General features: G+C 35.7%; 1 protein-coding gene and 1 pseudogene across 1 annotated transcript; both read left to right on the top strand.

The window, feature by feature from the left end:
• Positions 1–60,245: 60,245 nt before the first annotated feature.
• LOC101696691 (eukaryotic translation initiation factor 2 subunit 2 pseudogene) lies at positions 60,246–61,345 on the top strand (annotated as a pseudogene).
• Positions 61,346–79,738: 18,393 nt separating this feature from the next.
• On the top strand, positions 79,739–125,306 carry Trpa1 (transient receptor potential cation channel subfamily A member 1). The gene is made up of 27 exons (XM_004842180.3): positions 79,739–80,023; positions 85,580–85,739; positions 88,216–88,391; positions 91,569–91,676; positions 93,480–93,588; positions 93,769–93,914; positions 94,624–94,760; positions 97,045–97,093; positions 98,789–98,888; positions 99,524–99,624; positions 100,569–100,738; positions 100,821–100,985; positions 102,045–102,159; positions 103,012–103,178; positions 104,653–104,746; positions 108,197–108,256; positions 108,772–108,870; positions 110,206–110,276; positions 110,846–111,008; positions 111,777–111,866; positions 113,306–113,475; positions 115,551–115,680; positions 116,086–116,268; positions 118,279–118,347; positions 121,901–122,011; positions 123,716–123,813; positions 124,434–125,306. The coding sequence occupies exons 1-27, from the start codon at positions 79,913–79,915 to the stop codon at positions 124,642–124,644; spliced, it is 3,363 nt and encodes a 1,120-aa protein (XP_004842237.2). The 5' UTR covers positions 79,739–79,912; the 3' UTR covers positions 124,645–125,306.
• Positions 125,307–144,179: the final 18,873 nt, after the last annotated feature.

Here is a 144,179-nt window from a genome sequence, read left to right as displayed (position 1 = left end):
TATGGTCTGATAATGTATAGGGGATAACTTTAGTTCTTTTACATTTACTTAGACATGTCCTATAAGCTAGCATGTGATCTATTTTGGAGAATGAACCTTGTGCAGCCACAAAGAATGTGTATTCTGATTTTGTGGGATGGAACACTCTGTAAACATCTATTAAGTCCATTTGTTCAATAGCTCAGTTAAGTTCTAGAATTTCATTATTAATTTTTTTCTAGATGATCTGTCTATTTGTGATAGAGGGGTGTTGAGTTCCCCCACGACATTTGTATTAGTGCTTATTTTGGTTTTCATTTCCATTAATATTTGTTTTGTATATTTGGCTGCATTCATATTTGGTGGATGTATATTTGGGGTTGTCATGTCTTCCTCTTGAATTGTTCCCTTCACAAGGATGTAGTGACCATCTTTGTCTCTCTTAATTAGTTTTGGTTTGAAATCTACTTTGTCTGCAAATAAGATTGCTACCCCAGCTTTTTTGGGGGGTTCCTGTCATGTGGAGAACTGTTTTCCATCCTTTTACTTTCAGTCTATCAATTTCCTTTTGAATTAGGTGTGTTTCTTGTATACAGCATATTGCTGGATTTTGCTTGTTAATCCATTCTGTCAGTCTATTTCTTTTGATTGGTGAATTGAGGCCATTAACATTGATAGTTATAATTGAGGGATATTGACTCATCCTTGTCATGATATTTTACTGTTGTTGGCTCTTTTATTTCTTATTTTCCCCACTTTCCTTTCAGTGTCTTACCTTGCATGGTGGTTTCCCTCTGTTGGGCCTCATGGAGTTGTGACCTTCATTGTCTTTTTCTAGGATATTGTTTAGAATTGTTTGGAGTGCTGATTTAGTGTTCATGAAATTTCTCAGGTGTTCTTTTTTGTGAAAGAATCTAATTTCCCCATTGATTTTGAAAGATAATTTTGTAGGATACATGAGTCTAGGTTGGAAATTCTTTTCTTTTAGGGCTTGAAATACTTCACTGCTGGCTCTCCTTGATTTGAGGGTTTGTGCTGAGAAATCTGCTGTGATTCTGATGGGCTTTCCTTTGTAGGTGATTTGTTTCTTTTCTCTAACTGCCTGTAGAATTTTGTTCTTCTGTTGGTTTTCTGGGATCTTGACTATTATATGTCTAGGTGTAGATTTCTTTTGGTCATGGCTAGTTGGAGTTCTATATGACTCACTTATCTGTATGTCCAATTCTCTACCTCTGTCAGAAATTTTCTACTATTTCTTCTGTGAACAGTTTTTTTATGTCAATTATACTTTCTCCTGTTTTTTGGTGGACTCCTATCAGTCTTATGTTATTCTTCTTTGCATCATCTAGCAGCTGTTGGATTGATTTCTCATGGTCCCTTATTATCTTTAAGAAATCTCTGTTTTCATGGTCCTTAACCATAATCCTGTCTTCTATATCTGATATTCTGTCTTCAGATTCTCTTAGTCTGCTCTGCATGCTTTCAATGGAGTTTTTAATCTCCTGAATATCCATTTTAATCTTTTTCATAGATTCCATTTCTTTCTAATGTTGGGTGGTCATGTTTTCCATTTCTTTCTTATTCTGGGCATTCATGGTTTCCAGCATGTTTCTGATCTCATCTATTTTCTTATCTTTTTCTGTTCTAGAGCCTCTAATCATGTCTTTCATTCTGCTCACCATCTCTGTATTTATCTGGGAGATTATTTCTGCTTTGAATTTTTCTAGAGTCTCATTCATCTGTTTTGTTACTTCCTGTGCTATCAGTTCAGGGTGTCCAGGTGGTTCATTATTAGACTTTGCCACTTCATTTCCCCAAGAATTTGCCTTTTGTGGCATGGAACCCAGCATTTGTGCCTTGCTTAAATGTCTTCTCATTCTTGTTTTTGGTACAGTCCTTGTTTTAATTCCTGGGTTGATATTTCACAATTGCTTAATGTAGGTATCTTTGTTGCTTGTGATAAAACCCTTGTGGAATGATTGCTTTTCAGAGGTGTTTTCCAGATATAGTTTGTGTTTAGGTTTTGAGACTCTAATGATTCTGAGGCTATTTTATTTTCATTATACCAGGAAGGAAAACTGATTAGATCAATCACAACATGTTAGCCCAAATGATACAATCAGCAATACCATAACATCAAGTGCAGCTTAAAAAATGACAATTTGTGGTAGTTATTAATCTATCACATTTAACTGTGTGAATTAAATCAAAACCGAGGACCAACCCAACATATTTTTATAGTGAATAAACTCTTCAATATAGCAACTTTACCCTTTGGGATGGGGAGTTAGAAGGAGTTGAGGAGGGAGGGACAGGTAGAAAGATGAGGAAAGAATAGCAGTGAGCCCAGAAGACACAGGAAGATCACACAAACTCTAAGAAATTGTTAATGGCAAGAGGAAAAGGCAGAATGAAAGAGCAAAGATGTGAACAGAACCACCTAACAGCATAAGGGAGGCTATATACTTTATTTACTTTATTTAAAACTAATGATAATCAAGAGAAGGAAAAAGATAAGAAAAGAAAAATAAAGGAGAAATCCAAATTCAGTCCAGAAAGGAACAAATAAGGAGATGAAAAGCAATGTGGGACAGTGAGAGAATGAGAGAGAGAGAGAGAGAGAGAGAGAGAGAGAGAGAGAGAGAGAGAGAGAGAGAGAGAGAGAGAGAGAGAGGAGATAAAAGAAAGAAAAGTAAAACTTCAAAAAGAGTAGAAAAAAGTAAAAATTAAGAATTAAAAATAAGAGAAAAAAAATTTTTTTCTTTTCTGCAAATAGCAAAAAATAAAAGTGATGTGCCTCCTCCAGGGTATGTCTCTGCTGTCACAGTAGGCAACGTAGGCAGCCATGTGGATATACAAGACAATGATTCTCAGCAAGCCATTTGCAGACCTGTGAGATTCAGGCAGATTTCTGGCTGATAGTCCCAAGTGAACTCCCTGTCCTCCTGCAGGGTTGAACTCTGAAAAGTTCGACTGCAGGTTCCAGTTGCCCTTCCCCTGAAGATTATGCAGGTTTTAATGGGAGGTGATGATCCCAGGTGATGATCCCTCCATCTTACCAAGTATGGTCATCTGGTGTTCCTTTATTGTAGAGATTCTCTTTACTTTTCTGCTGAGCTTCAGTTTTCATGGAGGAGCCTGAGAGGCCCTCTATCTGTTACTAGCTTCTGCTCTATCTTGTGGCACTTAGGACAAGGGCCTTTATAATCCCCTATGCCTCTGTAGTGTGGAACCAGGTAGCAGAAGAGCCAGCAGGCCAGAGGCGGGGGTTGGGAGTGGGACTGGGCCTTGCAGGCACCCGTGTGGCTAAGCGGAACACAGGACAGGACAGGGGCTCCAAGCTGTGTCTGGAATCTCTCCATGGTGTGGGCAGAGCCCAGAACAGAGCCGGTGGCTTCATGCTGCTTGGCTCCCCCACTTGTGCTGGTTAGTCATGCCAAGCAGACTGCAGGATGGGGCAGGGGCTCCAAGCCACACCTGGGACCTCACCATGGCTTGGGCAGAGCCTGGAACAGAGGAGGTTATTTTTTTATATATGGATGCCAGGTGTTCTAGTGCCATTTGCTGAAAACACTATCTTTTCCTCTGCTTTTCAATTGAGTTTATATTCTATAAAATGTTAATGTTAAACAATCTTTCAAAACTCAGTGGACCATATATGTGTGGTTCTATTTCTAGATTCTCTGTTTTATTCCAATGATCTATATGCCTCTCCTTATATCAAAACTGCCTTGATTAATGTAGCTTTAGAGGAAGTCTTAAAATTGGGTACTAAATGTCTTCCAACACTTTTTTTCTCTCTCTTTTTCCTTTTACTTTTCTAGGTCCTTTGTACTCCTAATAACTTTTAAATTTCAATATCCAGTTCTTCATTTATAGCAAGTATACATAGACCTGAATTTTTATACATACCTTGTGTTTTCTAATCCTGCTAAATTCAAATACAAATTCTAGGGGCTCCTAGAGATTTCTTAGTATTTTCTCCATAGATGATCATTTCATCTACATATAAAGATTTTACTTCTACCTTGCCAGTCCTATCCTAATTGTGTCATTTTATTGCCAGACTATTTTGGTTTGGGCCTATGTTTGAAAGTTTAATGGACAGATGAAGAGAAGGCATATCTGCCCTTCTTCCTCACCTTAGGGAGAAAGCATTTTATGTTCTCTATTCATATAAGGCATTTTTGCTGGAAATATGGAGTACATGTCTTTGATCTGTTGAGAAAGTTCTGTTCTACTTCTTGTCTCCTTATAGCTTTTACCATGAACAGCTGTAGAATTTAGTCCAATATTTTTTCTACAATTACTGACAGGGTCATATGATTTTTTCCTTTCCTCTGTTAAAATGATGACTTTTGGGGGTGGATCTTCCAAAGCTGAACCAACACTGCCATCCCTATAATAAAACCACTTTCTACATACTGCTAGATCTGACTTCTAATAGTTTGTTTTGTTAAACAAATTTCTATCTATGTTCATACTTTTTCCTTCTATTATATTTATCCATTTTTAGGATGAGCACAATGTTGATTTCTTAAAATGAGGGGAGAAGTGTTCCTTCTTTTTTCTGCTTTAAATGTTTGATATAATATATCAGGTAAAATGTATATTAGCCTGTTGTTGTCATATAGGTAGGTTTTCAAGCTAGGAATATACTTTCTTTAATAGGTGCTATTCAAATTTCATATTTCCTCCAGAGTTAGTTTCATTAATTTGTCTTCCAAGGTACTTCTTAGAAGTTGTCAAATATTTTTCAAATGTGACTTTTGTAATATACTTTCTATATCCTTTTAAATTCTGTAAAATCTGTGGTAATGTCTCCTAGATCTTGATATTGTATTTTTTAAAATGTATAAAAAATTAGTATTAAAATATTATATAAATTTTTCTTTTCTTGAAAAACAGTAAAAAAAATAAAAAGTAGCCACAAGAAGATGATAAATAGCCAGTACAGCACAAGGAAAGGTGTACAACCCTAGAATCAGAAAAATACTAATCAGTACAATAACAAGATTGAATTATACACTCATTAGGGAGGTGAAGTTACAAGTTCTAAAAGAACAAATTTCAGCTTAGGTGTGAACCAGTTAGAACTTTCTAATACTGTTAATGTGAATGTAAAATGATAAAACAATTTTGGAAAACAATATAGAAATTTCTTGTATTACTGTTAAGAACCAACAGTTCTGTTCTTAAGATTTTACTTGGGAGGAATGAAAACATGTTCACAATAGATTTGTACATATACGCTTACTATCTCTTACCTGAAATTCTTGGGACCAGAGTGCTTCAGATTTTCATTTGAAATCCACTTGATCTGCAAAGAGGATAGCTACGCCTCCTTTTTTTGGGGGGGGGGGGTTCTGTCACATGGAGTATTGTTTTCCACCCTTTAACTTTCAGACTATGAGTTTCTTTTTGAATTAAATGTGTTTTGTGTGTGCAGTATAGTGTTGGATCTTGCTTCTTGACCCACTCTGCCAGTCTTTTTCTTTTGATCGGGGAGTTGAGAACATTAACACTGATGGTTATAACTAATACATATTGATTTATCATTGTCATGACTTTTTCTGTTTGTTGGATTCTCCCCATTTGGTTTGAATTTCTTGTTGCACCCAATGGATTCATTCTTCTGGGCTTCCTGAGGTTGTGATCCTCCTTGTCTTTTCCTAGGATATTGTCTAAAACTTTTTGGAGTGCTGGCTTGGTGTTCATGAAGTTCCTGAGGTGCTCTTTATCATGAAAGTATCTTATTTCTCCATCAAGTTTGAAAGATAATTTTGCAGGGTACATCAATCTGGGTTGGAGGCTATTTTCCTTTAGAGCTTGGAATACATCACTCCAAGCTCTTCTTTCCTTTAGGGTTTGCATGGAGAAGTCTGCTGTGATTCTGAGGAGCTTTCCTTTGTATGTGATTTGTTTCTTTTCTCTAACTGCTTGTAGAATTTTGTTCTTCTGCTGTGTTTCTGAAATCTTAACTATTGTTTGCCTATGTGTAGATTTTTTTTGATCACTGTTACTTGGAGTCCTATATGTCTCACTTATCTGTATGTCAAGTTCTTCTCTCCTGCTTGGGAAGTTTTCTGCCATCACTTCTGTGAACAGTTTTTTTTATGTCATCTGCACTCTCTCCTGTTTCTTCATTGACACCAATCAGTCTTATGTTATTCTTCTTTGCATCATCTAGCAGCTGCTAGATTGATTTCTCATGGTCCCTTACAATTTTAAAGCAATTTTTCTTTTCCTCATAATTAATTGCAATCTTATCTTTTATATCTAAAATTCTGTCCTCACATTGGTTCATTCTGCTGCATAAATTTTCAATGGAGTTTTTAATCTCCTGGAAATCTGTTTGCATCTGTTTTATGGATCTCATTTGTTTCCTATGTTGGGATTCCATCATGTTTCTCAGCTCCTCTATTTTTTTAAATCTGTGTCCTCTCTAGATTTATTAATCATGACTTGCACTATGGGCACAATCTCTTTGTTATCTGAGAAATTATTTCTGATTTCATTTTTTCCACATCCTCTTTAGTTGTCAGTTCAGGGAGTCCAGATGATTGAATATTTCCATCTCATTTCCCTTTTGGGTTGTTTTAGGTGATCTGGATATCTGCTTTTGATACTTGTTTACATGTCTTCTCATTTGAAGGGGTGTGTGTGTGTGTGTGTGTGTGTGTGTGTGTGTGTGTTTGTGTGCTGCTGGCGCCCACTTGGCTCACCTCCTCTTTGCTGGTGGGGAGTGGTATGGCAACCCAGAAGCCTCCACTTGTGCACTGGGAGCAGCTCATCTCCTCTGTGCTCTTGGGGTGGTATGGCAGCCCAGAAGTCTCCTCTAGGAGCAGCTTACCTCCTCTGTGCTCATGGGGTCTGATCACATCTTTTTGAAAAACACATGGGAAATAACCTCCAGATGTGATATATTGAAAAGAATAGGGCTGGGGATTTAGCCCAGTGCTGCTGTGCCACCTGGCTGCAAGCACAGGTTCCTGAGTTTGATCCAATTTGAAGAGCTTTCAGTCCATTATTGGCTGGCTGCAAGGCAGGGAGGCTTGGCTCAGGGGCATCACAGAGCAGGCAGGAGATAGCAGCAGACAAGCAGCAGCAGCAGGCATGATACTCTTGGCTGCTTTTAGCCTCATCTACAGTTATCACTATAGATGTAAATCACTGTTTTCAAGAGAAAAGAGCAGAGCCAACATAATATTTTCCTCCTTTATGTTGAAGGTGTCAGGTATTTTGTCCCAATGATAAGAAAGTGACTAAGACAATGATTTTTTTTTTTTTTTTGAACCGGGGATCAAACTCAGGTCCTTGCACTTGCACAGCAGGCAGTGAATCCCCAGCCTAAGACAATGATTTAAAAATTTTAAAGCATAACTAGAAAGAAAGCATCTGAAAAATTGGGGCAAAGGAAAGCATGGCTGCTGAAAATATTATCATTAAAAAGAAGCCAAGTACATTGTATAGGGACAAGAAGACACATGCCTTAAGGATATCTCAGAAATCAGGAAGGCCTCAACCATCTCAGGGTCAGAGGTGGAAAACTATAAATCTTTAATTTGAGAAGACAGTCCCTAGTTTGCCTGCTCATTCAGAGCTACTTAGCAAAGTATATCTCCCAATTCAGTGACCCAGGCAGTCAGAGGCCACTGCAGCAATGTTTTCAAGGGGGCCCACCTACTGCTCAAGCTGATAACAGACCTTGTCATCATTCACATAGTGCTGTGTGTTCAGGTATGCAGAATGTAAGAATGATTGGCTTACAGAGGCTTCCAACCAGATTTCAGAGGGAGGTGTTTGTAGAAAGAAACAAATGTATGACAAGGTCACCGTCCCTGCCAGGAACCCATGAAAAAGCAGTGGATTAAACTGTGAGAGTGAAGCTGAAGGTGCAATGGCCCACAAAGTTAGAGATACTAGGAGTTTAGGAAAATATGCTGAAGAAAGCTGTAGACAGTGAGCAGAACCACCCCAAGAAAGAGAGGCCACATGGGTTGCAACAAACAAGGTCACAAGGATGGAACTGCACATGTTCTTTTGAGCACACATCTTAGCACAAGTTGGCCCAGGTGCTGGACATGTAGCTACTGAATTTGATGTTTCCTCTGCTGGGTTTTGATCTTGCTTTGGTCCTATTTCTGTCAATTCCCTTATTCTTCCCTTTTGGAATGGCAATGTTTACCCTGTGTCATTGTATGTTGAAAATTTTTAACTTTTTTTTTTTTTTTTTACAGGAGCTCACAGATAAGAGTTTTCCTTGAGTCTCAAAGACAATTTTAACTTGGACTTTTCAGCAATGCTGGCATTAAGACTGTGGTGACTCTTAGAGATTGACTAGATGCATTTTGCATAATGAGATGGACATGATCCTTTGGGGGGAAAGAAATAGAGTTTTATGGGCTAGATCTAAAATTTCCCCTAAAAATCTCACATTTGGGAGTGGAACATTGTTGAAAGAGGTGGATCATGGGGTGATGATTTGGGAAGTTGTATTTTTGTTCCTATTTACTCCTTTTGCTTTCTGTTTCCTGACCACTATTTGGTAAACAGCTTTATTCTCTATTCTGCCATGCTGTTCCTGCCTTGGAACTATCTGAACATGGACTGAATCCACTAAAGTGACTCCACTAAATCTGTGAGGCCAAATAAAACTTTTCTCCTTTAAGTTATGGGTGTTGCATATTTTGTACCAAAGATAGGACATCACTAAGGCACACTTATTAGCTATATTGGTCATCTTTCCTGCTGGTGAGAGAAAATACCTGACACCCACAACTTACAGGAGAGGTTTATTTGGTGCATGGTTTTAGAGAATTCAATCCATGGTCATCATGGCAGAAGAGTGTGACAGAGCAAAACTGTTTAGTTTATGACAGTTCAGAAGCAGAGCAGGGGAACAGTACCAAAGAGAAAGGCAGTAGGTATAGCTAGACTCCACTCCACAGTAAGTCCATAACTTACCTATACACTCACAGAGATATGCTTTACTAATTTTTTAGGCAGCTCCAAGCCAATCAAATTGGCAATTAAGCTTAACCATCATAGTTATATTGTAATAATATTGTAATTATCTCTGTATCTGTGGTACAGTTATCTGCTTCTCTGTTTTTCCTTCCTGACTGGAAACTCTGTTAGAGTAAAGAATTGAATTTGGAGTTTAATGGTACATTGGGAACCAGAAATAATTACAACAATATTATAGTTAAGCAATCTTTCCATGTTATCAAATTTCTTTAAATATTTCTTACCTATTTAAGTGTAGGGATTTATACTTATTTCAAAACAGTGATTGTATTAAAAACTTATGTAATCAATTAATCTAGGGGTTGATTATTTAGAAAAAGAGTATGATTGTTTTGGGAAGAAGATGAATATGAACACTGGAATATCTAACCAAAAGCAAAAAGGAAGGAAATCAAAGAAAACAAATACTCAAAGCTAGTTCTATTGTGAACTGTCATTCTCAATTTGGAAGTCACAATAAAGTATTTTCTGAAAAGCTATCAATATGATATGAAGTATATGATATGAATGAATGAATAACCAAGTGTCAAATTTAAACACATCAGATATTCCTCATGAAACACTTTGGCTTTTTATAAGCAAATTACTTAAATATTTCAGAGAAAATGCTACATTGAGCTGAGAGCAGCTTAATCTGTAGGAGAGACCCAGGCACATGTAAGTGCAGTTCCCTAAATTTACTGATAGGATCAGAAGTTTATTTTCTGATGAAGTAAACAAGGTACAGATCCTGATACTAGAGAAAAGGTATAAAATCCTACTTTATGGACTGACAGTATAGTAACTTCTACCAAATATAATATTTTCAGTAATTTCTTAGAGGGATTTCACAGAGCTCTCATCCTAAGAGTAGAGAGTTCCACAGACCAAATCATCATTGATCATTAAATTATTGCAGGTTTTAAGGATTAGTTAAGGATTTTAACACATATGATAAAAAGAAAACAAATGGATGAAAAGACAATGCCTTAAGCAAGAAGGAAGCTGATTTGTGTCATGCAAAGGACACTCAGAGGTTTTTAGTCCAGACTGGTTTTGCTTCTATATAATTATCCAAGGTCAGGCTGTTCTTTGGTCTGCCCACCATGTTGCAATAAATATGGGTATGTGAATTAGTATAGCATACTATCTTTAATGCATGAAGCATTATAGTATGATGTCTTTAATCCTTTCAGTAATATATACCAAGTGGTGGCTTAGCTGGAACAAAGTGTATTTCTATTTTTAATTTTTGACAAATCTCTGTACTGATTTTTATAGTGGCTGTGCTAATTTTCCCCCACATCTTTACCAGCGTTCATTGTGGGTTTTTAAAAAAAATTCTTGATAATAGTCATTTTGATGGGTGTGAGGATGGAATCTCAATACACTTTTGATTTTCATTTTCCTAGTGATTAAAGATGTTAAATATTTTTTTCATATACTTATTGACTATTTGTACTTTTTCTTTTGGGAAATGTTTTTTCAATTTATTTGCCCCTTTATTGACTATGTTATTTGCTTTTGGAAATTTTTGATTCTTTGTACATTCTAGGTATTAATCCTCTATCAGAAGAGTAGCTAGCAAAGACTTTCATTCATTAGGTTGTCTATATACTTTATTGTTTCCTTTGCTATTCAGAAGCTTTTTAGTTTCCATTTGTTGTGGCTTGATGATATTTTCTGTGCTTAGGGATTTTATTCAGGAAGTCTTTATGATTTCAAGTATTTCCCTTGTGTCTTCTTTCTAGCAGTTTCTAAGATTCTGGTCTTATACCTAGGTGTCTGAATAGCTTTAATTAGATTTTAGTACATGGTGAGATAGATAAGGATCTAGTTTAAGTCCTCTGTATTTGGATATCCAGTTTTCCCAGATCCATTTGTTAAAGAGGCTTAAATTTTCTCAAGGATATGTTTCTGGCCCCTTTGTCAAAAATCAGATGGCCAAAAAAAAAAAATAATCAGATGGCTATAGGGGCATGGGTTTATTTCTCTGTCTTTTGTTTCACTATATTAATCTACATATTTGTTTTTGTGCCCAAACTGTGTTGTTTTTGTTATAACTTTGTGGTATAATTTGAAATCAGGTATTGTGATATCTCCAGCATTGTTGTTTATGTTCAGGACTACTTTGGTTATTCTTGGTCTTTCGTGTTTCCATATGAGTGTTAGGACTGTTTTTCTAGGTCTGCGAAGAATGCTATTGGTATTTTGATGGAGACTGCATTAAATGGTTAGATCACTTTTAGTAATGTGCTACTTTATCAATATTAGTTCTGGCAATCCATGAATAAGCAAGGTCTATTTTTTAAATATCTTCCTTGATGTCTTCAATGTTCTATAATTTTGTTTATGGAGGTCATTCACTTCCTTAGATTGATCTATAGGTTTTTTTAAAAAACTTATTTGTTTATTGAAGCTGTAATGAATGGATTTTCCTGATTTCTTTGTTGGTGGGTTCATTATTGGTGAATAGGAAAGCTATTGATTTTGTGTAGATTTTATATTCTTCCTCTTTGGGGAATTTGAGCATATTATTTTTTGCTTAAAAATTCCATGATTTTAAGTAATTTTGGGGAATTCATTCTTTGGACAATATCTAAGAAGAATGTATCAGCATTTCTACATTCAGAAGAGCACATGTTTGCTTTAAACAAAACAGATGTAGCACTGTATGCAACATGGACTTGGTTAATCCTATTTGTAACTATTTATTAAGCAAGAGATAACATTTGTTGACATCTGGAGCAAAAAAGAATTTTTTTCTTGCAAATAGTAACATAATTGAAATTTTGGATCCTCAAAGAAAAATTTTTTAAAGGATTTCATGAGCATAAAGGTGAAGAAATGTAATTATCCAGTAGTTCCATTGATTAAAAAAAAAACAAACCCTAACATTCTTGCTCATACATGAAGAAATAGTTGAATTTTTTTTAAAAAAAACATTTACTGAGAAAGAACAAGTAGGTTTTTTTTCAATAAAAGTAAATACTGAAAATCTTGGAATAAAGTTGATGAAACGTTGAATTGTGAAACAGCACTGTTTTGCATTGAATTGCATAATAGTTCATGCCATGAGCTCTTTCTTAGATGGGTAGGTATGTGTAACCAAAAGAGTATTATAGTATCGTTCACAGAAAATAGAACTAAAAATACTGGATCGAACTTCATGAAAGATTTTGCAGGTCAACACTAGTTGAATACTCCATTTTAATATGATTTAGCCAAATAGTTCTTCCTACATGTGATTATCAAGTACCAGTTCCACCTGAATATGGTTCAAGGATACTGAGGATGCAGAACTATCATTAGTAAAATCATATTCTTAGGAATGCACTGTCAGAAGTGTTAGGCTGGGGCCCTGCTGAAGAGGAACATTGACCACAGGGAAACTTCAAAGAAACCGAGGTCACACAGGGGAATAGAGAAGTAAAGAAGATGATAAGGTCATGAATATCCAAAGTAGCTTTAGGCACTGTCTGATTTGCATCTAGTTGCACAAAAATTAGCTGTGCTTCTCTGCTAGATATGTTGAGGAAAGGACAAAAGGATAATATTAGCTCTGCTATGTTTGGGAAATAACACATTTGAATCCTCTACTGAGAATGTAGAACAAAACCCAAAGATTATTTATTGAGATTAGTGCTTCCCTAGCATACCCTATTTCTTTTTCTAACATTTTCTCTAGCAATTGCTAACATGCATTTCTATGCTCTCATTCTTCCTTACCCACTCCCAAGAACCTTTTCCCATTATGTAATTTTACTTGACTCCAGGCACCCTGAAGATTCTTCTCATTTTGATTTCTCTTTAGTCTCATGGGTACAAGCACTTCTTTTAGGATTAATTTTACCCATGTATGACTTCATTTAATATCCTATAAGCATTCTATTAAGATCTTTAATGTCTATTCCTTGGTAAATGCTCTTGTGGAGTACAATAAGTGCTCTGAAAGTGAAGACTAAATGTTCTTAAGACAGCTTTATATAGAAAACTAGGTTCAGAGAAAAAGAGATTATGTGGTAGTACACTTTTTATTATTAATTAGTGGAACAATGGCTCACCTATCAAAGACTCAGGCATTTGGAACCTCAAATTTCTGGGTGTATAATTACTAGACAAAAAAGAAGCTGAGAAAAAGTACTGAGAAACCATGAGGTTCCCAAGTACTAGTGCTTATACATTTTTAACATATAGTACTTAATCTGAATTGAATTCTGCTTACTTTACAGAAAAATCTAACAAATCTGAGTGTCTGCTTTCCAAAGGATTTTGGAAGGAGCAAGAGGCTCAATATAGTGCAATCAAAACATGAGGGTGAGCAAGGGCACATTCAAAGACCCAACATCTAAACAAAGAAGCCAAAAAAATCAGAATCAGATATGAGAATTTAAAAGAACAACCTGGGGTGATTTTGTGTAGGAATAAAGATTTTAAAATTGAATCTTGGATGACTACAATAAAATTTAGAAAAGAAAATTGTTCTTGTGATTTGCAATAGGAGTTTAAGGTAAGTGGAAAAACATGGAATTTACCCAGAAAAAAATCATATCAAAAGCTTGATTACTTAGTTAAATTTTAATACTAAAAGTAATAATGGTCAGCCACCCAGAAGTCCATCTCTCTAGATTGACATAAACCCCAAGGATTTTAGATAACTGAAATTCTACTGTTTAATTATTAACTTACTGTGAGCTTAATAAATGATATTGATTATTAGCTAGATGACTTGTGAAATTAAAGTTTTGCATTATACATAGCTGCTCTAAATTCTTAAGGAAGGACATATAAGAAATTTCATTTTTAATTGAGATAGGGTCATAGATTACATAGATAAAATAAATCATGGTGACATGCTTTAACCTAAATATATTTTTTTAAAAATTTCTTTCTACTTTTATGCTTAATGATAGGGTGGAAAATATGATATTTCTAAGGGTGTGTAAAAAATTAGTTTTGAATGATGAAATTAAAGGGTTTGATCAGTTTGACGATTTTACTGAACACCATTCATGTAGACCACATGGTTGGGATGTGAATTTTGTTATGTGATGTAACCAGCAGCCACAGGCCATTGATCACATATAGGATGCTAATCAGATGTTTCCAGGCAATATGGGCATCTTTCAGCTCAATCTGGCAGTTACTCTCCTTGACACAGCGACCACGCCTTACAACATGAGGGCAAAAGTGCAGAGACAGACACTGAACAGAGCTCTAACATGGCAATCACCCAGAGAAGCCATTCCCAGCTAACATGTGGTGGTGGTGGTGGTGGACACCTGGATATCATGACTGTGAGGCAACCTGTTTTACATAGAACTGGTGAAGACTGCTCCGAAGAGTTGTCTTTGCTTGGCCTAAGAATTACAAGTGGCGAAAAGTCTCTGTCAAATTGGCAACAATCCTAGGGCACTGCTATACAAGGCATGAATAGTACAAAACAAAGAAGAAGGATTATGTCTTATGGGTGGCATGGAGAAGATGAAAACATCAGAATGTGGCCTTATTTGGAAATAGGGTCATTGTAGGCATAATGAGTTAAGAGGAGGTCTTACTGGAGTAGGCTAGACCCCTTGTCTAATATTTCTGGTGTCCTCTTAAGAGGGGAACATTGAGCCTAGAAGCATGCACACAGGAAGAGGAAGGCAGACATCAAGGTGATGCTTCTACAAACCAAGGACCTACAGAGATTGCCAGGAAACCACCAAAATGTAGGACAGAGGCTCGAGATAGATTCTCTTTCACAGCCTTTGGTAGGAACCAATACCTCAAGCTTGGACTTATCCTCCAGAACTGTGAGATAGTAAGTTTCTATTGTTTAAACCACTCACTTAGTAATACTTTGTTATATGGCTGTTCTAGCAAATTGACATATAGTATTTGAGATCTTTAGGAATAATTAAAAACTAGCCTCTAGAATACCACTATATAGCATTTGTAAGTACTGAATATAAAAAATGATTGGAGAGATGAATAGAAAGAAAAAGAAGTAGGCAGAAATTTTTAAATTAAGTCTAATTGCTTCATTTCAGCACACATCTGTCTGAGTATTCTCCCTCCATAATTAAGTTAACTACATGGAAAACTGTTCATCAGTCTCATTCGACCTAGTGTGGTCAATCATTCCCTGCTTCTTCTTGCTGTTGCCATAGTGCATTCTAAGCTAAGCATTACCATAGATATTTGCATTCAAGATTCTATTGATCAGGTGTCAGACCAATTAATTGGTACCTTTTATGGTGCAGTACTTTGGTCACACTATTGTTGTAGGTGCCACCACTCAGCTCCAGGAAATTAAACAACTATCTCTTGAGCAACTACTATGTACAGGGTTCAGTGTGAGGCACTTGGAGATATCCATTAATTATTAACTACTTAGATTGATACATATGTCATGTTTACAGCTTTTTATAACTAATACCTTGGACAGAAAGAAGACCATGGATTGTAAGATCAAATCACAGTATTTCCTTTGAATTTATGACAAGTTTTATGTCTCCAAGATCTGGCAAGGCCTATCCATAGCACTTTCTTCCTTCTTGTGAGAGTGTTCTTTGGCTAAGGATCCCTATTTCACAGACATTTGCAATAGTGAAGCTCTGTCACTAGAAACATAATGGTCAATAAAATCAAAATTATCTATTAGTACTTGATTATAATAAATCAAGTACTTACTTATATCTCTTCCATTTGTGAAGTGTGGTTTTCTCATAATCTCTAAAAATGTATAGCATTTATCTCCTTCACAAATGAGAATACCTATTGATCAATTTAGGAATAACTTTATTTTGAGTTAGTCAATGATTTTTCCCACTTATTTGATGCATCTGCTTTTTTCTTTCTGGAAGATGTTTTATGAAACACTTTGAATTCCATATCTGCTTTCCTGGGTTTGAGAGGTCCACTGGCAATGAAAGCTTCCCACATGTGGCACTTTGACTTTCCTGGACAAAGAGACCTCATTTATCTGTTCCAGGATGGCCCTCTGAAGACTCTGGCTTTTTAAACAGCATCATTTAACTACAATTAGAAGTGGTTTCCTGGCTTATATGGCAACAACATGACTTTAGGAAGTAATGTGCAGTATTGATAGGATGGAAGGAGCTGCCAAATAGCAATCATCGAGTCAGAGAGCAGTTGTAATTAAGATTCTGATGGGAAAAAAGCTTATTAAATCTGAGCCCTTTCCTTAGAATCCAGTGCTTTTCTAAATGGATTATAATGGAATGCTTTCAAATTAATGGGAACCCCTCAAATTGGATATATTTGCAATTAGTTTTATATAAACTCTGAAAACACATCCTCTGGTACCTGTAAGTTACAATTCTACAGTTCTTCATAAGGATAAACCTCATTTATTATGTATTTACTGGACTTATTTCAGGTGGACACAGAGTAGCCTGTATGATCATAGTAACTATTTTGGACTTAGTAAAATGTAGAGAAACATTTGGAGACATTTTAAGCCATGAAAATGAATGAATTTGGCTTGGAATATAAAAAATAAAATTAAAAAATTCACACCAACCCACCTTCTACCCAAGAAAAGCATATTTTCTCTTCTTTAAAAAAGCTTATCTTGCATTTACTGATTCTAATCTACAATGTCCATACCCATTCCCACAACCATTATTGCTCATTTAATATAGATACAAGATCCAATGTCCATTGGACTGGAATATCTTACTCAGAAGAGGATCTGGACAAATCAAAGATATATGGCCATTGATAAGTGTTGGGAATTGCTGTGGCTCAAATGTTTCCCCCGAATTTCACATGTTGGAAATTTAATCCCCAATACAACAGATTGAGAAGCAGAACCTTGAAGGGGTGATTAGGTGATTTAATGCCATTATCACAGGAGTTAGTTATTGGGTTAGTTATTGAGGGAATGAGTTTCTGATGAATGGATTAAGTTCAGTGATCTTTCCTCTCTCCTGGATTGATATTATTTCCCTCTGACACAGCAATATACAGTAAAAAAGCCCTCATCAGATATAGGCCGTTTGACCTTAGATTTCTTAAAAGTTGTGCTGGAGATCAAATCTGGGGCCTTGTATATGACAGGCAAGCCTTTTACCACTGAACTACAACCCAAGCCTGGACTTCTTAGTATGCAGAATCTACATGAAATAAATAGCTGCTCTTTACAACTTAACTGTCTCAGATATTATATAAGAGAAGCACAAAACTAAGAAGCCAAAGGGGAACAGTAAAGATTGTAATGAATTGAATATTCTCTATAGTTATCTCTTATACCAAGGGCTTGTTATCATGCAAAAATGCTGGACTAGATTTTAATTTAAAACTTGTATAAACACTTTGCAGGTTAAAAAAAAAGCTTCATGGCTGTGAGTTTTGATTTATATCCTCTAATTAAGGTCTGACACTTATACTATATGGAAACATTATTTTTTGCACTCAAGGAGGTTATAATCATCAAGTATGACTATAGAAGTTAACAGGATTCTACAAAAACATAGATAAAAGAATTCTTATACTGAACCAGAGCCTGAGCAGGGTAATGGGGGGAGGTGACTGTTATAAAAGAATGCTTCTGTGGAATAATCAACCTTATCTTTGATGATGATTGGAGTGGCCATACTTGGAAGGGAAAAATAGATACTCTAGGTGGAGCACAGAACAGAAGCTAAGGCATGCAAATATAGAACCAAGAGTGTCCGACCTGGGATTGAGATTCTCTGTTCCTGGATTCTAGCCCAAGTGGTGAGAAATGGAAGCAGTGGCCAAACAGAAGCCAGATCAGGAAGGACACTGGCATGTCCAATGTATTTGAAAATTTGAGAATGAGTTGAATTTGAGCTGAGTGGAAAGATTTAAAAGGTTGTCATTCTTAGTTATCTATATTTTATTCCAGATCAAAATAATGATTTTCTAGTTCAGGAATTTGATGAGCTAGCAAGTTGTTTGGAATATGTATTTTCTAAAAATACATGTGAAGCTAAACTATTATCACAGCTATAGGGTACTATATCTTTTTTTAAAGTTGTCACTGAAATATAGTGAACATATAGTAAACCAAACTTAACTGAAATTATAAACCTTACATTTTATTCATTTTTTTTTGTAGGTGAACACTGGTAAACTGTCACCTCAATCAAGATAATAAACATATAATTCCAGGAAAGAATCTTCACTACCTCTGAAGTCTCTCTATTTTCTCACTGTTCAAATCCTGTTCCTAAGCAATTATTGATATGATTTCTGTTACTATAGACAGTTTTACATTTTATAAAATTGTATGTGATGCATCATACAGTATGTATCCTTCATCATCTGTCTTCTCTCACCATGTATAATGGTTTTGAAATTATCTGTTTTGTGAAAGTATATGAGTGTTCCAATTCCTTCACATCATGATCCATATTTGGTAAAATCTGTTTTTGAAAATTATACTCATTTTAATGGATGTAGTAATGTACCTTTGTGGATTTATTTGCATTTCACTAGTGACTACTGATGTTGATCAGCTTTTCCTACACTTACTTGACAGTTGTATACTTTCTTTGGTCAAGTGTTTGTTCAGAATCATTTATCATTTTTAAATTGAATTGTTTGTCTTCATGTTGTGCTATAAGGTTTGTAGGTTCAATTTACAGCTCTTCTGACAGAAATATATTTCATGAATACTTCCTCCAAGTTTGTGGTTTGTCTTTTCATTTTTATAGCAGTATTTTTTGTTTTTTGGAAGAGCAAAATTCATCAAACTTTAGGTCACTCAGATTTTTCTTCTGTTTTAATCTAAAAGTTATGTTGTTTTAGTTATTACATTAGTTAATTATAATTCTATGATTTAGGGGTTGGGGATTTAGCTCAGTGGTTTTGCTGCCTGCTGCGCAAGTGCAAGGACCTGAGTTCGATCCCTGGTACCAAAAAAAAAAAAAAAAAAAAAAGAATTCAATCATTTACCTTGAACTAACTTTTGTTTATGGTTGAGATTCATGGGTAAGTTTTTTGTTTTATTTTGCTTTTGTATACAGGTATCCAATTGTTCGAACAACATTTGTTGGGAAAATTATTTTTTCCCAACTGAATTGCCTTGGCACTTATGTCAAAAATCAATTGATTATGGAAAAAGCTAATGTGAAATAGCTATTCTTTTCCAGTGACTTAATTATCTATATTATACCAAAATTACACTGATACGAAGTCATGACATCAGGAAATATAATTCCTCCAGGTTTGTTCTTTTTGTTCTCAGAACTGTTTCAGCCATCCAAGGCCCTTTGTATTTTATGTAAAATTTAGAAAAAGCCTGTCAATTCTTATGAAATAAAAACTGCCAGGCAAAGTTAGAAAATGATAAACATAGCTAACCTCGCTCTGCCCACTTCCTTGCACTTCTAGTCTGCCACCACTGGACAAGGTAAAGTCTAAGGGACACCTTAGATTGGGTACGGAACAAAAAGAATAGACAGGGATGCTTTCTTTTCCTTCTTTTTTTTCTTTTCAAAATGGGAAAAACTGTCATAGTTAGACATCTGCAGCAAAGCAGGTTGGAGCCTTGGCAGGCCTTCTTCCCTGACTGTTTGACACTCCAAAGAGAGTGTCACCTAGTCTTTTCTTCATGCAAACCTGCTAGTCTTTTCTACATGCAAACCTGGCCTGAGTGCACCCCCACTAGAGATAGTTAACATTACCCTTAACAGTTTGTCCCTTTAGAGGAAATAATTATATAATGGCTATCAAACAACTCTGGTTATCAAACCAACCAAAAGAAGCCAGTGTAGCTGGGTATTCCAGTCAGATAGTCAGTCTAAGACCCATCTGAAAATGGTCTTTGCTTTCACAGATGTAGAAGATTTTTATTCCTTTTGATTATTACAAGAGATCTCTGTTAATTGATCTACAAAGTTCTGACTAGTCTTTTTTATAATTATAAAGCTAATGAGTATAAAAGTTATTATAATTCAACTTGGCCAAATACATCTGAGTGCACTCTGACTTATAAACAAGTTGTCTTATGTGTCTGTCTGTTCAATTTGTTACATGCACACCTGTTATGCTTGAGCTTCTTTCTTTCAGTATTTTGGATTTTTTAAGATGTTTGCCTGTAACTCAAGTTGGCTTAGAGATAAATACAATTAAAGACATGCTTTCCCCAGGCTGCCAGACTATCCAAATAATGTCAACTGGTTTTACAAATACAGTACATATTGTTGTCTATATATAATATTGGCAATCTTTCATTGGTCAAAAATAATGTGTTAATTGTTATGATCTGGCTCTCATAGGTTGTCTCAAAATTTGTTAAGATAATTAAATAGATTTAGGCTTAGGAAAACTACTGGACAGGACTCCCCCTTGGTAAATAAAGGAGCAGCTGCCTAGAAAAATTTATTACAGCCTTTGTTCACAAAGGGGACCTCAATAATTTCCATAGCCTTGTGGGAAATGCATTGCTAAACATATTATTGTGATATGTATACATTGGTCATGGTCTAAGTTTTCTGTGGAAAAACATGGTTTTATTTAAAATGCTCTTGGTACAAAACAAAATTAAAGGACAAAGGGTTTCATGTAACTGAAACTTATTGTTATTTCATGGTATATATATTCACACCTTCCAGGTGTACAAGTCTCCTAGGATGTTGTTTATGGTAATGATAGTATTTGACTCAGGTATCTGCCTTTCTCTTGCACTCCAGCTACTTGTGATAAGAGGTACATGTCAAGCCAGCAAGAGAAAACCAGTCAAATAATAGTTTTCTTAAAAATCTCATGTGATGTATGTTATATGTGTCACCACATTTAGGGATGCTCAGTCGCCAAACAGTTGAAACAATGTCACACACTAAAATTAGAGGCTAAACATTATGAACTGTTAAGGTACATTTATAGGCCAATATGTATATTCTCTTTAGATGGCATCCTACTAAAGGATAACAAATAAGAATTTTCTTTATGTCATTTAATGTCTTGTGATCAGATGGAGGTGTTTGACTGAAAGACTGTTTGTACTAAGATGGACATGCAAAAGTTACAAAGAAAATGTCATCATGATTGTCATGCTAAAATACTATGTGTAGCTCTTGATCTTAAGTTTCTCTATAATATATATCTTTTTGTCTGTTAACATTCTTCAGGAACTCAACTACTAAAACAACCAAGGTTGGTAAGAAATAACAGCCCTCTAACTGTGCTTTATACTTCAAAAGTCCTTGATGTCTTAACTATTATAATAGTTAAGGTCACTGCTCCTACTGAAATACTTATGCCACTGATCTTCTCTTCTGGGTATTCAACAACTAAAGTCTGGAGACCAAAACTAGAAAGCTAACTGGACTATGAAGGCAGCCAACATTTTGGCCCTGGCCCCTCAAGGTCAACAACAATCCAGGACACAAATGAACTTTTCCTATAGTATCCTACATCTTTGTTAAGTCACTCAACCTCCTGAGCAGGGAAATTGCTGGGCACCAGAGGACAAACGTACCATGAGCCAAAGGAGGGTCACAAAGAGGGAAAAATCTCCCACACTTTCACTGAAAGCAACATGGTTAAGCAAAGCCATGACCCATCCTGATGGCTGTCACTGACAGAGGAGCTGAGAGGCTCTATGCATGGTTCCAAAGTAATGCCTGAGGAGACTTAACTGACCTTGATAGATAGCAAGAGGTTCATACTGATTGACACAGGTGTCACTTTAACTTGGTCTTAAACACCCAGAAGAAAAGAATAACCAAAAGAGGTATAAAATAATGCCAGAGTAATAAAGCTAGATATAAAAAGGGGCTGCAGTCACTGACCCCTTCTGGCAGTTTCTAGCTACACCAGTAGCTGACCACAGTTATGGATCATTAGGAAAAAACATAAAATCTGTAAGAGCTCAGCCGAGTATTAAATTTCTTAAGGGAGATTTGTTCTTTAAATTGTCTCTTATCTTCTTACAGCTAAAACTAGAAAGATTTATGACAAAGTATCAGACTTATACATAACTTTTATCAGTGAAAGAATCTAAGAGCCACCAGGTTACAATCACTATTTCAATTTCTAAGTGTGACTTTCTCCCCAACCTGCCCTTCCATTCTAGTGTGCTCATGCTTAGATTATATATGCTCTTATTTCTTAAAAGTTTTGTTTATTCTTGCCTAGAGGCTGCCAAACTCCAAGCAGTCATACAAATGGAACCAATGACAAATGTGCTAGACTTCTTTTACTGGGATCCATAAGATTGACATTGTAAACAGCTTATAACTGCTAAACTATACAATGCAACTTCTCTGTTGGATTCTGAAGTCCTCTGGACCTTCTCCTTATCCTCTTTGTAGCAGGCTATTACTAGTTCCTCCCAGTGGAGACCCTTGTTGGCTATATTCATAGCAATCCTGCTGACCTTATAATTTGGCCCATGTATTAACTGTTTCTTTGACTTTGTCTCCTCCAGACTCAAAGCTATATGGCTACCAAGATGACAATGCCTGGCACCTATCAAGGGCCTTAAGATAGGCTCTATAGAGTAACTCTTAACTGCTGATCACAACTATGACTCTCTTCAGCTGGAAGCAGCCAGAACTGTCTTCACCCTTTGCCTCCTCACAGCAGTTAGGGGTAGTTCTTCAGAGGGGGGAATGTTGCAGATAAGTAAGTTAATTAGATATCTTGTATGTAGTTAGATAGGGCCAGCCCTCCAAGAGCCAACACAGCAAGGAACCATTATAGACAACAATTGAGGCACATTCACTGGTTAGCATTATAAAAAGAAGAGGTACTACTTCCCCTGGGGCTAGATAGCAGTGATTCTAAATGCAATATTCCTTGTGACTTGTTTTCCCATATGATCCCCATTTAATCAATATTACCCAGGTGACTCTACTTGTAATCTTATTGGTTGGTCATGGTTTTGTCCCAGCTCATGCCCACCTTGTAAATTTCCTTTGGGTCTTATAATTTTGTCCCACTTTGTACCCACCTCACCACATAGCTTTGCTGTATAAAACATCTTTGAAAAGTGGGGTGAGTGGGCAACCCACTTTATGGTCCCCCTTCTGTCTCTCTTAGGCAGAAGCTTTCTTTCTCCCAATAAATTTTTCCTACTCTTAAAAAAAAAGAAATAAAAACTGCTGGAATTTTAATTAAGGTTGCTGAAATTTAAATGTTACTTTGAGGATTACAGACATCTTAACAATAATAAGTCTTCAAATTCATAAACATGGTATATATCTTCATTATTTAGTCTTTAATTCTCTCAGAAATGCATTGTTGGTTTCAATGTACAGATCTTACACTTCTTTGGTCACTTATCCCTAATATTTATTTTTTAGTTATTGTAATAGCATAGTTGTTTTTAGAAGCAAAATTTTATTGGAACACAATTGTGCCCATTTATTTATATATTGTCTCTGGGTACTTTTGTGCAACAATGCTAGGGTTAAGTATTGGTCACAGAGATTTTATGTCCTGTAAAACCTAAAATACTTATTAGCCAATCATGTGCAGAAAACTTCAAAAGAATATTGTTTTGTAATTTTCTTCTTAGTCCTGTGGGGTTCCTTCTAGGATCAGTTTTGTTACATTTGAATAACTTTAGTGTTTTCTGTACATTCTATAAAAATGAAATCTCTTGTTTATTTTTTCCAAAATATATTTATTCTCTATTTTCAAAGGATATTTAACTCCTTGTAAAAGTATAGGTTGATGGTTACTTTTTTAAGCACTCTGTTCTGAACAACCTGGCCCCAGTGTATGAGAACCAGCCTTAAGGTGCCATGACACCACAGAAAAGAGATGGACAGATTCAAGATTGCAGAGAGTACAATTTGTTGGGGACTTAATGACAGCGTGGCTCTGTACCCTTGAAATCTGGGTCAGAAAGAAGCGTGTATGTATAAATGAGGGCAAAAGTAACTTTTTTTCAACTTTGAAGGTACCTGATTTATTATGTTAATATCACTTGAACACATTCTGGGCCCGAGGTCTAGTTGTAAAGCTGCATATACTACTTTAAAAGATTTGTCTATTTTTAGTATGCTGGGAAACTACACACAAAGCCACCTAGGGTTATTCCAAGGAAGTAGAGGTACCTATGAGTTAAGATGGCTGCAGTCATGGCAAGCTGAATCCACACACACTCCAAAGAAGTTTATCTATATCTCCTGCCTTTATTTTTTCCTATTGAGAATTCAGAGTAGTTCTCACAGAAGTTCATCTGAACACAACTTGTTCTTTTTTGCGTGTAACTATTTTTAAGTTTCTCTTTTCATATTTTGTTTTCATAATTGTTCACAAACTATTGCCTAGGTGTAGTTTTATTTGAAGCTATCATGTTTAAGGTTCATAGAGTTTCATGCATAAATATTGAATGTTTATCATTGCTTTCAGAAAGTTAATGACAATTATTTTTCCAGATAATTCAATGTTCCCATTCTCTTCTTCATGTTTGGAACTTGTTACATGTATACCAGGCTATTTGAAATTTTTCATAAAAAATTCCAATGATCTCTTCAGCTTTTTAAAAACATTTCTTTTATTGTTATACTTTCCTTTGGGTAATTTCTATTGACTTATCAGAGATCATTAAGCTGTGTCTAATTTGGTATGTAGTCTAGTAAAAGAATACTTTGTTTCAGATGCTCAGATTTTTAATTCTAGAATTTCTATTTGGATACAGTTTAGAGTTCCTATTTCTCTTAAATAGTTCCCTATTTCTTTCTCTCTAAAAACTCTAAGGCATCAATAATGTTGATTTTAAAGTCTTTATCTGCTAATTGAAACATTGGACTCAATCTGCATGTTTGCAATTAAAAATTAATATAATTCATATAACAAAAATCATCCTTTAAAAGGTAATAATTTAATATTTATGTTATACTCACAAAGTTGTGCAACAATCATTACCATCTAACTGTAGTACATTTTATAACTCCTCCAAAAGTTGTGCCATTATCTACACTACACAAAAAGTAGAAACCATTAATCAATGTATAAATAAAATGTGCATTTTTGTAAAAGAATATCATAGGGTCATAAAAGGAAATTAAGTACTGATACATACTATAATAAGGATAGACACTGAAAACATTATACTAGTTCAAGGAAGTCAAATATAAAAAGCAACACAGTATATCATTTCATTTTTGTGAAATTTCCAGAATATACAAACCTATAGAGACTAAAAGTACTTTTGTTGTAGTCTGTTTTTATGATTTTTGACCTTTTAATCATGAGCTACATATCCCTAATTTTTTGCATGTTTCAGAATTTTATTATATGTCAGATATTGATTAAAAGAGTAGAGATTAAAGTAAATTCTAACTACTCTCAAAAATGTTTTCCTCTTTTGTCTGCCAGACAGGTAAAATTAGGAGCACTATTTTTCAACCAAATGAGGAACTGAGCTGAGTTCAGGTTGGATTGCAGCTTTAGTTCATTTCATTTTACTTCTGAGTCAGATACTTTGAAGGTGGTTTTATGCTTCTTCCTTAGCAGGTCTTTATAAACATCAGAGAAAAGGGAGGTCTCTTTCTGCTTTCTGGGCCAGCTCCAGCGTCCAGGAAACAACTGGACCACTCTGCAGGAAAATATACAGACAGAGAATTATTAGATGAAGAGTCAACTTTGAGTCTGAGCTCCCTCCATTCTCAAATCTACCATCTAATCCCTACATGACCACTGCAAGTTTAGCTTATTTCTCCTGTCCTTTCTAGATTCCTATCTGGAAAAGTCTTCTCCTTTGTTTACCCTTCCCTCCAGACTTGGTAATTTCCTTCAATGATGGAAGTAGTTACAAGTCTGTGCTCACCTAGGAATGGGCCTCCATGTTCTGGGATTTAGTTCACTCCATCTTCCGTATGTCTGAAACTTAAACAGCTCAACAACAGATCTTTTAAGAATTTCTCTAATATTTTTCTCATTGTTATCATGAGTGCAATTATCTTTTTTGAATTTCTGCATCTTAACTGAAAGTGCAACTTAGGAGTTAAGAATATTAGAATCATGCTAATAAATGTGAACACAAAATATTCTGAATATAAATTTTCAAGACTGTTTTACCTAAGACTTAGTAGTCTGGCATTCTCCAACCCCAGGTGTTATGGCTTATACCTAGATGTCCCCTGAAAGGCTCATGTGCTCACAGGTGGGGGGCTTTGGGGAAGTGACTATATAATGGGTGTGATCCTGGATTCATCCACTGATTGGTATAGCACGGTTCTGGGTATGGATGATGGACTTACTGTATAGGGAAGACCCACCTGGGTGTGGGTGGCACCAACCAATAGGCTTGTAACCAGGATGGAATAAAAAAGGAAAGCATAAGGAAGGCTGCTGCTTCCTGCCTGCCATGCCATGAACTTTTTCTCCTCTGACGTGCCTCTTTGCCATACTGCCCTGCTGTGCAGCCAGCCAACTATAGACTGAAACCTCTACAACTGTGAGCTAAAATAAACCTTCCCTACTTTAACTTGTGAGTGTCAAGTCTTTGTCCCAGCAATGAAAAATTAACTAAGACACCAGATAATAAATGAATTATTGACCTTGACACTGTTGTTTGTTATATTGTTCTATAAAATGAGAATTAATTTTATATATTTTTACTTTGGCACACCTAAGAAATCAGAGTTTGAATTCAACACCTTAATACTGTCATTATTCTGATAATTCAGATGAAGTTAAAAAAAATAAAGATAGCTAAATTTAAAAAGAAGCAAACACAAGAGAGGCAAACACAAGAGAGAAGGAGAAATGAAGAAAAATATTAATCAAAGCACAAAATACTTTTAATTTCATCTTCTTGTAGGACCAAAAGCCTCAATTTAACTGATATTTTAAGTTCTTCTTGAAACAGTACAAATTGCCAAAAGAAATTATTTTATGAGAATTTGGTAGAAATTGTAAAATAAAATATGACCAATTTCCTGTGAAAATATCAAGTAGATACTCACTGTTGCAATTAATGGATGGCTAGATGTTCCTGTTTTCCCATTTATCAGATATATTTTCAGAGAAAGAAATAGATCCCAGCAAAATAACAACATCTAAAGTTACACAAGGAATGTGCTTCTAATGGGCATTCTGATTATGGTAGACTAGAGGCAAGAAGCCTTCTCAGGTTGCTCCACATCCAGGTCATAAGGTACGCAGCTGCATGATGAGATAGCAGTAACAAAGGAAATCACTGAGGTACAACTTGAGCAAGCCAGTGACCAGGTGAAGCCCAGAAATATTGGTGTTTAGAGTAAGAAGTGAAATAACAGAAGTAGAGTGCACTGGTCCTGAATATGTGGGGGGACAGTTTAAGAATACAGACTCTTCTGTGGGAGAAATGTGCAGTCTGAGGAGAAGTAACCTGAGTTTTGGGAAGTTACTGATTGTGAGTGAAGAAATTCCCAGCACTTCCCAGCGAATCAGACAGTGCCAAATGGGGAGCCATTTTAAGATGTATCCTGTCCAGCTTAATTGCATGGGACAGCAGAAGCCCCCTCACTTTTTGTATCTTCAGGATTTAACATTCATTTACTTGTTTCCAGTGACATGGAAAGTGTCCACCCTGAGAATAAGTTTGGGCACAGCAAAATGGTGACTATGGTACAGATCAGCCAAGCACTCAGAGCAGTGGAAAGAGAGCCAGCTGCTGGGCAGCAGAGAGTGACTTTAGCCAGGTAGAGGGGAGTGTCAGCTTCTGGGTAGCAGGGAGCACATTCTATTGGGTGGAGCACCACAGTTTCCAGAGAGGGAGGCTAACACAGCCTGCACATTAAAAAATAAAAACAAAAAACCCTGTAGTTTAACTTGTGACATGAAAAAAGACCAGCCATGTTCAAATTTTCCATGAGTGTGGGGGTGTTGAGATGGGCAGCATTTCAGTTGAGGCTGGTGGAAAGCTTGGTTTCCACAACCTCCCTCCTCACCACAGACCCTGTGTGTCTGGTTGCCTTTGTCTCAGTCACAGTCAGTCAGAGTATGCGTTGCTATTTGTTGCTCAGAAACTTGACAACCATACTTCCAAATGCATGGAGGAGGAATCTCTAGAATTGAGACCAGTCCACAGGCTAGGCAAGTGACAGATGTGGCAGGTAGCTTCAACTGCTGTTGCATCCCCATCCTTAGGTGCAAAAACCAAAACAAGCAAACACATGAGGTAATGAGTATTAATCTAACTCCATCACAGACTTTAACATTTGCAGGTGGAAAAGGAAGGGTAGATAGAACTCAGACCTTAACCTGTTTGTCCTAAGTGGGTCAAGACTGAGAAGGAACACTCTGCACTTTGGATTAGAAAAGTTTCTCACAATTCAACTAACGCTGAGCAGATTCTATTATTGTGGGGGTGTCCTCATTTTAAGTATCTCTGCAAGGAGAAATCTTGTTCTTATTTTTTATTAGTTTTTTCTTTCAATTCTGTTGTGGTTCTATTTTTTTTTCTGTTTTTGCTTATTAATGTTTTTCATGTGGTCATCTAATTTAACTTATTTTTGTTAATTCTTTCATTAGATTTTTCCTGTATCTCTTCTCTTCCTTTCAATTTATATTCCTTTCCCTTTTCTTTTTTTATTTCTCTTCTCATACCTTCTTCTACCTCTTTCCCCTCCCTTCTTCTTTTTCTATATATTTAAGTACAATCTGATTATCACTAATGCCTAATATTTTGGCCTATATTGTTATAACTCTTATTTTCCTTAGTGAAATTGTAGAGATCTCTTTAAAGAAGGTTTTATTATATGTCGATATATGATTGGCTTTTGGTGGTCGATGTTATCGATATTCTCTCCTCTCAATGTAGTGCTGTGTAGCCAATATTACTGAAGGTTATTCTATCATCTCAGAGTGGTTCTGTGATTGAGCCTGGTCTTTGATATTTGGAATCTTGCCAACTTTGGACTCTCTCTGCTAGGGCAACCAGTTCCTGGAGATTGTAAACACTTAATCCTTGCAGTGTGCCTTTCAGATGAAAACCAACCAATCCAGAGCAAACATACACCACCCCCTTCTTTGTTGGCCTCTCACACTCAGGTCCAAATATTTCCCTGTCATAATTATCATGGACCCAGATATGTGACAATTCGGGTCAGTCCCTACAACTCAACGCTCACTAAAATTATTCCTCTAGCCAATTCTAAGCCTGTTTACCATGCCTCACTCATTCCTTTTCATTGAAACCATGATAGAAGCTCTTGTCCATATGGCCTTCTCCCTCTGCCTCCCAGCTGAGTCTAGTCTTCCTTGTGCAGCCCTACCTGGCTCAGATTCTCTTAAGGTGTGAGATTATAATCTATGACTTATATTCTTAGGTGTTTGAATTTCCCCGAAAATTTCAGTTGGCTCTGTGGTATTACCATTGTTATACAGAGTTTATTATATCCATGTTTACTACCTCTTGTCTCCTTATAAATGAATTTTTTTTCTGAGGAGACACAGAGACTTTAGAAATCAAATGGGTGATAAGCATGATATTGTTCCAGAAACTGGTAGAAATATTTGTTTATCAAAATGGAAAGTAAGAATCACTTTACTGTAACAGGGCTATCATTTTGGCAGGGATGAGCAGTTCTGCAAATGTTATTTTTATCAGAGGAACATATGTACATGTTTTAGAGAACCAAATAGTTTTACATGACTTAAAATTCTGATACACCACTACCATTTTCTATGTCATGTAGGCAAAGCCCTTCAATTTTAATCTATTTTGCTACTTACCCCCAAATTTCAAAAGAACATGGATTTTTATTGTGTACTTCTTGATTTTTTTGTTTTAACCCTACTTTGACTGCTGAAAATGGAAGATGAACCATAAACAACGTGTTTTTCATCTTCCGCCTGCCGTAAGAAAATACAAACGTCCTAAAACTTTAGTTTATGATACTCCTATATTGGTATGACTACATAAAAGCTTCTGGAAGTTGAACTTTTTAATGTGTATTGATTACATTCATTTTCTATATGTGCTTTTAAAATTTTTGCTAGAATTAACAATTGTTTCTTTTTTATCAAATATTCTATATGCTTACTAATTATTTAATATCTTGAGAGCCTGCTTTTACCCCTGCTCGATTACACTTATTTTCTTTTTCTTAGAATCATATCATAATATCACTCACCACAAAACCTTAGACCTGAAAATATTTGTCCCAGAATCAGTTTTCAGGGAATTCAATCTAAAACACGTGTCACTTTATATCTTACCTATAGAGAATCATTCTGGCTGTCAGAGCTGTGGGATTCCAAGAAGAAGGAAGCTGAGCTCTCAGAGTCAAATACACAAATATTTAATCAAATACTTCTTTTAATTTTACTTGGTTTTCCTCCTGCCTGATCCATGGATCCACATCTGTCTGTATTATTCTCTCCAGAGAATAAACCTGCCACATTTAAGAATGTGGTGTATGAATAATTACTTGGTGGTATAGAATGAGTATGTGTGGCACATTTGGAGAGCAGGTTTCTTCTTCATACAGACTTTTAACAAATCCTTTTTATATACAATCTTCAGCCCATATTTTAAAATATTTTGTGGTGCCATCTGACAAAACACAGCACAAACATATTTAGCTGGAAAATTTTGTGAAGTAAGTTTGTACAATATTGTGATTTGTTTCACTAATTTCCTAAAATTACACAGGCTCATGGGATTGAGCAGTTTTCTAGAAGTTGAGTCATCATTTGTGTATATTTCTTATTGTTAATGGTTGAATGATGTCTCCTCCAAAATTCATATGTTGAAGTCATAATTGTCAGTCCCTCAGAATGGGACCTAACTTAGAATACTTGAAGATCTAGCAATGCGTTGAGAACATATTAAAGAAGAGTAGATTCCTAATCCAATGACTGGTGTGCTTAGGGGATAAGAAGACATCCCATTTGACCCAAGTATTTTCATTCTATGTATCTTCTCAAAGACTTAAAGACATCATATTACAATAAGGCATACATACCCATTATAATCACAATTTGTAATAGCTAAATCTTGGAAGCAGCCTGTAGGTCAATCAACAAATGAATGAATTTTAAAAATATGGTATTTAGGAGCTGGCCCTAGTGCCGAGTAGGTGAGCCTTCTGGGCTACCATACCACTGCCACCAGTGCCAAGGAACAGAGCCACCTCGAAAGCAGAGGTGAGCCACTTGGGCACCAGGAGCACATCCCCCCAAAATGAAATGAGAAGACATGTAAACAGGTCTCAAAACCAGACTTCCAGATCACCTAAAGCAATCGCAAAGGAAAACAAGATGGAATAATCCGATATTCAACCACCAGACTCCATGAACTGGCAACAAAAGAGGATCAGGAAAAAAATGAAATCAGAAATAATTTCTCAGATAACAGCAGAGATTGTGCCCATAGTGAAAGACATGATTAATAAATCCAGAGAGGACATAGATAAAAAAATAGAGGAGCTGAGGAACATGATGGAATCCCAACATAGGAAACAAATAAAATCCATAAAACAGATGCAAACAGACTTCCAGGAGATTAAAAACTCCATTGAAAGTTTACACAGCAGAATGAGCCAATGTGAGGACAAAATTTAAGATATAGAAGATAAGATTGCAATTAATGACCAGGAAAAGAAAAATTTCTTTACAATAATAAGGGACCATGAGAAATCAATTCAGCAGATGCTAGATGATGCAAAGAATAACATAAGACTGACCAGAGTCAGTGAAGAAACATGAAAGAGTGCAGATGACAAAAAAAACTGTTCCCAGAAGTGATGGCAGAAAACTTACCAAGCCGGGGAAAAGAACTTGATACACAGATAAGTGAGGCATATAGGAGTCCAAGTAGCAGTGATCAAAAAAAATCTACACATAGGCATATAATAGTTAAGATTCCAGAAACCCAATAGAAGAACAAATTTCTACAAACAGAGAAAACAAGCAAATTACATATAAAAGAAAGCCCTTCAGAATCACATCAGACTTCTCAATGCAAATCCTCAAGGCAAGAAGACCTTGAACTGACCTATTTCAAGCCCTATGGGAAAACAACCTCCAACCAAGATTGATGTACCCTGCAAAACTATCTTTCAAAATTGATGGTGAAATAAGATACTTTCATGAAAAAGAGCACCTTAGGAACTTCATGAATACCAAATCAGCACTCCAAAGAATTTTAGACAATATCCTAGGAAAAGACAATGAGAATCACAACCCCAGGAAACCCAGCAGAATGAATCCATTGGGCACAACAAGAAATTAAACACAAAGGGGGAGAATTCAATGAAAAGAAAAAGTCATGACAAGGATAAGTCAATATGTATCAGTTATAACCATCAATTAATGGTCTCAATTATATATAACATAATGGTCTCAATTCACCAGTCAAAAGAAATAGACTTGCAGAATAGGTCAAGAAGCAAGATCCAACACTATGCTGCATAGAAGAAACATTCTTAATTCAAAAAGAAATTCATAGACTGAATGTGAAAGGGTGGAAAATTATTCCATGCAACAGGAATCTGAAAAAAAAGCAGGAGTAGCTATCCCCTTTGCAGATTAAGTGGATTTCAAACCAACACTGATTGAGACAAAGAAGGACACTACATCCTTGCAAAGGGAACAGTGCAAGAGGAAGAGATGACAATCATTAATATATATGCACCAAACACTAGTGTGCCCAACTATATGAAATGAATACTAATGTACGTGAAACATCAAAAAAGCACTAATACAATAGTAATGGGGAACACCAATACCACACTATCACAAATAGATAGATGAACTAGACAAAAAACAAGCAACAAAATACTAGAACTCAATCAAACTCTTGAACAAATGAACTTAACAAATGTTTACAGAGTGTTCCACCCCACAAAATCAGAATACACATTCTTTTCAGATGCACATGGGTTGTTCTCCAAAATAGACAACATACTCATTCATAAAACATATTTAAGGAAGTGCAAAGGAATTGAAGTTATCCCCTGTATATTATCAGACCATAGTGCGATGAAATTGGAGATCCATAGCAAAAGAAACTGCAAGAATTCATAAACACATGGAAATTGAACAAAACACTTCTGAATAACCAGTGGGTCACAGAGGAAATTAAAGAAGAAATCAGACAGTTCCTACAATTAAATGACAATGACAATACAAAATATCAGAATCAATGGGATACAATGAAAGCAGTCTTACGAGGGAAATTCATAGGGGTGAATACTCATATTAGGAAAAGAGAGTACGTTCAATTGAACAACCTGATACTGAACCTCAAGCTTCTAGAAAAAGAAGAGCAGGACAAAGCCAAAGCTGATACAAGGGAGGAAATTATAAAATCAGAGCAGAAATCAATGCAATGGAGATGAAAAGAATGATATAAAGCATCAGTGAAGCCAAGAATTGGTTCTTTGAAGGAATAAACAAAATTGACAAACTCTTAGCCAACCTTATCAGAAAAAGGAAGGAAAAAGACCAAATCCATGGAATTAGGAATGAAAAGGATGAAATTGCAATGGACCCAGCAGAAATCCAGAGGATCATCAATACATATTTCAAGAACCTATGCCAATAAGCTACAAAACACATAAGAAATGGACATGTACATATACATGAATTACCAAAGTTGAACAAAGAAGACCTAAATATTCTAAACAACCCAATATCAAACAAGGAAATCAAAAACATAATTAAAAACTTACCAACTAAGAAAAGTCTGGGTCCTGATGGCTTCACTGCTGAATTCTACAAGACATTTAGAGAGGAACTACTGGCCCTACTCTTTAAACTCTTTAATGATATTGAAATGGAAGAAATACTCCTGAATTCATTCTGGAAGCAAGGATCACCTTGATCCTCAAAGCAGAGAAAGACCCAACAGAAAATGAGAACTATACCCCAATATTATGAATGGACACAGATGCAAAAATCCTTAATAAGATACTGGCAAATAGAATGTAGAAGATTATCAAGAAGGTCATATACCCTGACCAAGTGGGATTCATCCCAGGGATGCAGGGATGGTTCAACATATGCAAATCAATAAAGGTAATACACTACATTAATAAAGCCAAGGACAAAAACCATATGATCACGTCCACAGATGCAGAAAAAGCATTAGACAAAATCCAACATGCATTTATGATAAAACCCTACAAATATTGGAATAGATGGTCTCTACCTCAATCTGATAAAAGCCATCTATGAAAAACCAACAGTCAATATCATACTAAATGATCAAAAACTGAAATCCTTCACACTGAAAGCAGGAACAAGACAAGGACTCCAACTATCACCACCCCAGTTCAATATAGTCTTGGAAACATTAACTACGGCAATTAGACAAGAGAAAGAAATCAAAGGAATAAAGGTAGGAAATGAAGAAGTCCAATTGTCATTATTTGCAGATTACATGATACTCTATATAGAAGACACCAAGAACTCCACCAAAAGTCTTCTAGACTTAATAACCAAATTTAGTAGAGTAGCTGGATACAAGGTCAACACACAAAAATCAATAGCTTTCCTCTACATGAACAGACTCACTGAGAGAGAAATAGGGCAAACAATTCCTTTCACAATAGCATCCAAAAAACTGAAATGCCTAGGAATCAACCTAACAAAAGAAATCAAAGACCTCTTCTCTGAAAACTATAGCACTCTGAAGAGAGAGATTGAAGATGATGTCAGAAAATGGAAAGCCATCCCTTGTTCCTGTGCCAGAAGAATACACAAAGTAAAAATGGGCATACTTCCAAAACTGCTATATAGATTCAATGCAATCCCAATTGAAATCTCAGCAGCATACTTCATGGACCTTGAGAAAAAATCCAAAAATTCATTTGAAACAAGAAGAGACCTATAATAGCAAAAGTAATTTTAGGCAACAGAGACATGTCAGGGCGTATCACAACCTTAAAATTGAAACTATACTGCAAAGCTACTTTGATAACAATAGCATGGTACTAGCAGAGAAACAGACCTGAGGACCAGTGGAACTGATTAGAAGATGCAGAAACAACTCCAGACACACTCAGCCACTTCACCTTTGACAAAGGAGATGAACATCCTCACTGGAAGAAAGATAGCCTCTTTAGTAAATGGTGGTGGAAAAATTGGGTTTCAACTTGTGAAAGATTGAAACTAGACCTGTATCTCTCACCATGCATTAAACTAAAATCAAAGTGGATTAAAGATCTAAATATTAAAACACAAACACTGAAACAGCTGGAACAGAGATTAGGTAGAACTCTTGAAGACATTAGTGTAGGAAAAGATTTTATGAACAAAACCTCAGTTGCCCATGAACTAGCACAATCAAAAAGTGGGATGTCTTCTTATTAAAAAGCTTTTGAGGCTGGTTACCTTAGCTCAGTGTTTCTGCCACCTGCCTCACAAGAACAAGGCCCTGAGTTTGATCCCTGGTACCAAAACAAAAAGCTTTTGCACAGCAAGAGAAACAACCAACAGTGTGAAGAGACAACACACAATTTGGGAAAAAATTTTCACCTGCTGTTCCTCAGACAAAGGACTACTATCTAGAGTATATAAAGAGCTTAAAAAAAAAAATCAGACCTCTCAAATTTAAAGACCCAATCCAAGAATGGGCATCTGAAATGCACAGACATTTCTCAGACAAAGAAGTAGAATAGCAAATAAAGATATGAAAAAAAGTTCAACATCACTGGTCATTTGAGAGATAAAAATGAAAACAATGCTGAGATTCCACCTCACCCCAGAAAGAATGGCTGCTATCATGAAGTCAACCAATAACAAATACTTCCAAGGCTGTTGGGAAAGAAAAAATACTGCTGGTGGGAGTTTTGAGTGGTGGAACCACTATGGAAATCAGCATGGAGATACCTCAAAGAACTACGATAGGAAGTCCCATTTGACCCAGGTATTCCCTTGCTGGATATCTTCCCCAAAGAATTAAAAGAATCATACCACAGTGATATATGTGCACTCATGTTAATAGAAGCACAGTTATAATAGCTAAAACTTGGAAGTATCCCAATAGCCCATCAACTGGAGACTGGATAAAGAAAACGTGGTTTTTTAAATAAAATGGATTACTACTCAGCCATTCAAAATGAGAAATTAGAGACATTTATAGCTAAATGGATGCACATTGAGGCAATAATCTTAAGTGAAATAAATAGGACATAGGTGTAAATATCAAATAGTTTCTCTAGTGTGAGAAACTGAAAGTGTAAATAAGGATTAAAAGGTATAATAGATAATGTGAAATAGGAAGAAAAGGTGCAAAGGGGAAGGGGAAGTGGGAGGGGTAGGGGAAAGGAAAGAATGGAATGGAATTAATATGAGAAAATGAAAAAATGGAAACAAAACCTTTGTAAATAGGGAGGGATGGAGGGGTTGAAGGGAGGGCAGGGGAATGGGGAAAATACAAGATCCAAGAAAGATTTATGCAAGGCACAAATTTCCAATGATAAATGTCATTATATTGTATACCTAAAATGTACCAATAAAACTAATTTTAAAAAAGTAAAATAAAAAGCAAACAGCTAGTGGAAGCAACCAGCCAGCAGTAGGTGAGGACCTCAGCCGGCCACATGGAGCCCAGAACTATACTGCCCAGCCCCCAGCCACCAGCTTAGCCATGCCAAAGCCCCCTGCCCCAGCCTCCTGGCTGTGGCACTCCCTGGTTCCACACTACAGAGGGACAGAGGGTCATAAAGGCCATTATCCTGAGCTCCAGAAGACAAACCAGAAGTGAATAACAGAAAGAGGGCCACTCTCGGCTCCTTGATGAAAACTGAACCCCACTGGAAAAGTGAAGAGAATCTCTGTAATAAAGGCACACCAGACCATCATACTTGGTAAGTTGGAGAGATCATCACCTCCCATTGGAACCTGGACTATCTTCAGGGGAAGGGCAGCTGGAACCTGCAGTAGAACCTTGAGAGTTCAACCCTACAGGAGGACAGGGAGCTCAACTTGGGACTTGAAGCCAGAAATCTGCCTGAATCTCATGGGTCTGCTACTGGCTTTCTGAGGCTCATTGACTTATATCTGCACACTGCTGCCCACATTGTCTATTGTGACAGCAGAGACATACCCTGAAGGGGGCCATTCATTTTTATTTTTCATTTGTTATTTTCAAAATTATGTTTTTTCTCTTATTTTTATTTTTTAATTTTTATTTTTCTACTCTTTTCAGTTTTTCATTTTTCTCTTTTCTCTTTTATTTCTCTTTTGTTCTCTCTCGCGCGCTCTCTCTCTCTCACTCGCTCTCTTGCTTTCCCACATTGTTCTGCATCTGCGTTATTGTTCTGTTCTCATCTTTGTTCTTTCATTCTGTCTTTTCCCCTTCTCTTCAACAGTTTCTTAGAGTTTTCCTGATGATCCTGTGTCCTCTGGCCTCGCTGCTAACCTTTCCCTATCCTTCTACCTATCTATACCTCCCATCCCCAACATCTTCTAACTCCCCATCCAGAAGGGTAAAGTTGCTATATTGAAAAGTTTATTCACTATAAACATATGTTGGGTTGGTACTTGATTTTGATGTAATTCATACAGTTAACAGTGATAGGTTAATAACTATCACAAATTATCATTTTCTAAGCTGTGCTTGATGCTATGGTCTTGCTAATTGTAACACTTGGGCTAAGGTGTTGTGATTGATCTAATCAGTTGTCCTTCCTGGTATAATGAAAATGAGACAGCCTCAGAGTCATTAGAGACTCAAAACCTAAAGACCAGCTATATCTGGAAGATACCTCTGAGAAGCAATCATTCTGTAAGGGTTCTAAATACAAGCAACAAGGATACTTACAATGAGCAATATAAAAATATCAACCCAGGAATTAAACCAAGGACAGTACCAAAAACAAAAATGAGAAGACATTTAAGCAAGGCACAAACTCAGACTTACACCCCACCAAAAGCAAATTCTGGGAGAAACAACATGGAAAAGTCTGATAATCAAACACCTGGACACCCTGAACTGATAGCCAGGAAGTAACAAAACAGATGAATGAGGCCCTAGAAAAATTAAAAACAGAAATAATTTCCCAGATAACTACAGAGATGGTGAGCAGAGTAAATGACATGATTAGAGGCTCTAGAACAGAAACAAATTAAAAAAAAAAAATAGATGACCTCAGAACCATGCTGGAAGCCATGAATGCCCAGCATAAGAAAGAAATGGAAACCATGATCACCCAACATAAGAAAGGAATGGGATCCACGAAACAGATTAAAACAGATATTCAGGAGATTAAAAACTCCACTGAAAGTATTCACAGCAGAATAAGGGAACGTAAAGATAGAATATCAGATATAGAAGACGAGATTGTGGTTAGTGACCATGAAAACAGAGATTTCTTAAAAATAGTAAAGGACCATGAGAAATCAATCCAGCAGCTGCTAGATGATGCAAAGAGGAATAACATAAGACTGATAGGGGGCCACAAAAAAGCTGCAGAAAGTACAATTGACATAAAAAAATCTATTCACAGAAGTAATAATAGAAAATTTCCCAAACAGAGGTAGAGAATTGGACATACAGAGAAGTGAGGCATATAGAACTTCAACTAGCCATGATCAAAAAAATCTAAACTTAGACATATAATGGTCAAGATCCCAGATACCCAACAGAAGAACAAACTCCTACAAGAAGTTAGAGAAAAGAAACAAATCACCTACAAAGGAAAGCCCATCAGAATCACAGCAGACTTCTCATTGCAAACCCTCAAGTCAAGGTGAGCCTGGAGTGAAGTATTTCAAGCCCTAAAAGAAATAACTTCCAACCTAGACTATTATATCCTGCAAAATTATCTTTCAAAATCAATGGGAAAATTAGAAACTTCCATGACAAAGAACACCTGAAAAATTCCATGAACACCAAACCAGCACTCCAAACAATTCTAAACAATATCCTGGAAAAAGACAATGAAGGTCACAACTCCAGGAGGGCCAACAGAGTGAACCCACGGGCAAGGCAAGAAACTAAAGGGAAATGGGGAAAAATAAAAAATAAAAGAGCCGACAACAGTAGAACATCATGACAAAGATGAGTCAATATCTATCAATTATAATCATAAATGTTAATGGTCTCAATTCACCAATTAAATGAAATAGACTGCCAGAATGGATTATGAAGGAAAATCCAACAATATGCTATATACAAGAAACACAAGTGACTCTAAAAAAATTCGTAGACAGAAAGTAAAAGGATGGAAAACAGTTCTTCATGTGACAAGAACATGGACAAAAGCAGGGGTAGAAATCATATTTGCAGACAAATTAGATTTCAAACCAAAACTAATTAAGATAGGCAAAGATGGTCACTACATCCTTGTGAAGGGAACAATCCAAGAGGAAGAGATGACAATCATAAATATTTATGCACCAAACACTAATGCCCCCAATGATACAACAAATATTAATGGATCTGAAAAACTAAATAAGCACCAATACAATTGTAGTGGGGGACCTCAATACCCTACTATAAACAGATGGATCATTTATACAAACAATCAACAACAAAATTCTAGAACTGAATCAAGCTATTGAACAAATGGATTTAATAGATGTTTACAGCATGTTCCACCCCACAAAAATCAGAATATACACCCTTATGAACCACCAATGGGTCACAGAGGAAATTGAGCAAGAAATCAGACAGTTTCTACAAATAAATGATGTCAGTAGAACATACAGGAATCTATGGGACACAGTGAAAGTAGTTCTACCAGCGAAATTCATAGCAGTGAATGCCCATATTAGGGAAACAGAGAGAACTAAAATAAACAACCTAATGCAGAACTTCAAGGTCCTAGAAAAAGAAGAGCAAAACAAACCCAAAGCTCTTACAAGAGAGGAAATTATAAAGATCAGAGCAGAAATTAATGCACTGGAGACTAAGAGAATGATACAAAAAAATCAATCAAAGAGTTGGTTTTTTGAAAGTATAAATAAAATCAATAAACCTTTAGCCACTTTATCAGAAAAAGGAAAGGCTCAAATCCAAGCAATTAAAAATGAAAAATATGAAGTCACAATAGATCCAGCAGAAATCCAGAGTATCATTAATACCTACTTCAAGAAAATGTACTCTAATAAAATGGAAAACACAGAAGAAATGGACAGATTCCTAGATAAATATGAATTACCAAAGTTAAATGAAGAAGATATACAAATTCTAAACACCTCAATTACAATGAGTGAAATTGAAAATGTAATAAAAAATTTACCAACAAAGAGCCCAGGTCCTGATGGTTTCACTGCTGAATTCTACAAGACATTTAAAGAAGAACTATCACCATTACTCTTTAAACTCCTCAAGGAAATTAAAAGGGAAGCAATACCTTAAAATTCATTCCTGGAGGGAAGTGTTACTTTGATCCCCAAACCAGGGAAAGACCCAACCCAAAAAGAGAACTATAGGCCAATCTCCCTACTGAACATAGATGCAAAATCTTCAATAAGATACTGGCAAACAGAATACAGAGGGTCATCAAGAAGATCATACACCCTGACCAAGTTGGATTTATCCCAGAGATGAAAGGATGGTTCAACATACATAAATCAATAGATGTAATACACTATATTATCAGAATCAAGGAGAAAAAGCATATGATCATCTCAATAAATGCAGAGAAAGCATTCGACAAAATCCAACACCCATTCATGATAAAAACCCTATAGAAAATTGGAATAGAAAGTCTTTACCTCAACCTGATTAAGGCTATCTATGAAAAAACAACAGCCAACATCATACTAAATGGTCAAAAACTGAAAACTTTCATACTAAAATCAGGAACAAGACAAGGATGACCACTATCACCACTCCTGTTCAATATAGTTCTGGAAACATTAGCCACAGCAATTAGAAAAAAGAAAGAAAGAAAGATAAAGAAATAATGATAGAAAAGAGAAAGGAATAAAGATAGGAAAGGAATAAGTTAAACTGTCATTATTTGCCGATGATGTGATACTTTACATAGAAGACCCAAAAACCTTGGCCAGAAACTTCTAGACTTAATTGACAGATTCAGCAGAGTATCTAGATACAGGGTCAACATTCAAAAGGCAACAGCCTTCTTGTACACAAATAACAGAGTCACTGATAGAGAAATTAGGGAAACAATACCTTTTATAATAACATCCAAAAAAATGAAATATCTAGGAATCAATCTAACAAAGGAATCAAAAGACCTCTACATTGAAAACTACAGCACTCTGAAAGAAGAGATCAAAGAGGATATAAGAAAATGGAAAGACATCTATAGTTCTTGGGTAGGAAGAACCAATATAGTGAAAATGGCTATACTTCCAAAACTGCTATATAGATTTAATGCAATACTGACTGAAATTCCAACCATATATTTCACAGAACTAGAGAAAACAATCCAAAAATTCATTTGGAACCAGGAGAGACCTGGAATAGCAAAAGCAATTCTAGGCAAGCGAGACATGTCAGGGGATATAATAATCCCCAACTTGAAACTATACTGCAAAGCCACTGTGATAAAAACAGCACCATACTGGCAAAGAAACAGACCTGAGGATCAGTGGAATAGATTAGAAGATGCAGAAACAACTCCAGATATACTCAGCCACCTCATTTTGTTTGTTTGTTTGTTTGTTATTTTGGTACCGGGGATCAAACTCAGGACCTTGTGCTTGAGAGGCAGGCACTAGAATGACTGAACTAAATCTCCGGCCCCCCAGCCACCTTATCTTTGACAGAGCCAACCACTCTCACTGGAAAAAATATAGTGTATTTAATAAATGGTGTTGGAAAAACTGGAATTCAACCTGCCAAAGATTAAAACTAGACCCATATCTATCACCGTGCATTAAACTAAGATCAAAGTGGATTAAAGATCTAAATATTAAGGCAGAAACACTAAACTTTCTGGAAGATAAGTTAGGTAAAACTCTCAAAGACATTGTCATAGGAAATGACTTTATGAAGAAATGCTCAGCAGCATGGGAACAAGCACAAAGAACCAACTGGGATTTCATCTTATTAAAAAGCTTCTGTACAGCAGGAGAAACCACGAACAGAGCTAAGAGACAACCTACAATGTGGAAAAAGTTTTTAGCACCTGTACCTCAGACAATGGACTGCTATCCAGAATTTATAAAGAACTTAAAAAAGTCAGACCCCCCCAAATTTAAAGACTCAATTCAAAAATGGGCATCTGAAATGAACAGACATTTCTCAGACAAAGAAGTAAAAGCAGCAAATAAAAATATGAAAAAATGTTCAACATCACTGGTCATTTGAGAGACGCAGCTGAAAACAACACTGAGATTCCACCTCACTCAAGAAAGAATGATTGCTATCAAGAAATCAATAACAAATGCTAGTGGGGTTCTAGGGAGAAAGAAACCCCTCTCCATTGTTGGTGGGGGTGCACACTGGTGCAACCATTGCGGAAATCAGTATGGAGATACCTCAAAGAACTAGGAAAAAAGGTCCCATTTGACCCAGCTATTTCCCTGCTGGGTATCTTCCCCCCAAAATTAAAAGAATCATGCCACAGCGATATATGTGCATCCATGTTTATAGTGGCACAGTTTGTAATAGCTAAAGTTTGGAAGCAGCCCAAGTGCCCATCACATGGAAACTGGATAAAGAAGATTTGGGTTTTTTTTTTTATAAAATGGAGTACTACTCAGCCATAAAGAACAACAAACTAGAGACATTTATACTTAAATGGATGCATATTGAGGCCATACTCTTAAGTGAAATAAATAGGACACACATGTGGAAAAACCAAATAGTTTCTCTGGTGTGAGAAACTGAAAGTGTAAATAAGGATTAAAATGATTAAAACAAATAATAATTGATAATTTGAAGTAAGAAGAAAATGTCCAAAGGGTAGAGGAAGTGGGAGGGCAAGGCAAAAGGAAAGAAGGGAAAGGAAAAATTATAATAAAAGAAAAAAACAGAAACAAAGTCTTTGTAAATAGGAAAGGGTGGAGGGGGTGAAGGGAGCACAGGGAATGGGTTAAAAATAAGAACCAAGATACATCATGTACAGGTACAAGTACCCAATGATAAATGTAAACACATTGTATACCTAAAATGTACCAATAAAAGAATTTTAGCAAAAAAAAATTTAGTTTGAGTATAAATCAAATATTTTAACCTAAAAATATGTGATATTTCTACACAATGGGGAGCTACTCTGCTATAAAGGATAAACTTGAGCTATTTTTAGGAAAATAGATCCATTTTAAGACCATAATATTAAGTAAAATAAATCAGACACACAAGCATAAATATCACTTGGTTTCTTTTGTATGAGAAACTCAAAGTATAAATAAATCAAAGAGCAAAATAAAAGATCAATAATAGAAAGTAGAGAGACAGATCTTTTGCAAATGGGAAGAAGATAGAGAGACGAAGGGAGGGAAACAGGAAGGGAGGGGAGTGGGATATAAAAAGAATTAAGATGTGTTATGTATGTGTACCAGCTCCCTACAATGAATATAATCATTATGCACTGCAAGCATGAACTCATAAAAATAAAAATAAAGTGGTCACATATTCAAGTGGTTGCTACATGAAGATGAAATGAAGACTGGGAACGTCAATGATTCCAGCAAGCAATTAGAAACCCTCAGAAGGAACCGAAATTAATAACAATTTGATAGTGTTCTTCTAGGCTCCAGAATTGTGAGCAATAGGTTTTTATTTTTAAATTCATTCAGTGTATAATACTTGTTTATAATAATCCTATCAAATTGATATATTTATCTACTAGAGAACTTTAAAAGCAAATCCCATGCTTCAGCCAAGGGAGTATTAATAGTTCCCAGAGGTCTCAAAGAGTGCTGACAATTGAGATAAATTACCTATTCATAGAGTCTCCCTGGGCCCTTCTGAGAAGAAATACCAAGTTATCTCGTTCACTTCCGAATATGTGTTAAAATATATCTATTTTTATATGTATATATATAATTAGCATTTTAGAAGGATATTTTAAAAACCAACAAAAATTGTATTTTCATGTCTGAGATTTTCTTAACACAAGTATCCACTCTTTTCAAAAAGTTTGATAAAATATACATAACATAAATTTACCACTGTAACTATTTTTAACTGTACAGTTAAGCATTAAGCACATTCACATTATTCTGCTACCATCTTCATTATCTTGAAAAAGTAAACCTTTAGTTTAATGGGTAATAAAAGAACAATTCCCTTACCTCAGCCACTGAAAATCACTCTTCTACTTTCTATCTCTGTGAATTTGGCCACAGTGAGTACTTTGTACCAATGAAATTGAGCAGGTTTATCTTTTTGTATTTGGATTACTTCACTTAGCATAGTGTGCTCAAGGTTCATCCATGTTGGAGCATGCATCTGAATGTTCTTGCTTTTTAAGGCTGAAAAACATTCCATTGTATGTATCTACCACATTTGCTCATTCATTTATTCATTGATGAAAACTTGGGATTCTTCTGAAAGCTTTTGAAAAATGCTACTACAAACATGAGTGTAAAATATAATTCTTATAAATTAATGTTGCCTTTGCTCTTTTCCTCAAAGGTTTCAAGTTTTCTTCCTATTATTTTTCCTGTTGCTGAATTTTTCTTTTTTCTCCCTTTTTGGCTTCTAGTTTCTCCATATTCCTTTGCTGCTCTCATAGACTCAAGAAGGAAAAAATGTCTATGAAGATTCAGTGGTCAGCAGGATTTAGCTAAGCCTCAAAGGAATTCATGCTCAGAGTTAACTAGGGTTTGGAAGATTAATAGATATGGTGCATGAGATAAATTAATATGAATTCGGCTATTTTTATGGATGCTACAGTTTTACATGACCTATTCTAGAATCTTAACCATAATGGGTTAAATTTTCTGAAGAAATGGATTGAATAAGGTTTTTAAAAGTAATCTGTATTAATTTATACATTAGGGATGTTACTTAAATGTAGTCTAGAAATTATGGATGCTCGTGGCAAACAATTTTTTTTAGAAATAATTTTAAATTCTATTGTAACAAAATAATATGGGCAAAAAGTTGACTACTGCTTATAGTATTCAAGGCCAGAAATATTTTTTAAAAGTTTTTTGAAGTAGTGCCATGCTTTGCAGTTGAGGCTGGCCTTGAACTCACAAGGTACCCCGGGCTGGCCTCAAACTCAGGGCCATCTTACTGCCTCAGCATCTGTAGTGCTGGCATTACAGGCATGCAACACTACACCATAAATATTTTTAAGCTATCCATAAATATTTTTAAGCAACTACAATATTTCAGACAATATAATAAGAGCAGTTACCTATTAATACATGATTTAAGTATTCTAACCTTTACATAGAGAAATTATGAGGTGAACCTGGTCATCTCAATTCTCCTTATGGGGATATCTAGTCATAAGGACATTGCATCTTACCAGATGGCTTATATGAAAATCAAAAGAACCTAACTGGTCTGCATAAGAATCAAAGTTATATGTAAGGTTTTCAAGCCAAATACACACAGAAAGCTGCTAAACTTCTAGAGAACAGAAAGCAGAAGTCTCAGCATTATGAGATGGAGAAAGAGTCCCTTAATTAAATTTTGTATTTTAACCTTTGGCTCCATGGAACCAATATCCAAATAATATGTCCTTCAAAATATAACCAGAATTAATAATATTCTTAAACTCTATGTTCTAAAAAAAATAGTTTTACCTGTTGTAAAAAAGCCTTTTTATTCTCTAAGTTTTCTAATATAATTTTATATAACTGAATGTCTAGATGAAATGTCTTCTACATTTCGATAGAAATTGAATCTGATAAAAGCTTTAACAGATTTCTGTAAAGAGTTGGACCTGAGATCAAGTGGATTTACAGGAGAATTTTCTAATGGGCTTAATTTCAGGAACTCAGTTTACAGCAGATTCCCTTATTACTAGTGCCACTCCCAGAAGAAAACAGTGTAAATATGATCTGAATCCCAGGAAGAAGAAACTGCTCTTGGAATGCTAATGGATTTTAAAAGCCTCATCACAGTCATCTAATGAGAACTTTATGGGCAACATTAAGCATCAGAAAGATGAGATGTGTTGAGAGCATAGTTATATTATTATCAAACTTCTCGTGGTGAATTGAGGTTTCTTGTTCAGGAAATTAAGTACTGAGGAAAATCTCAATCCTATTGAGTACTAATAATATGAAAATCTTGGGTGGGGGGGTTGAAAGAGAGGCCAACAGCAGTAATCGGGCTTATCTGAAAGACCAGCGAACTAGAAAATGTTTGCCCTAAAGAGTTCAACACCAATTACAAAGGAAGGGAAGAGACTTTTCTAGCTGAGATGAGGCTGAGAAAAGGATGGGATCTCAAAAGTTACTGAAATGACACCAACTAAGGGCTGTAATTGTGACTCGGTGAGCTGCTGTTGATACGTATCATCCTTTGAGGCCAATCGGGTCTTCCAGGACACCGGAAGAAAAAGTCACTTCTTTATATGTTCAGTTAAAATCCTAATGCTTTGAAAATAAGAATTTTTACATTGACCAAACACTCCTATTAATTCTTTTAGTGAAGTAAGGTGAGGACATTCCTTATCCAGATGAATGACAATGATTTGAGTAGTTTGAACAAGCCAGAGAAATAAAGAATCTCTGGATGGAATGGACCATATGTGCAGAACTCTCTCTCTCTCCCTCTCTCTCTCTCCCCCTCTCTTTTCTCTCTCTCTCTCTCTCTCCCCCTCTCTCCCTCCCTCCCTCCCTCTCTCTCTCTCTCTCTCTCTCTCTCTCTCTCTCTCTCTCTCTCTCTCTCTCTCTCTCTGTGTGTGTTTTACTCACCCAAAGAGATATTCTCATTATGATTCATGATTCCCCGGGTGGCTTCTAGACTAGCTCCCCCAAATTCACAGTTCCTCCTTAGAACCACTAGCTCCAGAACACCAAATCCTTTTTACTGTTTCCCCAAATCCTAATTGAGATAGTTTAATTTGTTTTGTTTTACAACGAATAATACTTAAAACAGGATGAAAAGATGATTTAAGAATGTATATCTGCACATGAGACATTTCTGCACAAATCCAAAGCATAGGCTCACCACTTGGATTGTTGACTCCCTGACTATTGTCTCATTATGCATCATTATTTTACCAATTAATGAAATTTTGTATGTATTTCCACCTTATCATTTCCTAGAGAAAATGTCACCTACCCACCCCCACATCATTTGCAACTTAAAAACAACAAAACAAAGAATTAAAATTGTTTTCTCCCTCAGTTTCCTTGCATTCATTCCAGATTCCAAATAGTTTCCAGCTGCAAGAGATCAAAGTTGACATCTCAGAGTCCTCGAAAATAACCCAGATCATAATCATCTCAGCATGTATACTGAGAGCTCTCTCCCCAGATAATAGTGTTTTCAAAATATATTCATTGAAAATTTATAATTCTTTTTAATATATGTATTTTTAAATTTTAAATTGACATAGTAATTGTAAGTAGTTTATAGGGTACAGTGTGGCATGTCAATGTAAATAATATGTAATGAGCAGGTTAGGGTAATTGGCATATCTGTCATCTCACACTTACTTGATTTATTCATATTGGGAACATTCAAAATCCTATTTATTAGCTATTTTGAAATATTCAATTAATTGCTGTAATCCATAGTTAACTTACCATACTACAGAACATTAGAGTTTATTCCTTCTAACTAATTGCACTGCTGTACCCATTAACCACCCCCTCTTTATATCTCCTACCCTCATACATTTCCCAGGCTCTGTTAACCACTATTCTATTCTCAACTTATTTGAGGTCAGCTTCTTCAGTTTCCACAAGTAAGTGAAACTATTTATCTTTTTATGTACTATTTATCTTTTTTGCCTGATTTATTTCACTTAAATTAATGTCGTCCATGTTGCTTCAAATAGAAAAGAATTTTATTCTTTTTATGGATGACTATTAATCCATTTTGTACATATACTATACTTTATTTATTCATCCATTAGGTTGATTCTGTATCTTGGTTATTGTGGACAATGCTGGAGTAAAGATATGAGTGCAGACTTCTCTTTGAAGTACTGACTTCAATACCTTGGAGATATTAATTCCTTGGACAATTCATATTGCAGCTCTATTTCTAGGTTTTGTGGAACCACTACACTGTTTTTCATAATGGCTATGCTCATTTGCATTTCCACCAGCAGTGTATGAAATTTCTCCTTTCTTTGCATCTTTTTTTTTTTTTTTTTGGTCTATTTGGTAGTAGTCAAACAGGTTGACTGATGTCTCATTGTGGTTTTGATTTGCATTTTCCTGGTGATCCATGATGTGTACATTGTTCTCTGTATGGTAAGTTTCATTTTAGAAATCATTGAGTTCCTTGGTTAAACTTACTCTAGGCACTTTATTTTTGGTAGCTATTCTGTTCATGTGCTGTACTGTAGTGTTTATAGGATTGTATAGCATCACTAGGATTAATCTCACGAGTGTGTGTGTGTGTGTGTGTGTGTGTGTGTGTGTGTGCTGTTGGATTCTATCTGGCAGTATTCTTTTTCAGAATTTTTGTGTCTAAGTTTATCATGGGTGTTGGACTCTGGTTTTCATTGTCATTGTGTCCTGTTTTGCTTTTTTATGAGAGTAATACTGACCTCATAGAATGGCTTTGGAAGAATTACCTCCTGTTTAACAATTTGAGAAGAGTGGGAATTAGCTCTTTAGAAGAAGAAAATTCAGCAATGAAGCCATTTGATCCTGGGCTTCCCTTTGTTGAGAGAGCTTATTATTGATTCAATTTCATTGCTTGTTATTGGTCTATTCCATTTATCCATCTTTGTGTTTCAATTTTGGTAGGTTATATGTGTCCAGAAATTTGTCTTTTATTCTAAGATTTCCAGTTGTTGGCATACGGTTGTTTATAATAGTTCCTAATAATCTTTTGTATCTCTGTGGTATCAATTGTAATGTCTCCTTTTGCATCTCTGATCTTATTCAAATCTACTTTTTTTTGGTTATTCTGTATAAAAGTTTCTCAAGGTTATTTGTCTTTTCAAAACCACAGCTCTTTATTTCATTCTTCTTTATGTTTAAGTGTATACTTTGTTTATTTTAGTTCTGATCTTTGTTATCTTTCCTTACAATGATTTTGGGGTTTCTTGTTTTTCTTGAGCTGCATCATTGGGTTTTTATTTGAAAACGTTTCTACTTTTTTTTCTTGTAGTGCTAGGGGTAGAATCCAGGGCCTCATGCATGGTAGGAAAGCATTCTTCCACTGAGTTTCATCCCCAGACCCCAACTATTTTATATAGTAGGCATTTATTGGTATAAATGTTCTTCTTACTACTGTTTTGCTGTACCTATAGGTATTGGTGTTATGTTTCAATTTTCATTTATTTCAGTAAATTATAAAGTAAATTGACAAATTTCAAATGATTCTTCTGCTCCTCCTTTCTTTTTTAAATAATACGGTAATTATGGCATAGACTGTCTTAATTTAATACCAATGTATACCCAGCATCTAGCAAAAAGCTTAGCACAGAATTGGCCCAAATGATGTTGGTTAAATAAATGAATAATAATAATGATGTATTATTTACAACAATAGTATGTTTCATTTTTAATTAAAAGTTTCGTGTTTTCAGTAGTCTTAGAATAAAAGATATGAAAATGAAACACCTTACCTCATACAAACATTTGAATCAGTGACCTACAAAGTGAAGTTAAGATCTGTTCTTTTTTTTGAGACAGAGTCTGGCCACATAGTTCACCTGGCCTTAAACTGACTGTGTAGCCTGTGCTGAGATTACAGCTCTGTTCTAGTTTTTCATGATGTAAAAATCATTGAGATAACTAACAGCACTCAGATAAATATAAGAAAACTGAAGTTTGCTTTAATAAATGCTTAGACTGGGATTGAAAGGGGAACTAGTCTCCTGAGAGAAGATTCTCCAGCAATCTTTTGGGCTACCCAGCTGGTTCTCATACTGTGTCTTGCTTGTCTTTTCACATGAGCTCCACGCGCAAACTTTCTAGTGCTGACCACCATCCAATTTGCTCTGTATTACTTTTTTCCACCTCAATTTTTTTTTTTTGTACCAGGGATTGAACTCGGGTCCTTGTGCTTGCGGGGCAGGTGTTGGAACCACTGAGCTAAATCCCTGGCCCTCCACTTCAATTTTTGTTTGAATTTTTATTTGAAAGCTAACTGGTACTAAACACAGCATCAAAAATTAAGACCTTACAGGAGCCATTGCTTTTCCTAGTTTCTGCTATTTTATCTTTGATTTTAATGGCATGGCAGTGCAAAGTCCATTCCCTTACCACTAATTTGGCCTCTCTGAATTTTACCTAAATGTTTTGGCTTCTGCATCCACTGCTTAGTATCTCATACTCTTAATACGTCTTTGCATTCACATTTCTGTAATAAGTACTATGTATAAGTGTCATAGTCATTTTTCCCCTTTCAGCATATGATTTCATTGCTTCTTGAATTCTTTTCTGTAGCTCAATATTCTGTAATTACCAAAGGCACATAAAGGGCAAATCTTGGTTGTGTGGAAAGTGCCCAACAGTAACAAACATCCTGATATAGATGCTGGGGAGAATCATGCTTATTATTCATTTATTTTTATTTATTTTTTTCATTAAGCTTATTACTACATTTTAGGTATACAATACAGTTACATTCATCATTGGGATCTTGTACCTTTACATGGTGCATCTTGGTTCTTATTTTTTCCCCATTCCCCTGCCCTCTCTTCACCCCCTCCACCCTTCCCTATTTACAAAGACTTTGTTTCCATTTTTTCCTTTTCTCATGTTTTTTGCTTTTCCCTTCTTTCCTTTCTCCTACCCCTCCCACTTCCCCTACTGCTTTAGACCTTTTCTTCCTATTACACAATGTCAATTATACATTTTTAAATTACAATATTAAGATTTAGAGGACATTACCTCATCACTTTGTAGTCTTCACTGTCGTTTTACAGAGAAGCAATTGTAAAATGTTTGTAATACCTCTTTTTTTTCCTTAAATTCTTTTACTGGTACATTTTAGGTATATGATACTTTTACATTTATCATTGGGTGCTTGTCCCTATATATGATGTATACCTTGGTTCTTATTTTTTCCCCATTCTCTGTGCTCCCTTCACCTTCTCCACACTTCCCTATTTACAAAGACTTTATTTCCATTTTTTCCATTTCTTATAATTTTTCCTTTCCCTTCTTTCCTTTCCCCATTCCCTCCCACTTCCCCTACCCCTTTGGACATTTTCTTCCTATTTCAAATTATCAATTATTTATTTTAATCATTTTAACCCTTATTTACACTTTCAGTTTCTCACACTAGAGAAACTATTCGGTATTTCCACATGTGTGTCCTATTTATTTCACTTAGGAGTATGGCCTCAATATGCATCCATTTAGATATAAATGCCTCTGGTTTGTCATTCTTTAAGGCTGAGTAGTACTCCATTTTATATTTTAAAAAACCCCACATCTTTATCCAGTTTCCAGGTGATGGGCACTTGGGCTGTTTCCAAGCTTTAGCTATTACAAACTGTGCTGCTATAAACATGGATGCAGGTATATCACTGTGGTCTGATTCTCTTAATTCATTTGGGAAGATACCCAGCAGGGGAATAGCTGGGTCAAATGGGACCTTTAGTCCTAGTTCTTTGAGGTATCTCCATACTGATTTCCACAGTGGTTTCCCCAGGCTGCACCCCCACCAAAAACGGAGAGGGGTTTCTTTCTCCCCACAACCCGGCCAACATTTGTTGTTGGTTGATTTCTTGATAGCAGCCATTCTTTCTGGGTTGATGTTGAATCTCAGTGTTGTTTTCATCTGCATCTCTCGAATGACCAGTGATGTTGAACATTTTTTTCATATGTATATTTTCTGCTGTTACTTCTTTGTCTGAGAAATGTCTATTTCAGATGCCCATTTTTGAATTGGGTCTTTAAATGTGGGAGGTCTGACTTTTTTCAATTCTTCATATATTCTAGATAGTAGTCCATGGTCTGAGGTACAGAAGCTAAAAGTTTTTTTCCCACATTGTAGGTTGTCTCTTAGCTCTGTTAGTGGTTCCTCTCGCAGTGCAGAAGCTTTTTAATAAGATGAAATCCCAGTTGTTGATTCTTTGTGCTACAGAGGATTTGTTCATAAAGTCTTTTCCTATGCCAATGTCTTCTAGAGTTCTACTTAAGTTATCTTGAGCAAGCTTAGGGTTTCTGTTTTAATATTTAGATCTTTAATCCACTTCGATTTTAGATTAGTGCATCATGAAAGACAGGGGTCTAGTTTTAATCTTTGGCAGGTTGAAATCCAGTTTTTCTAACACCACTTATTAAAGAGACTATCTTTCCTTCAGTGAGGGCGGTTGGCTCCTTTGTCAAAGACGAGGTAGCTGAGTATGTCTGGAGTTGTTTCTTCATCTTGTAATCTATTCCACTGATCCTTAGGTCTGTTTCTTTGCCAGTACCATGCTGTTTTTATTACAGTGGCTTTGCAGTATAGTTTCAAGGTGGGGATTGTGATACTCCCTGACATTTCTCTGTTGCCTAGAATTGCTTTTGCTACTCTAGGTCTCTTCTGGTTCCAAATGAATTTTGGGGATTGTTTTCTCTAGTTCTGTGAAATTTGCTATTGGGATTTCAATCAGGATTGCAGTGAATCTGTATAGTTTTGGAAGTATGGTCATTTTCACCATATTTCTTCTTCCTACCCAGGAACAAGGTATATCTTTCCATTTCCTTATATCCTGTTTAATCTCTGTTAGAGTGCTGTAGTTTTCAATGTAGAGGTCTTTTGCTTCCTTGGTTAAATTGATTCCTAGATATTTCATTTTTTTTGGGTGCTATTATAAAGGGAATTGTTTCCTTAATTTCTCTCTCAGTGAGTCTGTTATTTGTGTACAAGAAGGCTATTGTTTTTTGAGTGTCTAACTTGTATCCAGCTACTCTACTGAGTCTATCAATTATGTCTAGGAGTCTTTTGGTGGAGCTTTTTGGGTCTCTGTGTAGAGTATCATATCATCAGCAAATAATGACAGTTTAACTTCTTCCTTTCCTATCTTTATTCCTTTTATTTCTTTCTCTCATCTAATTGGTGTGGCTAATGTTTCCAGAACTGTATTGAATAGGAGTGGTGATAGTAGACATCATTGTCTTATTCCTGATTTTAGTGTGAAGGTTTTCTGTTTTTGACCATTTAGTATAATATTGGTTGTTGGTTTTTCATAGATAGCCTTTATCACATTGACATAAAGAGCATCTGTTCCAATTTTCTGTAGGGTTTACTTTTATGATGAATGTGTGTTGAATTTTGATGAATGCTTTTTCTACATCTGTTGAGATGATCATATAGTTTTTGTCCTTGGCTCTGTTAATACAGTGTATTACATTTATCGATTTGCATATGTTGAACCATCCTTGCATCTCTGGGATAAATCTGACTTGATCAGGGAGTATGATCTTCTTGATGACCCTCTGTATTCTGTTTGCTATTATTTTATTGAGGATTTTTGCATCTTTGTTCATTAGGGAGACTGACCTGTAGTTCTCTTTTTTAGTTGGGTCTTTCTCTGCTTTTGGAATCAAAGTAACACTTGCTTCCAGGAAGGAATTTGGAAGTATTGCTTCCCTTTCAATTTCATTGAAGAGTTTAAAGACTAGTGGCAATAGTTTTTCTCTGAATGTCTTGTAGAATTCAGCAGTGAAGCCATCAGGACCTAGGCTTTTCTTTGTTGGTAAATTTTTAATTAGGTTTTCAATTTCACTGATAATAATTGGGGTGTTTAGAATTTTTATATCTTCTTTGTTCAACTTTGATAATTCATATATATCTAGGAATCTCTCCATTCCCTCCATATTTTCTATTTTATTAGAGTACAGGTTTTCAAAGTAGGTATTGATGATCCTCTGGATTTCTGCTGGATCTGTTGTGACTTCACCTTTTTCATTCCTAATTGCATGGATTTGGGCCTTTTCTTTCCTTTTTTGTAAAAGGCTGGCTAATGGTTTATCAATTTTATTTATTCTTTTGAAAAACCTACTCTGATTCATTGATTTTTTTGTATCATTCTCTTAGTCTCCATTGCATTGATTTCTGCTCTGATCTTTATAATTTCCTCCCTTGTATGAGCTTTCTGTTTGTCTTGCTCTTCTTTTTCTAGGAGCTTAAGGTTCAGCATTAGGTTGTTTATTTGATCTCGCTCTGTTTTCCTAGTATGGGCATTCACTGCTATGAATTTCTCTCATAGAACTGCTTTCATTGTGTCCCATAGATTCCTGTATATTGTGTTTGCATTATCATGTAATTGTAGAAACTCTCTATTTTCTCCTTTAATTTCCTCTGTGACTCATTGGTTGTTTAGGAGAGTGTTATTCAGTTTCCATGTGTTTGTGATGTTCTTGCAGTTTCTTATGCTATTGATCTCTAATTTTATTGCACTATGGTCTGATAATATACACAGGATAACTTTGATTCCTTTGCATTTACTTAAACATATTCTATGAGATAGCATGTGGTCTCTTTTGGAGAATGACCCATGTGCAGCCAAAAGAATGTATATTCTGATATTGTAGGGTGGAACACTCTGTAGATGTCTATTAAGTCCATTTGTTCAAGAGTTTGGCTCAGTTCTAATGTTTTCTTGTTGATTTTTTGTCTAGATGATCTGTTTATTTGTGACAGTGGAGTATTGAGGTCCCTCACTACAATGGTATTAGTGCTTATTTGGTTTTTCATGTCCCTTAATATTTGTTTTGTATATTTGGGGCCATTAATATTTGGTAGATATATATTTATGATTGACGTCTTACCTCTTGGATTGTTCCCTTTACAAGGATGTAGCAACCTTCATTGTCTCTCTTAATTCATTTTGGTTTGAAATCACTATAGTCTACAAATAAAATACCTACCCTTGCTTTTTTCCAGGTTCTTGTCACATGGAGAACTGTTTTCCATCCTTTAACTTTCAGTCTATGAATTTCTTTTTGAACTAGGTGTGTTTCTTCTATACAGAATATTGTTGAATTTTGCTTCTTAATCCATTCTGCTAGTCTATTTCTTTTGATTGGTGAATTGAGGCCATTTACATTGATGGTTATAACTGATATGTATTTATCATCACTGTCATGTTATTTTCCTTCTGTTGGCTGTTTTATTTTTAATTTTTCCCCCTCTCCTTTTAATTTATTGCCTTGCCTGGTGGGTTTGTTCTGTTGGGCCTTGTGTAGTTTTGACTTTCATTGTTTTTTTGTAGGATATTGTTTAGAATTTGTTTGGAGTGCTGGTTTGGTATTCATGAAGTTTCTCAGGTATTCTTTGTCATGGAAGTATCTTATTTCCCCATCAATTTTGAAAGATTGTTTTCCAGGATATATCAGTCTAGGTTTGAGGTTGTTTTCCTTTAGAGCTTGAAATACCTCACTTCAGGCTCTCCTTGACTTGAGGGTTTGTGTTGAAAAGTCTGCTATGATTCTGATGGGCTTTCCTTTGTATGTGATTTGTTTCTTTTCCGTAACTGCTTGTAGTATTTGTTCTTCTGTTGGGTTTCCTGGATCTTGATTGTTATATGTCTAGGTATAAATTTTATTTTTGATCATGGCTAGTTGGAGTACCATATGCCTCACTTATTTGTATGTCAATTTCTTTCCCAAACTCTGTTTGGGAAGTTTTCTGTCATTAATTCTGTGAACAGATTTTTTATGCCATTTTTACTTTCTCCTGCTTTTTCATGGACTCCTATTAGTCTTATATTATTCTTCTTTGCTTCATCTAGGAGTTATTGGATCAATTTCTCATGGTACTTTACTATTTTTAAGAGAACTCTCTTTTCATGGTCACTGACTGCAATCCTGTCTTCTATATCTGATATTTTGTGTTCACATTGGCTCATTCTGCTGTGAATGCTTTCAATAGAGTTTTTAATCTCTTGAGTATCTGTTTCAGTCTTTTTCATGGGTTCCATTTCTTTCCTATGTTGGGTATTCATGGTTTCTATTTCTTTCCTATACTGACAATTCATGGCTTCCATCATAGTCCTGAGCTCATCTATTTTTTTTTTATCTGTTTCTGTTCTAGAATCTCTAATCATGACTTTCGTTCTGCTCACCATCTCTGTAGTTATCTGGGAAATTATTTCTGCTTTGAAGTTTTCTAGAACCTCATTCATCTGTTTTGTTACTTCCTGTGCTATCAGTTCAGGGTGTCCAGGCTTTTCCACCTCAATTTCCCCAGAAGTTGCCTTTGGTGAGCTGGAAGTCTGCATAGGTGTCTTCTCATTTCTGCTTTTGTTGTTGGTACTGTTTTTGGTTTAATTCCTGGGTTGATACTTCAATATTTATTATTGTAAATATCTTTGTTGCTTGTATTTAGGACACTTATGGAATGATTGCTTTTCAGAAGTGTCTTCCAGATATAGTTCTTCTTTAGGTTTTGAGTCTCTAATGATTCTTAGGCAATCTTGTTTTCACTGTACCAGGAAGGACAACTGATTAGATCAGTCACACCTTAGCCCAAGTGATACAATCAGCAGCAACAATAGCATCAAGCACAGCTTAGAAAAATGACTATTTGTGGTAGTTATTAATCTATCACCTTTAACCATGTGAATTAAATCAAAATTGAGGACCAGCCAAAATATGTTTATAGTGAATAAACCCTTCAGTATAGCAGCTTTATCTTTAGGGATGGGGGCTTAGAAGGTGTTGTGGAAGGAGGGATAGATAAGTACAAGGATAGGGAAAGGTTAGAAGTGAGGCCAAAGGACAAAGAAAGATCATGCAAACTCTAGGAAACTGTTGAAGACAATAGGAAAAGACAAAATGAAAGAAAGACAAGAGCAGAACAACTTAACGGCAATAGGAAAGGTAGAATCTGTATTCACTTTCCTTTAAAACTAATGACAATAGAGAGGAGAGATAAAGAAAGAAAAAAGAAATCTGAATGAGGACAGTAACATGAACAAAAAGGGAGAGAGGTGGAGAACAAGGTGAGAGAGAAAGAGAGAGAGAGAGAGAAGAAAAAAATTGAGAAGAGAAAAAAATTAAAAATAAGAGAAAAAGTAACTTTGAAAATAAAAATAAAAATAGAGGGCCTTGGGTATGTCTCTGCTGTCACAATAGACAATGTGGGCAGCAATGTGCAGCTCTAAGTCAATTAGTCTCAGCCAGCTATCAGCAGTCCCCTGAGATTCAGGCTGAGTTCTGGCTGCAAGGCCCAAATTGAGCTCCCTGACCTCCTGCTGGATTGAATACTGCAAGGTTCTAGTGTAGGTTCCAGCTGTCCTTCCCCTGAAGATAGTCCAAGTTCTGATGGGAGGTGATTATCTCTCCAACTTACCAACTATGGTGGTCTGGTGTGCCTTTATTGCAGAGATCTTCTTCACTTTTCCAGTGAGCTTCAATTTTCATCAAGGAGCCTCAGAGAGGACCTCTTTCTGTTGTTCACTTCTTGTCTATCTTCTGGAGCTCAGAACAATGTCCTTTATGACCCCCTGCACCTCTGTGTGTGGTACAGGCACAGGTTTGGCACAGCCTCGGGTGCCTGGGGAGGGGGGTGTTGCTTGTGCCTGTGCTGCTCACCTCCTGGGTGCTGGAGGGGGCTGTGCTCCTGGGCACTTGGGTGCAGTGTAATGGTGGCCTGAGTGGCTCACCTTGTCTGAATCATGCTTTTTACAGCTGAATCATAATTTGAATATAGGAGGCAGGCTATTTGAAAATAATAAATATTTAATTATTTATATGTCTATTAAATTATATTTTAAAAGCCAAAAATGTGTTCCAAAAATATTTTAACAAAGTTAAAATAACATGGCATAAACTTTGGAAGAGGAGATACTTTTTATTTCAAAGTTTTACTCACATCAATTGTCAAACTTTTGGCTAAGATCAAGTGTCAAAATTTTATTGATATACAGTATTGTAAGTCATGATATTATGGCCATAAACTATTTCATTGTTTTCTAAAAGGGTTACAAATAATGTTTTCTTTACTTTTTCTTAGAAAATGTTAACATTTACCTAAAATCAAGCATTTTTATTAAAGAAAAATTATTAAAGAAAATGACTACTTTTTTTTTTTACAGATTTAGGTTAGTAGAGATCTTTTTACAGAGGTTATAAGAAATTTGTCTTCAACAACTTGGCTCTGATTTTTGCAGACAATATAAAAATTTGGCCAACAGAAGTTGTTCTAACTTTCATTTGGAGGAACAGTTTGTGAAATATGAGGAAATAACAGCCTTGTGTTAACTTTGAGTTTCCATAAGTTAATTTTTTTTTTCATTTTAAGCTTTTGGCTTCTTTTCCAAATTACCTTTTCTGCTGTTGCTTCATTTCCTCAGGGGCTGTGGATGCTGCTTGCCTATCATTGCATACTTACTACTTCTCCTTCCTGGAGAGTAGGGGGAAGACAGGAACTTATATTGACTAGAGCCTTTAATTTAAAAAACCAAATATCTCATGTACAATCAACAATCACTAGACAAGGAGACAACTCAAGAATAACACATGTTGTTGGTTTGTAAGAAAAGGACATTAAAATTCTATCAACAGGAATAATACAGTGTTATAATACTAAAAAATAGGTAAACTGAACAAGGACCTAGAACAGATTAAATAGAGGATTCAGATATAAACATAGATATTTAGATAACTGATTTATGGCAAAGCTGACCTAGCAGTACACTAGACACAAACTGCTTTTTAATGATGGTGCTGAGTTATTTATTTATACAAATGATAAGTGTACTTTGATTCCCCCATCACATGATACATAAAAATCAATTTTAAAATTACCCACAAAAATTGTTTTAAAATTGCAATAATTCTATAATATAATTCTATATTTAACAAAAATATAGTCAGCACTCAAGTTTCCAGATAGAGTGTAAACATATATTTGTAATGCTATAGAAAGAAATTCTACTTACATCCACTTTTGCCATCCTTTTCATACTGTTTTCCAAAATAGGCTTGGAATGGTACTGAAATTGTGGGGGAGATTAGGTTTTGATCACCCAGTATCCTGCTGGATTACATCAGTTAGCAATAACTTTTAAGATATTGACTACAAATATACAGCGCTCTAATTCACCAGAATAACAGCAGATTTCTCATCAGAAACACTAAAATCCAAGTGTCTGTGGAATAATGTATTTCATGTCCTGAAAGAACATAACTGCTAAACTAGATTTCAATGCCAGCAAAGTTATCCCTCAGAATTAAAGGAGAACAACAACCTTCCAAAAAAAAAAAGAAAACACTAAGTCAATTCAATGGCCACTAAACAAGCATTTCAGAAGATGATTAAGACATGCCTAGACCAAAAAGAAGGAAAAAGATAAATATGATCATGAGCAACCAGGAAAGAATAAAAGAAGAGTAGTTAAGAAAAATGACAGGAAAAAAATCAAACACTCATACAGTAAACTTTAAACATCTAAGATAAATAAGAGGAAGTAATGAACAAAGATTATTCAAATAAATTATAAGAAAAACAACGAAATGACAAGAACAAACACAAAACTTTCAAAAATAACCTGAATACAAATGATCAGGCTGACTCATTGTAGTAAAAAAACGACAGCAGCAGCAGCAAAAACAAAAATCCAATAATATGTTGGCTGCAAGAAACTCACCTCACCAACAAAGACATACACAGACTGAAAGAGAAATGATGGAATGTGATATTCCAAGAAAATGAAATCTGAAAGGAAGCAGCAGTATTTATACTCCTACTTAACAAAACCAACTTTAAGCCAAAATCATAAGTGATAAAGAAAGTCACTGCATATTGGTAAAGGAAACAATTGATAAATCATGGATAGAAAAACTTCAATAAAATTCTTATAAAATATCATACAACATGATCAAATCAGTTTCATACTGGGGTCATAAGGATGATTCAACATATGAAAGAAAAAAACATGAATAGCACACAAATAGAATAAAGGAGAAAAATCATGATTGTCTCAGTAGATACAGAAAAAGCCTTTGAAAAATTTAATTATGCCTTCATGATAAAAAAATCCCTGAAGAAACTAGGTGTAGTAGGATTATAACCTAATAAAATAAAGGTTATATATGAAAACCCATAGCTAACATTATACCTAATAGGGGGAAAATTGCAAGTACTTCCTCTGCAATCAGAAACAAGACAAGAATGTGGACTCTCATCACTTACTCAATATAGAACTTGAGATTTTAGCCAGAGTAAAAAAAGAAAGACATAATAGGAATACAAATCAGAGAGAAGGAAATCAAATTTTTACTATTTATACGTGATTTAACTTTATACTTTAAAAAAAGTAGACTCTTCCCCTTTCGCTGATGCAAGAGCCTAGTGCAGTTCTTGGAAGTGTTTCGGTAAGAGCAGCGCTGACGCCGAGGCCTGGGACTGATCTGTCTCACTTCCCATCCTTGCTGAGCCCACTCGAGCTGCAGCCATGTCTGGGGACAAGATGATTTTTGATCCTACTATGAGCAAAAAGAAAAAGAAGAAGAAGTCCTTCATGTTAGATGAGGAAGGAGATACCCAGACAGAAGAAACCCAGCCCTCAGAAACAAAAGAAGTGGAGCCAGAACCAACTGGTGACAAAGATGTGGAAGCTGATGAAGAGGACAGTAAGAAGAAAGATGCTTCTGATGATCTAGATGACTTGAATTTCTTTAATCAGAAGAAAAAAAAACAGAAAAGATATTTGATATTGATGAAGCTGAAGAGGGTATAAAGGATCTTAAGATTGAAAGAGATATCCAAGGGCCAGCTGAACCAGAGGATGACCTTGATATTATGCTTGGCAATAAAAAGAAGAAAAAGAAGAATGTTAAGTTCCCCGATGAGGATGAAATACTAGAAAAAGAAGAAGCTTTAGAAGATGAAGACAGAAAAAAAGGTGATGTTATCTCATTCAGTAACCAGACAGGCCCTGCTTGGACAGGCTCGGAGAGAGACTACACATATGAAGAGCTACTGAATCGAGTGTTCAACATCATGAGGGAAAAGAATCCAGATATGGTTGCTGGAGAAAAAAGAAAATTTGTCATGAAATCTCCACAGGTCATCCAAGCAGGAACCCAGAAAACTTCTTTTGTCAACTTATAGATATCTGTAAACTATTACATTGTCAGCCCAAACATCTTCTTGCATTTTTATTGGCAGAATTGGGTACAAGTGGTTCTACAGATGGTAAAACCAACTTGTAATCAAAGGAAGATTCCAACAGAAACAGATAGAAAATGTCTTAAGAAGATATATCAAGGAATATGTCACTTGTCACACATGCCGATCACAGGACACAATTCTGCAGAAGGACACCAGGCTCTATTTCTTACAGTGTGAAACTTGTCATTCTCGATGCTGTGTTGCCAGTATCAAAACTGGCTTCCAGGCTGTCACAGGCAAACGAGCACAGCTCTGTGCCAAAGCTAACTAATTTGCTAATCACCACTGATTTTGCAAAGCATGTTCTGAGGAATTGGCTGGACAGGTTTACCATCAGAGTGGATATATCATTGTATTAAAAACATGATATAGAAAAGCTGCCAAGTTCTTTGACGAGTGGTTGGTTGATCTGAAATCCTTGCCGATGCTCAAGCTGTTGACATACTTATTGCCTACTTTAACAACTGTCAGAGAAACAAGATGGGGTAAGGAGGTGCTTTTCTAAAATCATTCATAGATTTCTGTAAAACGCAAGATAAATTAAAATTATTATAACAGTGATTCTTTCAATTTGGTTTGTCCTTCAGTTTTCTTTATTAAAAATGTGCTTAGTGAATTCAGCCACAAGCAAGTTTGTGCCTGTGCTCTGGAGGGGTCACTGTACCTTTCTCCTGAAAAAACTGGATTATTGGCAAGCACTTCAATTGGGCAGCCACTTTTCCTTCTCAGCTTCTTTTGAAATAACAAGGCTAGCATAGACCTGGCTTCCCATGAAAGGGTGGTTGGAACATAAGATCTGGGCGACTGCCTGTTTTCACTATCTGTGGAATAACTACGTAGATTTGATTTCTTTTTCTTATGTGAGGATTGTTGCTACTACCTCTCCACCAGCCCACCAGTCCACATGAGAGAAATACAAGGTGCTAGGTACCCTTCTCAGAGTTTTCCTCCTTATTTGGCCTCTGTGTCTTGTAACTGACACACTAGTTGGGTGACTTTTGGTGATGAAATGGTATAGTGTGTGCAGGACACACAACTCTGAAAGTCTAAATGGTGACACTAGAAGAAGCTTTTTTTTTCTCCAACCTTGTGTTTTTGGGTTGAAAAGCCCCTACCACAAATGCTTTTCTATTTTCTGTACTAAAATAACTTTGAATGTTATTGAGAAACCAAGAGATGCTGTTGCTTGTGTGGTGTTTTGGTGCCTCCATGTCTGTCTCTTGATGACTTGGCTGGAAAGGTATTCTTTATTGGAACCCAGGGGAGAAGGCTGTCTCGTAGGTCTGTGCGGTGATCTGCCTTGCTTGCACCTGCTTAGGATAAGGCATACACAGTGCTTCTCCCTTTCTTGGTGCCGCATTGTTCACACTAAGTGGCTTAGCAACAGTCACTCAGCCCTGAATGTCTTCACCACATTGTTTTTAATCACTGTGACCTTTAATATAGGCCAGTTTTGTCAAGTACTTGGGCTGTCAAGTGGTAGAGGGAGCCTTCCCTCAATTGAATAGGTCTTCCTTAGAAGACTCCATACTGGTTGAGTTGCCACCACTGCCATGATGAGCCCGGATGCTGTTTATGACCACTTTCCTTATTTTAATCTACACCACGGGATTCCCAATTTTGGATAATACTGTGAATAAAGCAAGGATCAGTGACTCTTGTGTAACTAGCAAAACAAACAAACAAACAAAAAACAAACCTAGACTCTACAGAAAGACTTAAGTAACAAATTTAGTGAAGTAGCAGGATACAAAATCAACTTACAAAAATTAGTAACTTCCCTGTAACAAATAATGAACTTGTTGGGAAAGAATTTGAGATCACAATTCCATTCATAATAGCCTCAAGAGAAAAAAGTTAGAAAGGAAGAAAGAAAGAAAGAATAAACCTAACCAAAAAGATAAAAATATCTCTAAATGTAAATTATAAAACACTGAAGAAATACATTGAAGAAGACACTAGAAAATGGAAAGATCTCATTGGCAGAACTAATATAGTTATATGACCATACTACGCAAAGTAAACTACAGGTTCAATGCAGTCTTCCTCATAATACTAATGTATTTTCCACAGAACTAGAAAAAATTCATAAAATTCACATGGTAGCACAAAAGACCTTGAATAGTCAAAGCAATTCTGAAAAAGGAGCAAAGTTAGAGGCAACACAATATCTTATTTCAAAATGTATTACAGAGTCATACTAACAAAAATAGAATGCTACTGGCAAACACCAAAAAAAAAAAGAAAGAAAAGAAAACCAAATAAACAATGACAACAAAATACGAGACAGGTGTCTCAATGTAATAAAATAGAGGACACAGAAATAAACTAGACCCATATGTCTCACAAAGTCAACCCAAAGTAAATCAAAGACTTATGACCTGTAACTATAGAACTGTGAGGACAGAGGGGAAGGTAAGAGAGGACGGAAGGAAAGGTAAACATTATCATGATCAAAGCACGACAATGCATGTATGGAAGTATCATAGTGAAACCCATTGATTTGTATAACTAGTATGCATTAATAATTATATAAGATTTCTAATCTCTTCTAATGTGAATCTCCTTTGCTATTATTTAGATCTAGGATGTCTTCCAAAAGTCTCACGTGCTCAAAGGTAAAGCTTTTAGAAAGTGATTGGATCACTGGGGCACTGTGTTAATCAGTGGATTGATTCATTAATAAGTTTATAGCTAAGTGTGCTTTTAGCAAGGGGGCCCTGATTAGAACAAATGTGTCATCAAAAAACAAAGAGAGAGATAGGTTGGGCCAGGGATTTAGCTCAGTGGTTGTGGTTCTGCCGCCTGCCTTGCAAGCATAAGGACTTGAGTTCGATCCCTGGTATCAAGAAAAAAAAAATGTCATTTGGGGATATGTCACCCTCCCTGGCTCCTTTCTTGTCTCTCTGTTTCCTGGCTGTCATAAGGAGAGCATCTTTCCATGCTCTTTTACCATGCCATTTCTGCCTCGGAGCAGCTAACCATGGACTGAGTCCTCCAAAACCGTAGGCCAAATAAAACCTTTCCTCTTTTAAATTGTAAATATTGGGTATTTTGTTCCTGTAGCAGGAAAGCAGACTAATACACACAGCTCCTAACTCAGAGGATATACATGATAAAGTAATTTAAATTGTCCAGTTTAGACTTTTGCCTTGGCTAAAAAGAATAATCAGAAAAGCTGAGTGATACCATAACTTTTGAACTTTTATGATTAAAAGTTTTTTCATACCCATGATCATTTTCTATATAATAATTGCACTTCAGAAAGGTCATGCTCCCAAAGAAAATCCACAAGTTCACAGTCCAAGTTTTGCAAAAAGGAAGAAATAAAATGTAGAAATGTGAATGACTATAGACACCTCCTTAAAAATTTTAGGACTCAGTGTAAAATCTGTCAATCATAACCTAAAGTGGGAATGTGGCTCTCCAGAGTATTGGGAGGATTGTGTTTCGTGAATGGAGGTGTGTTCAGAGAGAAAGAAAATGTAGGTACATTTTCTGTGGATCAGAAGTTCACTTGAAGAGGTTATAATTTTCATATTGGTTTTAAAAAATCTATTAATTTGACCTTAACTCTCTATATAAAAATGAGTTTTGTTAGTTAATAATGGTTTGTTTAATGAGCAAATGACAAAATTCCCTGCATATTACACATATGTACTAGCACCTAGAATAGTACATAGTATTTAAATTGTATATTTAAAAACCACTTCTGTTTTTCTGGGCCTCTATAAAAGTTTTCTATAGTTTCTGGAGTCAGGTGCACTACTGTTGTGCCATGAGGTCCTGATTTTTCTATAGTTTCTATATGTTTTCTACAGTAAAAAATATTCCACAAATGTTTTTACTATATATTCTATTTTTGGAAGGATGCATATGAATAAACATACTTGATATATTATTATCATTGTTGTTGTTGCTTTGTAGGGCCTGGGATTGATCCCAGAGCTGCTCTACCACTAAGCTACATCCCTAGCCCTTTTCTCTTGAGTAGCTTGGATTCCAGGAATGTGTCACTGCACTTATCTGATGACTTTGCTTTTAAAAAATAAATATTTGAACTTGTGCTCATAAGATAATGCAAGTAGCTTAAAATGGAAATTTACCTTTCTGTGTAAATTATAACTTTGTGAATTCAAGTGACACATAATAATTCATTGGTCACATTTATTGCTGTGGTTTGGATTTTTTTTTCTTTTTGTAGTACTGGGGATTAAATTTAGGAATCTAGGACCTTCATATTGAGCTACATCCCCAGATACCCCCCTTTTTTTCTTTTCTTTCTTTTTTTTTTTTTTTTGAGACAAGGTCTTGGTAAACTGCCTAGGCTAGGCTTGAACTTGCAATCTTCCTCCCTCAGTCTCCCAGAGTGCTGGGATTATAGGCATGCACTACCATGGTTGGTTTGTGGTTTTAATATTTATACAAAGGAATTATGATGTTTAGTCATTACAGGATGTTTAAACCAAGATAGGATGCCAAAAGGATTGTATATTAGCCTGACTGATATTTACTTACCATGTCTTGATCTTAGAAGCCTGAGTCATCATTGAGGAAGCTGATTTAAGCCTTTCCAATACAGTGGTGCTTTCCTGAATAATTTTTCAGATAGTAAGTTTTTATGGTGACAAAAAGAGGAATACATTGTAAAGATTTCAAAATTGATCCTTCCATCATTGTCATTGGCCTCTGAAACAGAGAAGCAGGACATAAAGACATGCCAATTAGGTATTTTTCTTCTTTAAAATATGAGGAATAAGTCCAAGTTTGGGAGAAACAAGTCCTGCTTAATTTTAACAGGCTTTCTCTTCTTCTGACATTCAAGAGACATCTTGCGAATTGAATAATAAAAGGGAAAGGGTAATGGCGAAGGTTCTGCTGTTATTTTGAATTACTAATACTTTTTCTGTACCATCATTGGCATTTTAGTGAGAAATTGAGTGGTTATATACCAGAAAAAATGCTTTTTATTGTAAGGAAAATAAAGTCTTTATTGTGTTCTATTAATAATTTTCTTAACACAAGTACAAAGAAATATAGTTTAAGGTTTGCTGCAGTAGATCAATGATGTCACAGACCCAGAATCTGATCACCTGCAGAACCACCCTTTTTAGCATGACATTGTCTTTCTATTTCATTCTCTCTCCTATTTCCTTTGTGTTACAAAACATTTGCTGCAGATCTAACCATTAAACCCTCATATGAGAGAATCCGAAGCTTGAAAAGTAGATGAGAAGAAAAGAGCCTTTTATCATGTGAGAAAAAACAATTTCCAGAGGACTCTGGATCTCCAGCCCACCATTTTAAGTTCCAAGTTCCAGATGTTCACACCCAGACCAATCACTGGCAAAGTGGGATGAAATGACAATGATTAGTTCAGAGTCTAGACCTTTTATGACTTATCTTCCGGGGCTCAACAACAAAATTCAGTCTTGTAAGAGGGCTAATGACGCTGAGTATACAAGGAACAACACTTGCCATGGGTTACATCCTGGCTGTCCGCCATGCACTATTTAAATGCTGTGCAGTTATTCACATGAGTTTTCCAACATTGCATTCCCATGTGTATTATATGCCAGATATATAACAGACCAACAGAAATCAACATGGAAAGGAAGAAAAAAACATGCAGTTAAAAAAATTATTTCTGAATTTTTTAGTGCACAGACAGCTATGCATATTTAAAATTTTATTTCTGCTTGATACACAATCAGTGGTATGATATGATGTTTCTAGTCATGTATACATTATGTAATATTGAAATCACAGTAATTAGCACGTCCATCACTTAAACATTTATATTTTAAGGGAAAGTTCCTAAGTCAGGTCATATATTAGAATATGAACTTGCTCTTGTCAAATAAATAAGGTGAAATGATGATATTGAGAAAATATTTTCAATCCTACAATAACACTGCAAATAATCACTGGAAAGAAGCATCAATAGATGAATACAAATTCATTTCCAGAATGTAAAACATAATTTAAAAATACACACCTTTGAAATGCTCCAACTTTATACACCAGATCAATGTTATTTTTGTGAAATCAGCACAGTAAAATGTGTCAAACAACTAACAAAGTCCTCCAAAAGAAGGAAAATTCAACAAATGACAGTGAAGATTATATCATAGTAACTGTTTTTGAACAAGCATCTGAGTTTATCTATTTCCCAAATATTTGTTTCATTTACTAAGATAGTTTTAAATTTTTCATGTGGTTAAAAACCCTTGTGACTAGACAACACTGCAAAATAGCAACGAGGCAAATTTATAGAAAATCAGGCAACATTTGGCAACACCAATGAGGACTTGATCTGTTGTCATAATGGAAGAGGAACATCTGCAGAAAGAAGACCATCTGTTTAAACACTGTGCTCCCAAGTTGAGATATGCTGTGAATCCTCTTTTACCTTTGTACCTTTTGTTGGCCAGGATGGCTTACATCTTGTGAAACTGAGGTAATCTATAAGAAGAGTAATTGTTTATTGTTAGAACAGGTGGATGAATTTGATCCAATTATTCCATAAATGTGACCAGAATCCACATTAAAGGAAGTTCACCCAAAAGAAATCACACGAATTTGGAAACAGTGGGTTCAGTATAAAAAAATAGAATGAAGATAGTATTCAGAAGCAACAGGAAGAAGATTAAAAAGAGATAAATGATGACAACTCCTATTTAGGGGAGATTTGGGATTTTGTTTTGGGGAGGAGGAGCCTTCTTAGCCTGATCTACTCCTATTTATCCTCACGCTTACTGCTAACTCAAAATTACACCACTTAAAACTCAATCCACCAAATACATGTCATGTTTCCCAGGGCATCATTATTGGCTCTTTCCCCTCACTTCCACCAACATAACTTTATTGAAGAATAATTAACAATTACAAATTGTGTACATTTATGGAGTACAATCTGATGATGCTTCCTATATTTATAAAAAATTCACCACAAACAAATTATTTAACATATTAATTATCCCACAGTTGTCTTTGTGTGCGTGTGTGTGCTCAGAATGTGTAAGATCTACTCTCAGCAAATTTCAAGTATAAAATACATTATTATAAACTGTAATGGTATGTGGTACCCTCTAGGACATGGGATCACCAGCTTCTCACGCTTTCTGCTTGCCTACACAGTAGTTTTTCTACTAACCCTCACTTATTTATGATATTTATCTGGCATGCAATACTTGATCTATTGACTCATCTTGGTTTATATCATTACTCCAGTAGCCTCAACTCTACCTTATGCTCAGATCGCTTCAGACTCCCAGTTGAACAACATTAACCATTACCCAGAAACAGAGTAATCTCAGAGAAGGGACATCATCTTTCACCTACTCGTATAAAAATCACTTACAGGTTTTGTTGTTTTTGTGTCCTATAAATCTTTTGCTACCAACCAGTTTCCACCATTCACACTATTCTTGCCCCCAATCAAGCCCTCATCATCACATGCCTGTTATGACCTCCTAACTGATCTCCATGCCTTTAGTTTTTGTGCCTCCCATCCCATTCCTCAGACTAGCACTAGAATTATTTTTGCAAGAACAAAATGTTACAGTGTCTCACATTACCTACATGATGAGAGATAAACCCTATAAGCAATCTCATTTCTTATTATCTACACAAACACACACCCATGTTTATATCAGCACAATTCAGAGTAGCTATATCTTGGAAGCAGCATATATGTCCACCAACAAAATGGATATAGAAAATGTATTTATGTATAATGGAGTACTACTCTACCATAAAGAAAGATAAACTTGAGTCATTTATGGGAAAACGAATGCACCTTGAGAACATAATGTTAATTGAAATAAATCAGACACACAAGCTTAAATACCACATTATTTCTCTTGTATGAAAAACTCAAATTATAAATAAAGAACAAAATAAAAAGATAGGTAATAGGAAGTAGAGAGGTAGATCTTTCTCAAATGAGAAGGGGATCAGGAGATGGAGGGAAGTGGGAGGGGTGTAAAAAGAATTGAGGTGTGTTATGTACAGGTACCAATTCCACACTAGGAAAGGAAACCTTATGTAAATGCACCAATAATAAATAAATAAAAGAGGTATATCTCCCCCCCAAATAAAATAAAAGCTATCAGACTCTGTCAGATCCCCAGGCCTTCATGCATAGTGTTTCTTCTCCTTGGAATGTCTTCTCTGATACACTTAACATCTGTAAGCACACCACAGTGTTTTTCCATCTAGAAGAAAGTCTTCAGACCTCAAACCATGCTAACTGTGCTCTTCTTTTTTGTATTGCCAGGGTCTAGCCCAGACAGGATCTTCAGCAAATGTTAATTGAATGAATATATCATTTTACATAGAAGATTAATGTTAGGCCATGTATTCATTCTATTTTATTTCAGTTCGTACACTGAGATTTTTTTTAAAGTATTGGTTATAAATGGAAACAGTGATATTGCCCTTGATATTTGCAATAATAGTGAAATGAGATTGAAGGGAATAGAAAGTAGTTATATTTAACCAGTCTCTCAATCTAGCTTTCACTATGGATTAGCTGGTGACTTCCCATAGCCTTGTGCTCCAGATTTCCCAATGAAGGCAATAAACAATTCATTCAGTATTAATCCTAGTTTGGATACATCTTGAACTTTGATGAGCAAGTGAGTAATTGCAATTTGTTTCATTTTCTTTAGCCACAACACAGGAAATTTATATCTGGAAGGAATTCTTCTTGGGGAAGCACTATGTCCAGAAGTATTTACTGGGAAGAGTCAGGATGAATCATAGTGCTGAGAATAAAAGTTTACAAATGAAAATAATTAATAACAGGAGTAGTGCAATGAAGCATGAAGGTGAGGTAACCTATTGATGTGTAGAGATTTTTAAATGTTAGAATTGGCAACCAAAGAGGCCATGAAATCTTTACCTCTAATACCCCCTAAAAGTCATGTAAGAACTTTGGGCAAGTTACACCACCATACTATGCCTTAGTTTCTCACCTGTGAAATAGGGAAAATAAAGGAGTTTCTTTATAAGTTTTGAGGATTGAATAGGATAACAAATGTGAAGCACTTAAGTAAAATATAAATATGAAACCTCATTGTGATCAGTAAGTGTGCACAGTGTCCACTAATTACTGTACACATCTTAGTGACTCTGCAAAACAGTATTGAAGAAACACAAAGCATTATTCTCCCTTCTATTACAGCAACTCAATTAAAAAATTACTCTACTGTCATTTTCTAAAAGCTTATCTTATTCCCAGGAACCACAATAAAGCGCATTTGACTTTGAAACATTCAACATTTAATGTTTCTCCACCTGAAAGTTTCATAAATGGCTCTAGTACAATGCTCCTAATGCTGTCTCAAATTACTAAAAAATGGTCATAAGCATAATAAATGTGTTGTGTAAGACTGCTTGTAAAAGTGGACAATTAAGCTGTATAGTACAAGAATGTTCTCATCTATGGCCTAATTTGTTTCTAACAAAGCACTGCTGAAGCTAGTTTTATTATTTCAATTCTGTGCATAAGGGATCAGAAGTTCAGAGAAATTAAATGTCTAATTTGAGGTTATAAAACTATTTGGTGGCAAGTTGAGAATTCAATTTTTGTCTTCTTATTTCAAATTCCACGTCATCACACAACTTTTATTTGCTCAGCCTGGAAAATCTGGTTTTGCACATCATTTATGGGATCTTCTGTGGAAAGTTAGGTAACTGGTCTGTAAGTTTGCTGATTTCCTACTGGGAAAATAAGTCAAATTTTGTAGTGTTTTCTATGGTGACTTATAGATTGACTTAGTTTCTAACATGGAAATACTTTATTTTTTATGACTGAAGCAGAAAAAACAAAACCAACAATTAACTTAAAAGATAGCTCACTTCTTTCTTTTTGTAATAATCCACTACATTATAATTTTAATATAAATGTCTGTTATTCTCCATTGAAGCTTTTAAGGTTTTCATAGGATATGAAGTGAAAAAGAAATATTTTAATTTTAAAGGTAATAATGATTTTATAAAAATATACATTAAGTGTATCACTTTTAGTTCTTCGAGATATTATTATTCCGCAGTTTTGAATTTTAGTGTTTGAGAGGTTATTTACCTAATAAAACTATAATTTTCTATTTCACCCATTCTAGTTTTGCTAATTTTCTATAAGCTGTTCTTTATCTTTTGGAGATTTTTAAATGGCATGTGAAATGACTGCTATTAAAATATTTATCTTTCATCATTAAATGAGAATCAAAGCATATTATTATTCAGTATGGAGTTTGAAAAAATATTGTATTGGCATATTTTGAAATTTTGTTGCCATGAATTCAACTAATTATTACTCTTTCTCATAATTTCTTTTCTATCATTTGGTATTAAAATTTTGAAAATATTATAGCCAATTGAAGCACTCCACATGATGTTTTAGTAAGAGCAATCATATAAATTATCATCCTCAGAATTCCCAGCGAATTTAGGCAGAGGTAAAAATCTTCACTTGGTGAAATATCAGAGTTGGAGTTTCTATAATTCCAAAGTAGACTTTTAAAAATGTTCATAGCACAACCAGATTCACATTAAACTTTGTCCAATATAATTGTGATAAATATTAAAGTTCCTTGCCATATACATCTAAATAATTTAAACTCCAAGTAAGATGTTTTAGTACTTGTGATAAATGTTTAGGATTTGTATAGTGTTTTATTGTTTCCAATGTTTTTGCAGTGCTTACTATTAATCAATAGTAAAATTGAATTCTCAAATTCCTCTTATCAAGAGTCTCAGTATGATTCAAATTTTGACATTGAAATGAATAATTTCAGTCTTTCTTTGCTTTACTTTTCTTCAGATTTTGCAAAGTTACATTTTCTACCATTTAAGAAGTTACTCATCTCATGGATTTCTGGATGACATAGTCCCCCCACCAAGACAACTCACTTTTTCCTTCTGATCTCCCCACAAAGTCAGAAATCTCTATCATTCAGGACCCCACTTCATTCATCCCACCCTTAAATTCTCCTCCAACTTCAGTATCATCTATGTCCCAGGGATCTATTAAATCCTCTCCCCTTTCATTCCCATTGCCATAAGGGAAGACTTCCCCCTTCTGACATTATGACTACTGTGCCTTCCTTATTGCTTTCATTGACGCTGTTCTTGTTCTGGTTGCTTTATCCCCTATCCTGAAAATTGAGTGATCTAAAGGAAACTTGAAGTTTTATACTTCAAAGCATGGACAATCTCATTATAAAGGTTTCTATTGTCCCTCTTGCTCAACTTTCCTTCCACTCCTTCATGAGAATCCATGTTGTAATTTCTTAATTTCACTTTCTCTCATTTCTGTGATTTGCACATGCTCTTCCTTCTGCTACAGTGATTCTTTTTGAGTGGGTCTTCCTTCTCCACCTGGTTAGCTGCCACTCATCCAGCATGGTTTTGCTTCCTTCAAGGAGTCTTCCCTGACCAACCCATAGCAATGAGCCTACAGCACCAGTGGAGGGGATTACTGATGAATGCATATCCTCTTCCTGGTGACACTACATTCTACAGACTCCCATGCAGTCACAGTCATGAGGCTACATGTCTGATCTGGTCCAAAAATGCCCATAAAGCTGCTCCATACTTTTTCATCTTTTATTGCTCAATACAAATGAACATGGAAACATGAGAAGCCATGAGTTGAAGATAACAGAGCCACTCTGTGATATTTTCTTTGGTCTCTAAACCAACACTTGAGAAAAGTTTCTGGCTAATTATGAATACTTGTTTTACATGGATGAAACTGGAAAGCATATAATATTAAGTGAATATGTCAGGCACAGAAAAATATGTTGAATGTTCTGATCTATATGTGGAACCGAAAAAGTTGATGTCAATAGAGAATAGAACAGTGGCTAGGAGAGACTTTTAAGGATATAGAGGAGAGGGAAAAGGGAGGGCATGATTAAGAGGTACCGGGTGCAGTTGGACTCAAGGAATAAATTCTAATGTTATGGCACAGTAAAATAACCATGGTTGATAATTGAATGTTTGAAAATAGCTAGCAGACAGGATTTTGAATATTCTCAAGACAAAGAAATGATTGATATGCCAATTACAGATTCATGATCATTACTAATTGTATACATGTATTGAAATATCACAATGTGATCCACTAAGTAAATAGTTGTTATACATACTTATTTATATTTATTCTTTTAGAATAACCTTTTTCAGACTTTGCATATTTGAGATATGTCCTTACTCTAACAGCAAGATACATTGAACACTCTTTCAAATGTCTACTTCTCTATCTTCTAATGTACTGCCTCACATATAGTTACTATTGCATAAATAGTTTTGAGATAATTGAATAAATAAAAATGCATTGAGTACAGTAAATGGAGAAACCATCAAATAGTTTTCAATCAAGTTGTCATATTTGATATCTAAAATCAGCCTGCTTTAATCTAATATTACAGCTTTCACAAGATAATTTGTTATTTACTCTCTTTAAAAGTTTATTTTTTCTGGCCAGGTGTGATGGCACATGCCTATAATCCTAGCACTTAGGACCCTGAGCCAGGAACATCTCTACAAGTTTGAGGCCAGCCTGGGCTACACAGTGAGTTCAAGCCCAGCCTGGATTACCCAGCAAGATCCTGTCTCAAAGAAAAGAAAGTTTATTTTTTCTGAAATCATATTATGATAGACACAGACATATGCTTTTGGTATGAAGAAGAATTTACTATGATTGATTTTGGATAATTTTCTCTTGGATAATTCTATTTTGGCCCTTAATTTGCTAGCACGTATCAGATTTTAACAAGTATGCAACAATGCTTCAATTCTTTATTTTTCTTGATAATCTATCTTTTATTCAGCATCAGGATAATACAGTAATTAGTTTTCTGCAAAAGCTAGGTAATTTTACGATAGCTGTGACTGTTAACTAATTTGATTTGTCATATTGTGTAATAGAGAAAGCATTGTAAGTGAGGAAAACTTATAAGCAATAATTAAATTAGGTCACTGGTTTTGAATAGGCAGCAATAAAAAATTATAAAGTACAGTGTTATGAATTATGAATGTAGTGTGTTCATTCATCATTTATATAAGGTAGTTTAATAAAAAGACATAATATTGACTCAGAATGAATTATATGGGGCTATAATTATATGGGGCTGTAAAAGTGTTGAGACTTACTGACTGTGAGAAAAGGAACAGTTCTCTATTCGGTCAGTCTGTCTGGTAACAATAGAAATAAGATGTCAGTTTCCACGAATAATGGTAAGCATATTTTTTATTCACCATCTTGTGATTTTCTTATTTTTAAATGACAATGTATATATTACAGATGTTAGCTGAGTTGACGTTTCTGATATATGAAATAAGTATTTCATAATTATTTTGCTAACATATATCTGAATTCTAGGGTGAGTTTCAAATCTAAAGAATTAAGATTTTCATTTTACATTTAATGTTATTTAGTTTTAGTCTGACTCAGTTCCCCTCATGAATTAGATGAGATAAAAACCTATTGTAATTCTATTTAAATGCTTTAGGCTGTATTTTTTCAGAATTCACTAAGAGGCTTATGACTTAGAATCCTAAAAAGTTTTCTTTTCATGTACAGGAACAAATTATGCCTTTGAAACAGTCAAACAAGAATGTCTCTTTAAACTGAAGACTGAGTTTAAACTACATATATCATTGTGTTAAGAAAAATCCAGTGAAATATTTTTATACAAAATTTAAACTAGCTCCATGTTCTTCAAGCTCCGTGCATAATATAATTAGTAATATGAAACTTAGAGATACTTAAAGACAAAAGAACTTTCTTTTGTAGTCTTACCACCTCCCCTAAAATGATCTGTTTTATAAATTATATATATATATATATATAGCAGGTAAAGTTGCACCATAAAAGATTTTTTAAATCAACAGGTAACTTTAATTCTAGTTCTATTTCCTATGAAGTAATAACTGGTACAGGGAGAAATCTGCCAAATTTCTCACTCACTGATAGATATCATGGAAACATATTTAAATTTGGGCTATTGCTTCACATTAAATAGTTAAAAATAAAAATTCCCAAGGCAAAAATGAATTTTATTATTTGATTAAAATAAGTATTTAAGTAAGTGCAAGTTTATAAGAATTTAATATCACATTTGTTTGTCTTGATTTCTTTTAAATCTGCTATTCTATTTTCTTTGACAAAATTGACTGCAGAGTTTCTCTTTTTAAAATAGTATTTTTTTATGTCTCACATTTTAAATAATCTTATCAGATTTGCTTTCTTATTAACTATTCCACTAATCACTCTAGACTACTGTTGCCAAGGGTTCTGTGAATGGTGCTCGCTTGGATAATCTGTGTAGAACACTTGCTCTTCTGGAAAATAGCACAAGATTTGCTTTAGGTTTCTTTGTAGCAAAGTGTATTGAGTTTTTCTGACTTTGTTTTAGAAAAACAGTGTGTGTGTGTGTGTGTGTGTGTGTGTGTGTGTGTGTGTATTTTATCTCACCATTTATCTATGTTAAACAGAATTTTCCACTGGAGACTCAGTTGTCACCAAGCTGAAAACATAGCTTAATTAGTGGTAGAATCTCAAAGAACATTAATTTCCCCTTCTTCCCTGACTCAATGCTTATCTAACACTACTCAAATATTTCAAGACAGGTTATGTTTTTAAAATTATCCTTTGCATGGATTTTGTTAGAAAGGGGATAATTTTTAATTATATGGAAACTGAGAGAGAGCAATTGGATGACAATAGTTGTCTTAACACATGTGCGTAACTTACTTCCTATATGACATCCTATAAAATGTCAAAAAAAATATGATACTTTTAAAGTAAGAATGAATTCAAAACCGAGAGAGGAAAAAATGTATGCCACCAACAGACTAGAAATATTAAAAGATTGCAGAAAAATAGAAAGTAAATAAGATCAAGTCTACACGGTTATTAAAATGCAAGAAAACACAAGTTAAACACAGGCAAAAGATTTCTGTGACGGAAAGAAAGGTGGGAAAGCCCTGAACACAGTGAGAAGCCTCATGCATTCTGAGAAGTTACAAATTGAAGAGCAATAGTGACAGTAAGGCCAATTAGCACCACCCCCCTCTCTGATCTATACTAAGTAACAGGTAGCGAAAGTGCTTATGTGTGAGCTAAGGCAATGTGTGGGCAACTGGAAGCACCACCGCACACCAATGCTTTGGGAGGACAGCCCCCTAGCATCGCATCAGGCCTCCCGGATATCATTGCTGGATGATCTTCTGAATGAAAGAGGCAAGTGATAGCAATACAAGACACCAAAAGTAGTAGTAGATGGGTTATTCAATATTTGAAGGAAAAATAGTACTGTTATACTGAAGAATAAGGTTAGCAGTACATCAGGTCAGGACTTAAAAATAAAATAATATAAATAAAATCTCTGAGACTATATTACATATCCAGACACTCAATCAGAGACTTTGAAACAAAAATTTCACCATGAAACTAAAAAAATACAGATACTTGATAGAGGAACATAGCTGCAAAACAAAACAGTGAACAGAAAGATATATTTAATAGAGAGAGACAAGAGAGCGAGGTAGTCAGAGAAGCGAAAAACAACTGTACTAAGCTTATTAAACTGTAATTGGGAAAGATAGAGACAACCATCTACTCTTGAGATTGACAAAAATCTAATTTTAAGTGCAATTGTTAAAATTAGGAAAAAATCACAAGAAAAATTTTGACTATGCAATTTTCAAATCAGTAGACCTTAAAAAATACACAATGTAAACTTAATCAGCAAAGGTAAATAAAACAATAAAAAAGAAAATAGATAAGTTTTAAATGTCTATAAAGAGAACAAATATAAATGTATTAGTGGTCATAAATATAGATGAACTTCCCCATTTAAAAAAAAAGAAGAGCCTTTCAGGTGGGATTAATAACAAAATAAAACCAACTCTGAAATTGCTTGTGAGACACATTTAAATGAAAATAAAAGTACAGATAAATGTAAAAAAGAAATAGAGAAAAAAACATGAGGAAAATAATAAATAAAGATGGCATGGCAATATTAATACCTAATAAAATGAAATTCAAGTAGAAAAAGGAGTGAAGGGGACAAGTTGTATTATTACTTAGGATTCTCCAAAAGAGTAGAATCAATAGGAAATGTATATTTACATAAATAATTATGGAGAGGGATTTATTAGATAGGCTTATGGGATCAGAGGCCAGGTAGTCCAACATTACCCACCTACACACTCGGGAGCCAGAGGATCCACAGGTGCTCAAGCCAAGAAGCTGGAACCCCCAAACAACAGGGATCTAGGATGTAGTGTCAGACTGAGGGGATGACTTGGAGGAATCCTGGAGATTTACAGCTGTGAGTCCCTATTAAAAGGCTGAAGAAACTGGAGTCTGAAGTTCAGGAGTGACTGCAGTAGCAAAAGTCACACCCACTGAAGCAAAATGGAGCTTTTCAAATGCAGGCTGACTTCCGGCTTCTTTCCATTCCTTCTGGGCTACAAGCTTGCACGTTGCCACCCACAATCAGGGCAGGTTTTTTCCTCCTCAGTTTGGTGACTTCCATGCCAGTCATCTCTGGAGGCACACCCAGAAGGGTTCTTTACTAATCTCCCCTGAGTGTCTTAATCTAGTCAACTTGACAATCACAAGTTAACCCTCACAAATATATTTAGCATTAAAATATAAGCATTAAAATTATAAATATAGCATTAAAATATACCATTAAATTATAAAATTATAATTCAAAATATAAATATATCACTATTACTATGAACACATATATATATAAAATATAAATTAGAAATACATAAGTAGAAAATAGATGACACAGACACACAAGATTACACTGTTAAATCCAGAATTATAGTACTGGATTAATGACTTACAAAAACACACCTCTTTGTAAAAAAAAATTGGTAAGCTGAAATGATTTTCTTGGGACCAAATAAGAACAATTTTTGGGAATTTAGTGTTTTGATAAAAAAAAGTTACTGAACTGATATATGCATTTATTTTCCCCTGAGCGTTTAAGTAAAATAATTTATTATTACTTTTCACATTTTTGCTTGAGGTCCTGTATAATATCAAAACATAAATTGATTAAAAAATTGTCTTCTGGACATTTTTTTAAAGGTTTATTTCCTCTAACAATTATTCTTAGTGTGAAATGACAAATGATATAAAACATTGCATTTGTTACTATTCATCAATAATTAAAGTTCAAAAGAAATAAGATCCTAATTGTAAATAGCTAGATATCATGTTGCTCCTGCCCACATTACGCATTTTAAGTTCACTCATTTGCAGTAAGGAAGCCCTGCCTATGAAAGAAATGTTTTGGAGAAATAATTTAGCAATTAATAAGAAATGGCTCTAAGAATTCCAGAGAGATCTTAGGAAGACATTGCTGAAAAATCCCTAAAATGGAGAAGTCCAGCACAAAAAAAGAAAAATTAAGTAGAATTTCAATCTTAAGCAGAAAGGAAGAAAAAACTTCAGATCTAACACCAACCATCTGTATTTTTCAGCATCAAAGCAGGAAATGACAAGGCAGAAAGATATATGCCTTGGGACTGTTTGTATATAATGTATGTATTTGAGATTTATACATGGAAATGGGGTGCACAAGCAACAATACAGATGGCATCATTCTCTGGTGTTGCTATGCTGGCAGCTAACAAACAGCAAGGGACATTACAGAGGAAGGATACTGGCCTCAAGTGACCCTTCTCCCAGCTCCCTCTCTACCACTCGAGATCCCTGGTCCCCATGTCCCTCTCTCAGGACCCACACAGCCATCTGATGCTTGAACCCCTGATATGTCCTCTATCTTAACATAGAGGCTGGTGGGAAAACTGTGCAGGTGGTTAGGTTGGACATCCGTGACCCTCACCAATCTTTCAGCAAGCCACACTTAGTGACTGATGATTGGCGTTAAGTTCACCATCATTCTTCCAGTGAATTAATGGCAACCTGCCATATGAACTGAAAGACTTTTCCAGACCTTTTCATAGTTTCTTAATGACATCATGACCATTCCGCTACCCCTAAATTCAGCCCAATATAACCCCACAAAGCTGAGGGCAAACAAGCTTACAGTGGTCAATAGTGCCTTATGTTTAACCTGTCATTTTTTATTAACCTTTTCTTTCGTTTTTTTTTTTTTTTTTTTTTTTTTTTTTTTGTAGAGGGGATCAAACTCAGGTCCTTGTGAGACAGGCAGCGAAACCACTGGGCTAAATCCTCGGCTTATTTACCATTCTTAAACACCAACGCGTGAGGGGGATTAATATTGTTACCCACTTGAAATGGGACCTGGGCTTCAAAGAGACATAATCCAGTCCCTCAAATCAGGGCTAGGATATAGACAGTCTTCCAAGGGTCTAGAAAGAGAAGTTTTGATTAAAACTAAACAAACAACAAAAATCCTCACTTTATTTCCAAATCCAAGAGATCCCCCAAAGGAGGCCAACAAGGGCAAGACAAATCCAGGAGGATTTTTTTGGGGGGGGGGCTGATTTCCTAATGCACTCAGTTGCATCCTCTCCTATCGCACCCCTCATCCGCTCCTCCGGCCCCCAGGACGGTTGTTAGATTCGCCCTGATCTGCTCAAACAGTCAGGTCGTCCTCCAAAGGGGCGAGTCCGGTGCGGATGCTGTTTTCAGGTCCGCAGTCTCTGCCTCCTCCCTAGGCCCCGCCTGCTCTCTGGGCTACAAGTAGCCCAGGGCCCCAGAACTCCCCCAAGTTCTCCACCGAACGCCGGGGAGAGTTTTCCGCTGCCCGGATCTTGGCCGCGCCGGGAGCTCGGAATCCGAGCGGACCCGCCGTGCGCAGATCCTGCCAACTGCCTCGCTGCCCGCGCGCTCTCGCCGCAGGTGACTACTCCTGGAGAGCCGCTGCACTAGGTGGCGCCCAGATGGACTCAATGAAGCGCAGCCTGAGGAAGATGCTGCGCACTGGGGAGAAGGAGCCCCAAGCGGTAGTCTACCACGGCGTTGACAGCATGTCTGACTCCAAGGACTTTAAGGTACACCTGGGCCGTCAGGACGGGCTTCAAAGTCTGGGCGGGTGGTCTGGTGGTTTCCTTGCGGATAACATTTGGATACCAGAACTGGTAGCAGCAAGATGAGGCGAGCAGATGCTTGCTTTAGGAGTGTGCACCATGTAAGAACTTCTCGCCGCTGGGGAGCCTGCTGGACCGCGCTTGTAACGCGTCTGCCCAGTGACTGCTTTGTCCTTTCTGTCTGCTGGTTGCTTTTCAACTTGTTCTTGGTGGGTGGTGGGCATCTACAATTTCCGGAGATCTACCCAAAAAGTACCTCCTTTGGCATTTAGCAGAGTAAAGTCAATTACCTAAAACCAAAACAATTGTGTAGTGTGTGCCATTTCCCTTGGACTTTTTATAGGCTTTCTTTTAGAATCAGACAGCTGAAAGGCAATATTCTGGCTGATGGCCATACAAAGGTACATAGGGGTTGAGGAGCATTCTTGTCCAGTAGTGTGAAACAGAGACCCACACCCTGCAAACAATGCTTTGCATTGAACTGAAGCAGGACTGGCCCTGGGGGCCTCAGAAAGATTAACAGATTAACTTTTTGAAGGTGGGTAGGTGACTGGGATGGGGATTCTGTTTATTATCCAGTTCTCCGGATGTTTTGACCTAAGGTAGTACTACCACCTGATGTACTCTTCTATTCTGCGGGGCACAGGCTGTTGACTATGGATTTCCTCAGATTGACAGAAGGAGGGACAGTCTCTCAAGAATCAAAGTATCATTAAGAGTGACTTTTCAAACCCCCAGTGCTTTCTACAGTGGAACCATGCTAATAGCTCCTGCATTTTCCAGGAAAAATAATGCTTATACAAATACACATATGTTCATATATCTTTCTTTTATTTACAAAGGTATGAAGCTGCAGAGATTTGGACTTTGATTTGCTTATGAAATGTATTTTAGAATACTTTTCAAAACAGTGCTTGGAGATTTGCCTCATTCATTTTTAGTAGCTTCATAATACTCATGTATGAATGTATCATGGTGTATTTAACCAGTCCTGCACTGATAGACACTAAGTTGTATACGGTGTGTTTGTGATTGTAGATGTGGCTTCTCAGTCTTAATATTTTTGTGTGAAAGTTCTAGAAGAATCAGGAGAAATACAGTTTTAACTTTATGATCATTGGCAAATGACCACTAAAGCAGGTTGCATGAACTGACAAAATTGCCAATTGTGTAAGTTGTGTAGTAAGTCACACCGACCAGCAAACCAGATCTCTAAACTAGAGTCTACACATACAGATTCAACTGTGACTTTTTCATCCTCCTTCATATTAGCATATTAAGTAAGATCTTTGGTTTACTTCGAAGAACTAATACATAAATAGATTTTATCACTAGCGTAACATCTTTGGAAGTAACATGGAACAGGGAGAAATTTAAAAATTTTGAAAAATAACTATGTAGTTTTTTTTTTTTACAGATAGTTGCTAGAGGGTTTCTACAGTCCAGTTTCAGTCTTTTTTCTTTCCTTTTTTGGTACTGGAGATTGAACCCAGAGTGATTGTCCTGAGCTACATGGTTAGCTCTTTTTTATTTTTTATTTGGAGACACCATCTCCCTAATTTGCCCAGGCTATGCTTGAACTTGTGATCCTCCTGCCCCAGGTTCCAAGATTGCTGGAATTACAGGTGTGTGCCATCACTCCAGACTTCAATTTTTTTTCTTGTTTTTATTCAGTCTTATTAACTAAATCAAGTAGAACCCCTCATGTTATTTAAGGCTATATTATGACTTATAGACTGAGAGGTTTAGATATTTTCATTTCATCAACTGCAGTAGTTTCAGATCATTCCATAAACTCCCAGTGGTTGACCTCATTTTAAAGCAACATATATATAAAACTAGGGAAAAATTTGAACTCAAGTACTTTCTTGGTGGGTTTCTGATATGAAAGATATGATATTTAACATATTTTTACACACACACAATCTCACGAACTCTAACAAAATCAAAAGATCACAGAAAACTTGCAAAATGTGAAAAATGTAGAAAAAGAACTGTTAGATACCATTTCCTTTTAAAAATAATTTTCAAGAGTGTTAATACTTTAGCATTTAACCTTTCAATTGTTAAGTCTTTCATTCTGGTTTCCTTCCTTCCTTTTTTTTTGGTCCCTTTACTACTTATGTGTATTTCATTAAAGCCAACTAAAATGGATATATTTTAAATCTCTGATTTAAAGAGCCTCATTAGAATTAGCTTCTCTAAAAGTACTGTAGACACTTTATTATGTATTGAATCTAGAAATATTTCGGAATCCAAAAGAGCTTGAAGTTACCATGAGACAGGAGGAAACTACATGGTATCATTTGTCTAAATGGCATCCTAGGCTTACCTTCGGGAACTTTATTTAAGAGTCCTTTTCAAAATTCAGTGGCATGTCTTTTCCTCATTTGAGACTGTCTAGCACACCTCATGTGCTCTTGTCAATTATTTAGGTACTGTTTGTCATTTTTAGTTGAATAGTGCCAGTGAGCATGTGAATCTAGTACTTCCTCTAAAGACTGTTGAGTTGCATGTGTGTCAACAGCACACCAGCAACCAGACTTGTAAACTCCTCTTTCAGTCATGAGGTGGGCAGTAGAGTCCTTTTATTAGCATCCAAAGATCATATCAAATGCAAGTGCTAAACTTGGATTTGGATAAACACTTTCTTAAGAATGAGCCTATTTCTGTAAGAAGCTCATCTAAAATGCATTACTGCATGTGAGTAAATGCAGAAATGGCTGGGTGCTCATTGGCATAACCTGAAGTCACAAAAGGTATATGTAGCTTATATGGAATTCAATTTCTCAGTTTAAAAGTGATACATCTCTAAGAGTTTGCTGTATAGAAGAGTGATTTCTTAGTGGTTTCTTTTTTGCTTCCCTCCCTAGATGAAAACATTTCTACACATAAAAGTATCATGAAAAAGTGAGTGTAGTCAACTCTTAGCATAGACAATGCATGAGGGATTAAAGAAGAACTAGTTTTTCTCAAATTTGTTGTTATCTTCAGAACCCTTTTTAACATAACAATATGGAAAATCTTGAAGAAGGCTTGTTTACAAGTTATAGCTACCAATAGTTATTATATTAGAAATTAAAGAGGAGAAAACGCTGAAAACCTGAAAAGCCCAGCACACATTCTCCTACATTCTGAGTGACTGTACATCTTGTGGCATCTGAGAGATACCAGCCTGAACTCCAGACAGAGTAAGAGAGGCTACATGGAGGATGGGATGCTAGCACTGTTAGATAGGCCTCCCAGGAGATAGAATTTACGAGGGCTGCTGGAAGCCAGGTGGATGGAGAACAAGGAGAGGAAGAAGGTGCCGCATGTTCAGGTAACTGGTCTTGCAGAGCACAGGCACAGAAGCACATCCTGCAGATGTGAACATCGGGCTTCCAGAGAAGGCCATGTGCAGTTCAGGGTCCTGTTAACCTCAGTCTGGAACCAAAACCCGCAGTTCAACTACAGATTTAACTGTGCCTTTGGCAGCCAAATATCAGAATATCTAATGCAATGTCATTGCATCACATCTCCAATGTAGTATGTAATCAATGATATCGTATCTGAACAATGTAAAAATGTTAACAATAGAATAAGGTATGGTTTTTATATTTATGGATAATACCTTACTATTCACTTTCAAATATAGGCAAGAATTCTGGAAGCAACTTTGAATAAAAATCTTCACTCACTTGAAGTATACTTAAATACTTCTGTAATTAATAATGCAGAAAGTTCTTAATTTTCTGTATAAGACAGATACTAAGAAGTTTCAAATAGTTGAATCAGGAAATAGTTTGTCAATATGGATGTTATGAGATGATTCATTAATAAATTTTAGGAACAACAGTATACTTTTTTATCCAATACATTTAAATTTAAATAATGCAAGGCTAATAGGGACAAGTTAACAGCATTAAAATTTTGTAAAAAAAAATTGCAATAGTAACATTACAAATACTAAATAAAATACTCTTTAAAGTTTTATTTTATTTTCAGTAATTTAAATACTGGAGATCAAACCCAGGGCCTTGCCCATGCTCGGCTAACACTCTATCATTAATTACATCTCAAGCACCTAATTTTTAGTAATTTAATTCTCATATGTTTAAAAAAATCCTATTAGGGATTTTTTTTACATCTTGTGAGATGAACATAGAGATTATCATCTCAAAATTTTACAAGGAGAAAACAGAATATCATTCATGGTACAATCACCTCCAGTTCTCACATGATGAAGAGCATAAAAAAGGAAGTGTTAGGAGAAAGTGTGGTACTCAAAACAGCTCTTGATCTTTGCCTGTCGGGAGCAGAAGTAAGCATCTTCTTCTTCTTTTTTTTTTTTTCTTTTTGGTACCAGGAATCAAACTCAGGACCTTGCACTTTCCAGGCAGGTGGCGGAACCACTGAGCTAAATCTCCGGCCCAAGCATCTTTTAAGAATTGCACATTTACAGGCCAATGACAGCAGCTGACAGGGCTAAAAACCTGTTGAGCCTGCCCTCTCATGCCTGTTCTTATGCTTTATGATATCTCATTCCTTCAAATTGTTCATTCTGTGTTGGTGGATTTTGCATGCACCTCTTTTTCATATTGCATGCCTTTGGGCAGTGGATCTAGTAACCCATCAGTGTCCTGAGATCTGGCTCAGGCAAGTGCACATGAGTGTTAGCTTTTCCTGCCTGCAAAGAATAGGAGGAGCTCAACCTGACCCACTTGGCCTGAGTCAGGTACCCAGTGTTCAAAAGAGAAAGAATACTCATTCCCAGGAGAGTGGGCGACCATTTTAGATTACTGACCAAGTAAATTATAAGACAAGATTCAGGATGATTCTTGCTCTGGTTATATAGGGAAACACTGGATGGAAATTGACTGTAGGTAGGGAAACTAAGGGAGAACAGAAAATTTAGATTCCTGGATTTAATAATCCTTGCATTCCTAGAAATCCTTTTTCTAATCCAAATTTCTCATGTAGTTTGACTTCATTTTCATCAGACAAAGTGAATTCTTCTGTATTTTTGTTACATTTATTGGTTCTCAGAGCACATTCTTAAATTCCTTAAGTTATTTCCTTAAGTTTACTTTGAAACTTTCCTCAAAGCCTTTATTTCTCCAGCATAGGCAGGTTTATGATCAGAAGGCCAAAACATTTATTTAATATGCTTATCAATACTTAGGGATTTGCTTTTACTTTATGTCTGTAAGAATTCTGTGTTCTTCAAGAAAAAAGGGAAAACATTGAAGCAAAGTTTTTGAAAATGGGGAAGGGAAGAAGGGTAGCAGAGAGAGGAGGGAAATGGGAAATGAAAAATTAAGATATGTCATGTACAGGTATAAATTCCCTATGATGAATGTGATCATTATATATGGCATATAGGTAAGAGTAAAAATTTTTTAAAAGAATTTAAAAAAAAGAAAAATATTTACCTTTATATAAGCATAATAATTTGGAGTAATATTAAACTTTTAAAGAATATTAGAAGCTTTGCATATTCTTGTTTAAAGTAACAGTTTTATGTATATACTTCTCTAGGTGGTTTTTGAAGGAAACAAATGTAGATTACAACACTTTGTCAAGAATCGATGGAAATTAAACAAATATAAGGAGGCAAATGTCTCTCCTTTGCATCATGCTGCAGCAGAGGGTCAGCTAGAACTGATGAAGATGATTATCAGTGGTTCTTCTTGTGAAGGTAACAAAATGTTACAAGTATTCCATAAGTCCATCATTGTGTTAAAGTCACAGGGAAGAGTGGTATGAAAAGATTCTAAAAGGTAGATTAATTAGTGCCAGATTACAGAGGATCTGAATATAATTACCTGGAGTGTGAGTTTCCCTACAGACCAATACTTTTTGAATGTTACTGCTAAACTACTATGAAGGAGAGTGCAGAGATCTGGGACACCCACAGGAACTGAGACTTTCTTTGGATTTCTGGACAGATAATAAAAATTCAGATACATTTTACATATCTTCTTTACTACTTTAATGGATTTTATTCTACATTTCAATTAATTGTCATTTAATAAAGTTGACATCTCAAGAAGATGTAATGTCTTCCCTCTCCCATCATTGCATACCCACCTTCTTTGAGAAATTGAACTGTAGATATTGAAGGAAGTGGGTGCACAGAGATTTCAATAGTGACATGGTATGACAAGATCTTTGTTGTATAATTCCATAAATACCGTGGAAGATGAAATAGAAATAGAAGTCTAGGCAAAAAGCTATTTAGCATAAAGAGAAGATAAGGCTCCATTGTGATTGTGAGATCTGAATAAAGAAAAAGAGAGAGTTCAGGAGATATTGGCAGTTATGTTCAACAGTGCTTGACAGTGGATTGAACATGGAGAATAGTTGGTTTGAGCTGGACTAACTTTGAGAGAGCTCAGGCTGATAGGACACACCCCCCCCAGGGATGTAAGTAAATAAAAGAAAAAAAATGTAAGCGTGGGGGTGTGAGGAGATTGAGTCACACTGAGTTTGAATGACCCAGGGGACAGAACCTTGGAAATCCATTAGACAATCAGAAATGTAGAAGGAAAGGAGCCGTCCTCACAAGGCCATTACTGCATAGAAGTAGATGAGACTGTGGGAATTAATGAATGTATTTTAGAAGACCATAGATTCCCAACAAAGGTAGCTAACAGTTGAATACCGACAAGAAAAGATAGATAGCAGTAGAAGAACCAGAGAAAGTATAAACAGGGTAATGAGTAAGAGACTGATGACATATAAATAGAGAGAAATTTGGGGGACCGATGAGTCACAAGGATCAGTGGCTCTAAAGAGATCACGTAGGAAGAAAAACACAAGAAAGCCTTTATATTAAGAGTCCCCAGTGACGTTGGTAAAAATGAGTTCTGAAAAGTGGTAAACGTAAAGGCCTAATTCAAGTTATCTAGTTAGTAAATGGGTGTAAGCATGGATACCTGTTTAAACTTGGTACTGAATAGAGTGTTCCATCTTGCTCAGACAGAATGGTCAAGAAATGTGTGTGAGGATGTGTCTAATTCTTGGTGGGTGTGTTGTGTGTGTGTGTGTGGTTGTTGTTGAGAATGAGGTGAATGAAAGGATCAGAGAGAGAAACTTTTAAAAAGAGAAAAACGGGAAACTTGGCCATATCTTAGATCCAGGTATTATAGATGACCCCCATTTATGAGTGAATCGTTTTCTCCCTCCACAGACATAAAGATACATGACCACTGATTGAAATGACTGATACAGCAGACAGCCCTTTCTGCTTTAGAGTAGATACAGGGCACTTTAGGATGAAATGACATAGAATTCTCATGCTAAGCCCCCAGGATAAATAGTATCATTTGTTGTATTGTAGAAATATGTGGTAACTATGTATAGCATCAGGGCTCAAGCTGTAATTGTAGTCTCCTGATTTATTAGTGGCATATCTTTTTTTCTCATTAATATTTTGGAACATTTATTATAGGCCTGGTACTCTGGTGAGATCTTTAAAGATATGAATTAGCATTATTCTCCCCCAAAGCATTGTAAGGTTTGTGTGTGTGTGTGTGTGTGTGTGTGTGTGTATTATTTTGTACAAAGTTTGGCTATGAGAAAGCTGAGGTTCAAATGGATTTTATTATTTACACAACTCCTTACTAGTTGTATGATAAACATATTCAACCTCAGGACCTTCCTTCTGAGTATTGGTCATGAGAGTACCTTGCAGGCTAATGGCAGCTTGACTGAAATCCTGGTCATGTGAAACCTTGTAGATCTCCTGGCATATACTTGCTGCTCTTATATAATCTCAATGTTTTCTCACAATCCCCAAATTCATATATAGATAAAGACATGTAACAGTAGGAAGACCTATTTCTTTCGAGTGCTATGGTTAGAAATTTAACTCAATTGACAAGATCAGTGTCATATTTTCATATTCTCAAAAGTGCCCCTTTGATGTTTTTTTTTTTGGTACCAGGGATCGAACTCAGGACCTTGCATTTGAAGGGCTGGCTGTAGAACCACTGAGGTTAATCCCCGGCCCTTAGATACTTTTTGAAAACTGAAGCTGTACTTTTATTTCTATAAAGAGGATGCAGCTGATTATACTAGCACTTGGCACTGTGAATTGAAGTGGATGCATACTCAGGAAGTAGAGAACACAGTCCAAACAAAATTTAACCCTATTTTGGATTTTTTTCTAGTGCTGAATGTAATGGACAGTTATGGAAATACCCCTCTGCACTGGGCTGCAGAAAACAACCAGGTTGAAAGTGTTAAGTTTCTTCTCACCCAAGGAGCAAACCCAAACCTCCGAAACAGCAGCATGATGGCACCCCTTCACTTAGCTGTGCAGGGCATGTACAACGAGATAACAAAGGTGAGGCTGCTGCAGGCTGCAGCTGGAGCTTCCAGGCCAGCAGGGGCTGGTACCCACAGCTGGATCTCGGCCTGGGCCAGAGTGGCCAACCTAAGCTGTAAGGGCAAAGCCAATGTGAGGATTCAACATTCGCTTTCCTTCTCATCACTGGTGTTACTGATGATGGTGATGATGGTATTATCTTTCGTGAATAGTTTCAGTTTATGAAGCAATTTTAAAAGGTTTGTGTTTAGCTTGTTAAATCTTCATCTTAAAAACAACTACAAATTAAGACTATTAGTATCTCTATTTTATAGCTGAGTAAGATAAAGCACAGAAAGAAGTAAATAACTTGCCTAATGTCACATCCTTCAGGTCTGGCATACAAGGAGTGAGTGGAGCCTTGTTCATACTTCTACCCTGTGTCTGGTTTGGAGTTCTATCACAATTTTTAGTTCATGAGATTGTCACTCATTCTTCATATGCTTTTCTTCTGTACTGGTTATCTTTGAAGAGGGGATTGTGGCTTACTTATCTAAATGTTTCCAGTCCTTAGCCCCATGCTAGTGAATGAAGATTGTTGAATAAATAAATGAATGGGTGAATGAATAAGTAAAGAAGAGAGCAGAGGTATTGGTACCTATAAAAGGGGTCAGGACAGCCCTCTAAGGAGGTTAGTAGAAAAAGGCCTCTGGTGATAAGCAGTTTTTTTTCTTTTTAAAAAAATTCTACTATATTTGTGAGCCAGGTGCTGCTTCCCCTATCATGCGGGTTGGGTCACTAAGGATGGCAGGGACACCCACCCCAGAGATGTTACATATTTCTTCATGGAACTCTTGTGCTTTCTCAATAGGCTCTTTCCAGAAACAAAAGCCCATTAACTTAATTAATCTTGGCTCTCAAAAGTGTGACTTGGGAATTCAAAGGCAGGTAACAGTTGAAATTGTACTGTTAATTAGAAAAAGAAATCTTCAGATCAACAAATATAGAAAGGCAAATATTGTATAGAAATAGAAAAGACAGTTTAGAAATAAGCCCATAGCAGATTTATAAACTGGATGGTAGACACAAAGAACTTTTCCTGAGTGACACCAAAACAAGAAGGAAATTAGAATCATAAGAGAGTTTAAATTGTCTCTCTTTTACTTGGTCTTTCCAGCCATAACTGTGTCTATAATATTCTGAAATCCCCCTGGCTCAGCAGAGATGAGAGAAAGTGGAGCAGGAGGAAGAAGTTTTGGAATGTCTCCCTGCATGCCTGTCTCCCTTTGTCTCCCTGTTATGCCCATGGCTCTGGCCTGTACCACCAGCCCTTGACAGTTAGGAAGGCTTCTTCATTGTCCTCTCCACCAACCTCCTCCCACCTTCCACCATTTCCTGTGTAGTTGTAAAGTGAAAAACTGTCATCCATGTATCACCTAAAGTTATAGTATACTATGGAGCACACTGGCTTGGGGATTAGAAGTGCCATTATTTCTGAGACTTTAGTCCTTGGGGCTTCCACTCAAAGTAGCCAATTGTTTGACTCTCCCAGAAAGCTCCTTGGCTTCTTATCAAACATATCTAGAGAGCTCACCTGCAACCTTCCAGACATGCCTGGTCATGACTGAATTATAAGTAGATGCACAGTTTAGTTGCTCTCTTTGGGACTACTGCCACATAGAATTTACTACAGTAGTTTGAAAAATTATGCCTATGATAGAAAAATAGCAGCACCTTAATAAATGGTACAGATCTATGACCTGTGACTCTAAAAGAAAAAAAAGGAGGAAAAAAAATCTCTTCTTGTAGACTTTGGTGGGTTCTTTCATATGTGACCCTAGAGGTTCTTAAGAATAGATACAAAAGGGAAGGGGAAAGGCAAGAAGGGAAAGGAAAAATTATGAGAAAAAAAATAGAAATGAACTCTATGTAAATAGGAAAGGGTGGAGGGGGTGAAGGGTGCACAGGTAATGAGGAAAAAACAAGAACCAAGATACATCATGTACAGGTACCAGCACCCAGTGATAAATGTAAACATATTGTATGCCTGAAATGTGCCAGTAAAAGAATTTAAGGAAAAAAAAAAGAATAGATGCAAAAGCATCTATTGTCTCTAAAGTGAAACTTTCGCTCTAATTTCTCTTCATCCTTTAATAATTTCCCTATGTGTTCTTAAGTACTAAAACCTCAATTTAATTTTCTCTTCTGAGCAGAGCTCAGTAGTAAGCCTAATTCATCTGCTGACACTCATATTGGGCATGTCTATTGAGAATGAACTCTAGTAGGAGGTTTGATTTAATTTAAAGAAGTTAAGATATTTAAGAAACAGTTTTTGGAATTAACTTCTTAAAACAATTTAACATAAGCTCATTTTGTAGTTTTATTGTAATGCTACTGCAAAAAGAAAGGCCTCTAGAAGGTCAAATCGAAGATTTTTGTCTTGAGAAAGATACTTATGTAATTTTTTGTTAGATTTAATCCAAAATGAAGATTGGTTACAGATGTATAGATTTGGCCAATAATCAACTGTCAGTTACCAGGTGAGTGGGCAGCACATCTTCAATTAAAGTCCATCAGAAAAATTGCTTCACTTTAATCAGGATACTAATTTCTAGCATCATAAAAAACAGTTTTCTTTTCAGACCAAGTGTGAATTAATTAAGTTATTCCAAACCATCATATGGTGCTCTATTTGCTCTACTGAAGAAAATGGAATTTTTACTGATGTTTCCTATAATGCTTGAAAAAAAAAAAGAATGAATAGAGGAGGGAAAGACTATTCCTTCCCTTCCTCCCTTCCTCTCTCCTTCTTTTCTCTCTTCTCCTTCCTTCCCTCCCTTCTGCCTTATGTACACATTCCAAATGGCTCCATACATTTTTTGATGAAGATATTAGTTAGTGTATCTCACTTATACAAATGCTAAGTATTAAGTGAGACTATGTTAAGTATTTATAATTGTTATTCTATTTCCAATTCCACAATTCAATATTTCCCTAATTGATGTGATATTAAAATTATTATTTTGTACACTTGATAAATTTAGTTGGTACCCACAGTGAGCAAGCTTTTGTGCCAGATTCTGTGGGAGAAAGATGAAAAAAGGCAAATGAATCACGGTCCATGGCCTCTGAGAGCTTATAGTCTACTAGATGACAAGTCCTTATTTGAAAATCTTCAATTTAGCTTTCTGGCAATTATTTTCCCCTTTTTTGTAGGTCTTGATTGAGCACAGCAGTACAAATATTAATTTGGAAGGAGAAAATGGAAATACAGCAGTGATGATCACATGCGCCAAAGATAACAGTGAATCACTGGAAATTTTGGTTTGTGTATAATCTTATTTTGCTGCTTTCTTTATCTTTTCCTAAACATAGTATGAACTATTCTTATTTATATTAGCTCTTCGTTTTCTCTCTTTAGCAAAACATAAAAATATAGAGAATAGGTTTGAAAAACTTAGTTCTGTATGTTTTTGTATATCTCTACACTCCTTGGATCCTAAATGGACCTGAAATTGCCTATAGAAAACTAATAAAGCATGAAAGAAAATATGGGAAAAAAATGAAGGTGAAAAGAAAATATAGGCAGGGAAAATTTAAGATGACACTGATGGTCAGGCTACAATGTAAAATACAAAGTATAACAGACTTTATGTTAATAAACATTAAATCATACATTTTTTTCAATTTTTTTTTCTGGTACCAGGGATCGAACTCAAGACCTTGTGCTTGTGAGTTAGGCTCAGTGCCACTGAGCTAAATCCCCAGCCCCATACATTTGACTCTTAGCTTCCAAATAATCAAAGGAAAGATGAATATATACAAGGTATAAACGAAAGATATGGTGAATATTTAAATTAAAAAAGTATTACAATAAAATACACATTGCCCTAATCTCCTTCAAAATGCTTCCCTTCACTTTGAACACTTATCCATCCTTCTTGCCACTTTCTGAGGCATTTCTGGAAGTCCTCTTTCATGAGTGTCATAGTTGCTTGGTGTGGCTGTTTCAGTGTCCTCAATAGATTCAAAATGTTTACCATTTGTGGTCATTTTGACTTTGTGGAAGAGCTAGAAGTGCCATGGTGCTGTCTGGTAAGTAGGGTAGATAAGGGCACACTGTAATGCTTATATAGGCCTACCTTTCTGTTGGACAGCACTGGGAAGTGGCATTCACTGTATTTTTTAATTATACCTCTTGAATACACTCATAAAAGAGGACTTCCAGAACTGCTTTAGAAAGTGGTGAGAATGATGGGATAAATGTGTTCAAAACAATGGGGAGTATTATGAGGAGATTAATAGCAATATATTTTACTGCAATATATTTTTTAAAATTTTAACATTTACTGCATTTTTTATCACCCCTTTCAGTCAACTGAAAGACTTACTTGGCCCATAAGATAAAAGCCAAAAGAAACAGTTGTTCCCATTCCTAAGACTATAAGAAATTTCTGCCATGGTTTTGAAAGGGGAAATCCTTTTATTGATTGCTAAAAAGATTTAGCCACAGCCAACAGCCAGCCTGGATATCTGGGAAGGTTTTCTGGAGTGGCTGGAGACCCCTGTCTCAGTGACATCCTTCCTCCCAGCAGTGCTCCTCCTCATTACACTACTAGAATTCCAGCAAATAGTTTTCTCTCAAGTCTTCCATAATTAGGTGTATGCTATCTAGGCCATGTTCTGTATTTTTATCACTTGATTCTACCTCTTCATCATTCTAGAGAGTAGGAAAATAAAATTTTAAAATATTTAAATATTTTCTTGGTATTTAGATATACAATCATGTGTTAACATATTTACTAGCTGTATTTAGAGACAAACTCATAAACTATAGGCTGACATAACTGGCCCAAAAGGGAATAAGTAATAAAGAGAATAAAAATAAATTAACACTGAAATCAAGAATTTAGAAAAATAGCTTACATAAACCAAAACAAATTTTAATAAAGAATAAAATTAAAAGTGTTTTAGAAAATACTGTATATCTTATTTCTTTGCAAATGTAATTTTTATATGCTTATTTTGCAATTGCATTGTTCAAAAAGGCTTGTAATAAATAATGTATTCCTTAGCAATATGATTTTATGAAGTATATCTTCCATTTTTTGCTTTCTTTTTCTCCAGTTAAAAAAAGGAGCTAAGCTGTGTAAATCAAATAAATGGGGAGATTTCCCTGTTCACCAGGCTGCATTTTCAGGTGCCAAAAAATGCATGGAATTAATATTAAAGTTTGGTGAGTGGAGGATTTCTTACATCCTTTCTGATAACAAATCCTGTTCTTATAGGTACTATTAATTTGAAAAGTATAAAATAGAATTTATAGATAGGCTTTTGTGTAAACCTAAATATCCCTTCTCTTGAAAAATCTATTAGTTCATGAAAATGTTCCCCTGATTGGTATTTTCTTCTAAAGGTGAAGAAAATGGGTACAGCAAGCAATCTCATATTAATTTTTTGAATAATAAGCAAGCCAGCCCACTCCACCTGGCAGTTCAAAGTGGCAACTTGGAGATGATTAAAATGTGTCTCGACAATGGTGCTCACATAGAGCAGATAGAGGTAATTATCCATAGTCTACATGGCACTTTTATTGTAGAATTGTAACAAATTTTTTTCTAAAATGCCTTATCACTCCTTTATAGTCAATTTAGATATAAAATGCATATAATACAAAATAAATGTTATTTCCTTTTGTTCATGCAGAAGAGAATATCCTAAAAGTTGTATTAGCAAATTTCAGCACACCAGTTAACAACTGTGAATACAGATACTGTAAAGACTATATTCAGTTTAACTGCCATTAAATAAGTTAAAGCCTACCCTCAAAACAGCATATTAATCTTGTCTGTGATGAACGTTGAAGCCCAACCATGAATATCTCTAATTTTAGTTGTATTCTTAAGAGCTGTATCTTTTAACATACTTTTAAGGTTATGTATGTGAAAGTGCTTACAAACTGACCTTATGTCAAGCATATATGATTAAAAACATAGACTTCATGCCCTTTTCCCATTAGTATCTTGGTCCTCATAATCCTGGGAGGAAATTATGGCATGCAGATAATGAAAATAAGAGCTGTCAGATTACAAGGAAGTATAATTGCTAATCATGAATTTTATACTGATGCATTTCAGTAGATGAAACTGAGTACTATTCATGTTAAATCTGACATTTCTTGATTCTGGGAAAAAGAAATTCTTAGCTGAATGCAAATTTTATCATTAAATTAAAATTTAAACTCTGATTCTGGCATCAAAACTCTTTATAGAATGGGAAGTGCATGGCTCTGCATTTTGCCGCAACCCAGGGAGCCACTGAGATTGTTAAACTGATGATATCATCCTATTCTGGAAGCAGTGATATTGTTAATGCATTCGATGGAAATCATGAGACCCTGCTTCACAGGCAAGTTTTCTACCGGATCATTCAGTATAAAAATTTTAGTTTACTCACGTTAAATGATAAGTTGCAAAAAATTAGTGAGTATGCTTGCAAAGATTCTGTAGTTGGAAAGAACAGAACAGACAGTAAAAACCCATGGTTCAGCTGGAATCTTTATGCTGCTCAGGAATCTGCGTAGAATGTTAAATAGATCTTTAGAGAAAAATCTCTAGTGGCATATTCTGGATCAGTTCTTCATCTACTCAAATTGGCTTCCTACATCAAAAGGAAGTCAACACACAAGGCTTTCCAAGCCATTTCTAATCTGTTCTAATTCTTTATGTGTACCTTATTCTCATGTTTAGTGAAGATAATGCAGCAGGTACCTATGGATATTCCTTTGTTTCCTCTCTAATCTCTTCTACCTATCCCCCAAATTATAGGTAAATGTGTTCAAAACATACAACTTTAAGAAATCATAAGTGATTCTCTTAAAAAGATAAATTTATATGTGGAGTTTAACAGAAACATGTATTGGGAAAGTGTTTAAAATTGTAGACTTACTAGATCTGCGACAGGCAGTGTAGATTCTTAGTTAAAGTTCTTGGGAAGACAAGGACCATCAGAGTGAAAGAACTTGGCTGAGATGAATTGTTTCTCTTTCTCTTTTTCTCTCTCTCTCTCTCTCTCTCTCTCTCTCTCGCTTGCTCGCTCGCTCACACACACACACATACACACACACACATACACACACACACACACATAGACCTGCAATCAGGCTGGAGGCCTGGAATGGCAGAAAACATCTGATCTATTTCAGTTGGTTACTGGACAGGAAATCTATAATATCTCTCAGGGAAAAAGATACCTCTCTACTAATACAAGATACGTTTTTAAACTGTGGAGGTGGGGATAGATATACATATTAGCAAAACCATCAGCCACAATAAGAATAGAAAGGAACTCCCATGTAAGATGAATTTGCAAACTAAAACATCATAGCTTGACGGGAAAAAAATTAAAACAGCAAAGTCAACAAAAGACCTATATACTGAGTTCTAAGGAATTAGAAAGAACAGAGGGATCTGAAAAGGATTTCAAAATAAAGATATTTAAGACTTCCAAAAATTGAAAGCAAGGGATAATCAGTTATGTAAAAAACACTGTAAATATATTGTGATAACAAAAGATTATAAACAATTGTGACATATAAATTCAAGGGTGGTGATATAGAAAGGTCTAGTTAGAAAATCTTAAAAAAGTGATTGAAATAAAATTTTAAAAAGGTAGACTAATCTTTATACTAGACTCTAAAACTGCTGCATATTACAATCATGCAAGGAACTTACAAAGTCTCAATGCCAATTAATACCCAAGATTTTATTAGAATCTTTGATAGGTGTCTCAGGATACCTTTAAAGAAGTTTTTGATTCTATTGTTTGGTCAATTTGGAAAGCCACTGACTTAAGTATAATTGAATTGCACCTTTAGAACACAATCTTAATATGGAAATATGCCTAAGAAATTATTTTAAGCAACTAGGATTTAAAATTAGATTTAATTTTTAAAAATTATTAAATGTAATATACTTTAAATATAATGCAACCTCTTGTGAGTTTTTAGTGAAAATTAGCAAGCTGATTCTGAAATTTATATGTAAATGGCTAAGAACAGCTGAAATAATCATAAATAGGAACATAGAAATGAAATTTGCAATAGGAAAAAAGTTTTAAATCACTAGTATTAATGTTTGTCACAGTGATACTTTAATGTAGGATAAAAACTTATATTTGCTTGATTAACATGAGTCTTATGGCTAGCCATGAGATGATACCAAAATAACTTCAGTTCTCTCCATAATTAATTTTGGCTTCATAAAAACTTGAGAAATCTAAGGCTTCCTTGTTAGCTTTTGCCAAAGAAGACCATTGTGCATCCTGCAGGTAATTTTAGGCACACTTTACAAGTAGCAGTCTTCAGGCCCCATCATCACAGTGACACCAGTTAGATCTTTTGTCTTTAATATCTCAGGGCAGTGAATACTTATTTCAGAACATCTTCCTGATAATCTTACAAGCAAAATAAGTTCATTAAAAGATGAAGTAGAAAATTTTGTGATACATTTGATTTTTCCTATTACTACTATTACTTTGAAAATATATTATCAGAATCAACTATAAATGTCAAAGGTTACCAATCTTTAGCATTGTATTATGTGATTCAATGTCTAATTTAATTAAATGTGTAAATATAAAAGTTATATTTTATATATTTATACCAATATTACCTTAATTCTGTATTTTGCAGAGCTTCACTATTTGATCACCATGAACTAGCAGACTACTTAATTTCAGTGGTAACTATTTAACTTACAGATTTATTTTATTATACTACTATTGAGAGTAGAAAAAGCATATAATTACATAGTATGGCATTGTAACGATAAACCACATTGTAATTTCTTGCTTACCTACAAAGAAAAGTTTCAGGACAGCTGACATATTTGCAATTGAGAGCATTTTGCATGTGAATGCATATTGGCCAAACTTCACCACCATGAAGTTCAAAATATAAAAGTGTACTTTTCTATGCCTGTGTCAACTTTTTTAGTAAAAGGAGTCTGTGGGTTTGTTTCAAGGAAAGCTTTTTGGATGGCCTGTGAACCAGTTCTCTGGGAAGTCTAAGGCTTACGCAGCTCTGGTGCCCTTCTTCAGGACTGGGTGTGTTAGGCTGGTGATGCAGGACAGGCTGCCTAAATCACCTTCACCTTCCATCGTAAGCTTCTACACCACTGCTCCAGCACCAACTTTCAAACCAAGAGAAATGACGGAATTAAAAATTATTGTTGAAGATTTATTGCAAATGAAAGTATGAGTGAGATCTTTCTCATTCTAAGAAGTGAAATCAGTTAGCTTTTGAGTTAAATTTTCATAAGTCCTATATATGGATGAACTTACAGTATATTTATTTAAGCCCAATGTATCAGCAATGAATATAGTTCCACTTGTAGTATTTAACCTGTGCATGTTGTCAAAAACAACTGAAATTATGGTATTTAATAGAAACTTGGAAAGCCTCACTGGATACCATAGCTTCATGCCATGCTTGGTTGCCTGACAAGGCAGCCACCTCTTCACCTGGCAAAAGAACTAAGGCAGACCCTCACCCACCACCAGGTTTCTAAGGGGCTGGTGCAGTCATCATCAACTGCATTCAGTGGATCTTGAAAGAACAGGGAAATTGCCACAATCCAAGGTTAAACTGTTTCTATTAACCTGTCCAAAGTATAGAATTCTGTCCCTGAAATTTTCAAAGGCCTTTTTCTTATCATATCAGATATTATAACCATAACACATAAAAATCACATAAATGACTTTTAAGTATAAATTTTCTCAAATATTTGGCCAAAATCTTACCTAAGTAAATTCAGTTTTTTTAGTTTATCTATTTCAGATGAAACAGAGGTTTTTTTTTTTAATAAACAGTTTCTTGTGAAGTTTTTAAAATCATGTGTGCAATAAATTTGGAAGATTTTTAAAATAATAGGCGTTTAGAAAAGATTTATTGGCCAGGGATTTAGCTCAGTTTTGCTGTGCCTGCCTCGCAATCACAAGGTCCTAAATTCGATCCCCAGTACCAAAAAAAGAAAAGAAAAGATTTATTGCAATAAGAACTGAACTTACTGCTCTAGATCAGAGGATTTTATATTTACATATGTATATATTTCTATTTTATAGATAGATACATAGATACATAGATAGATACATACATACATAGATACATAGATATCCAGATGTCAGTCAAAAGCTTGGCATGTGGGTGCTGGCTTTGGGAGCACGTATACTAAAAGCTTGACATATGGAATGGCTGCATTGTTGAAATTATGAAACAAGATTTGACTTCAGATCTCATCTTGAAATTTCAAGTCATGTGCTTTAGTGCTGGCCATAATCTAGACACCGTCCCAATAGATTGAAATTGCTTAGGGATTGCAATGTAACCTGCTTTATCTGTTCAAAAGCTTTCTGTTGAATGCCTTGTTTTGTTTTAGGGGGCAGATATCAACATCACCGATTCTGAAGGACGTTCTCCACTTGTATTAGCAACTGCTTCTGCATCTTGGAATATTGTAAATCTGCTACTATCTAAAGGTACCAAGAAGGATCAAACCAAACCTCTGGAACTAGTATTCAATTAGGTTAGATAAACATTTATTAACTATCTGTTGTGTGCCAGGCATGGGGTCAGGTAAACTTTCTATGTCTAGAATAATTTTCAGTTCAGTAAAAGAGAGCAGTATTTGAAAAGATAATTTCAAAACATAATACATAACATTTTAAGATAATTGTCATACATCAGGCATTTGCTTAATATTTTATCAATTTTTCTAATGAGTCAGTCCTATGTAATGTAAATGCTGTAACTATCCCCATTTCAGACACTAATCTGGTGCTATCATAACAAAAAGAAATCTCTTTCTTTTCTGTCATTTTCATTCTTCATGTCTAATTGCTCTGTATTTCTATTTTATGCTTTATAAGTTAAAGCTTCATATATTAAGACAATGCACAGCGTATTTTCTGTCCTCTTACAAACACACATGCACATGTGCACACACAGACACACACATGCACAGAGTAAGGCAAACCTGTTTTAAAATATGTTGTTTCATCTAAATATACTTAAAGGTTGGCAAAGTTTTGTTAGACTATTTTAAGTTGAAAATCCAGTGTGCACCATATTTTAAATAAATAAGTAGAATTTATATTTATATTGTGCTTTTTAGGTGCCAAAGTAGACATAAAAGATCATCTTGGACGTAATTTTTTACATTTTACTGTGCAGCAACCGTATGGGTTAAAAAGTCTGAGACCTGAGTTTATGCAGGTAATGTATGTGTATGGATTTTCTTAAACTAGGTTGTATACAACAGAGATTAAACTAGTTTCATTATGATTTTTATTGTTATGAAGGCTGATTCTGGGGTTTCAAAAGTGTTTTAAAACATAGTGATGATGATGATGATGACTGCATTGGGACTGAGTTTTCAAAGTTACAGAAAGTTGCTCTATATCCTCATATATAATAAGGATACATACTTAATCACTCATAGTTTGTCTAGTTTTGATCATTATGAATTATATATCAGTGAAAAACCCAGGTTGTGAATGAATTAGCAGCGCTGCATCATTAATTAAGAAAAACTACTCAACATAGTTGACTCATTGATAATAAGGTGAAAGCATTATCTTTATATGTATCTTATATTACAAAAGCAAATAGTTACTGAGTGACTGTTCAGAGCATGTAAAGCGTGCCATATTATAATAAATACATCTTCATATTATCACTGTCTTTAATAAAGAATCAAGAACACATATATACTTGAATATTTTACACCAAATATACTTATTAATTGGATTAAGATAGTCATTCTTTTTAAAAAATTTAATGTACACACAAAAGGCAAAGTAAATTTTAACATCCAATCCCTTTTGCCTAACAGAACATATTAAGCTTTTTAAGTGTTATTTGGGGAAAAAGTGAGGAGAGGGGGCAGAGTGGTCATATATGCTCACAGAATGGTGAATTAAAAATATTAAGATATTTTCCCACTTGCAGGTTCATTTTGAGTCTTTACATTACAGAGAGACAAAGTGTGAGACTCAATCCTTATTTATTTTGCTCTAGAATCATTTAAGTTGTTTATGATTTTGCCCGCGAGAAATATATATTGACCCTTGTTGGAAAATACTATTCTACAGAATATTTTGAAAAATATATTCACATAATAGCCATGTTATATGCAGAATACTCATTTGTTCCCATAGATGCAAGAAATTAAGGCATTGGTAATGGACGAAGACAATGATGGTTGCACTCCTCTACATTATGCATGTAAACAGGGAGTTCCTGTCTCTGTAAATAACCTGCTTGGTTTTAATGTGTCCATTCATTCCAAAAGCAAAGATAAGAAATCACCCCTGCATTTTGCAGCCAGGTAAGGGTCAGTGTATATAACATATGACCATATTTTTTTTTGTTTAAAATTTACTTTGAAAAATATGAAATGTATTTTCAAGTTATGGGCGTATCAACACCTGTCAGAGACTCCTACAAGACATAAGTGACACTAGGCTCTTGAATGAAGGGGACCTTCATGGAATGACTCCTCTCCACTTGGCAGCAAAAAATGGACATGATAAAGTAGTTCAACTTCTTCTGAAAAAAGGTGCATTATTTCTCAGGTGAGGATACATGAATGAAGCCTTCTATATTATTTTTTATTAGCCATTTTCAAATTTCTTTTCTATTATATCTTTAATGACGGTATCTAACTTTATGTCCCACTAAGTACTTTTATTCATCTTATTTATTGTTCAAATTTCTTAAATATTAAAAGAGAATTCAGTATTATTCCAAGTTGAGAAATTAAACTTGAATTTTATAGAGTTGAAGACCTTCTTGAGGATCACAGAGTAAAAAGGCTTTGGGCAGAGTACTTCTGAAAACCTTTGAGATACATTTCATCATATTTTATTTCTCATATTGCCATCTTCTTGTATAGGTATAAAACTATGTTTGTGTATGTATATGTGGATAGACACACAAACACAAAATCAGGTAAGTTTATAGGACTTTTAATTGAATCTGGCAAATAATGGACATAAAAAGTGACAAAAGGAGACATTAAAAGTGAACTAAACTTCATTATAATTAAAGGAAATTTAATATAAGGAACAAGCCATAGTTATAATATGGAAGCATAATAAAATATGTTCCATAATTAAATGAGGTCTTCATAAAAAGAAAATTTAGAAACACATATAGAGCAATCATCTCTCTTCTAATCTTTTCCTAAGTGGTAAGTAGCAACAGCTCATTAGACTAATGTTCAAAGACACATGTCATCCTCAGAGCATCAATGCCAAAATATCAGTGTTGCAGTTTTGAATTGAATGCTTTACTTAATCTCTTCCTGCTTGCAAGAGTCACTGATCAGCTGACATACAAAGAGGACACAAGTGGACCCAGGTCAGCAGTTGTTGCTTCATTCATCATAACTGAAGTAGCAAAGGTGACTCTTGCATCTTAAGACAGCTGCTCATTAGCGCTGAAATTAAATTGGGTCAGTTTTTTCTATGTCTAATTTTTTAAAATGTTACTAATATAATAAGTCTTTATTATAAATATTGGGTTGGTAGATCTCAATTCTCTATTAGAACCACCTATAATGAGTGAGGTAGCTCCGTTCCTACACTTCATCTGAAGTATTTATGCACATGTCTTTTCTTAATTCTTGACAGTGACCACAATGGCTGGACTGCTCTGCACCACGCTTCCATGGGAGGGTACACTCAGACAATAAAGGTCATTCTCGATACTAATTTGAAGTGTACAGATCGGCTAGATGAAGAAGGGGTATGTACTGCATTCCTCTTACAAAATCAAGATCTTGTTGTAGAAGAAATTTTCAAAATTGCAGGACAAAAGCCTTCTTCCCAACCACCCTTTTCCCTTTCTTACCCTATTCTCGACTTTTATTTTTTAATCAAAGGCTCTTAGAGTGAGGAATGAGTAAAGGGTGGCAGAAATAAAGAATACTAAAAGATGGGTTCATGTGGAAGCCACCCCTTCAGTGTTACAGAGACTGCCCAGGGCCATTGCAATTTGATGACAAAGTTTACACCACTCCCTAGTAAACTCAGAAAACTTAAGGGAGGGGGGTAAGTGTTCATAAAGTTAAGTATATCACTTTGAAGCATATTGTCCTTTACTGTGCTATTACAGCCTTCCAGTATTGAAATGTGTATTTATTCATGAAATAATGGAGAAAGACTTTTTTTAAATGTCTTTTTTGACAAGACAAAAAATTGCAGTATTATAGCAAGCTCTGGTTTAAAGAAATTTATGTTTGTTAAAGCTCAAATCTTGAAACCACAGCTCTACTACATGATAAATCTCCCAGAAATAATTTTTTTTCTGTGTTCCCTGCAATCTACTTATCCTGAAAGTTTGTCCTTTGTTCTTTTAGCATAATCCTTGTGAAAGCAATACAAAAAACCATGGAAATTCACACACATACATCTGAATGATGCACTCATTATTTCAAACTTTGATTCTGAAGACCAGTTTTAAATTTATGTATTTTTATATTAAATAGTTAGCTTTGTTGATTATTTCCTTTAAGCAATTCAACAATAAAACAATAGAGTGGCCAGAGTAAAATTAAACATTGCTACTCCTTTTTCTGTGTTCTGTTTTATCTAAAAGAACACTGCTCTCCACTTTGCTGCAAGAGAAGGGCATGCCAAAGCTGTTGCACTTCTTCTGAACTATGATGCAGACATAGTTTTGAACAAACAACGGGCCTCCTTTCTGCACATCGCGCTCCACAATAAGAGGAAGGAGGTGGTTCTTACCACCATCAGGAACAAAAGGTACGCTCCTCCTGTCCACTGTTATTTAGTGTCCTCTGATATCAGGATGATTCATATCCTGAGGAAACAAAAAAGAAAAATAATTGTTTCAGCCTTTAATCAACATATTAAAAGGTCAGTTGTTTATATATTTTAATACACCTTTTGGGTGGCAACAGGCACATTGCTGCATTTTCTGATCTGCAATTTTCATTTCAAAATAAATAAACAAATAAATACATGAGCATAATTCCACCTCTCAAAAGCCCTCTTTTGAGACTCCAGGGACCCAGATGTATAAAGGGTCTGGCACTACAATTGCTGTCAAGCAAATTCTGTTGTCTGACACACTTTTGCCACAAAAACTCCAAACCTGGATGTTGGTGACAGTACTTCCTATTATAGTGCCATACAGTGAAATTTCCCTTAGCCCATGCTGTTCTATGGTTCTAGGTTTTTAAACATACTTTAACAAGTTTTATTGATTTATTGTACAAGGTAGTGTTTTCCATATATCAAACATAACTTTTCTATATCATTATAGACAGATATGTACAAGGACCCTGGTGTCACCCAGGAATGGGTACCAGTAAGCAACTTCATATTCAATGCAGATCTAGCTTGTGTTTTGAGCATGAGTAGTCTCAATAATCTCTTGTTTCCTTTGAATCACCAGTCAATGAAAGTATATAATCAGAAGTCTTCTGTTAATAATATTCCAGACTGGGCTGGGGATTTAACTCAGTGGTTTCACTGCCTGGGGCCCAAGCGCAAGGGCTGGAGTTTGATCCCCAGTAACAAAAAAAAAAAAAAAAAAAAAAAAATTCCAGACTGATTAGGGATGAGAGAAAAATTATTTGGGTTGTTATTAGAACCAGACTCCTATCACACAGATAAGATCTAAAGGTAAATAGGCTTTTTATGCTCCTTGTTTTGTTGAGTTATGTACTAGACACATACTATTTCATAGTTTAACTAAATACATAATATATATAGATATATATGAATTAACTATTAAATATGGGACTAGTACCAACTTCCTGATGTATATATGTGAATTTGAGTGTCTTTACTCAACATGATCAGCTCTAAAAGTACTTAACCACTTCATGACTTTAGGAGAAAAAAAAGATAAGGACATGCCTTCCTTGGAAAGCATTTAAAGAAATAAAATAATGATTATTACAACCATTCTGTAATTTCCCACATTCCTAATTTTTTTTTTCTTTTTTGGTACTGGGGATCGAGCTCGGGTCCTTACGCTTGCAAGGCAGGAGGCAGAACAACTGAGCTAAATCCCCAGCCCAACATTCCTAATTTCTATTAATGAACAAGGATCCAATCAATGAGTTAATCTTGGTTCACATATTGGCTACATTGGAACCAATGGCTGAACATTATATTTCAAGAATTAACCTAAATTTAAGTTTCTCCTAAAGGTATAATCTTGAGTTTCACCATCTGTGCAAGTCTTCTGTTTGTCTTATTTTTACAGATGGGATGAATGTCTTAAGGTTTTTACTCATTGTTCTCCAAGCAATAGATGTCCAATCATGGAAATGATAGAATACCTCCCTGAATGCATGAAAGTAAGTTCTGCAAACAGAACTTCTGTGGATAAATGTTTGGTGTGTTAGTTATGTTTCTCTCATTGCTGAGACAAAATGCCAGAACTCAAAGTTAAAGGGGAAGGGATTTATTTGGCTTACAGTTTGGAGAGGTTTCAGTCCATAATCAGCCAACACCAAGGCAGGGACAACAAAGAGGCATGGCAGAGCAGAAACAACATGGCACACACAAGGCAGCAAAGGTAAGGAGGGAATTACTGGTGTCTTCCTGCCCCTTTTATCTTATATAGACTACTGAGGGCAGGTAGCACTCACACCCTTAATCCTAGTGCCCTCGAGCCTAGCATTGCACCATGAATCAATTCCAGCTTCACACACTCTGGATCAATCCTATGACCACATGAGGCTTGGGGATAGGGGAACCATCTAGACCCAAATGATAACATTTGGCATATAATATGGTGTGGGGATTTATTTTTGTAATTGCAGTTTAATAGTAGTACATTTTATATTTAAATACAGTTTCTGGGTTTTGAGAGACTACAAGGGATGGTAGCCAATAAGTGTTTAATGAGGATTTACTTGGATTAAAGAATCCCATTGGTTATGTGTAACACAGGGAAATACAGTTAAAGATATTTTTTTCTTCAAACAGTCCAAGTCTAGAGCACAGACTACAAAGTGGTACTCATAGACTGAATAAGAGTGCTAGATATGTTGTTTCGTGTGCATATTATTGCTGTTTAGATTAGCACCGGTTGCTAATATTTACGACCAAGATACCTTCCTTAAGAATCCAAATAACTGGGTTCCTATAAAAACCAGAAAATCTGATGTCTGGGACTGACTTCACACAGTCAGGAATTGCTGGGCTGAGCAATAACTGCTTCTTTGTATGGGACAGGGCTCTCCTACTAGTACACCCAACCTTCCCCTTCTGTGTACTCAGCTCTAATGCCAAAGTTTGTTGTGTATTTTTGTTTTAATACAATGGCTTTCCTTGTAGCACAGAGATATTTTCAATAGTTGCCTCCATCTATACTATGAAGATAAAAGCCAGCCCATGGAGAGCTATTGTCTAAAAATAAAGGGAGAGAACTCTTATGCCTGGTTTGTTTCATTCATTTACATCAGTTGCTTGGTCTCCCGGGCATTTGAACATGTAACTCCCTGTACCAAATTAAACAAAATGAAAACATGACTGGACACTCACTACAACACAAACACACACAGACTATTGAATATATGAGTGTTAAAGGGTGCCAATAAAAGACCTCCTGGTTGAGATTTGAAGATTAGGGTAGACGTAGAATAACAGAGAAAAGCAGAATGACTTTAAATGTCATTGAAAGGGAAAAATATATTCAAATTCTGAAGGAGGCAATAAGACATAGAGACACAGAGGAGAGAGGGCTGAATGTGCAGCTTGAAGGCCTAGGGATTGAACCTTGGCTCTCCTGCTTGTTGTGCAGCTTTAGGCAAGACACTGTACTCTCTGAGCATTATTATTAATTTTCTTTATCTCTAAAACAATGACGCATATAGAGATCTTCCAAAATGATCACCAAAATATCTGCAAAATATATAGTATTCAGAATCATGGTTAACACATATATACCCTCCACTGTCTTTATACTTCTCATATAGTTACTATTAGCTGTTTTTATTTTTCAGTAAAAATTTACTATGCACTACTTTATGTGTACTTTTTTTCTTTATGGCCTATAGTGGAAATAAGACTTAGTCCCATCCTTTAATGGCATCCAGATTAGATTTTCAGGTGCAGAAATTTTATCAAGGGGTGCATCAATATTTAGGGTTGAAAACTATCTCAGGCTTTCTTATTCAGTAATTATCTTTCTAAGAATCTGTTCTATTGAATAATCAGAAATACAAACAGATTTATATATTTCATGTAGCATTTTTATATGTTAAATAGATTTTACAAATATATAATAGGAATATTTATTTGGGGAAAGTATAGAAATAATTTAAGAAATTAGGCCAAAATATTAATAAGAATTGTTATGGGATAATATTTCCCCTTCTTTATGCAACTATGCATTTTCTGCTTAGTTTTATATAATGACTCTTTTGGGGAAAGTGGGAATTTAACCAAGTGCTTTTGCATTGAGCTACATCCCCAAACTCTCTTTTAATTTTTATTTTGAACCAAAGCTCCACTAAAGTTGCCCAGGCTGGGCTCCAACTCACAATCTCCCACCTTGGCCTCCCAAAGTATCGGGCCTACCAACATGTGCCACCTTACCTGGCTTTTATATTATTTTTGAATTACAATTTTTAAATAAAACTTGGGAACTTAGAAGTGTTTTAGTTCAGCCACACCTTGCACATTTAAATTGCAGTATTTCTGAAGCTGCTTTTGCAAACCCCCACTCCAATCCTTGAGGCAGTCTACTCTTTATTTTTCCTGTGCTGATTATTACAAAGTTCTCAACCTATAACAATCAGACTCGTCTCTCTGATTGTACCTTTAACTACACCACTGAGTGGCTTTGCCTTTATTTTTTGTAATGCCTAGTATAACACAGTACTGTAGTTTGGTTAGCAACAGAGCCCTCCTCGAAATTTCCTCTGACATCAGCCAGGCCCCTATATCTCCCCATTACACTGTAGTCCAACCCTCTACCTTCAAGTCCTGGCTGACTGCCCCAGAAGTTCCAGGATGCACAGATGGGGCCATCTGGGACCTTGTGTATACCTGGTTAAAAGAGGGCAGGCAGGCCAAGCAATAAATTCTTTTCTCAGGATCATGAGTTTGAGCCACAAAAGTATGTCACCACAAACCAGAAAGGTGGCTGTAATTATCCCATCAGTGCTTTTTCCTTGAGTTAAGTTTCTAGAGCTAAGTTTCCAATTTAACTATTTCTTGTTTCAACATCTATTCTCCATTATTCTTCCCACTCCCCTCTGGATATATATTCTCAGTGTTGCTCAGCAAATAGGTACAGAAATAAACACAGTATCTTGGACTGGAACAATAGAGATGAGCCTGAAGCAAAAGGAGGACCTCAGGGCTAGGATGAAAGATCTCAATTAGTGAAAATAAATTGTTACTATTTTAGATACCAAGCAAAGGAATACTCAGTAATCTATATATTCTCTACAAGCCAACAAAGACATACAATCTTAGGCAAAAAAATCCATGGAGTATCTCCTACCAAAGTTTAGTAAACACAAAGTTAGAGTACAATTTCATTCTCAAGCACATGGTATATTTTGAATTATCTGACATTTCAGAAACATGCAGAAAGAGGTATTTGTGGAACTTTGTCCCTGAATCACATGCATTATAACTTACCCTTAAAGTATGGAGGACAAAGAAAGGGAAGGGGAACATTTTGTGTTGTTCTAGAAATAGAGTAAAATCCTTTCTTATATATAGTCTGCTGCTGCCCCAATATGATTTATTTCCTTGAGTGTTCCTCAGCTGCTTTTTCTTTCTCAAAGATTCTTTTAGATTTCTGCATGATACCTTCCACAGAGGACAAATCCTGCCCAGACTACCATGTAAGTTGTTTTATCATAATAATTTGAATTTATTTTATTAAAATTCTTAGAATGTTAAAATAGTGATATAATAGATTTATGATCTATTGTAGATGGTAAGAACAAGTTTCATTTGTTGTATAATTGTATTATCTACTTGTGAGAGAATTTTTTTTCTTACATCCTCATTTTCCTGAAGTATTTATTTCTAATAGCATAATTTGCTGTTATTTCTAGGCTTTATATTTTCGTTTGTAGTTTTACCTGAAGAATGAAAGTCTAAGCGATCTGAAAGAGCTTGAGAATCCCTCTATTTCCATGACTATGAGTTTCAAAGCAACAAAGTAATGACTTTCTAGAATATTTATTTTTTAAATTAATATGCAATAATTTAATTTCCTTTTCTTTAAATGACTTAACTTTGAGTTAGTTAATTTTCAGCAGCCCTATAAGCTTGTATATTTTGTTTCTGAAGAACTACTTCTGGAGTCTATTGTACACTAACTGTAATTTAAAAACAATTATGTCTTCTACAGATTGAATACAGTTTCAGATATCTTCAGTGTCCTTTGGAATTAACCCAAAAATTAACACCTGGACAAGAGGTTCAATATGAACCTCTTTCAATCCTGAATGTAAGTGTAGTGTTTTTATTATCCAGGTAGTTTGATAAAGTAATTCCATAATTGATGGAAATGGAAGGCACCTGGCAAGAATTGTAGTTTTATAATTCATTCTCTATGCCTGCCATGTGGCCTAACCCTTTATTTTTTTAATAGAACAATCACTTTTTACCATTGCTGTAAATTCATCCTCTTGAAGTTTTACACTTCGGTGCTAATAGTCATGTAAGACCTGATTCAATTCAGAATCACATAAATCATACAACGCAGGAAACATTTGTCCCCCATCTCTGTCCAGTACCTACTTTACACATTCAAGGATTTCCTCCAGTGTAAACCACAGCAGAATGACCACAGCTTTCAAGTTCAACCAGGGGCTGGACTGTAAGGTAAACTCTATCCTTTGAGAGGCTCTCAGATTCTTCTGGCTAAACTAACCCAATCTGAAGCAGGCTTTAAACATCCAGAGCAGATCAGAATTTCCCAAGACTTGGAACCTGGTGATCTGCTCTGTTCTCAGTAGGCCTTTCCTGGTGCCTGCTTTGTCAGTTCTTAAATTCAGACAAAATAGAAATCATTCCCTTATGAAGCTCCCTTAAAAGTCAGAACATCAGACATATATTCCTTCTCTTTCTCTCCCAAGAGAGAAGCCAGGAGTTGGAGTTTTCTTCCAAAACCACTGTGCTGTGCAGAAGAAAAGACTGTGGCACTTAACTGCCATGAGTGATTCATATAACTCTTCTTGACTATGGGGCAGCTGAGGCGCAGAACCTCCTGCCTGGGTTCTGGATAGCTCTCAAAGGCAATGGCCATGGATCATTGTTGGTCAGTGTAGGAGGGAGGCTCAGAGGCCGCCTACTCTGTCATCTTGCTGACATCAGTTTCTCTACATGTTCATTGAATGATTAAAAAGTAAATTTTAAATGCATATTAATAGTTCTTAATAGCTCATGAAAATTCAAAATCTGCAGATTATTTTAACTACTGTTTATGTGTACTGTACTAGAAAAATAAGACTACGTCTCTTCAAGCAGAGCGAAGGTATGGCCTTGCTAATTTATTCTTGATGTCTTTTCTTGTTATAACCCTGTGTAAGATGAAAAAGCCTTATGCCATCTCAGCTAATCAGAGATCAAAAGAGACACACTGCATCATACAATTGTACCTGCGTAAAACAGTTCTGTGCTTTTAAAATTTTTTGGATATACTTTTTGATTTTTCAAATCTTCTAAGATAAACAAATGTTACTTTTATAATATAAAAATAAAGTTATAAAAGCAGAAAACCAAAAGCTTAGTTTAATTATTTAATACAATTATGTTTTATTGTTCCTTCCTTATTTCTCAGGTCATGGTACAACATAGTCGCATAGAGCTTCTCAACCATCCTGTGTGTAAAGAATATTTACTTATGAAATGGTGGGTACCTGGTAATATTTTTTTAAATGAGGTTCTCATTAAATCTATTAGAAGTCTTCTAAACAATTATGTTTTAAAGGGATATTAATGTTTTAAATTTTATTAAAGTTCTGTACTTTGAAAAAGAAATACAAGGCAAGGGTAAATTTTGACCTTAAAGTTGCTTGACGTTAAAATTGGTATTATTTTTGATGCAAAATGAATGATTTAAGGGATCGGAGGAAATGTTATCTAAGACATAAGGAAGTGTGCTGGGTAGATCCTGCAGTTTAGTGGACAGTGAAGTGAGAAGTGTGTTCTAGGGAAAAGCAGCCAAATTGCACTTGAAACTTAAGGACTGAAGTCTCCCCTCTTCCCTTAATTGGTGAAATTTTAGTCATGATTTGGTAAGAAGTTGAGATTCCTTTTCTGAGAATTGAAAATGTAAATTAGAATTTTTGGTTGTAAAATTTGGTGCATTTACCAACGGACTTCTGAAACAGATTATAATAATTACTTTCTATACTGGAATTGTGAGTACATATTTCTGTTTGAAAGGACTCAGATATGGTTTTCTTATGGTTCTGTAGGTGTGCCTATGGATTCAGAGCTCATATGATGAACCTGGGATCTTACTGTCTTGGTCTCATACCCATGACCCTTCTTGTTATTAATATAAAGCCAGGAACCGCTTTCAACTCAACGGGAATCATCAATGAAACTCATGATCATTTGGAAATATTAGACACTACGGTATCTTAAATTTCAACTTGAAAAAAGATTATTTAAAATGTGTTTTTCCTTAAGGGTACTGAGCCCATAATAAAACTGAAATAGCAGGACTTTGATTATTATAAACAGCCTGTAGAACTTAACTTTTTCTAAACTCCTTTGTGGAATAAGAGGAAATAAAAGTGAATAACTCAATGAATGAATTTTCAACTAATTTTTTTAAATGGCAAGTATAAGCTAGCTCAAATTCTGAAATGTAACAGTTTAGAATATGTATGTCTACATGAAGCAGATTTGTGGTTGCCAGGTACTATGAGGAGCAGAAAATGGGGAGAGTTACTTAGTGATATGGAGTTTCCATTTGGAAAGATGAAAAAGCTATGGAACTAAATAGGGGTGATAATGGATTCACTTTGAGAATGTACTTAATGCCATTGAACTGTAGGTTTTAAAATGCAAATGCACATGTATAGTGTAAAGCTTTTAGATTGGCAAGTTTTATATTATGTGTATTTTGTGCCACAATTAAAAAATTATATAGGTCTATAGATTTTATATTTCCTTAATATCAATTAGTAATTTTGAATCTTTCTTAATAAAGATGATCATATATCATCCCTACTAGATGAGATGAATATTTACACCACAATGATTTTCCATTTAACTAAAATTTGGCTAATATATAGAAATAAAACAAAAGAAAAATATTTAATAGTGAGAAATTATGAAACTGCTATTGCCATTTTATATTTTTTCATAACTACTTGTCTTCATTTTTTGTTGTTTCAGAATTCATATCCAATAAAAGTTTGTATGATTTTAGTTTTTTTATCAAGTATATTTGGATATTGCAAAGAAGTGGTCCAAATTTTCCAGCAGGTACACAATGTACTTTGTATCTATAAAGATGTAAATACTATATTAGTTGATAAACAATTCCTTGACATATTTGTTATAATAAAATTACATGGGTGAGTAAGATATAGATTGAAAACAGCAAGCATAAACTTCAGAATATAGAAATCAGATGATTTTTAGGTACATCCAACTGTTCAATATATCTGAAAAAGAGCCATTCCACTTTTACTGGTCCAGATGGATTTGTCTGGCTACAAAAGATCATTAGAAATCAGTTTTCTAGGTCTTTTAATTTTTAATATTTTGTTAACATGGATTTTGAATTTGATAATTTTAAACATAAATATTTATTTTAAAAACTTAGGCTCAGGATTCCATTTCAAATGAGTCTTTCATTGAATTCTTTCTCTAAAAGGAATGCTATTTTTTATTGGGTAAAATTCTAAGATATAATAAATTTTGGAAACTTTTTATGCCATAAATTTTTATTTTATACTCCATTTCCTGATAGGGTGAAACAAGTTCATATCAGACCTAAAAATTATAGAAATTATCAGCAGGCCCTTGCTTTGGTGGATAAATGACATAGTTCCTTTATTTCTAATAAAGGTTTAAAGTCTTATTATTCATTTTTATGTATTTTTGTGAATATTACTTTTAAATCACATACTTCTTATATAACACCTCATTCTCTGAAATTTTCCTTTGTTACATCATGCAAGCATGTGGATATTTGTATTTAAAAGTTGATAAAATGCTTTTTATTATACATTATGAGTACTGTCATACATATATTTAAGTAAATTTTCACAGTTCTAACAGTTAAACTTTATTTTCTATTTTACCTTAAATGATTTTAGGGCATACTATTCAGTTTCTCCTATTATCTTTTATTCACTTTCCTGAAATTAAAACTGCAGATTATAGTTTAAATTGAACTACGAAGTTATGTGAATTCTCCACCAGACTTGATATCCACATTCTCTTATTGATACTTAAATATTTTACAAGTGAGAAAGTTAATGTCCAAAACATGAAATCTTTAAGAATAGCATCATGATTTATTTACACATCCTGATTAAGTCTCAGCACAGGTTTCAAACTTCTTTAGAGGCAGCTTTAGTTCTGATGTATGGAGATCTACATGCATGTCATTATATTGGCTGAAAGATCTCAGGAATTTCTAAACCAACTTACAGTCCCTTAGACATTTCCTTAAGATGGAGAAGACTCACAGGAAAAGGTCAAAAACATGTAGCATTTCCTTGAACATCAGACTTCCATAACACCAGATTGGCCTATGACTAAGCCATCTCCATCACTGATCCATACACCAGGTACCCTTAAGTCAACCCAGGATAGCAGGAGATGGCTCACTGGTCCTCAACATATACACGTATAACCATCCACAAAATGCCAGATATCTATATGTGACAATCCTCTCTTCTTTTTAATTCCAGAAAAAGAATTACTTTTTGGACTATAATAATGTTTTGGAATGGATTATCTACACAAAAAGCATCATTTTTGTGCTGCCCTTGTTTGTTAACATACCAGCATATGTGCAATGGCAGTGTGGAGCGATTGCGATATTCTTCTATTGGATGAACTTCTTAATGTATCTTCAGAGGTAAAACTAGACTGAATGATTTCTATAACCCATAAACATTTTTAGTATCAGAAGAAAAACTACTATAAATTTCATGAATTTAGAACTGTTTTATTCCTCTTCTCGGTTGTTAAAGGGAGGGAGTTTCTGGAGTTCAAAAACAAAAATGTAGACCAGTGTTTCTCAACCTCAGCACTGTTGAAAATGTGGTGCAGCTTTGTATGTGTATGTGGGGGTGTGGGGAGGGTGCCATCTTTTGGATCGTACTGTTTGGCACATCCGTGGCTTCTCTCTTCTGGATGTTTGTTGTGACAATCAAAATGTACTCAAACATTGCCATGTCCCCTCACTGCCCAATCTGCTTAGGTCAAAGCCCCCTTGTTTGGGCAAATATAGATTAAATGTAGAAATTAAATGAAAGGGAAATGTTTCCTCTTCTTGTTTTATCTGACATTATTTGATAAGCATTTACTTTGAGTTAACACACTTAAAATGAAGCGATAAGTAGTATCAAGAATGGAAGTAGTATAAAAACAAAAGTAAACATAAGCCCAAAGAATCTAATTCAAGAGAGGGAAGACAAGCTAAGTTCTCCTACCTCTCACAATTACTGTTAAGTGTTATTTCACATAATCTTTTAATAACAAGAAGTAAATGTTATTACTTTCCTTGTACCAAAGAAGCTGAAGCACCAAGTCAAATAACTGGCTAAAGATCTCAGCTAGAAAACCAAGACATAGGTATTTACCCAAGTCTTCTGACACCAAGGATCATACTTTTCCAATTGTTTCATCTGCACTGTTGTTTCATGAACACAGTGATGTTGAGCAGAGCCTGGTCCCTTGGAGAGGACATGGTATACTGGAAAGAGTGGTGGTCCAGAAGTAAAAGGAATTCAGCTGAGGCTCATACATTGCTACTCCCTTTGCTTGGTCACTATCAGTGACTTTGTGAATTACTAGACAACTCTGGAGTACTTTTCAGCTGTTTAAAATTTTTATTTTATTTTTTGATAAACCCACAATAGTTGTCCATATTTATCAAATATAATTTGATGTTTTGACTCATATACATATTGAGTAGTGACAGTTTTAAAATCTTATGATTCCTTCTTTTAACAAATTGCCTTTGGTGAAGGATGTCTTAGTTATGCTTTTCATTGCTGAGACAAAATACCCAACACACACAAGTGAAGGGAGGAAAGGTTTTACTTTGGCTCACAGTTCCTAGAGGTTTCAGCCCATAGTCAGTCAGCTACAAGGCAAAGTGGAAAAGCAAAAGGGCATCACAGAGGAGAAACAGTCCATGGTGGGCAGAAGACAGAGGCAGAAGACACCACACAAGTGAGCTACCAGCAACAAGCCTCTTTCTGTCCCTTATATTGTATCTAGGCTACCTGCCTTTAGGGCAGGTGGCACTCTCATCTTTAATACTAGCACCCTTAGTCCTAGCACTGCATCATGAATCAATCCCAATGTCATACAATCTAGATCCAGCCTCTGAAAAGGCCCCACCTATGATTGCATGGAGCTTTGAGGGGATGCCTAGACAGAAGCCATAACAAAGAAAGAGTACAACCTGATGGCCAGATAACATACCTACTCTTTGTCCAAACAATTTACAATTTAGGGCTGTTAGGCAGGGGGAAGAAACAAAAAAGTTCATGAGGATGGAAGAACGTAGATCATGTGTTGTATGTCCTATTATAAGGGCCTCAGGAACATAACTTATCAATCTCTACTTGATGTCTCACACAATTTATCTCTCTAATTCCTTTATAGAGCATTTGTTATCATTTCCTTTGGCATGGGAAATTATGGTTTTTTATGTCTTATTTTTGTTAAAATAATATCCAACAATCAAGTGGTAAAATGATGAAAGATAAATATTAACAAGAAAGGAAATAAGCAGTTTGATGAACAGTTTGAAAGGATAACTTGATTATTCATGAATTTCATGTCTTGTAAACAAATAATGTCTCAATTATCTCATTTATGAAACCTGGTACCAGACTTAATGAATGATAAATTTTGTCACTTAATAAAATACATGTTGACCACACAAGTAAGTAAATGTTTTACTTTTAATTTCTCTAGGTTTGAAAATTGTGGAATTTTCATTGTTATGTTGGAGGTAATTTTCAAAACTTTGTTGAGGTCTGCAGGAGTATTTATCTTCCTTCTTTTGGCTTTTGGACTCAGCTTTTATGTCCTTCTAAATGAACAGGTAAGGCAGTACCATCTGTTATTGATTTCATCACTCTGAATATTGGAAATACATATTTATGCTTAAATCTGAGTGACTTAGAGAATTAATAATGACAAGAATATTGGAATAATTTAGTTTTTTATATCATAGTTTTCAAATGATTTCTATTGCAAAAAAGGACAGATATTAGATTTTCTCTACTGTCAAAAATGTATAGATAATTCACAAACTTGTATCTACATAAAAGATCTTTTTCATGAGTTTACTATAGTTCATTAATATTTTTGACTGCATTGCAGTAGCTACATGCTCATGACTTCTTAAAAGTATTCTCATATAATTTTTATCATTTTACTCTCCAGGAGACATACTCTTCATTATATATATTTTGCATTTCATTTTTACCTTTCTGTCTTTTCTCAGGATCCCTTTAGCTCACCGTTGCTTTCCTTAATCCAGACCTTCACCATGATGCTAGGAGATGTCAATTATCGAGTTGCATACCTTGAACCTTTTTTGAAAAATGAACTGGCATATCCAATTCTATCTTTTGCACAACTTATTGCCTTCACAATGTTTGTCCCAATTGTCCTAATGAATTTACTTGTAAGTAATTTATTCTGGTATTTTCTATTTGTTGATCATCTGGGACATTTAGTAATGATAATTATTCTTAGTTTCTTTTATGTCCCTCTGTTGGGGAGGGCAGGTGTGTTAGTCAGGTTCATGTCAATGAAGCAAAATATCTGAGGCAAATAACTTAGAGAAGTTTTATTTAGCTCACAGTTTTGGAGATTCAGAAGCCCTGTGTCTATATCAGCTCAGTTCTGGCCAGGACAGAAGATGGTGGTACACATCATTTTGTACCTTCAGGAACAAAATAACCACATCTTAAACTGGAGCAGAGAGAGAGAAGATGGACAGTGTCACAGAATTCCTTTCATGGGCATCCCTAATGACCTAAGGTCTTCCTATAAGGCCACATCTCTTAAAGTTCTACAATATCTCCCATATATTGCCACCCTGGGCACCAGTACTTTACACACTGGTTCCCTTTGGGGGACATTTAGCATCCAAGTAATATCAGCAGAGAAAGAGCTACTACAAAATCCATTCACTCAACATTTATGTAGAGTCTAGGGTATGCCAGACATATCAAGAGGCTCAGGGAGCACAAAAATATATTCACTTCACAAAAACTTGTCAAGAGCCTACTAATTGCTAAGCATTGTTACCAGCTCTTGGAAAAAGTGAAGAAAACAGATCAATGCCTGGTGCTTACATGATTATGAACTACTCAGGAAATAAGGTAATAAACAAATAAATATATAGCACAGTGTAATGGGAGTAAAATGCTGTGAAGAACTGGGAAGCAGAGTAAGACAATAAAGATGAAAGTACAGGCTGCTTTGGGGTTGGAGATGGGGTCAGAGAGTAGGCAAAAACCTTTACTGAGGGAACTGCCTGCACCTTTGAATTTCTCACTGATTAAATATTTAAGCAGGGAACAGTCTGTCATGCAAACATTTTACCTAAGCAGGTCAAAGGTAGATGTGAGCATACCTTTCCACTTGGGAATTTCTAGAGCCTTTTATCAAACCAAGACCATTTTGGCTGATCAGGCAGAAGTGGATCACAGTGCCAGAGCCCTAAGTGGTACCATAAGGATTTTTTTGATCCATTTATGCATCATTTCTACACACTTTTCTTTGTGTGTGAAGCAGCAAGTAGGAGATAATTGGCTTTGTTGGGGTCTCTTGTGACTTGGAGAGAACCTCCATCTAAAGGCTTGTCAATTAAAAACCAAAAGCTAGGTGTGGTAGCACATGCCTGTAATCCCAGAATTCTGAAGACTAAGGCAGGAGAATCTCAAATTCCAACCCAGACTGGGAAAATCAGTGACTCAGTGAGACCCTGGTTTGAAATAATTGAAATAAAAATTTTAAAAAACAAAAAGGGCTGGGGATGTAGCCTAGTGAGGAGGCTCTGGGTTCAATCCTGGGATTGAAAAACAAAATACCAAAAGCCATAATACTGCCAAATAAAGCCTCTGCTAGTCTGAAATTTCCCTAATATATTTTCTCAGTGTTCATTCATTCAACAAAATTATGTAGGCTTTGCAGTTTTCTGTACATTGCATTAGCAAATATTACACAGCTAATACTAGTAGACCACATGTCTACTCCTCCACTTTGGCCAGAAAGCTCTTGCTGTGGTTGAATGTTTACATCTCTCCAAAATTTACTCATGGATACCTAATCACCAATGTGATAGTATTAGAAGGTGAAGTCTTTGAGAGATGATTAAACCATAAGCCTTTATGAATAAGATTTGTGTCTGTATAAAAAAGACATGAAGGAACTTCTTAGATCCTTTCTGGCTCCTACCATGTGAGAACTCAGAAGACACTCTGAGGAATGGACCCTCATCAGACAGTGAGTGTCCCATTGCCTTCATTTCAGACTTTCTGGCCTCTAGAACTGTGAACAATAAATTTATGCTGTATGTGAATTACTCAGTTTAAGATATTTTGTTATAGAAGACCAAATAAAACCTTAAGTGTATTTTTAAGTGAACAATTACAATGTCATGGTTAAATTTGGTGTCATACTTTAGATTGGTTTAGCAGTTGGTGACATTGCTGAGGTCCAGAAACATGCATCATTGAAGAGGATTGCTATGCAAGTAAGTATTTATTTATTTAACATTTATAGAAATTAACATTATCATAATTATTTGCATATAGGAATAACTGATTTTCTGAGAAAAGTGTTATTTAATGTGGATGTTTTCTCAGTACTGAGCTATGCAATCCTGTACCTGTGTGTTTTCTGGTATATCTGTTATAATGAAAGTATCAAGAGTGATGACAAAATATCCTAGAGTTATCTCAGCAGAGAAACTGAGAAATTACCCGAGCCCCTGTTTATGTCAACATGTAGCCAAACAAGTTGCCAGCTGCTAGACCAGGAACTTCACTGGAGTGAAGTACTATATTTTGTCTAGCCCAGCTGTTCAAAGGAGCTCTTGATATTTTGGCACAGAATTACAGGATCCCAACAGCATATTTTATATTGAAATTTTAATTGTATCCATAAAGCATTGTTCTCTTTTGATAGCCTCTCATTTTTCTGGATAATTTGATATAAAATTTGCTAGAGTCAGAGGTTTCTGTATAGGTACTTGGCTACTGAATCTTGTTAGGTAGTTGCATGTCAGACAACCCAGTTATTTCTATGCTTTTAATTATGTTGTCTTAAATTTCAAATTTGAATGGGATGATTTGGTGCTTCAAGAATACCTGATGATCAGTTGAATATATGCTTTCAGAAATTTAGGCCATTTCAAGAGAAAGAAAAATCCATGCTAAAATAAAACTTTCTGTTCATGCTCATCCTTTCTTGTTCCTAATTCTTCTGATTTTTATTCTGCTATGTATTAGCCTTTATTTGTTCAGAAAAGAATGTTCCAACATGTGACATATAAAAATACAACTTAGCATGGGAACTCAGAGGAAATAACGGGATGTGATCTCTGATTTTATTAAGTAAAATATGCCTACTTATCACAAAAGCTAAGCATTCAGAGAATTAAATATAAAATCAACTTAAAATCATTCTCAAATTCTATGCTCTGTGACTTAATTTTACATTGGACAGAGAGCCTGGAACACTCAGAGAACAAAAAAACATGTAATTAAATGTTTATCGGGTACAGAAAATAATGCAAAAATAATTAAAGGAATGCTACGTAGAGGAGGTGGGTGGAATTAGTCAGTATTAAAAGATGGTGGGTTTTAAGAGGGCAGTGAGACTGTTCCAGAAAGGACTCATCAAATGAGAGCAAGGAGCTAACGCAGTACAGGGGAAATGGCTGAAGTGCTATAAGGAGGCTCCTCTCCTAGAAGGCTGATTCTGGTGAAAACATGATAAGACTCTCCCAGATGATGGCAAGTTTTAACAACAAGGAAGACCCAAGATTTGAAAGAAATGGTAGTAAATGATGAAGTACTTCAAGCTATTTTGTTAGTCATTGGAGAATGAAAATGAAAATGGTACTGGTAGTTAAGATGGTCTGAGGTTTTTCTGGTTTAGTGGGGGAAAAACTGGAGCCAGGAAGGCTTAATGATGGGTTATTAGTCTAACAATAGGGCTCCACGTGGGCACATAAGGAGACCATACAATCCTGTTGGCAGGCCTCTCAGCAGTACAGTACCTCATAACCGTCTTAGTAAGTCTTCAGAATACCAGGGGAAATGTCTAAAAAGAGTAATGTAAGCAAACACATTAGATGCAATGTCTTGTGAAAGCAGTAAGGTTGAGTGTGAAAAGTATCATTCTATATTGTGTTTGTTCCCTAAAACCAAAGAGCACCCAGGACCCCACACCATCTCTTCCTTATTTTGGACCCAAATCAGCACTGACCAGAGTCAAGGATACATTCTCTCTTCTTCCCCCCGAGTAATTTCCTAAGCAACTCTCCGTATCCATTTAGAAGCCTAGGTCAGGCTCACAACAGACCAGGGACGGAAGGGAGCAGGCAGCAGTGTGTGCCATACAGGGCCATTTAGTCTTTTCCCCAATCATCTCACAAGCATACTGAGATAGAGAGATCCTGGGATACTGCGTGCTGGATGATATTTTCCTCATGGGAAGTGTGGGTTCCTTGGAGATGGAAATTATACTTTGAGGGGTTTGGAGCTGTTTGGCTGCTTTTAACATTGTCATCCATACTTCTCAATGCAGCACTGACATCTGGACATTCCATAAATATTTTTCCATTCTCCAAATTAGGAAAGGGAATCCACAGAATGAATCCTACTCTTCAATGTAGAAACTTCACAGGGAGGGGTGGTGAAGATGTAACCTTAGGCTAAGTTATGCTCAGTGGATCCCACCAGACCTCACATTAAACGTGGGCTTTGGTTGTCACCCTACTATCAGAGAGCCAATCTGGCTGCCCTATGTAGGCAATAGACAGGGTTAGGACATACTGTGTCCTTTAACTATGGGCCAGCACTGGGGTAACTATTGGCCAGCACTGGGGTTGAATAAATCTTTTTCAATTGACTTTGAGTGCATAAAAATTAATCTGTGACCTCCAAAAAACTATATGCCAAGAGGAAAGGAATGTTATCCTAAAGACCCAAGGAAAGAAAATAAATCAGAAAATTATTATAAAAAATCAAGAAAATACATAACTCGTATTGTAAACACGGTACAAGAGAACATAGTTTTTTCTTGAATTTGAAACTAAGATACAGTATGTTAAGGTGATAGGCACCATAAAAATAGGGAAAGCCAGATAATGAATGTGTTTTATAGGGAGCAGTGGGGGCTACAATTTTAAGCAGTACAGTTTGGGAAGTTCTTTACCACCTCACTATTTATGACTGTAAATAAACTAAATTCCTGTGTATTGAAGAGCATGTGATTGTATATTTGAAAGCAAGTCTCACAGTATGGTATTTACAATAAGCATATCTAAACAACAGACACACATGCACACACATACAAAGTGAATGGTTATTTAAAAAGAGTAAAAGATAAATTTGGAAAATACAAAAAGAAATATTGAAAATATGAGAATTAAACTAAATGTAAATTCAAAGCAGAAACATTGATGAGATAGATATTGTATTCTGAAAATGAAAAGTATACTTAATATATGTCGTGAATGAAACATCTTATACTTGATAGTGTAACATTAAAATTCATTGAAGTCTATGTCCATACCACCCTGAACACACCCGATCTCCTCTGAGCTAAAATTCATTGAATACTGGGTCTCATTTTTTTAACGCTTATCTTTGTGTTTCCACAGTTCAGCCTTCCATTCTCTCTTATCCTTATACCATTCACACTTTTCCCACTTTCTAGCTGTGCGTATTTTGTGGTATTTTAATATCCCAAAGGCACAACTGCCTTTTTCTTCTTATATCTCCAATGTTGATCATAGTCTGAACAATAAACACTGGCTGTGTTAAAGTAAATTCCCTTAACAACTTGTTCCCCCACCCCTGATTGTTTTCCTTGTCTTGTCAGTAGCTGAGGTGACAGGTGACAGGTAGGGGTCTGTGACTGAGTTAGGAGATGAGGAATCTTGTCCAGCCCAAATGCTGTATATAAACGAGGACACAGCAGTTTGCAATTTGCTGTACTAATAATGGCTTTTGTACTCTGTAAGCTTTCCAGCTACTAATAAATAATTCTGTCAACACATACCAAATGCTCTTTAGGTAGAACTTCATACCAGCTTAGAAAAAAAGCTACCCCTTTGGTTCTTACGCAAAGTGGATCAGAAGTCCATCGTCGTGTATCCCAACAGGCCCAGATATGGGAGGATGTTAGTAAGTATACGCTGCAAGTAACAGCCTCGACATTCACTCATTGTGTTAGCCCTGCAGTACTTTTTTATAGATGTTGATTCTACTCTCCCTGTGGGAAAGAAATAGTTGTACTTTTTAAAAGTTAGTGATTAACACAATGTGAAAGTCCCAGGCAGTGTGGAGGAAGATATTTGTTCTCCATTTCCAGGTAGCTCATCTGCAGCATATGTGTTAAATACCCCACGTCCTTATGAGAATAGACAGGTGAGTGAACCAGCCATACTTTTTCAGTACAGCTCGAGTGTACTTCATTTTTCCTAATCACTTGCTAGCTACATTTATATGTGTAGATAAATGTACACATATATGTGTGTGTATATATGTCCAACATATATACATAACATAGAATAAACACACACACATGCATATACATGAGGACTGTCTACTATAGAAAATCTACACAGTGATTTAAAGACTAAGCTGGTCCAGTACATTATGATGGAAAAGTGGCCATACTAAGAGTCAGAAATTCTGGGAGCTTATCCTGACCAGACCTGGGATTCCCATCTCTAGGATTATTCTTGAATTCTTTGCAAGATTTTTTTCCTTTGTGTAGTCATAAAATGATAAAGTTGATGTAAGTATCAGTCTAGGCTTTATTCTAACTTCACACCATCTCCCTGTCCTATTTCATTTATGTCCACAGTTGCAATTGCTACTTAAACACAGAATGCTCACAATTCATTTCTCTAGCCAAGAGCTTGTCTTTGAGTTCAAGGACTATATATCCAGCAGCCTATTTGACAGCTTCACTTTCATGTATCAAAGCTAATTCAAATTCAGTGTGTTCAACACGAAACTTCCCTCCTTCCATGTCTCACTGCTTTTTCCTGTTGATACAGAGAAAGAGTGAAAAGTCCCAGCCAATCTCAAAAGTTCTTCATTGTGATTCATATCAACACCATGCATGTCCCTAGTAAGCCAGCCACACCAGAGTCAGGCTTGATAGCCTCCTCCTACTTTCTCTCCCCTCAAATTCATACCATCTCTTTATTTGGTCCACTAACTTCCAGGTGCCTGTGTAAGTGGCCATCTTCCCTTGCCTAGACTCCTAGAATTATCTCATCTTGGTCATTTCACATCTGCATCTGCCCTTGACCCTTCTTCAACCCAGGGTTTAAAGGACACTAAACTGAGCCGAGGGTGTGCCTCAGTGATAGCGTTCTTGCCTGGCATACACAAGGCCTAAATCCAATCCCTAGCACTACACACACAAAAAAGACACCAAATTTAAAAATAAATTACTAAAATTACATTTTATAAATTTATCTATGTGAATTTTGTCCCTGGATTCAGTTGTGTTGGATAAAGTTACAAAGAAGTTTTGAAGAATTAAGAAATCTCATATAGAATAGCACTACCTGTAATGGGCATTTTTCATGAGAATTTGTAAAATGATTCAGTTCAGCCCTCTCATAAACAATCCTTCAGTCCTTTTTATGTCTTATATATTATTTGTACAACTTTCCTTTTTTATGTAAGACTTTACTGTACAGCTTTTTAATGACTGTTCCGCAGAGCAGACTAATCTCTTTGAGGGCCATGGGTATAGCTTATAAATAATTGTTCTATTGAGCCTGGCATGGAGGTGGCATTTTGGCATATGTACAGCAGATATCTCCCAAATTGGATCAACTTGAGTAACTATTATGTCTTATCCCACAGCGTTTATTTCGTTATTTTTTTGGCATCCAAGAAGCAAGACAAGAAATACCAAATACTGATACGTGTTTAGAATTGGAAATGTTGAAACAGAAATACCGGTATGTATTTTTCCTTCTATTTGTATTTGAGAAATTAAAAACTCTTAGGTAATAATGCAGATATATCAGTCTTTATTTTTTGTATTTAATTATGGCTTTTTGACTACATAGTGTATTGAGAATTGTGAGACATCTTTTACATCTAACAACTTATTGCTGCTGTTCCCCAGTTTGCTTTCCAAGGAATAAATGAAGATTGAAATACTAATTTCCATACTCTTGAGAACATTATCATTCACGAGTTCTTCATGAGTTGTCTGACTTTATACAGCAAACCTCTGGCAGCCTTTGAAGATCCATGGAGTAATTATATGGAAGACAGTAATTAAGCAGGAGGGTTGTAGGGTTTGTTTATTTGAGTTGAAAACCCTATTCTGTGTAAAGTTTCTTGTCTATAAACTAAAAATAACCATAAACTAGCCATAAACTAATCGTGTAACTTTGGAAAAATCACTTAAATTTCAAAAATATGTATTTGATGGATGGGTTATGAATACAATGAGCCTGCAATCTAAATAGCTAATCTGATATAAAACACTTCTTGCACTTTTGTCTTTCTGCATTCGGAGGCAAAAGAAGAATTGAAAATAAATTCACAAAACATGTGATTTTTTTTGTAGGCTGAAGGACCTTACTTCTCTCTTGGAAAAGCAGCATGAGCTAATTAAGCTCATCATTCAAAAGATGGAGATCATCTCTGAGACAGAGGATGAAGATAACCACACTTCTTTTCAAGACAGATTCAAAAAAGAGCAGCTGGAACAAATGAACAGCAAATGGAATTTTGTTTTAAGAGCATTTAAAGCAAAACCACACTGTCCTAAGGACTAGCCACTCAGACTTTCAATGGGGCTCCTTGGGGGTGGGGACTGCATGACTGACTGCATGTAATATTAATTTGGCAAGAGTAAGAAGCAGAAATATAATTGATATCACTATATAGGAAACTATGGTTCCCACATTCTATGTCAAAGTAAACTATTTCTCTCTATTCATATTTTCTGCCAACCACTGTCTGTTATGAATATCTTTGCTGAAATGTTCAAGTTGGAGTTTAATGAAATGTAATCTCATTATTTGAATGGATAGAAAACAAATTCTCTAGAACACAAACTTTAAGGATAAAGAGTAATAAATACAGCTGTTAAGCTAGAATGCAAATGTCAACCTTGTATTCCCACTTGATAGTTATATAACATAAGATGCTTTAGATAATAGTTGCAAACATTAGGTTTAGTTCTATCATGTGGAAAACTTTACTGTGGCAGAAGCACCTGTGGCATCTTGTTACTCTGTTTGTCCCTATTATGATAACTGGCTGTGCCCTTCTCACTGGTCCCGACATACCTGGAGTCACTTTGAGCTATATAGCTGAAGTCCTAATATTGAGGGCATGCATGAATTTTATTACAGATAATATGTGTTAATTTTGTAGTTTTTGGTTTCAGTGATCATAATAAATGTAAAATCTAAATAGTGATTCCTCAGGGATCATGGTGTGAGCCTTTTGTTGCATTTAGTTTTTTTGAGATTTGAAAAAAATGTTTCATATCTCTTTTTCTTTTGATATTCAGTAGAAAGTATGAATCAATCACACATCTCATCACTGATCGTTTCAAGGTCCTTCTCTTATCTTACTTTGCCCTTCCTCTTGATGCTCATGTTTATTCCCTCACTATCCTGAGGAAATGCCCACTGCGGTTAATATATATCTTTGGCTACATATACGCGCCTGTATAATGTTGGAACAGCGTTTTGAGTGTTTTTTTAATATAAGTGGATGTTATTTTGTGGCTTTTAGTCTCCTACTCTTTCCCACTAGACACTGTGTTTACAAGATAAAACTGTTACCACATGTGCATCTCCTACAGGACATCTAACAGCTTCTTACCAACTTTTTTTTTTGAAATGAAAATAATCACTCTTTATTCAAAATAAATAAGCCCTCTTTCTTACAGGGAAAATATGAAAGTAAGCTCTGCCCCTTGGCCTTTATGACAGAAATCACATTCAGAATATGTTCATTTATAAAAGAAAGATTTGTAGATTACTAAATAAATCTAGAACTTCAATATCCATTGTTTCTTTGGAAATACAGACTAAAAGAATACTTCATGTCAAAAAGTTGCAGGTTAGAAAACCATGTTCTTTCTGAGGCTTATTTTAGCAAATCCTTCCCAACCTTAAGGTGAAGAGCTATGTCCCTTGAGAAAGGGCCCTTCCCCACTGCCCTCTATGCCAACATCAGCATCCCTGGAGAGGCATAGCTCCCCTCATCCCCTAGCCCCAGCCCTTGCAGGAAGGAACCACCTGCTTGCCCGCCTGCCTGGACTCCCTTGGCTCAGCTGTGCCGAAGCTTCTTACCAACTTTTTTTTTGTATATCCTTTTAATGATACATTTTAGGTGTACAATATAATGACATTCATCATTGGAGCTATGCACCTTTACATACTCTCTAGGTTCTTATTTTTCCACCTTCTCCTGCCCTCCCTTCAAACCCTCCATCCCTCCATATTTACAGACTGTTTCCTTTTTTCATCTTCTCCTATTGATTCCATTCCCTTCTTTCCTTTCCTCTACCTTTCCCACTTCCCCTTCCCCTTTGCCCCTTTTCTTCCTATTTCACATTATCTATTATACCTTTTAGTCCGTATTTACACTTTCAGTTTCTCACACTAGGAAACTATTCAGTATTTACACATGTGTGTCCTATTGATTTCACTTAAGAGTATTGCCTCAATGTGCATCCATTTATCAATAAATATCTCTAATTTCTTGTTTTTTCATGGCTGACTAGTACTCCATTTTATTAAAAAACCACATTTTCTTTATCCATTCTCCAGTTGATGGGCATTTGGGCTGTTTCCCAGTTTTAGCTATTACGAATTGTGCTGCTATGAACATGGGTGCACATATATCACTGTGGTATGATTCTTTTAATTCTTTGGGAAAGATACCCAGCAGGGGACTAGCTGGGTCAAATGGGACTTCTAGTCCTAGTTATCTGAGGAATCTCCATACTGACTTCCACAGTGGTTGCACCAGTCTACACTGCCACCAACAGTGGAGCAGGGTTCCTCTTTCCCCACAACCCTGCCAGTATTTCTTCTTAGTTTACTTCATGATTGAAGACATTCTTTCTGGAGTGAGGTGGAATCTCTGTGTTGTTTTCATTTGCATCTCTCTAATGACCAGCGATGTTGAACATTTTTTCATATGTTTATTTCCCATTTCTACTTCTTTGTGTGAGAACTGTCTGTTCATTTCAGATGCCCATTTTTGGATTGGATCTTTAAATTTGGGAGGTCTGATTTTTTTTAAGTTCTTTATAGATTCTAGATAGTAGACCTTTGTCTGAGGGACCGCTGGTGAAAATTTTTTCCAACATTGTGGGTTGTCTTTTCACACTGCTGGTGGTTTCTCTTGCTGTGCAGAAGCTTTTTGTAGAACAAATCCCACTTGTTGATTGTTTGTGCTAGTTCACGGTCAACTGAGGTTTTGTTTGTAAAGTTTTTTCCTACCCCATCGTCTTCAAGAGTTCTACATAAACTGTTCCAGCCAGTTCAGCTTTTCTGTTTTTATATTTAGATCATTAATCCATTTCAATTTCAGTTGAGTGCATGGTGAGAGATATAGGTCTAGTATTAGTCTTTGGAAAGTTGAAACCCAGTTTTTCCAGCACCATTTATTAAAGAGGCTATCTTTCCTCAAATAGAGGGTGTTTGGCTCCTTTGTCAAAGATGAGGGGGCTGAGTGTGTCTGGAGTTGTTTCTGCATCTTCTAATCTGTTCCACTGGTCCTCAGGTCTGCTTCTTTGCCAGTACTATGCTGTTTTTATCACAGTAGCTTTGTAGTAGAGTTGCAGGTTGGAGATTGTGATACCCCCGGCCATGTCTCTGTTACCTAGAATTGCTTTTGCTATTCTGGGTCTCTTCTTGTTCCAAATGAATTTTTGGATTGTTTTCTCAAGGTCCATGAAGTATGCTGCTGGGATTTCAATTGGGATTGCATTGAGTCTATATAGCAGTTTTTGAAGTATGGTCATTTTCACTATGTTGATCCTTCCTACCCAGGAGCAAGGGATGTCTTTCCATTTTCTGATATCCCCTTCAATCTCTTTTTTCAAAGTGCTATAATTTTCAGAGAAGAGGTCTTTGATTTATTTCATTAAATTGATTCCTAGGTATTTCAGTTTTTTGGATGCTATTGTGAAAGGAATTGTTTGCCCTATTTATCTCTCATTGAGTCAGTTGTTCATGTAAAGGAAAGCTATTGATTTTTGTGTGTTGAGCTTGTATCCAGCTAATTTACTGAATTTGGTTATTAAGTCTAGAAGACTTTTGGTGGAGTTCTTGGGGTCCTTCATATAGAGGATCATGTCATCTGAAAATAAAGACAATTTGATTTCTTCATTTCTTATCTTTATTCCTTTTATTTCTTTCTCTTGTCTAGTTGCCATGGCTAATGTTTCCAAAACTATATTGAACAGGATTGGTGATAGTGGACATCCTTGTCTTGTTCCTGATTTTAGTGTGAAGGACTTCAGTTTTGACCATTTAGTATAATATCGGCTCTTGGTTTTTCATAGATGGCTTTTATCAGTTTGAGGTAGAGACCGTCTATTCTGATTTTTTGTAGGATTTTTATCATAAATGCATGTTGGATTTTGTCAAATGCTTTTTCTGCATCTATTGAGATGATCATATGGTTTTTGTCCTTGGCTCTATTGATATAGTGTATCACATTGATTGATTTGCATATGTTGAACCATCCCTGCATCCCTGGAATGAATCCCACTTGGTCAGGGTGTATGATCTTCTTGTTGATCTTCTGCATTCTATTTGCCAGTATCTTAGTAAGGATTTTTGCATCTATGTTCATTAGTGAGATTGGCCTATAGTTCTCTTTTTCAGTTGGGTCTTTTTCTACTTTGGGGATCAAGGTGATGCTTGCTTCCAGGAATGATTTCGGGAGTATTGCTTCCCTTTCAATTTTGTTGAAGAGTTTAGAGTAGTGGCAGTAGTTCCTCTCTAAATGTCTTGTAGAACTCATCATTGAAGCCATCAGGACCTGGGCTTTTCTTGGTTGGTAAGTTTTTAATTATGGTTTCAATTTCAATGATATTGCATTGTTTAGAATTTTTAGGGCTTCTTCATTCAACTTTGGTAATTCATTCGTGTCTAGGAATCTGTCCATTTCTTCAGGGTTTTCCATCATATTGGCATATAGGTTCTTGAAGTAGGTATTGATGATCCTCCTGATTTCTGCTGGGTCTGTTGTAATTTCACCCTTTTTATTCCTAATTGTATAGATTTTGGGCCTTTTCTTTCCTTTTTCTGATAAGGTTGGTTAAGGGTTTGTTGATTTTGTTTATTCCTTCAGAGAACGAACTCTTGGCTTCATTGATTTTTTGTATCGTTTTCTTAGTCTCTATGGCATTGATTTCTGCCCTGATCTTTATAATTTCCTCCCTTGTATGAGCTTTGGGTTTGTCCTGCTCTTCTCTTTCTAGAAGTTTGAGGTTCAGCACCAGGTTGTTTAATTTGGCTCGCTCTGTTTTCCTATTATGAGTATTCACTGCTATGAATTTCCTTCGTAAGACTGCTTTCATTGTGTCCCATTATTTCTGATATGTTGTATTATCATTGTCATTTAATTGTAGGAACTGTCTGATTTCTTCTTTAATTTCCTCTGTGACCCACCGGTTATTCAGAAGTGTATTGTTCAATTTCCATGTGTTTATGAATTCTTGCAGTTTCTTCTGCTGTTGATCTCCAATTTCATCGCACTATGGTCTGATGATATACAGAGGATAACTTCAGTTCCTTTGCACTTACCTAAATATGTTCTATGAGTGAGTATGTGGTTTATTTTGGAGAATGACCCATGTGCAGGAGAAAAGAATGTGTATTCTGATTTTGTGGGGTGAAAACACTGTAAACATCTGTTAAGTTCATTTTTTCAAGAGTTTGATTGAGTTCTAGTATTTTGTTGCTTGTTTTTTGTCTAGTTGATCTATCTGTGACAGTGGGGTATTGAGGTCCCCCACTACTATTGTATTAGTGCTTGTATGGTTTTTCATGTCTGTTAGTGTTTGTTTTGTATACTTGGGTGCCCTCATGTTTGCTTCATAGATATTTATGATTGTCATCTCTTCTTCTTGGATTGTTTCCTTTACAAGGATATAGTGTCCTTCTTCGTCTCTCTGGATCAGTGTGGGTTTGAAATCCACTTGGTCTGCAAAGAGGATAGCTACTCCTGCTTTTTTTGGTGTTCCCGTCACATGGAGTGTTGTTTTCTATCCTTTAACTCTCAGTCTATGAATGTTTTTTGAATTAAGTGTGTTTCTTGTATGCAGCATATTGTTGGATCTTGCTTCTTCATCCATTCTGCCAGTCTATTTCTTTTGATTGGTGAGTTGAGACTACTAACATTGATGGTTTTAACTGATATGTATTGACTTATCATTTTCATGACTTTTACTTTTTGTTTGATCCTCCCTCTTTGGTTTTAATTTCTTGTTGCACCTGGTGGATTTATTCTGCTGGGCTTCCTGGGGTTGTGGTCCTTGTTGTCTTTTCCTAGGATTTTGTCTAAAATTTTTTGGAGTGCTGGTTTGGTATTCTTGAAGTTTCTAAGGTGCTCTTGTCATGAAAGTATCTTATTTCACCATCAATTTTGAAAGATAGTTTCGCAGGGTACATCAATCTGGGTTGGAGGTTGTTTTCCTTTAGGTCTTGAAACACATCACTCCAAGCTCTTCTCATCTTGAGTGTTTGTGTTGAGAAGTCTGCTGTGATTCTGATGGGCTTTCCTTTGTATGGGATTTGTTTCTTTTCTCTAACTGCTTGTAGAATTTTGTTCTTCTGTTGGGTTTCTGGAATCTTAACAATTATATGCCTATGTGTAGATTTTTTTTTGATCAAGTCTAGTTGAAGTCCTATATGCCTCGCTTATTTTTATGCCAAATTGTTTTCCCCTGCTTGGGAAGTTTTCTGCCATCACTTCTGTGAACAGTTTTTTTATATCATCTGCATTCTTTCTTGTTTCTTCCTTGAGTCCAATCAGTCTTATGTTATTTTTCTTTGTATCATCTAGCAGCTGCTGGATTGATTTCTCGTGGTCCTTTACAATTTTAAAGAATTTTTTCTTTTTCTGGTCACTATTTCCAATCTTATCTTCTATATCTGAAATTCTGTCTTCACATTGGCTCATTCTGCTGCATAGACTTCCAATGGAGTTTTTAATCTCCTGGAAATCTGTGTGCATCTGTTTTATGGATTCAATTTTGTTTCCTATGTTGGAATTCCATCATGTTCCTCAGCTCCTCTATTTTTTTATCTGTTTCCTCTTTAGATTTATTAATCATGTCTTGCTCTATGGGCACAATCTTTGCTGTTATGTGAGAAATTATTTCTGCTTTCATTTTTTCCAGATCCTCTTTTGTTGCTAGTTCAGGGAGCCCAGGTAGTTGAGTATCAGAGTGTTCCATCTCGTTTCTTTTTGGGGTTGCTATAGGTTATCTGGAAGTCTAGTTCTGAGGCTTGTTTACCTGTCTTCTCATTTCAATGTGGGTGGGGGGGTGCAGCTCACCTCCTCTGTGCTGGGAGCTGTGGCACACCTACCCAGAAGCCTCCTCCAGGCTGGGAGCCATAGCATGCCTACCTGGAAGCCTCCTCTTGGCTTGGAGTTGTGGCACACTGACCTGGAAGTTTCCTCTGGGCTGCGAGCCATGGCATGCCGATCCAGAGGTCTCCTCTGTGCTGGGAGTTGTGGCATGCCCTCTTACCAACTTTATTGTGTGCATCCACCACACTAGACTTGCCTAATCTAGACAAAGACATCTTGGTAGCCTGTGCTTTCCTAATATGACACACATTGTCAAATATACACTCCATACATAATGGCAGAGTACTAAGTGACAATTTATAATATTATTTTTTACATTCATGTGTTCAACAGAACACAAGACCTAGAGACAGACACAGACCATTTGCTCTGAAAGAGCTGAAGAAATCACAGTGGGAACAAGCCAGGATTTGGAGTAAATGACTGCAGGTATCTTCACTTTAAATATACTAAAGCCAGATGCAAAATCTTTAGTAATCAGATAAACCTGCCAGTACGAAGTTTTCTGATGCTGGACAGTGTCCCCAGTCATAGAGATATAGGGTGAATCCTATGAAGGAATGAAACCAATTAAACCAATCTGTAGTCTTCAGCAAGGAACTCACAGTCTCTGCATTCCAGCAGGGGCAGTTGGTCAGCAGGCAGCTGGGTCACCTAGATGGGTATGGTACAGAAACCAGAAATCTCCTGGAGAGCTATAATACTGAACTATGAAAATGTGTGCACTAAACCAAGCATGGTGCCACATGACTATCAGCTCTGTGAAGCTGAGCCTGAGCCAGGAGTGTAACAAGTTTGAGCCCAGCCTGGGCAATTTAGCAAATTACCAAGACTTTGTCTCAAAATTTTTTAAAAACTTTAATTTTTAAAAGGCTCCATGTGAAAGTCCTGGGTTCAATCCTACTATATATATATATATATATATATATATATATATATATATATATATATATATATATTAGTACCATATATATTATACCATCTGGAAATTATCCTGATTAAAGATTTATTAAAAATATTTATTTTTTCATTCACATTTAAGTAAGATGGTAAATGTATTAAACCAAAGCATCTCTGTACTCAGGAGGATAGAACCCCAATTCTCCTTCTAAAACCAGCAGTGCAAAACACCATGGTCCTTTCTTGGTTCTGCCATTCCTTCTCAGTTTGCAAGAGAATGGAGTGGCTTTTCTCTCACCCAACACTGTAGACCTGACATTCAGTGTGCAAGGTCTGACTTTATATTTTGTCTTCCCATAATTGCTATGATGCCTAAAAATAGATGTGACCCAAGACAATAAATGGAATTGACAAAAGGTGACCAAGTTGACAATCAGAGATTTTGAATGTTTCCGTCAACTTATGAATGCAGTCCATAAAGCCTAATCAAATATTTCAAACATGAGTTGCTTGTAGTCCTATGTTCTATTTTCAAATGATAAGGTTGTTTAATTTGAAGAGCACACTAATAGAGTCAAAATGTAGGTAGGCTTCTATATAGAGTATCATGTCATCTGCAAATAATGACAATTTGACTTCTCCATTTCCTATCTTTATTCTTTTTATTTCTTTCTCTTGTCTAATTGCTGTGGCTAATGTTTCCAGAACTATATTGAACAAGAGTGGTGATAGTGGACATCCTTGTCTTGTTCCTGATTTTAGTGTGAAGGATTTCAGTTTTTGACCATTTAGTATGATATTGGCTGTTGGTTTTTCATAGATGGCTTCTATCACAATACTGCATGCGACAGGAACCCGATAAAAAGCAGGAGTAGCTATCCTCTTGGAAGATCAAGTAGATTTCAAACCAACACTAATTAAGAGAGATGAAGAAGGACACTACATCCTTGTAAAGGGAAGAATCCAAGAGGAAGAGATGACAATCATAAATATCTATGCACCAAACACTAGTGCACCCAACTATATAAAACAAACACTAACAGACATGAAAAGCCATATATGCACTAATACAATTGTAGTGGGGGACCTCAACACCCCACTGTCACAAATAGATAGATCAACTAGACAAAAAATAAGTAATGAAATACTAGAACTCAATTGAACTCTTGAACAAATGAACTTAACAGATGTTTACAGTGTCTTCCACCCCACAAAATCAGAATACACATTCTTCTCAGCTGCACATGGGTCATTCTCCAAAATAGACCCCATACTCACACATAGAACATGTTTAAGTAAGTGCAAAGGAATTGAAGTTATCCCCTGTATATAATCAGACTATAGTGTGATGAAATTGGAGATCCATAGCAAAAGAAACTCAAAAAATTTCATAAACAGGTAGGCTTTTGAGGAAAGGACAAATAAAAAAAATGATGGGATATTTTCATTAAACAATTTAGAATCATAATTGAAAAAATAAAGTACAATTTTTAAACATTTTCCTTTATTATTAACTTGCTTTTAAGTAAATCTTTTGGTAAAGTGATCATAGAAAATTATTACAGGTACATATGTACAAACTATCATAAATGGTAATTAATTGCTAATTTATTTAATTAAGCTCACAGATTTATAGATATAATTACACATTTTGAAAAATAACTCAGGAAATTGTTTATAAGTGATTATACTGAGTTACTACTGAAGATGATTATTTAAATATAAAAATCTGATTTAAAAAATATATTTCAAATCACAAAATGTTTTAATTACAAAAATCAGATGAGTAGGATCATACACTTGGGCTATTGTTAGTATATGGGATTTTATGTATGTAATTTAAAATTTTTGATTAAAATGAAAATGTCAGAGGGTTGCAAATTAAACAATGAATGTATCATAGATAAAAATATAATCACTTAGGTACCACACAGTTATCATCACTTTCAAAGGAGAAGATTTAAGGTAAGAGCATCAAATATGTTTTAGCTTAACCTTATTTATAAATATTCTGCTCTAGATAGGAGTTTCAGATCTGCTTGGCTAATAACACTGTGATCCACAGTATTCCCAGCTGGATTTAGCCTGTCTGTGCTGCACTTTTAAACTAAGTTAGAAAAAGGAAAACACCCTGTTCCTCTGATGCCCTGTGTATATATTTTGGCTATTTCAGGATTTAAGGTAATGGAAAAAAGCACCTTTCATTTCATTTTTCATCATAATGAAGAGAACCATCTGATGTATATGACAATCCCACTAGATAAGACGAGCAATAAAACACAGGGCTGAAACATGAAAAGAATATTCCCTGCAGTTCTATTGAGCACTGAATAGTTGTTCTATGATATTTTAAAACTTATTTTTAACTGACTATTGCTGAATCCAAACTTTGGAACAAAAAACACCTATGAATACTTATTAACGAGCAAATCTTGTAATAGATCAGAAATGCAGGAATACAAATGTGTTATGACACAGAACACCTGGGCAGAATTTTATGAGAAAATGACTCATTCACATTATTATTATTTAAGCTTAAATTTCAAAAACCACTCCAAATGCTCCATACCAGTAGTTCATACTTTCAGTATTCATCACTGATTTTATTGAAAGAGTCAAATCATATGCATTTCACAGTTACAAATGGTGAGCAGGTAATGGTAAGCATATTAAATCACAAATTTTTATTTAGGAAAGAGTTAACTCTATTTAAGTCAAAGTTAAGGATGCTTTCCTACCTACATTTGAAACTTAAGGAAATATAAATTACTTTCTTTTAGACATCATTACGTAGCCAATAAGATAATTTATATAAAAGATGAAAACAAAACAGGCAATATAAGAAAAGTTTTTAGAATAAGAAAAGTAAAGACCCATAAAAATTCAAAAACATTAACAAGACTCCATAGTTAAAATAAAGCCTATCAGTTCTGACAACAACTCTAAATCTCAATAGTTGACAAAATATTCCTCACTTGGGTTTTGCAATTTAATTACTAAAAGATCATCTGAACTAGTACAGAAAGATAAGGGAGCAAACAAGAAAGGGGAAACAGGATGATTGAAAAATGAACTTAACCCAAAGAACACTAAGGAAGAATATAAAGTTAGGCACAATTATTGCTTACATTGATAAAGGTTTGGATCTACAAGGATGTCATGAGTTATTAACCTTTTTGTTTTAAATCAATTATCAAGTATGTCAAGCTATAACTGGTAGAAATGAATCATTGATGGAAATACTGTGGGAGAGTCTTATCATACCTCCATTAGCCTAATCCCAGGTCTATGCTTGGGAATTGTGTAATCTACTACAAAGGTTATTGAAACACAGTTGCCGAAGAACCAGGAGAGAAGATATACTGGGCTGAGGCAGCTGATAAAGGATACCAGTTGCTACAGTCACACAGGTGCCAAAATTAAGTCTCTAGACTAGAACAGGGCCTGAAAGGCCCCTAAATGGGGCCAGGAAGATGTGTTTTTGAGGGATAGGAAGGTTTGTGGTGCCTTTCAATAGCTGACTACATTTCCTAGTGTTGTCTCCCTATCTGACCCAAGTTCTTTTTTTTTTTTTTTTCGTCTCTGGCTATACTTTGCTCTTCCAATTTCTACCATTTATATTCTATTTTAAATTATTAAAGAGATTTTTTTTTTCAAATTCCTAAACTGTGGGGAGAGAGAGAAAACAATAACTGAGTCTGAACCAGTACTATGCCTGGTTTTCTTCTCTTGCCTAGCTTTTAGTAACAAAAATGAAGCCATCATAGTCCATAAGCAAAGTGAAGGGCTGGAACCCTCTGTGGATCCCTTTAACAATGAATTCATCATCTAGACTTCAGATGACATCATCAATACTTGCCTTTGGTCCTGAGGGTGGGTAGGATGGTTCAGCAGCCATTGCCCTTTGACTGTGATGCAAAGTATTTCTTCTTGACTGTTATGTTCTTCTCTGCCTTGCAATTCAAGTGTAGACTGAGGACCATCAGTTTAGGGGTGCTAGGGACTGTGCTAGAAATGCAGGGCCTCAGACTCCAGTTAGAGGCACAGAATCGGAATCTGCATTTCAACAAGATCCCCTGCTGATTCACATGCAGAAATCCGTGCACATGAAAGTCTCAGAAGCACTGTCATAGCAATGTTTTTCACTAATCTTGCTGGATGCTTCATAAAAAGAAACATAAACAAAACAAAAACAAATCAAAACCACACCTGCCCCTCACTCACCCCAGGGTTCACAATACAAATTATCTTAGTAAGGCTCTGTTAAAACCATCAGTGGATCAAATAAAATCAATTCCTCTCTCTTTTTTACTTCACGATATTCCAAACTTGTTTTTCTATGGCTCCCCCGGCACATAGTAACTAGTAATATCCTTCAAAACTCACCATCTATGAAACACAAGTCTAATGGAAATAATATGATGAAAGAAGGCAAATCATCAATTAGGCATCTCTGGATTTCAGTTTCCTTGTCTCTTCAATGAAGATAAAAAGGGACTTATCAATGTCGAAAGTTAGTTTTGAGAAAAAGATGAAATAGATGTGAAAGCCTTATGAAAATGAAAATGTTTGGCAAAATTTCATTCATTTATTTATTCCTGTAAACATTTCTGAGTGCCCTTCTGCACTAGGCCTAAACTAGGTGTGGAGGCTACAGGAGTAAGGGAAGTTCCTGCTTTCATGGAGCCAAAAATCAATTCAAATTTATTAAAGATTAAGACTATTATTTATTTAATTAGCAGAATCTTCTCAAAACCACAAGGGAGCAGAAGTACTTACTGGGTAATAATAACAATGTTAACATTTATATAGAACTTACTGGTGTCATCTAACTGATGGTGTAATGAAAAGCTGCCCGATGTATGGTGTTTGCCAATTTTTGTGGCATAGATAATTCTGTCACAGCCAATTAATCTCAAGCTACCAACATAATATCACTGGATGTGCAGATGAGAATATTTGCAGAAGCATAAAATATGTGCACTATCAGTCATTGTGAATCAGCACATACCAAATGCAGTGCATCATGGTGTGCACTCTTTCTAGGTAACTCATATAAACTAAATCATGTGTGTCTTATAAGGATGTAACTATTATATTCCTTATTTCACAGATGAGGAAACTGAAGCATAAAAAGACTGTATAATTCTCCCAAGATGATGCAACTAGTAAATAATAGAGTGGGTTTAGAACTCAGAGATATGGGAATCCAGAGCCAATCTTTATATACAATATTAGTCTGTTTCTCACTACTATCATAAAATACCTGAGGCAGGCTAATCTTGTAAAAAAAACCAGATTTATTTAGCTCACAGTTTTGGAGGTTCAATTGCTTGCTGCCAGCAACTGCTCAGCTCTGGTGAGGGCCTTCATGGCTGCATCACATCACATCACGGCGATGGCAGTGGCATAAGCACATGTGAGAGAAAGAAATCATATCACCAAACAGGAATCAAGAGGGAGACTAGGGTTCTATAATTCCTTTAGAGGGCACACCCCTGAGGATCTAAGGAAGTACTACTGGGCTTTACTTCTTAAGGGTCCACTATTTCTCAGCACTGCCACATTAAGGACCAAGCTTCCAACACATGAGACTTTAGGAGAACAAACTACATCCAAAGTGTTGCACACAATAAGCCCAGTATTTATTGGAAAGAATTGATGTAATTCATAAGATTAACATCAGCTGAACCCACCTTGTTAATTTATTCATTCAATAATTGACAGTGAATAGTCAATGATGATCAATATACTTTGGATGAGATGTTTAAAGTTGCCCCATTGGAATGAAAATATTCTATTTGTAGAACAAAATAACCCAAATATTTGGGTTTGGCTAACACATTCCTGTGTGATAGAGCTATATCTTCATAGGGCAGCCACAGTAAAATTCCCTTACTTTGACATTCCAGGTAAACTGAGATTTAGCCAAACTGCCTAACAGTGACTATGCTGAGATTTTGATGAAGTTCAGGTGGCTACATGGCTTGTATGTATTTCCTGCCACCCAAATTATGGGAATATTGACCTAGATTAAACTTCAGTTATTTTAGACAGCTTTTAACTGTATAGGACAGTGTATTAGTTTTCTAAGGCTTCAATAATAAAGTACCCCAAACTGTGTGGCTTAAATAATAGAAATGTATTGTCTTTGAGTTCTAGAGGTCAGAATTTCAAGATTAATGGATCAACAGAGTTGACTCCTGCTTAGCACTCAAGAAGAAAGCTGTTCCATTCTCCTAGCTTCTGCTGACATGCCAGCACTCTTCCACCTTCCATAGCTTGCAGAAAAACTACCCTGATCTGTCCTGCATCTTGACATAGTGTTCTGTGCCCCCATTTCTCCCTTTCATAAGGACTAAGTCATGTTGGATAAGGGCCCACTTTAATGACTTCATCTTAACTAATTATATCTGCAATAACTCTAATTCCAAAGAGGGCCACATTCTGAGGTACTATGAGTAATACTTCAACATATGAACTTTGAGGGAAGGAGCATACAATTCACCCATAACCGACAGATCTGCCTGGCAAAAGCAAAACTCAAAACAACTATGCCTTAAGAGACACTACAATCAAAAAGTACAGATCTTTCTGACATAAACAAAGTTGAGAGGTGAGCGGCTTAGGGCTAAAATGGTAGCTCTGCTTGCTCTGCAGCATTTTTTGCTTACCAGCCAAACTTCCAAGAATATGACCCTTATCTTTAAGATTACTACTGTTGGTATCCATGTGCTAGGCTTGATAACAGTAAAAGACAGCACAGGAGATTTTACCAGTTGTCTCTTTAAAAAGTCTCCTGAACTCTGAACATTGGGCTTTAATTCCTTCCTTTTCACATTACTTGAAATTAATAAAATGGTCATGTTTTGCTTTTAGAGAGGTTGGAAGATACAGTTCTTATTCCATGTAGCTGTGTGCTCTGCTAAATTGTGTATTATTTGGAGCAATGGACCAACTTATTGTGACAATCAATCAGCAATGTCTACAAAAGGTCATAAGGAAAATTACATAATTAAGTTAGCTGTGAGTCCAGGTAAGGATCTAAAGGGGAGACCATTCCTGACGTCAGTTACCTCACCAGATGAAGCAGCCTGGAGTCCTACAGCAGAAGACAGTTTCCTGAGAGGATGGGCCTTAGCCAAAGACAGAAAGGACTTGACTCAGTATCAGGCACTGATCAGACCCTCTGTTGTTGCCCACTGAAGGAGGGGTTTGGAGAGGGAGAAAGAGAGACAAAGACAAATTGTCAGGTACAGGGGGCTAGGAGGTCAGCACCTCAGACTGGGGAAAAAGGCAAGACCTCTTCTGCTTGGCACATTTTTATTAGCCAGTGAGAAGCACAAGAAGAGGGGTAGTATACTCTTCCTAGAACAGCTACTGTAGTAAGCATGAGGCAGTAGAGTGAGAAACAAGTTGAGCATCACAAAAGAAACAAGATTTTTCCCCTGTTCTCAGCAGAGGTTATCTTGCCTCAGGACAGCTGGGTTTACAGGATTATGGGATTACATCCCACCCAGCCTGGAAGCCTGCAGCTTTCCAGGATGTCTTCCCTACTCCAGAAGCAAGTCAATGTCTGCCTCCTGACTGCAGGGCCTGTAGTTTGCCCCCCATCAATCTATACATATCATGGCTAATCCACAACAACTCAGTCTGGTCTGTGAAAGACACAGCTATCCACAAGAGTTTATAAGAGATAAGGTATTAAATAGAAAGATCAGTCTTGTTATATGATAGAAACTACTCATCATTTTCGTTCTGAAAATCCATGGGGAATGGCATCACATTTGAAAGTCCCTAGAGGGCAAGTACTTTTTATTTCAAGTCAATTTATTTAGCTTTGTGGCAATCTGTGTACTTATTTTTCTTTTTCCTCAAGAGTTTACTCATTTCTTTTGGGACATTTTATCCCTATTTTACCTGTGAGGCAGTTATTGAGTCAAAGGATTTTTCTCACATGTAGGTGAGAATATTTCTTTATTTCTTTATTTTTTATTTATTTTTTATTAAATTCTTTTATTGGTACATTTTAGGTATACAACACAATTACATTTCTCATTGGGAATTGTACCTTTACATAATGCATCTTGGTTCTTATTTTTTCCCCATTCCTAGCCCTCCCTTCACCCCCTCAACCCTTCCCTATTTACAAAGACTTTATTTCCATTATTTCCATTTCTCATCATTTTTCCTTTTCCTTCTTTCCTTTGCCCTGCCCCTCCCACTACCCCTACCCCTTTGGACCTTTTCTTTCTATTTTACATTATCGATTATTCATTCTAATCATTGGTACATTTTAGGTATACAATATAATGACATTCATCACTGGAAATGTGCACCTTTAGAGAGTCTCTCTTGGTTCTTATTTTTCACCCTTGCCCAGCCCTCCCTTCAACCCCTCCATTCCTCCCTATTTACAAAGATTTTGTTCCTATTTTTCCATTTTCTCATATTAATCCCATTCCCTTCTATCCTTCCCCCTAGCCCTCCCACTTCCTTCCCCTTTGCCCCTTTTCTTCCAATTTCACATTACCTATTATACATTTAGTCCTTCTTTATACTTTCAGTTTCTCACACCAGAGAAACTATTCAGTATTTATTCATGTATGTCCTACTTATTTCACTTAAGAGTATCGCCTCAATGTGCATCCATTTAGCTATAAATGTCTCTAATTTCTCATTTTTTATGGCTGAGTAGTACTCCATTTTATTAAAAACCCACATTTTCTTGATCCAGTCTCCAGTTGATGGGTATTTGGGCTGTTTCCAAGTTTTACCTATTAAAAACTGTGCTGCTACAAACATGGGTGCACATATATCACTGTGGTATGATTCTTTTAATTCTTTGGGGAAGATCCCCAGCAGTGGAATAGCAGGGTCAAATGGGAATTCCAGTCCTTGTTCTTTGAGGTATCTCCATAATGATTTCCACAGTCCACACTCCAACCAGCAGTGGAGCAGGGTTCCTCTTTCCCTACAGCCCCGACAACATTTGTTATTGGTTGATTTCATGATAGCAGCCATTCTTTCTGGAGTGAAGTGGAATCTCAGCATTGTTTTCATTTGCATCTCTCAAATGACCAGTGATGTTGAGCATTTTTTCATGTATTTATTTGCTATTTCTACTTCTTTGTCTGAGAAATGTCTATTCATTTCAGATGCCCATTATCGGATTGGGTCTTTAAATTTGGGAGGTTTGTTCTTTTTAAGTTCTTTATAGATTCGAGATAGTAGACCTTTGTCTGAGGAAAAGCAGGTGAAGATTTTTTCCCACATTGTGGGTTGCCTCTTCACACTGCTGGTGGTTTCTCTTGCTGTGCAGAAGCCTTTGAATAAGAAGAGATCCCACTTGTTGATTGTTTGTGTTAGTTCACAGGCAACTGAGGTTTTGTTCATAAAATCTTTTCCTACACTGATGTCTTCAAAGGTTCTACCTAACCTCTGTTCCAACTGGTTCAGAGTTTCTATTTTAATATTTAGATATTTAATCCATTTTTATTTTAGTTTAGTGCATGGTGAGAGATATAGGTCTAGTTTTAATCTTTGGCAAGTTGAAGCTCAATTTTTCCAGCACCATTTATTAAAGAGGCTATCTTTCCTCCAGTGAGGGTATTTGGCTCCTTTATCTAAGATGAGATGGCTGAGTGTGTCTGATGTTGTTTCTGCATCTTCTAATCTGTTCCACCGGTCCTCAGGTCTGTTTCTTTACTGGTATCATGCTGTTTTTATCACAGTAGCTTTGTAGTAGAGTTGCAGGTTGGGGATTGTGATACCCCCTGCCATGTCTCTGTTACCTAGAATTGCTTTTGATATTCTGGGTCTCTTCTTGTTCCAAATGAATTTTTGGATTGTTTTCTCAAGGTCCATGAAGTATGCTGCTGGGATCTCAATTGGAATTGCATTAAATCTATATAGCAGTTTTGGAAGTATGGCCATTTTCACTATATTAATCCTTCCTACCCAGGAGCAGGGGAAGTCTGTCCATTTTCTGATATCATCTTCAATCTCTCTTTTCAGAGTGCCATAGTTTTCAGAGAAGACGTCTTTGATTTCTTTCATTAGGTTGATTCCTAGGTATTTCAGTTTTTTGGATACTATTGTGAAAGGAATTATTTGCCCTATTTCTCTCTCAGTGAGTCTGTCATTTGTGTAGAGGAAAGCTATTGATTTTTGTGTGCTGACCTTATAACCAGGTATTTGACTGAATTTGGTTATTAAGTCTAGAAGACTTTTGGTGGAGTTCTTGGGGTCTTCTATATAGAGTATCATGTCATCTGCAAATAATGACACTTTAACTTCTTTGTTACCTATCTTTATTCCTTTTATTTCTTTCTCTTGTCTAATTGCCGTGGCTAATGTTTCCAGAACTATATTGAACAAGAGTGGTGGTAGTGGACATCCTTGTCTTGTTCCTGATTTGAATGTGAAGGATTTCAGTTTTTGACCATTTAGTATGATTTTGGCTGTTGGTTTTTCATAGATGGCTTCTATCAGTTTGAGGTAGAGACCATGTATTCCAAATTTTGTAGGGTTTTTATCATAAATGCATGTTGGATTTTGTCAAATGCTTTTTCTGCATCTATGGAGATAATCATATGGTTTTTGTCCTTGGCTCTATTGATAGAGTGTATTACATTAATTGATTTTCATATATTGAACCATCCCTGCATCCCTGGGATGAATCCCACTTGATCAGGGTGTATGATCTTCTTGATGATCTTCTGCATTCTGTTTGCCAGTATCTTATTAAGGATTTTTGCATCTATGTTCATTAGTGAGATTGGGCTATAGTTCTCTTTTTCAGTTGGATCTTTCTCTGCTTTGGGGATCAAGGTGATGGTTGCTTCCAGGAATGAATTTGGTAGTATTGCTTCTCTTTCAATTTCATTGAAGAGTTTAAACCGTAATGGCAGCAGTTCCTCTCTAAATGTCTTGTAGAATTCAGCAGTGAAGGAATCAGGGCCCAGGCTTTTCTTAGTTGATAAGTTTTTAATTATGTTTTCAATTTCATTGATTGATATTGGGTTGGTCAGAATTTTTAGGTCTTCTTCATTCAACTTTGGTAATTCATATGTATCTAGGAATCTGTCCATTTCTTCTGTGTTGTCCATCTTATTGGCATATAGGTTCTGGAAGTAGGTATTGATGATCCTCTGGATTTCTGCTGGGTCTGTTGTAATTTCACCCTTTTCATTCCTCATTGCATGGATTTGGGCCTTTTCTTTCCTTTTTCTGACAAGGTTGGCTAAAGGTTTGTCAATTTTGTTGATTCTTTGGAAGAACCAACTCTTGGCTTCATTGATATTTTGTATCGTTCTCTTAGTCTCCATTGCATTGATTTTTCCTCTGATCTTTATAATTTCCTCACTTGTATAAGCTTTGGGGTTGTCCTGCTCTTCTTTTTCTAGAAGGTTGAGGTTCAGCATCAGGTTGTTTAATTGCGATCATTCTGTTTTCCTAATGTGCGTATTCACTGCTATGAATTTCCCTCCTAAGACTGTTTTCATTGTGTCCCATAGAGTCTGATATGTTGTATTGTCATTGTCATTTAATTGAAGGAACTGTCTGATTTCTTCTTTAATTTCCTCTGTGAGCCATTGGTTATTCAGAAGTGTGTTGTTCAATTTCCACATGTTTATGAAATTTTTCCAGTTTCTTTTGCTATGGATCTCCAATTTCATCACACTATAGTCTGATTATATACAGGGGATAACTTCAATTCCTTTGCACTTATTTAAGCATGTTCTGTGTGTGAGTATGTGGTCTATTTTGGAGAATGACCCATGTGCAGCTGAGAAGAATGTGTATTCTGATTTTGTGGGGTGGAAGACTCTGT

This window comes from Heterocephalus glaber, unplaced genomic scaffold (genome assembly GCF_053883595.1).
Source record: "Heterocephalus glaber isolate CG9 unplaced genomic scaffold, H.glaber_assembly_v1.0 deba00001553, whole genome shotgun sequence".
Taxonomy (NCBI): Eukaryota; Metazoa; Chordata; class Mammalia; order Rodentia; family Bathyergidae; genus Heterocephalus; species Heterocephalus glaber.
Note: the sequence above shows the minus strand (reverse complement) of the source record. Positions and strands in the feature narration are given on the sequence as shown.

Bases quoted from the DNA above. Each gene is read 5' to 3' on its own strand.
- Trpa1 (XM_004842180.3), top strand. From the start codon at position 79,913: ATGGACTCAATGAAGCGCAGCCTGAGGAAGATGCTGCGCACTGGGGAG. The intron at 93,589-93,768 runs GTGAGTGGAGGA...TTTCTTCTAAAG, and splicing joins GGAATTAATATTAAAGTTTG to GTGAAGAAAATGGGTACAGC. The intron at 103,179-104,652 runs GTACGCTCCTCC...TTATTTTTACAG, and splicing joins ACCACCATCAGGAACAAAAG to ATGGGATGAATGTCTTAAGG.